The 144,179-nt window shown below is 41.5% G+C and overlaps 1 protein-coding gene and 1 non-coding gene across 2 annotated transcripts; one reads left to right on the top strand and one right to left on the bottom strand.

The window, feature by feature from the left end:
- Positions 1-3,421: 3,421 nt before the first annotated feature.
- LOC130018712 (small nucleolar RNA SNORA36 family) lies at positions 3,422-3,553 on the top strand. The gene has a single exon (XR_008791602.1). It is a non-coding gene; the product is annotated as a small nucleolar RNA SNORA36 family (small nucleolar RNA).
- Positions 3,554-52,116: 48,563 nt separating this feature from the next.
- Positions 52,117-138,157, bottom strand: GPR156 (G protein-coupled receptor 156). Its single transcript, XM_056109384.1, has 9 exons — positions 137,972-138,157; positions 137,626-137,762; positions 77,596-77,731; positions 77,107-77,217; positions 72,253-72,378; positions 70,998-71,093; positions 64,846-65,082; positions 57,597-57,755; positions 52,117-53,499 (listed from the first exon to the last, which is right to left on the bottom strand). Exons 1-9 carry the CDS (start codon positions 138,065-138,067, stop codon positions 52,195-52,197), a joined length of 2,403 nt encoding a protein of 800 aa, XP_055965359.1. The 5' UTR covers positions 138,068-138,157; the 3' UTR covers positions 52,117-52,194.
- Positions 138,158-144,179: the final 6,022 nt, after the last annotated feature.

Genomic DNA, 144,179 nt, shown 5'->3' with positions numbered 1-144,179 from the left:
CTGTGTTTGGCATACCGAATACGTCACGGGTAGCTTGCCAGGCTCTGCCGTGCGGGCGAGATACTCTCGGTAGTTTGCCGGGCTCTCCGAGAGGGGTGGAGGAATCGAACTCGGGTTGGCCATGTTGGCCGCTTGTAAGGCAAACGCCCTACCGCTGTGCTATCGCTCCAGAAATGATAGGAATGAAGAACCTGGTGGCTGATATAAAAAATTCAACAGAAGCTCTGAATAAAAGAATAACAAAAGCTGAGCAAAAAATCAAGGAGCAACAAGATAAGATCAGTTTAGTGGTGGGGGTATGGTGCCGCCAGCAGTCAACCTGTGAGGCGACTGCATCAGCAGCCTGATGGCACCTTCAGACTTCTAAATACCCCAAAATTGCTGCTGTGCCTTTGGCCAGACCCCAAAAATTTGGGGCAAAGTTTACCAAGAAGGAAAACGGCCAAAAGTTAGGTATGTGGAAGACACATCCACAAACCACTTCGGGCTCAGCTATATAATTGGAGGCATGGCCTCTCTGGTTCCTGATTGAACTGCTTAATGGCCATGATCCCAGAGACTCAGAAACAAATCTCAAAACTCAACAGCTTTTGGCAGAAATGCGTCTGGTCCCTGCAGTAAGTTACTGGCGCTGAGTCAACCCAGGTGGGAATAGGTTTCGTGCCTTGGTCTGTTCCCCCTGGCGGCCTGGTGGCCGCCACCCTCCAGAGACCACTGGACAGTCAGGTTTGGACCCGCCGTGACAAGACACGTGGGGCCTCACGGGATGGGGGTGGAGTCGGTCCTTTCCTTCCCACTCCAAAGAGACCCCGAGTCGCCGCCCACGAATGGCCTCTCTGGCTCCTGATCAAGCTGCTTAACGGCCATGATCCCAGAGACTCAGAAACAAATCTTGGAACCCAGTGGCTTTTGGCAGAAATGCAACCGGACCCATGGTAGGTTAGTGTCTCCGGGTCACCCCAGGGGAGAAAGGGTGTTGTCCCTCCGCCTGCTCCCCCTAGGCTTCTCAGTGACTGCCATCCTCCAGAGGCCATTGGACAATCAGGTTTGGGCCCTCAGTGATGAGACACACAGGGCCACATGAGATGGGGGTGGAGCTGGCCCTTTCCTCCCCATCCCAACGAGACCCCAAGTCGCCGCCCATGAATGGCCTTTCTGGCTACTGATCAAGCTGCTTAATGGCCATAATCACAGAGACTCAGTAACAAATCTCAGAACCCAGCAGGTTTTGGTAGAAATCCCTCCAGATTTAAGTGTTAAAACTTGGGAATTTCAAAATCGCGCGGCCATTACTACAGCCATGCAACATCGTATGTTATTCTTAACCAGCAGTAGAAAACAAATTGTCTACTGTTGCCTTTTCAGCAGATCTGAGTGTTAGGGTAAAATCCCAAATAATAATGGTGGGTCTGGTGTCAAGATATTGAATGTGATCAAAGTAGAGAGAGAGTAATGTGGAAATCATCTGCCCCACAGGTAGGCGGAGGGTGTTGGATGAATGGTATACTGGGGTTTTTGGGGGTGGAGAATGAGCACTGGTGAAGGTATGGGTGTTTCATTGTATGACTGAGACTTAAACCCGAAAGCTTTGTAACTGCTCTCATGGTGATTCAATAAATAAAATTATAAGAAATGGGAAAAAAAATGTAAGGTGGAATTTATGCTCAATTCAATCAGCTAATCAGTGGCTGAATAAATAGCAGTACTCCTACATAAAAAAAAGATCATATTAGTGGGCTGACTACATGATTTGCATGTAGGAGGCCTGTATTTGATCCCTGACAGAGTGTGGTCCTCTGAGCACTGCCAGGAATAGCCCTCTGAGCACCACATCAGCAGTGGTTCTTTAGCACAGAGCTGAGAGTAGCCCCTGACTACCTCAGGATATGGTCCAAAGCAAAAATAAATAGGAACCAGAGAAATAGTGCATTGGGTAAGAGACTTGCTTGTGTACAAACTACCCTAATTTGATCTCGTGATGTGTCCCAGTGGTCGACACCTGCCTGGTAGTGTGTGGCTCTAAGTTCCATTCCTAGTGCCAAGTGTAGTCTCCAACACTGCCAGGGTGTTTTCCAGTACTTCATAATCAATGTGTGAGCCTGAATCTTGAAACAACAACAACAAAAGGTAGGGGAATGAGAAAAAATAATAAATGAATAAACTTTTAAAAACTTATCTTTGAGTTGAACTTTAGTGGATGAGGAGAAATTTGAGAAGTCGGGAAGTGAATAAAAGACAGTCCAGGCAAAAGAAGTGCATGGGCATATGCTCACACTTAGTCACTGTTGACTCACTAACCTTGGTGCAGAGCTTGTTCCTGGAAGAGCAAGGAGTTTAGAAGTCTGGGGTTTCTATGTCTTATGGGATCTGAGAAGTCCTAATTTGGTATAGAAGAGTAGAAAGGCAAAACTGTACAATCTTGGAGTTAAAGGGTCCCTGAGGACCATCTCTTCCAATAGCCTATCCAATTTGTAAATCTCTAAAGCTGTCCTACCAAGTGACCATCAACACTAGCTCATGAACTTCAAGAAACAAAGATGTCAATATCTCCTGAAGCAGCTGGTCCCATCACTTTCTAAAATTATAATGCTCATTTATTTATTTGCTTATTATCTGTTCCTCATAGTATAATTAAAGCTCCCTACAGGCAGGGACACTATTGTTTATCTGGTATCTGCCTAGCACAGAGCAGGAGTACAGTAAATTTTTGTTGAAATTGATGCATTCCATCCAGGATAATTGACACTTATAAAGCTTTCAAGCAATTTCTACAATACAGTATTTAATATACATGAAGCCAGTTATAGTATCCCTTAAAATTTTTCCCAGGTTAAATATCTTCAGTTGGTCAATGATTCTTTATTAGACAAAATGTTGGAAATCATCACTGTCCTGATTAAACTCTATTATATTTGTCTCTATTTGTCATTCAACTCTATTTGTCTGTTTATGTATATTTCTGTTTATGTATTGTTACAAGAACTGAAGTCAGTACCCCAATTTCATGATACCCTCCAGACAGTCCTGATCTCCTCTCTTTTTCTAGGTTATAGATTGTGACCTACAACTGCTTCACTTGCTTGCTGCACACTTTACCTGGCTAGCAACAATTATTCCTTAAAGTGTTCACCAAGTACCCCTTTGCCCATTCCCTCTTGTCCTGCTATGTTCATTGCACTGTTTGCTCTCATCTCTCTTGTCTTAATTAGTGCAGATAAATATTGAAAACTAAGGCAAAGGAGGCTATAACAATAACATAGGTCAAAAGACACGAGGTACTGAACTGTGTGTCCAGAAAGAAGAGAAAAGAGAAACACATTAGATTTCATGAGTAGAAGCTGCATTTCACTGATTTAGTGACTACCAGCACACTTTTTCAAGCGGTCCCTCTCCTTCTAGACAACTTAAGAATTGGGAATTATACCAGAGTGTTGAGTCTAATTCAGGGCTGCTTCCCTGTTTGGTTATTAAACTTTGGGACATTAAGAAATGAACTGAGGGAGATGATTGAGTAGAAGGCATTTCTCTATTCATTTTCTTCTAGACTGTAGCACTGTCCTCCCATTGTTCATCAATTTGTTCAAGCAGGCACCAGTAACGTCTCACAACAAATTGCAAGATTTGTTGTTACTGTTTTTGGCATATCGAATATGTCACGGGTAGCTTGCCAGGCTTTGCCACGCAGGCAAGATACTCTCGGTAGCTTGCCGGGCTCTCCGAGAGGGGTGGAGGAATTGAACCTGGGATGGCTGCAATGCAAGGCAAACACCCATCCACTGTGCTATTGCTCCAGTCCTTCTCCTAGACTAGAAGGGGAAAAAAGAGAATTAGGAGCTATTTCCCAACTTCTACCTACTTCACTGCCTCTGAAGCAAGCATATAACTCTTTTAAAGACACACACACACACACACACACACTCACACACACAAAATCTCACAACTCTTCCCCCCTATGTACTCTATAGAAACATACTTGGGGAAAGTAAATGGCAGCAAGATATCGAATTGTATAGCTGAGAAAAAGATGGGTCTATGAACTATTTTAAGAAATTCAGGTATAGACTTTAAGATAATGAAGCATTTGTCTTTGGATATATTGAATTTGAAGGTCTGTGGATATATAGATGCAGTTGGACCTTTTTTAGTACTTTGACTTTGAAACACAGAGCTGAAATGTAGATTTGTGAGTCATCAACAGAGGTACTTGAAGAAGCTCTCACCAGAGAATAAAAATGTTGAAGATCTTGTAGACTGAAGAAAAGGTCATGACTAAGAATAAAAACGTTAACAATAGCCATATATCGTGGGTAGATGGTGGAGGAAATCTCCTAGAAGGAGTGACAAGAGTTCCCAGAAGGTATGAGAAGAACTTGATGAGTTTAATGTTCAAACAGTCAAAACTGCTCTTATTGCAGTAAGAAGAGAAATCAGTAGCATCAAATGCAACAGAAAGTTCTTGGAGAACAAAAATAGTTAAGATGTCACTGAGTTCATTAATGAAGAAGTAGTTTGATAACCCTAGAGTTAAAAGTTCAGTGAACTTGGAGCCAGGTGCAAGTTGTTAAGGAATAAATTAGGGACAAAATTATAGCAATGAAGTCAAAGGAGTAAATGTTTGACTCTACTTTGAGAGGCATGGAAAGTGAATATACACACAAAAGAAACAAATCCATATGATATTTTAGATGGTTTGCATAGTCTAAAATAGCCTGTGGTTAGTTATCACTTCATTATTTCTTACTGATTCACAAATTAGGCAGTTTGCAGGTCTGTTAATTGAAGATACCAAATATTCAATAGACCACAGTATTTGAAAAAAGAGAAAAATAGAGATAGATTTTTAATGGATAGATTTATCGAATCAAAGTTGGGCTTTGATTCAAAAACATGTCTTTTCTTGCCATTCCTTTCATCTAACATTCAATTGTTAGATGTCCAGTAATTTTCTTTGAGATTTGTTCTTACCAAACTGCCTTAGCTGCATTACAGATAAAAACTCTTAGACTTCCACATAGTCTGTTGGATTTACTCCTAGGTTTGGTGATTTTATCACCATCCCATTATCAACACCCCTTCTAAATTCTCTTTTTTATCCTTAGGGGCATGAACTTCTGGAAAGATCCCATTTTCTCCATCCAGGGGCCTCCATCACATTCGGACTCATAGAATGTTGCTTTTTGAAGTGACTTTATGTGTAGGATAACATTGCCACAGGGAGCTTAGGTTTATCGGTTACACCCATCACAGTGCTCACTAGTCACTCCCATTCCTCTGTTTATCTGTAAACTCTTCCTTCTCTGTGCTCTCCTCCTCAGCCAGTTAATCACCTTTTCTCCCTAATCAGATTCTGTTAGCTTGTAAGATCATATCCTTCTAAGACACTGAACTTGTATTGTAAGTTATGTCTTTTGCATAGTTTACCTTAAAGCAATGTCCTTTCTGTATGGACACACGAAGACAGTAAATATTATGCTTTGTAACTTGGGAGTTGATTAACTCCAAATAATATTTACTCCGGGCATCTGCTTTCTTGACTCAGTTCCCTTAGTTCCTAGCACTCCAAAAGCAGGGTCCCAACGAGGGACTGAATGAACCCAGGACAAGCTGTGAGCTACCTGGCATCGAAATGGGCCAGGTCAAAGCACCATGATACTCAAGTATAAGTTGAGGGGATGATCATGGACAAATGCTGTCATTATCCAAAAGTAAGTAACGACGAGACTAGGACCTTGCTGGAGCTAGGAAGACTAACCTGGCCTGAGGACTGCGGAATATATAGTGAGATGTCCTCAGGAAGAACCAAACTGTAAGTTTATATCTCTTACTGTGCTCATACAGAATGACATTGCTAGAAATATTGGAAGTAGATTTACTACAACTATTTAAGTAGATTCCTACTGAGGAAAGAACACACCCTTGTTGGGATCCCACCTTTAAGCAGATCTCCCAGTAATCTGGAATAATCTCTTTAGATGATATTTTATCCTTGAGTTAATCTCTTTAAGGAGCGGTCTTACCTCTTTGTTGATTTGTTAATGTTCAACCCACCTTTGTGTCACCACCCTAAGGCTCAGGCTCAGGCTCTAGCTTGGGCTCTGGCTCGGGCTCCAGCTCCAGAGGGCAGAGTCAGAGGTGAGAGGGGCTCTGGCTTGAGAGAGAGAAGCAGAAGGGGAGTGAAGATTGGAATAAACGACAATTGAGACCCACCAGCCTGGCCCTCGTTTCCTTCCTTCGCCTGCCCATTGCCATCGACCTCCCCGGGGTGGGGGAAGTGACGTGGGAGAGACAGGGCGCCGCTGGACTTCTGAACACACACATTTATGGTTCTGGCTCATTTTTCTCAACTTCTATTAACAGATAAAATCAGAGCGGGAAAGAGGCTTGCTTGAGGAAGCATTAGCACATGACTGAAGTTTTGTCTTTAGAGTCAGTTGTGACTAAATCTTGTCTTCATTATTACCTAATTGTATGATATTAGGTTAGGCTATTCACATTCCAAACTTTAGTTTTCCATTTTAATTAAACGGTTCATTGGGCTGGAAAGATAGCTAAATGGGCTGGAGATTTTACCGAAAGTGGGAACCCCAAGATCAATCCTCAGCACCACGTTGTTCTAGAAAGAACCCCCAAATACCCTGGAGTAGCCCCTGACCACCACCAAGTGCAAAGCAAAAACAAACTAGTAGGGCTAATAAAAGTACCTACTGAGTTCCTGGATAAGTAGTAGTAGAAACTAAAAAAAAAAATGTTGACTTCTTCCCTTTGCTCAGTGTTTCAGAGCTAATGTGACAGTTAGAAGACTCAAAACAAACTCAGTTGTGGCGGGGGCACCTTGAAAGTGGGCTGGGAGGGTGAGGGGACACACTGTAGAGGGCGTAGTCTCAGAATATTGTATACGCAAAACCCTATGGTGGAACTGTATTGTAAATCACAGTGCCTACACTTAAACAACACAAGACCACTAAAATTCAGTTCTTATGACTTCTAGGCCAAGCCCCAGGCTCTAACGCTAGAGTTGCACATTATCCTGAAGTGTTGTTGCAAAAGCAACAAGAGGAACATTGTGACCATTCCTTTAACCAAGAGATATAAAATGCATCACTGTCAACCTCATATGTAGTGCCAATAAAATTTTACATTTTGTGATTTAAAAGATTTAAGTGGGGGGATAGCTTAATGCATGATTTATGGATAAAGGTAAAGGTAAAGGCCCTCCCGTTGATCGTCGATTTGCTCGAGCGGGCCCAGTAACGTCTCCATTGGAGACTTTGTTGTTACTGTGTCTGGCATATCAAATACTCTCGGTAGCTTGCCGGGCTCTCCGAGAGGGGCGGAGGAATCGAACTCGGGTCGGCCATGTTGGCCGCGTGTAAGGCGAACGCCCTACCCGCTGTGCTATCGCTCCAGCAATTTATGGATAAAGACCTAGATTTGGTCCCTAGTACTGCATGGTGCCCTAAGCACTGCCAGGAACAACCCTGAAATTCTGGGACAAGAGTAATCTCTGAGCTCTATTAGGTATGGGCCACAAACCAAAATAAATAAAAAATTAAAAGTGATTAAAATTTGTGATAATAGAGCCTGTTTTGCTCAAATAACAATTGCTTTTGTGACCTAAGTGCAAAATAGTGCAAAATAGTCTTTTCAACGAAGACTATTTTTCTTCAGACCATAAGAGAGTTAAACCTACAATTTACCATCATGCAAATATTTCAGTGGAAAAATGACAGGAGAATTGAGAAAAGATTTAATCACACTTAATCACTCAACTTCCTGTTAGTCGTCGATTTGTTCAAGCGGGCGCCAGTAATGTCTCCATTTGTCCCTGTCGCGTGCTAGTGTAGCCCAATGGCATCTGTTCGCTCCGGGAACATGAAGGGCCTCAAACCGATCGTTCATGATCTTGACGAAGAAGTCTGACCATCTGGAAGGTGGGCGGCCACGCGGTCTTTTGACATCCCGTGGAATCCAGTCGGTAACAGCTCTAGTCCAGCGGTCGTCTTTAAATCTCATTACGTGACCAGCCCATCTGATTTTCGACACCTTGGCAAATGAGACAGCGTCCCTGATTCTTGATCGTCGACGGATGTCAGAACTCCGGATTCGTTCTCTCATTTGAGTGAAACGTGATATTCCAAGCATAGCTCTTTCTATTCTTCTTTGGGAGACCTGAATGGCGTTCTCATCTTGTTTGCGGAGGGCCCAGGTCTCTGAGGCATATGTTAATGCAGGAAGAACAGTGGAATCAAAGAGATGTGCCCGGAGCCGGAGGTTCTTCATCCTCTTAGCTATTTCTTCGACGTTCTTGAAGGCGAAGAAATAGATCAGTAACTACAACTGGTCTCATTCACCTGAGAAAAGATTTACAACATAAAAAATATGTGATACTAAGTTAAAGTCTGTGCAGAAAGTAAGATTAAAAATAAAAGTTCAGGGGCTGGAGCGATAGTACAGTGGGTACAGTGTTTGCCTTGTGCACGGCCGACCCAGGTTTGATTCCCAGCATCCCATATGGTCCCCTGAGCACCATCAAGAGTAATTCCTGACTGCGAAGCCAGGAAGTAACCCCTGTGCGCTGTCGGGTGTGACCCAAAAAGCAAAGACTAAATAAATAAATAAATAAAAGTTCAAGGAGAAAGATAAACCAAATAAAATTCTCAACTGTGAAAGAAGAACTTTCATAAACTTTTCATAAAATAAATGAAGCATATATTAAAATACCCAGGAAGTTAGACTTACATTGGTGAAACTTAAGAGATTTGTTTGTGACAATCAATCTTGCCACTGCTGATTGGTCCCAGGTAAGCCAGTTCTCCAGACTGAGATCTCTGGGGACTTCTTGGGATGTGGACAAGCCAAGTCCCTGCCCTGGCAATAGGCACAGCACCCTATCCATGCTCAATATCCTCTGTCCAGTAAATGGCCCAGCTTCTCAGCTTCACAACAAATCTCAAAGAGATACTAAGCTGCTGAATTATCCCAGTTTCACAGCTCCTGAACCATGGCTGAGACACCTAATTTCTGAATACTGACAGCCCAGTAGGGCCACAGCAAGTTAGATGGGAAAGTTGTGTAGACATCCACTAAGTTACATGAGTGAAAGATAACAAGAAGGCACAACTAGTACCAAACAGTTGGATAAATCCTCAGACAATGACTTTGGTAATACCATTGTGAGATATGTGTCATAACAAGCAATGTAAAGTAAATTATTTTGTGTCCGCTAAGAAGGCAGACTTGGAGAGTAGGTGGGAAACTGGGAACAAATGTGAAGGGAAGGTCACACTGCTGGTGCGATTGGTGTTGAAACATTGAATACCTGAAAGGGCTGTATTATAAACTTTGTAAATCATTGTTTTAAATGAAATATCAACATTAAAAAAAGGGGTGTGTTTGTAATAAGCTGGAAATGAAATAATTTCTAACAGTCATATATTCAAGTTCCTTGTTAGATTATCCTCATTTTAGTTGTCAAAGTAGTCTCTTTGTGCCTGCCTCTTACACTTACACAGAGAGAGAGAGAGAGAGAGAGAGAGAGAGAGAGAGAGAGATCCGTAGGGTTTTTTATCCTACATCTCCTTTATTATTATTTTTTAAATTTTTATTAGTGAAACACCATGTGGTACAGTTGTAGATTTACAAATTTTTGTGCTTGGGTTTCAGTTATACAATGATCAAGTACCCATCCCTCCACCAGTGCCCATTTTCCTCCACCACGGGTCCCAACATCCCTCCCACCCCCCCGTCCCCCACTCCCCCATCCCACCCTGCCTCTGTGGCAGGGCATTCCCTTTTGTTCTCTCTCTCCTTTTGGGTGTTGTGGTTTGCAAAAGAGGCATTGGGTGGCAATAATGTTTGGTCTATAGTCTACTTTCAGCTTCTCCCATCCTGGGAGGATCCTTCCAACACCCTTTATTTGGTGCTCCCTTCTCTATCTGAGCTGCCTTTTCCCCTAGCAGTGTGGCTGGCCTCCAAGCCATGGAGCAAACCTCCTGGTACTAATCTCAGCCACTCTTAGTTGTTAGTCTCCTATTTTGTTACTTTATGTTCCCCCAGATGAATGCAATTAAAAAATTTAGACTCAAAGACATATTCCTGAAGGGTAAAAAATTTGCATTCTCCTTTATTTTTTACCTTTCAGGAATGTCTTTGAGTCTAATTTTTGTAAGTTTATCCTGCACTTCTTTTATCATTCCCTTTCTCCCACTCCCCGCTCACCCCCACAATGCCCATTTTTCCCCTGAACTTTCAATTTTCCTGCATCAATGCTAATATTGCACAAACCATTATGAGACAGTCAGCTGCTTTTTTCTACTTCTAAGTGCTCCAAAATTCTCAAATTTCAGCAAGTGTGAGAATCACCTAGAGGTTTGGTAAAACATAGATTATCCTACCTTTGGAGTTTTAGTTGGGTATGTTTCTAATAGATCCTGGAAATGTATTTCTAATTATTTCTTGGGTGATGCTGATACTACAAGGCCCTGACTTTTGGTGGAGGGGGACACTCAGGACTCATGGTATGGTGCTTTGAGACCACAGGGTTATGAATAGTGATGCAGGGGTAATAAAACTTAAGGCTTCAGTTACTGCAGTCATGTGTTCTACTATTTGAGTTATCCCTCCAGAATAAGGACTCCATTTCTGAAACCACAGCTATGTGTGATCTTAGGACTGGTCTGGTAAGCTAATGTCTAGTTGTCTCATCAGAGATTATCACATCAGAAGCTAAGAGTAGCATCCCTCTGGCTCCCACCCCCACCAAAAAGGGATACTAGATAGAAGCAACTAAATTTCTCATGTGATCTAAGAATTATAGGAATGGACTGGATTTAAAGTAAATTTCAGAGAAAAAGGGCCACAAATAGTAAATCACAAAGCGTAACAAAGTCTGTATCTAAAATAGAGGATTCATATTCATGGGGGATCTCCTATAGACTAAGAGTCTTCTAGACAGATTCTTATGTGCTTCCTCACTCAATCCTTGCACTTATATGTTTTACTTGTTAGTTATAATAATATATTTAAAACTATTACTTTCTCTTTTTACCTATAAGAAAACAAAAAAAATCAAGAACATATTAGAAATGTTCCTTTAAACTTTTCTAATTTTAAGTGAAATGCTAATAAAAAGGAATTTCTTTAATCCATTAGTATTTAATATCCTCCCGTGAGCGAGTAAATACTTTAAGAAAGTCATATACATAATTTAAAGAATCAATAAAAAACATGTACATTTTACTAAAGGATAAATAGTTGGTCCCGTCTAGGTCATTTATCAATTATATATTTTAGTTGTGGTACTAACACACACTTGGTTATGGATGATGAAAATCTAGGAATCCCAAACAACAGAGCTCCTTGGATTACACTCTAAAATGCAAAGCAAAGTGCTGAGTTGAAGTGCTGAAGTTAGGACCCCACCACCCTCAAGCTTGCACGGCAGGCGATTTTCTAACTATCTGGATTGCTACTTTGATGTTTAAAAGTATTTTAATTCCATTCACATCTCAAATTATATGACAATATTAGGAAAAAACACACATAATAATGGATAACTTAAAAACTTGACATATATAAACGATAAAAGAACTCTAGATGGTAGATATCCTAGTTTTGAGACTGGACTGATGAAGAGTAGTTTCCCGTGGTATGGAGAAATTGAATAGGGGTGTGTGTGTGTGTGTGTGTGTGTGTTTATTTTCAGTTCTGGAATCCAATTAATAAAAGGTTCCAGACAAGCAAAAAAGGATATTTTAGCTGTTGTAAAAAGACATATAAATGTATCAAAACCAATCTAAAACTGACATAGATTGTTTACATTATTGGAAAAGATAAATGATACAGTTTTCTATAAGTTAAATATCTTAAGCAGAAATGTGGATGTGATTCTTTAAAATTATCAACCCAGAAAAAGGATCAAAGTAGACTTTTAAAATTCAAGAATATTATGTGAAATTAAAAATACAATGGGTCTGTTTGACAGATACAATATATCACAAAAGGAAATATGAGTGAACTTGAAGACATAGAAAGCTAAGCAACCTAAAATCAAAGAAAGAAGAAAAGAGAATCATAAGGTAAGGTAAAGGTAAAGGCCCTCCCGTTGATCGTCGATTTGCTCGAGCGGGCCCAGTAACGTCTCCATTGGAGACTTTGTTGTTACTGTGTCTGGCATATCAAATACTCTCGGTAGCTTGCCGGGCTCTCCGAGAGGGGTGGAGGAATCGAACTCGGGTTGGCCATGTTGGCCGCTTGTAAGGCAAACGCCCTACCCGCTGTGCTATCGCTCCAACCCTTATATATGTATTTTATATAAAAAATATATAAAAACCAAGCTCCCAGAAAAGAACAAGGCAGAGTCTCCTGCCCCTGCGCCTGGCTGTCCTCACCGGGGCCCCTTGGAGGAGGGTGGATTGAGTTTCCCTCTCCACCCTGAGCAGAGCCCCGACAGCTGAAGACCTCCGGGACCCAGCCAAAGCCATGCTGAGACCACTCTCCACACACTTGGATGAGGAACCGGCAGAGGAACCCAGGTGTGCGGGACCCAGAGCTGAGATCTCCAAGCCTGATTGGTTCAGGAGTGGGCCTCCTCCACCCAGCTCTCCCACCTTCCAGTAGCTAGACAGTTACACCCACCAACTGCTGTGTAACCCCATCAATGGGCAGGATCCAGAGACTCTAAAACCAAGCTCCCGGAAGCATTTGTGGCCGCGCGACCTCTTATTCTCTAGCTCTCACTCTCAGAGAACCCGGCAGGCTACTGAAAGTATCATACTCTTCTATATGCCTGACTAAGAACACCTGTCAAGGTGATTAGAGGCTACCCAAAAGCTTCCATCCCTCTCAGAGAGCCCGGCAAGCTACCGAGAGTATCCCGCCCCCATGGCAGAGCCTGATAAGCTAACCGTGGTGTACTCGATATGTCAAAAACAGTAACAATGAATGGTCCTCATTCCCCTGATCCTGAAGGAACCCCCAATATGTCATCGGGCTACACTAGCACGTGACAGGGACGAATGGAGACATTACTGGGCCCGCTTGAGCAAGTCAATGAACAACGGGGTGATAGTGATAGTGATAGTGATACGTACATACATACATATACAGCATCAGTGAGTTGTGCCATGGACAGTTTAATAGCAATTGAACTTTCTGAGGAGAGAAGGTGAACACAAATGTTTGAAGAAATAAATCATGGTTAACATTTTCCCAAATCTGATGAGAACTGCAAGCTCACAGATCCTAAAGATTTCAAGTATCAGATACATGAAGAAAACTACTTAAATACATGTCATAATTGTTCAAAACTAAGAATAAAGAGGAAAATTTAAGTCAGACATGTTATATAAATAGAAACAAAGATAAGGGTGACAGGAAGTTTTTGGTTAGAAACAAACAAATGAGGTAGTTCATAACAGACTGGGCACAGGCTTTGCATGCAGGAGGCCTGGATTCAATCCTCACACACAGGGTCCCTTAGCTCCACCTGTGACCCCCAGACACCAAGATAGGAGTAGTACTGGTGTACCACTGGATGTGCTCCAAAGTGCAAGAAAAAAATGTGAAAAAACAGTACAAGAATACCTTTAAGTGTCTGATAGGAATAAATCTAGAATCATATATCAGAAAAATAATCTTTTAAATACAAATGTATAAAACCAGAAATTTTCATACATACTAAAGATCTCGCCTGCACAGCAGAGCCTGGCAAGCTCCCCGTGACGTATTCGATATGCCAAACACAGTAACAACAAAGTCTCCAATGGGGACATTACTGGGCCCGCTCGAGCAAATCGATGATCAACGGGAGGGCCTTTACTTACTTACTTTACTTACTAAAGATCAAAGTTGAAAAAAAATCAGTTATCAGCACATTTCACAATAGATATTAAAGAATTTTCTATTTTCATTTCAATCCAGATATGTTTTCTTTTTCTTATATTTCTGCACTGGCTAGAAGCTCCAGTACAATTTTGAACAAAGAATGAACATCCTTGTCTTGCTCCTGATCTTAAAGGGAAATAGCATCTTTGTAAATAATCCTGTATCAAACTCTCTGTGGGCAGTCAGTTTAAATAAACTGTTTTCTATCAGAATCAAACCATCTCCCCCTCTCCCATAGGTAGGAAGCAGGTAAGAATCAGAGAAAAATAAAAATTACAGAAAAACAGAACATGACTTGAAATTTAGATAAAACGAAAACAAAAAAAATCTTTTCAACATTGAGAACTGTTGGGAAATAGAGCTGCCTTGGGAGAGAGTACCTTTCTGGATATTCCAAAGGGTCACATACAGTGTGGCAGTGGGTGTTTAATCCTTTGTGGGAAAAGAAACTAGTGATCTCATAAGTTTCAGGATGATTGTGATGACTCTCTGATAACCTAAAGCGGTGAGCTATTACCTCAAAGAGTGAAAAGTATAAGCAAATTATGGGTTATAAATAAGCAAACGCATAGATCCCTGTTCTTTTCAAGCTTTTCTGTAGTTATTAAAATAAGACATCTCTATAGCTTGTCCCTAAATGTACTAATTAGGGGCCTTCCAAGTGTGCTTGGGGACTCAGGCCATTCCCAGCGATACTCAGTTCAGCTAAGCAGGACTCATTACCTGGTGCTCAGGTCTGATAATGTGCTGCTTAGATGAGACAGTGCTCAAGGGGCCATGTGGTGCCTGAGATCGAATTTGGGGCCTTCTGCTTGCAAGGTATGATCTCCGTTCTTTGTGCTCTCTTCCCCAACCCCAGATTCTATCTATTTGTTATTTGGTTTGGGGGCCACACCTGACAGTGCTCAGAGCTTACTCCTGGCTCTATGATCAGGAATCAATCCTGGCAGTGCTCAGGGGCCATATGTGATGCCAGGGATCAAACCCAGGTCGACTGTGCAAGACAAACACCCTATCGTCTGTCTTATCTGCCTAGTCAGGGTGGTAGGTTTTGAATTCACACCAAAATTGCAAAAAAAGGGCATAGATTTTTTATAGAATTCCCTCCACGCATGCCGTTCCCCTCTATTACCAACATCTTCCTCATAGTGATGGTATAATTGTTACAAGTGAGAAACCGCAGAGCCCAGAATATACATTAGGGTTTATTTATTTTTGGCACTATACATTTTCTGGTTTGGGTATATCACAATGTTTAACGAAAATGTGTCTCTAGATAGTGTTTAAAATGCCATTTTGATGACTTTTATTTCAGAGACACTACAGCACTCAATTCGCTCTAAATCCTCAGAACTTCACTGCTTAATAAGAAGATGCCATGCACAGAAGTCTTTGTATGTGTGAGAATTCATCCAGCATGCTACAAGAAATTCTGGTTGTTGAAAGAAGTTCCCAATAGAATGTGATCATTAGAAAGGATGGTGCAGCAGGACTGAGGGTACTGGACGCTGGGTGTGTTAGTTTGTTCCCTTTGTCTGGTGTTTCTCTGGGCTCTATAAGGCAGTGGAAAGACAACAAAGGCCTTTTATTTCCTGATGACAACACCGGAAAGCCCAGGTAACTGAAATGACACATGAAGAGATCTATTTCCAGAGAGAAAATAACATAAACAATGGATGAACAGCTGAACATTGGAAGAAAGACCAACATAATAGTCCCAGAAGGGATGGAGGTAAACTAAGTAAGGAAAGTAAATATTCTTGTAAAGTCAAACTTAGATTTAAGTATACATCCAGACAATTTTATAATAATTAAAAATGGATAGAATTCTGGTCGATTAGGACTCCATTGGTATCTAATGAATTCTGTCATTAAAAAAAAATTAAGAGTTGTGACCAAACTTAAAAATGTGTTCAAGGAGGAATGTTGGGGGATGTGGTTGGGGGGAAACTTGAGAATATCTGTGAAGGGAAGATGACATTGGTGGTGGAGATTGGGGTTGGAACATTGTATGTCTGAAACGCAACTATAAGTACCTTTGTAAACCATTGTGCCTTAATAAAAAAAATTAAGACCTGCAAAGGTATATGTCACTCTATTCTGTTATCTCATTACAAACAAACAAACACTGTCCTCCCGTTGTTCGATTTGCTCGAGCAGGCCCAGTGACGTCTCCATTGTGAGACTTCTTGTTACTGTGTTTGGCATATTGAATACTCTCGGTAGCTTGCCAGGCTCTGCGAGAGGGGCAGAGGAATCGAACCCGGCTCAGCCGGGCTGGCTGCATGCAAGGCAAACGCCCTAGCCCTACCGCTGGGCTATCACTCCTGCCCTTATCTCATTACTGTAATCTTATTGAAACAAGCCCTGTGTAGAGATAATAGCCAGTTATTACCAGTTGCTGGTGTCTCCTTCCAGGGATATTCTATAATATTTAACCTGGAGATAGAAATGTCACATGACAGAAAAGTCTTGTACGTCATATTTATCTTTTAGCAATAATTTTTTTTAGATTTTTTTCTATTTTGTACATGGAGTCTGTTTTATTCTTTTTAATACAGCACAGCTTTCCAGTCTGTGAATATAAATTATTTGGCCAGTCTAAAATAATCACTATTTATACAGTCTTTTCCTAGTATTTTCTGCCTTACAAATTGCCTTAATTATGGCATTTTTAATCAACAAACTCAAATTTTTCACGTTATAAAATTAGAAAATAAAAGGATTGGATTAAAAAAACACTGATTCTAAGTAGATACACACACACCTAACAATGATATATTCTAAGGCAGTTGTACATCTATATCTATAGATCAATCGAGCATTGCTGTTTATCAGTATTTCCTTCGCATTTTTTGTCAAAACACAGAAGCTTGGGTTACCTGGAGATTTTGATTTAGAAGGACCGAATGGAGCCTGTACATATCTATTTGAAAATATTCTATGGGATTCTGATTCAGAACTGGGACTGAGAGTCAATCATTTGCAGAGAATAGTTGACCAATTTACCTACTTGTCTAATATAAGAATTTTATTGTAGATAAAGAAATATTTTGTAGTCAAAAATGCTGTAACCAATTCTCTTGACTCTCTACCGTTGGGAGCAGGATTGAAAGAACTGACCTACCTATGGTTAGCCCAGGCCAGGGTGTGCACATCTTGGCCACTACCAAAACTCAAGAATTTGTTTTGAGAGAAAATGGACTTTATGGACATTGCCTCATGAGTTCATCCTTATTAAGGTATGACATACCTTTCTGCCCCTATTAATATACCCTTTAAAAGATTTTATGGAAAAAAGCACAGAGTTTATTGCAATAAAAATCTATTTTAAAGATTTTTTAAGTCTTATTTTTCATTGCAAAAAATATAATAAATAGTTTTAATATAAATGCTTACATATTAGTTTCATTTTTTAAACTTATTTTATATGCACACTCAAATGTACAATATATATTATGATGTTATCTTGTAATAGTCACAATAGATTTTATTGCTTTACCTTACTTTTGAAAAACCAATTCTTGAGTTAGGGCATTTGATTTGTACCCAGTTTTTCTTTTTTAAAAATGTCACAGCTATAAATATCATCATTCAAACAACTTTTTTTTCTGGTTTTCAATTATTTCTTTACACATTACTAAATGAATTTGTACATCAAAGGGAAAAACTTTTGCCTGTATAGACTATCCTACAAATTTATTGTAAGTTAATATATTCCAAGGAAGGAACCAGTTTTCCTCTTTTTCCCTGCTTCTCTAGAAAAGGATCTTGCTCCTTTTATTTTAGTTAATCTGAAAAAAGTTGTCTATTTTATACCTGATAGCTGTTGCGCATACTTACTAAAAGAAAACAGTTGGTTCTAGGCTACCTGAGATCAAATTCTTCCTCTGATATATAACTTTCAGTGAGTTATTTTCTTTGTGCCTTAATATTCTGCATTTAAAATGACTGCAATATAACGGCACTATCATAAAGGCTTATTAAGAAGATTTAAGAGAGTTAAATGCTAAGAACTTTCCCTGGCCTTTGTATATATCACACATCAGAATACTGTTGGGGTGCATTGAATTACTCTAGACCACAGAGGCAAAGTTGTACACATCACAGTTTCTGCACCCAGAAAGCTCGCGTCCTCATTGGGAGACACACATTTGCAGTAACTTATGGCAGCTGTACGGGAGTGGAACATGTCAGCGGGGGAAAATGTCTGGCCTGAATATTTGATTTTTGCATTAGGAAAACTACAAAAATATTGATTTGAGGTCTTTTCTTCTTGTGTCAACTCTTTAGTCAGAGCCACTAGCCACTTGCTGATGGAGTCTAGTGTTTATTACTTATATTAATAAGTGTATAATACATAGCTTTTATATAATAAAAACTACGTTCATTCTGTTCCAGCCACACATGCCTCTGCTGTTCTTTGAAGGGCCATTGGTTTGCTGCTCCCTCTACATGAAGAGCAATCCTATTATCCAGTTGGCTTGCTTTCCCTCCACTTTCAAATCTGCTCAAACGTCACCCTCTGAAAAAGGACTTCCCCATCACCCTATCAAATATTGTGACCTTCACCTCTTAGGGGTCAATTCTCCTCCCTTGGTTTGTTTTATTCATTGTGTAATGCACCTTAGAAATATACCAAAAACTTAATTTATTTTGCAGATTTTCAGTCTTCATCATCAGCATATAAAACCCACAGAGTGAGAAAGTTTTTAATTTTTTTCTTGCTGGATCCTTCAACAGTAAAAAGGATATTCAGTACTTAGTACTTGGTAAATATCTGTGAAATAGAATGTCATTTTTAGAAAATTGATATCAGCATATATATTAACCAGGTACTTAATTTATCATTAAAGCATACATCTTAGATATATTTTCATGTTGCAACATATAAATCTTCCTGATTCTTAACAACTATATAGTTGTTCAATATATAATCTAGTTTATTCTACTTTTATTAGTAGCATACTAATAACTTACTGTTTGTTGTTGTCACAAATAAATGTTATAATAAATAGCATGCCTATGTGTTTTTCTTTTAGGATTTACTCCTCTTGAATATTGACTTTTTGTTTTAGCTATTATAGATAATATTAATAATTTAATATTGCAATATGTGGTAAAAACTTCTATCAAAAAATTAGTTTAATCTTGCTTTATACATAGGTCCTGATACTGCCCTCATACATCCTACTGTGCACATACAAGCTTATGGAGTTGAAGCAAAAATGTCATGAAATATTTCATATATCCAGTATTTATGTTCCATACTATTATGTTCTATTCTCCTGTATTTACCACACTTCATTTTAAAATGTTTCTAAGAGACAGAGAGATAATACAGTGGGGAAAGTGTTTACCTTGCATGAGCACCACCGACTCTGGCCCAAAAATAAACAAACAAAAAAGAGTTTCTAAAGATCCTCTAAGTTGACTTCAAAATCACTGGTTCACTGACACTCACAGTTCGAAAAGCGCTAGCCTTCTCTCCCTCCACTGTGATAAACTAATAAGTTGAAGTAGACATCTGAGTTGCTTTAATTGGTGAGCTGGTAATCTAATAGAATTGGAGACATCCTCTAAACCCAGAATAAATAAGTAGGTCTATCTAGCTCTTATCATTTCTCTTTTCCCAAGAGTTGAACATGGCCACCATACCTGCCAAGAATAAACAGATGGTTACAAATGCAGCTGCTGCCACAGAAGGCAACCACCTGACTTCAAATGTCACTGTCTGCTTTCATGCTTGGCCACACTGGTGTTAGCCCCACTCACACTCCATCTGCCTAGATCAACAGGGATAACATTTTAAGACCGTTGGATCATTTCCATGCTGATATTTAAGAGCTGTTACTCTGCTCATTAGGAACTGTTTCCCTAGTAGTGCTAGCAGGGAACAAAAGGGATTGGACCATAATTTTAAGATTTCTCTTTCTTTGTTGTATTTGGGTCACATCTGGTGGTGCTCAGGCCTTACTCCTGGCTCTCTGTATCATAATGGGGTGCTGGGTATACCACATTTAAGGCAAGCATCCTGCCTAATGTACTATTGTTCCAGGCCAAATTTCAAGTTTCTATTCATTCAGATATCTATCCTGCCCAAATTGGGTTTTGTTTTGTTTTGTTTTTTGTTTGTTTTGGCAGGGGGGCGGGGCGGGGAGAAAAATGCTGCTAAGATCCAGGTTAAAAAGTTGGGGCAAGGGATAGGACACTGCATGTGTTTTCCTGCACTCTACCAGAAGTAATTCCTGAGTGAAGAGCCACAAGTAATCACTGGGTGTGGCACCCCCCAAAAACAAAAAAATTGGGGCTGAGGGTGAGGGAGACAGCTCCAGTAGTAAAATATATGCCTTGCAGGTGCAGGGCACTGAGTTGCTTCCCAAGTGCTACATGGCCCCAGAGTACAGCCTGGTGTAGCCCTGAAAATCTCAGAGCACTCAGTGGACAGTTGGGCCTGTACTGGTGGGCCAAGTCACTGAGACTGGACCCCAGGCTCCTGGGTGAATGAACCATATTTTTAAAATGAACCAGAATGTATGGTTGTACTCTGGGTAAATAGGTATAAAGTACATACTGATGACTGGTTAAAGAACTTTGGTACATCTACACAATGGAGTACTATGTAGCTGTTAGAAAAGATGAAGTCATGAAATTTACATACAAGTGGTACTACATGGAAAGTATCATGCTAAGCGAAATGAGTCAGAAAGAGAGGGATAGACATAAAAAGATTGCATTCATCTGGGGAACATAAAGTAACAAAATAGGAGATTAATACTCAAGAATAGCTGAGATCAGTACCAGGAGGATTACTCCAGGGCTTAGAGGCCAGCCGGGCATTCTAGGGGAAAGGGCAGCTCAGATAGAGAAGGGAGCACCAAATAAAGGGTGCTGGGAGGATCCTCCCAGGAGGGGAGAAGCATGCTGAAAGTAGACTATAGACCAAACATGATTGCCACTCAATGCCTCTTTTGCAGACCACAACACCCAAAAAGAGAGAGAGAACAAAAGGGAATGCCCTGCCTCAGAGGCAGGGTGGGATGGGGGGGGGGGTGGGGGGTGGGAGGGATACTGGGACCCATGGTGGTGGAAAATGGGCACTGGTGGAGGGATGGGTACTTGATCATTGTATAATCGAAACCCAAGCACAAAAATTTATAAATCTACAACTGTACCTCATGGTGTTTCACTAATAAAAATTAATAAAGAAAAAAAAACAGAAAAAAATGACATGTTGGGGTATGCAAAATCAAATACACTGGATTGTTATATCTTATTCACAACAAAAACAGTCACACAGTCACTGCTATGGAAGTATTGGCTCAGCTTCACAACTTCACCACTAATTCTTGAAGAGCTGCAAGCCAAGCCAAACTTACCAGCCCAATTCTACAGATCCTGGAGTTCTGGGAGCTCACAGCTGCATGATACCTCCAAATTCCACAACACTGACAGCCCATTAGGAGAATGCCAAATTAGATGGGAAAGTAGCATAGAAGCCAACTACGCTAAATAAACAAAAACAATAATACAGAAGGCCGAACTAGCAACAAACGGCTCAATAAATCCTCAGACCAAGACTTTAATGACCCCATTGTGAGATATAACAATTTTCATAGATTTTCTTTTCTTGAAGCGTTTTTCTATAATTCCATTAGCCATTTTGTTATAACAAGCAACATAAAGTAAATTATTTTGTGTCTGCCAAAGGGGCAGGTTTGAGGAGTAGGTGAGAAACTGGGAACAATGGTGGAAGCAAGATCAGCCTGGTGGTGGGATTAGTGCTGGAACACTGAATGTCCAAAACAACTGCATTATGAACAACTTTACAAACAACTGTGTTCAAATTAAGTTTTTTTAGAAAGAGAAAATATAAGAAAAAAAAGACACGAAAAAAATTTTTTGAAGGTGACTTCAAGAATGGAGATTAGGGATGCCCATGAAAATGACCGAGTGACCAGGCCAGGCAGGTACTTACAGGGAATTATGATGACTCCTTAGCACACAAATTCAACGGATTGTGTAGCTCCTCTAAAAGGATCTGATTCAGGACTGGTGAGAAGAAGATACTGATGAAACATTGAAATGAAAGATGATACGATCAGGATTTGTAGAAAAGATGAGCTCAGATAAATTTTTTCAGGAAGGAAAAGGAGACACTTTTGAAAAGAAATGTTTGACAGGGGTTAGAGAGACTTTAGAGGTTAAGGTGTTTGCCTTGCATGTACGAACACATGGTCCCCTGAGCACTGCCAGGAATAAATAAGCCCTGAGAACAGCTGGGTGTACCCCCAAAACAAAACAAAACAAAAAAAGAAAGAAATGTTCTATTCTTGGAAATAATTTTCCGAAGGATGGGTTTAGTTACTCTTTTACCCAACAATTCATTTATTAGACTTACTCTTACTCATTCCTGCACTGTGATGTATACCAGCTTTCCCATTTCTGAATATCATAGATAGATGGCTTCCTTTTAAGGTATTTTCACCTTGAATAGGCAGATTTTTTAGGGACACTGTTTGGCTTTAGCCAAGGGCTCCTGATCAACCAATGAAAGACGCTCCAGAAATATAAAGCAACCTTGTGGGAGAATAATGCTCAAAGACAATAGAAACAAAGGGCAGGAGAGCTGGTCTTTTGTAGGAAGCTCACCACACTGGAGGCAGCGGGCTTAGGACTGGGAAGTGATCACTCCACAATGATAAGAGAAAGTGGTCAATTTGGATGAGAACTGGGTGCTCCTTTTGTTTTTGTAGTGCTGGAATTCAAGCAAGAACTGGGTGCGGAAAGGAGGTAAAGTGATCTGTATATTATGCTTTCAGTAACAGCATTGTGAAACACAGTGTGTTTAAAAGGAAAGAAAAAGGGAAAAGTGCTGCCTTAGAGGCAGACCAGTAAATGGGAGGAAAACTCGGGACACTGGGGGAGGAAAACACTGGTGAAAGGATTGGTGCTCAATCACTGTGCACTAAAACCCAATAACTTTGTAACTTGCTAATTCATGGTGAGATATATATATATATATACATATGTATATATATATATATATATATATATATATATATATATGGAGCGATAGCACAGCGGTAGGGCGTTTGCCTTGCACGCAGCCAACATGGCCGACCCAAGTTCAATTCCTCCGCCCCTCTTGAAGAGCCTGGCAAGCTACCGAGAGTATCTCGCCCGCACGGCAGAGCCTGGCAAGCTACCCGTGACGTATTCGATATGCCAGACACAGTAACGACAAAGTCTCCAATGGAGATGTTACTAGGCCCGCTCGAGCAAATCGACGAACAACGGGAGGGCCTTTTATATATATATATATATATATATATATATATATATATATTGCGTTTTGGGTCACACCTGGCGATGCTCAGGGGTTACTCCTGGCTCTGCACTCAGGAATTACTCCTGGCAGTGCTCAGGGGACCATATGGGATGCTGGGGATCAAAGCAGGGTCGGCTGCATGCAAGGCAAATGCCCTACCTGCTGTACTATCACTCCAGCCCCTGATTCAATAATTTTTTTTTTAAAGAAAGACGCTCTAACATTTAGTTATATAGAATTTAGTTCAGTAATTGTGTTTTCCTCTATTGCCTTTGGGACAATATCAAAATTCAGATAGAATAACAAGATTCTGAAGAAGCAAAAGAGTTTAGATCAGGTGAACATATTTAATACCTAACCGTAGATTTTCACATGATTTAAACAATAATCTGTCCTTCAAGATTTAAACAAAACTCTGGCCCCTCATCACACTTCCCACCTGCATTCTGAGGACACAGCTGTGCTCTCAGCCAATCTGGGGGAGTGGGAGCAAGAAACTCAGATCATCGTGGTCTTTTTGCTCTAGTTCTAGTTCTCAGGGTCTCATCTTTGGCAGCTCCCCCCCCCCCCCATATTCTGTTCAATTCGGTATGGATTCCAGCCACTTATTTTTTTCTTCTAGTGAAACCCTCCTCCTCTTATATTATTCCCTAAATCTATATGATATATTTGAATATACAGTAGAGTCTATTGAACACTTGAGATGAAATGAGATTTAAAAATACTTTAAGGTAAAGGTAAAGGTAAAGGCCCTCCCGTTGATCCTCGATTTTGCTCGAGCGGGCCCAGTAACGTCTCCATTGGAGACTTTGTTGTTACTGTGTCTGGCATATCGAATACTCTCGGTAGCTTGCCGGGCTCTCCGAGAGGGGTGGAGGAATCGAACTCGGGTCGACCATGTTGGCCGCGTGTAAGGCGAACGCCCTACCCGCTGTGCTATCGCTCCAGCAAAAGCTATTGCTTATCATTTCATCTCTTTTTTCCTTCCCTCTGACTCCTCAACTCAAATTCAGATATCAAGTTTGAGGAGTAGGAGTAATATTGGTGCTTATTTATACTCACTAAAGCCCCTTAAAAGTAAGTACACAAAAGTAAAGAAAAAGGGGATACTTATTTGTAACTAGCGACATCCAATAATTGGTGGGTATTTGACTTTAAAAAATATGTTTTATTGAATCACCATGAGATACAGTCACAAGCTTTCACAACTGAGTTTCAGTCACACAATGATTGAACACCCATCCCTCCACCAGTGAGCATTTTTCACCACCAATGTCCCCAGTATCTCTCCCGCCACCCCCACCCCATCCCACCTCCTGACTCTGTGGCAGGCACCTTTCTTCTTACACTCTTTCTATTTGGGAGCATTATGGTTTGCAATACAGATACTGAGAGGCCATCATGTTTGATTCTTATTCTACTTTCAGCACACACACCCCGTCCCGAGCAATCCTTTCAACCATCATTGACTTAGTGATCTCTTCTTCATCCCACCTGCCCTTCCTCCAGCACGGGAAGCAGGCTTCCAAACCATGGAGCAATCCTCCTGGTCCCTCTCTCTACTGTGCTTGGGTGTCATGTCAGTCTCATATTATGTTATTTTATATTCCACAAACGAGTGCAGTCACTCTATGTCTGTCCCTCTCTTTCTGACTCGTTTCTCTTAGCACGTTACTCTTCATGTCGTTACTCTTCATGTCCATCCACTTATAAGCAATTTTCATGACTTCATCTTTTCTAACAGCTGCATAGTATTCTGTTGTGTGGATATAGGGTATTTGACTTTTAAATTTTTCTTTCTTTTCTCCCTATGCCAACTGGATCAATTAATGTCACTTTTTATTTATTTAATTTTTGTATTATAACACTGACTTACCAAGTTGGCCATAAAATAGTTGTTCCACTTTGGTACATTTACAAAACAAAATACTATGAAGCTGTTAGAAAAGATAAAGTCATGAAATTTGCTTATAAGTGGATGGTCATGGAGAGTTTCATGTTTAGTGAAATAAGTCAGAAAGGGAGAAACAGACATAGAATTATTGTACTCAATTGTGGAATATAAAATGCCAAATACAGTAACAAGTCTCACAATGTTACTGGGCCCGCTGGAGCAAATCAATGAACAACGGGAGGACAGTGCTACAGTGTTCCCATAATATGAGACTGACACCCAAGGACAGTAGAGACACAGCAAGGAATATTGGTCCATGATTGGAAGCCTGCCTCATGAGCTCAGGGAGAAGGCAGCTGGAATAGAGAAGGTCATGAAGTCAATGATGCTTGTGGGGACAGTTAGGTATGGGAGATGTGTGCTGAGGGTAGGTAAAGGACCAAACATAATGGCATCTCAGTATCTCTGTATTACAGATCATAATGCCCAAAAGTAGAGAGAGAGTAAGAAGGAAGGTGCCTGCCACAGAGGCAGGGGGAAGGTGGGATGGGGAGACACTGGGGACATTGGTGGTGGAAAATGTGTACTGATGGAGGGATGGATGTTCGTTCGATCATTGTATGACTGAAACTCAAACATGAAAGCTTTGTAACTGTACCTCACGGTGATTCAATAAAAAAAAAGATTTGTTTCAACCATTAAATATTCCAACACCAACACCATCACCAGTGTGCCCTTTCCTTTCACCATTGTCCCAAGTGTCCCACCTACCTTGCAGGCACAAATAAATCTACTTCATATTGTTCATCACAATACACACAAAAAGCAAATGGAATTATCAAAACATAGATCAATAAGAATCCACTAGTGATAATTGTTTTATCTCACAGTGCTGTTACTAAAGGAATTGTGTTGAATCCAAAACAGAATCCAAAACACATATTCACTCACCAGTCACTTTGGTGGTTAGTGCTAGTTGATGGTTAGTACTTTCTTATCATTTAGGCTTATTGAGCTTGGTGGTCTGCTATGTAACTTTCCAATCAGAGTTGCTATGGTTCTGCTGGACTGACAGTATCATGAACTTTTTAGGAGCTATATGGATCTGGGACAATTCAGTGGCGTGGCAGTTTGATAAGGTTCAATTGTGGAATCGTTCTTTTATTTTAATTAAATCACCATGAGATATAGTTACAAAGTACAATGGTTGTGTTTCAGTCATACAATGTTCCAACACCCTTCCCTTCACCAGTGTACATTTCCCACCATCAATGTTCTCCTTCTCACCCGCTCCTCCTTGTCCACTGCCCAGTCTGATTCTTGTGGCAGGGACTTTTCTCTGTCTCTGCCTCTGTCTCTGTCTCTCCTCTCTCTTTCCCTCTTGCTCCCATGCTCACTTTTTATCTTTTTCCTTTAGGGCATTATAGTTCTCAATACACATACTGAAAGGTTATCATATTTATCCCTTTACCTGCTTTCAGCAGAGTGATCATTTCCAGCTGTCACAGTCATAGTGGACTTTACTACACCAACTGCTCTTCCTCCTCCACCATTTGGCCTTTTCTATGTGAGAGGGTGTTGGATGTGGCTGCTGGCTGCTCTGCCATCAGGAAGAAAGGGGAATCTGCCCACCTCATTCTGAGAAGGTCCCAGAGTTCTCAGCCCGGACCAGCCTACCTGGAAAGATTTGGTGGTGTCATGTTCTTTTTGAGATGTGATGCTGAGCTGTTTCTCTCATGTCACTTTTTTAAAGGAAAAGTTAATCAGTTGGGTTTTAAATAAACTTTAAAAGTCATTATGTTAATATTGACTTATTATGATGGGTAAATCTTATTCTCTCTGTTTGCTCACATGTGATCATAGTTATTACACTATTTAATGATAAAGCCGTTAGTATATGTAATTACAAAGGGTAAAATAAAAATGAGTCATAATTTCCCTTGTACTGCCTCTATTGATAAAGTAATCAGAGTTCAGTGATTTTTTTTTCTTACTTTTCTAATCTTGCGAGGATTACAGGAGACCCATCTGCATAAAGAGAAATGGTACTCTGACACACAATTTTTGCACCAGGATCAGGGGCCCAATCTAAATCCATCAGCGAGACCCAAAACACCAAATCACAGTTAGAGTTTTGGCTGTATTACCAATATTGAGTATTTGGTAAAATAATGGAACAATGAAAGGGTAGGGGTCCATGAGGAGAAAATGAGACTCAAGCTGAATCAAGGCCAGAATCCAAAATGCCCAAAGGCCATGTTGGGTCCAGGAAAGAACTAGATGGGAATCAGGATCTAAGAGAAACTCTCAGATTTGAGCTAAAAGAGTTGCAAATAAATAAGCTTATAGAAACAGAATGAGCATCGTCAATACAAAGACTGTGACCTAGGATGCACTGGCCATGCAAAGCTCTTTTGGAGTCCCTGGGGTCTTTCTCTGGTCAACCTCTTTGGGTCACAAAGCCTGGAGCTTTGCAGGTGATTAATAGTGCCATGTTTAGGAGGAAGTTACTGTGGTTACTGAACTTGAGGATCTCCTGGCTTCATGAAATGGTGCTGGTAGATTCAAAATAGGATCAGTAAGAGTGATTAGAAGGTGTGTCTCAAATGCTTTGTCTATGAGGCCCAAGCAAGATTAAAGGTCAAGATGCCAGGAAAAGTAATTATATTATATTGTATTATACACAATAACTATTGAGTTTTCTGTTACTTATATCCAGAGTACTCTATACTCTAACACACTTTTAAAAGTCTATACATGCATATGTAAATATATAAAACAAATTGACAAAGATTACTGATATTAAAATATTGTGTTTTTTTTTACTTTATATATGTATACAATATAATGCTTTTAAACAATAAACCTACCTTACCAAGTAAGATTTTTGCGATTAATAGGTGCTTAGAATATCTGATTGGAATAATACATTGAAAAGATATTGGGAACTCACAATGCCATCAGGAAGTCTGCTGAAGCATGCTTGGAAAAAAAGCAACGAACCTTTAACTAGGGTGCTCCAAACCAAACCCAAAACCAGTCTGGTGAGTCCTCATCCTCTGCTGCCTCTAATGTCTGGCCACGATAGCTCACATGCTGCCAGGCTCGAGTGCTGGATTCCATGGAAGCTAACCTAGAAGCTCGTTTGCTTTCACCTGTCACCAGAAGACCTACTGACCTCTTTGTGGAATAGTTGCCAACCCTGAGCCTTGTATGCACCAGGCATATGCTCTGTCCCTTGAGCTATCTCCTTTACTCCAAGATCATTAATTTTTTAAATGGTGAAACTATTTTCTAAACACAACTATACTATTTTCTAAACAAATACCAAACACATTGAGAAAAAAATAATTTTATGACAAAAACGGTGTGTGTACCATTCCTGTTTGAGACACGTTTATCTCACATTTTCTGGTTTTCTAACTGAAATCTTGCTCAGAATCCTACCACAGTTTCAGTCCCTCTAATGAAGTTATTGTCAATAGAAGTCCCTGTTTTAATATAAAAACAAGTAAGCTATATATAATTCAACAATCCACTAAATTAGATAGAAAATGTTTTCTTAAGCAGGTAAGTTTTTTGCAGAGGTGGTTAACAGAGTACCAGAGACTACTGATTTATGCAGGTAGATTGAAAAGTGCCCCAAGGCAATGGAGGAGATGCACGTGCATATGCTGCCAAGCCTGTGTGCTGCTTGTGTCCATATGGCTAAGCATATGTGGTGACTGAGCACATGTGTCACCCACATCTTCCCTCTTGAGATGTGTACTGGGGTTCTCTTCACCTTTGAAGAAGCTCAGGTTCTCTCTTGAGCATGTTATTCTCTCTTCTCACTTTCTCACTTCCTTCTTCCCTTTACTCACAAAGCCTCCAAAATAAAACCTGTTTTTACTTCACTGCTTGTCTTCTCCTGAAATTCTTTTTCTGAGAGAAAGGCAAGGACCTGGAAGTCCTAGGTAAGGCCTAGTACTGGTTTTCCTTTTTCTGAAAAAAAAAAAAAAAAAAAAAAAAAGCAATACCTCATTCCAGCCTGAGTCTATGGCTCCCTGAGAAATTGGGTGGTGGAGATTAACTCCTGTGATGGTCAGAACAACCGGACATCAAGTGTGGCTTGACAGCTACCTAGTGGGGCTGGTGCGACTCAGGTCCATGCTGTGAAGGAACTCATCGTAGACTAATCAGTTATAGCCCTTTTCATGTGGTTCTGGGGTGACTTAGGTGGACTGGGAGAAAGTGTCTCTCTCCTCTCTGCTTCAAATAAGTCCCCTAGGAATTCACTAACATCATACTTGGCGAGCCAGCCAAGAGATTGCCACGAAGAACTCCATGAAGAAGGCGGTAATCCATGAAAATGTACTGAGGAGATGTGCTACTTTAGTAATCTTAAGGGGGAGGACTGTAATAATCTCCGTGCAAAGGTGTGCGTACATGTGTACCCCGATAGTTTCTCATATTGGGCATGATTCTGTAGCTTCACAACTTGGCACTCAAAGTCTCTTAAGATCATGAGCTTGAGACCCCAAGGACCACTATGTGAAAAATAGAAGAAATCCACTAGTGAAAACATTCTGGAGGTTAAGGCAGGATATCAACTCCCAGGCAGAAATCCTTTCCCCTTATCTTTGCTCTCAGTTTAACAAAGAGAACTGGCTAGAGATTTTGAGGAGGCCATTGAAATGCTAATGAAGCCAGCCAGATACCTCTAAGCAAACGAAGTCAGGCAGGGAAAACAAAAAAGGAAAAAAAAACCAGTGAAGCAAGTAGGCATGGCATAGGTTAGGCTCGGGCATGCAGTTGTGGTCTATGCACCCCCAGGCCCACCCAGGGATGCCTGGGGTGGAAACAGAGGACACTGATGGACACGTCCAACTCAATGACACTCTGACGAATCAGGGTTCCTTTGCCAGGGCATGGAATGGTAATCCCTTCTGCTTCTTTTATGAAAGACACAGAGAAAAAGTTTGCCAAGGAAACATCCTGTTTTAGATTTTGCTTTTTCATAGGTTGTTGTTGTCTCACCAAGTATGAAGTCAGTGGACTCCCAGGGGATTTATGTGATGTGGAGAGGAAAGAGATGGCCACTTTTTCCCAATCCACCTCTGCCACCCTGGGAACTGTATGGGAAAGCTAGGGATGATAAATCTGTGATTGAGCCCCTTCATGGTATGGACCCAGGTCTTCTGGGTCCTTGCCTTTCTCTCAGGAAAGAATTTCAGAAGAAGACAAGCAGCGATGTAAAGACAGGCTTTATTTGGAGGCTTTTTGAGGAAAGGTAAGGAGGAAGAGAGAAGGAGGAGGAGGAGGAGTAGGAGGAGGAGGAGGAGGAGGAGGAGGAGGAGGAGGAGGAGGAGGAGGAGGAGGAGGAGAAGAAGAAGAAGAAGAAGAAGAAGAAGAAGAAGAAGAAGAAGAAGAAGAAGAAGAAGAAGAAGAAAAAGAAGCAGCAGCAGCAGCAGCAGCAGCAGCTCAAGAGAGAACATGGGCTTTTTCAAAGGCAAAGAGAATCCCAGTACACATCTCAAGAGGGGAGATGTGGATGACACATGTGCTTGGCCACATGGACATAAGCAGCACATAGGCAGTATAATATGCACAAGCTTCCCTCTTTCAAGTTGCCTTTATTGGATTTTTCCCAAGCTGCCCCACATGGGGCTCTCTAGCTAGGTAAGAGCCTGTTGGTAGGGTGATTGCCAAGGGGGTAGAGTTGGGATTGGTTGATGGTCTTCTTTGAAATCCCTTTCCTTGGCCTTAGTTCCTGCTGAAACTACCCTTAGAGGAAGGGTACAGCTTTCCTTGGGTCTGTGCTGACACCAGCTAAGGGTCTTATCAGGTCTTAGTTACTCTGCTCAGGTGGGCTTTTTGCAGCCTTGGGCTATTCGTTTTATTACTTACCAAGGAATTCCATTGCCATGGGGCCCTTTCCTGTCTGTCTGCCTACATCACTGCCATCAAAAATAAAAATTTTGTGTCAAGAATACTATGTACTCAATGATATATTTATTAGAAGTAAAAAATCCATTAAAGAAGAAAAATGAAGCCTTCAGGGTCAGGTGAATGAGAACAGTTGTAGTTACTGGTTACTGTAGTTACCGGAGCGAACAGATGCCATTGGGCTACACTAGCACGCGACAGGGACAAATGGAGACGTTACTGGCGCCCGCTCGAGCAAATCGACGACTAACGGGAAGTTAAGTGATTAAGTGATTTAAAGAAGAAAAAAATTAAACAAGCTATTTAGAGAAAGATTCAAAGAAACTCAGACCTAGTTAAGCACATTTGTATCTATCTCCCTCAAATTTTCCCTCCCAGATTTCTAAATACAAATATTAGGAGAAACTTGGTAGTGGGAGATGGTTCTAAACAATACTTAAGAGGTCTGGGAGACACTCCTGGTGGAACCTGACTAATTCAGGCCAGTAATACAACGCATCTCAGGTGTAGTAGTTCTGGGGCAGTCAGGGCTACGCTTGGCAGGAAGCAAACTCCGGGCCTCACACATGTGCGACATGCATGCCAGCCCTTTGTGTTATGTCTGCAGCCTCAGGAAGTTTTTTAAAATACCAATTTCATCATATTATTCACATTTTGGTGTGGCAGCCCAAATCTATCTTTGTGCTTTGGTTTCCACTATTTATACTCCCTGTGAACTTCTAATTATAAGCCAAATGGGTGGCTGAAGACTGCAGGTAAAATTCAAATGACTGATGCACATGCCTTGCGTATATTCGGTCCTGAGTTTTATTCTTGGCATGCGACTCATTCCACGATACCAGCACAACTGGTCCTGAGCAGCACCACCTCACTAATCATGGCAACTTCAGGTCTACACAGCCAGGCCAAATATGACCCCCAACCCCGACAATAAACACAAAAAGATAAACCTCCACAGGGTTGGAGAGACAGTGCAGTGGGTAGGATGCTTCCTTTGAAGGTGGATAAACCTGGGTTTGATCCTTGTACCCCATGTAGACCCCTGGGCACTGCCAAGAGTATGTCCTGTGTACCACTTTCAGGTGTGGCCTAAAATTAAACAAACAAACAAACAACACCCCCACCCAAAAGAAACACAACCACTCACATAACCCCCCTCCAAAATCCAACAGATCTCCAAACAAGCCTGGGGCCAGCAGTCATTCCATCTTTCCAATTCTGCGCCTAGAGAACACACATCCAGAGACGAGCTTGGGGAGTCCCTGTGCTTTGATTCTAAGTGCAGCATCTCACTGTTCTTTAGTTAGGACTCCTGCTGAGAACCAGCGGCCCAAGATACACTGAGTGCTCTTACACAGGTCTAAAGGGATAACAGTAGCCCACACAAGGATCCTAGTATTTTAGGGGTCTAAGGCTTCTGCATTTACCTAGGGGGTAAAGAGTTCGGGGAAGGAGTTACAGTTTGGGGGTCAGTAACACCCAAAGGTAACACCAGTTTCCTGAGCAGTAAACTCTAAGGAGAGATCGCTTCCTAACCAAGAAAAAAAAAAACAACTTGTTTGGAACAACACAGAGAAGGTCCCGTCCTTATACCTGCTTCAGGACTCCCAGAAATAGTTGGGTGGAATTTGAAAGTGGTCAGGTTCCCAGAATGTAAGGTGACAGCAGAACCAGAGAAATGCCATTTTTAGCTAATGTGACTATTTTACTGACTCTATTTTACTTCAGACGGGTGGCCTGGGACAACATGGGTTTTATTAAATGTGTTTGTTATGTTAAGGCACACAGAAGTGACAGAAAGATAAAAATAACATTTAGGTGAAGGGGTTGTGGGCAATTATTTGAGGTAACAATTCAATAGGGAATGTTATAATTAACTTAGCACACATTTTAGAAATATAAGCATGAACATGTTATTAAACTGTTATATCACTTATATATTTATTTATGTGCATATATATAGTTAAAGACCAATATTGTCTGGAAAGTTGCTAACTTGACACTTATGAACTATTTATAGCTTCCACACTAGGGACACAGATTCTGTTAATTCAAAATAATGTGGTTGGGCCAGAGAAATATTTTAACTGGTAAGGCACATGACTTGCAGGAAGCCAATCTGGGTTTGATGATCAACAGCCTTCTGAGCACCACCAGTTGTGATTCCTGAGAACAGAGCCAGGAGTGAGCCCTGAGCACTGCCAGATGTACCCAGAATCCAAATAATAATAACAATAGAACAACGTGGCTTGAGACAAAGAAAGTACTCTTATTAAGACTTGAATAGGGAGGAAAGAGAGGAGTCACTTCCTGCTTATGGAAAAGATAAAAGAAGAAGCTAAGTGATAAAAGGTCTTCGGACACCAGTTCAAGCCTGAGTAAGATTTAGTTGGAGAAGAAGTAAGTCTTAAGTTCCAGTTCCTGTCCACCTTTATCTCCTCGGACCTCATCTTCTCCCATTTCTACTTAGTGTCTTTATTATTTAAAGCATATTATTTAGTTTTCTTTCTCTCTCTCTCTCTCTCTTTCTTTCTTTCTTTCTTTCTTTCTTTCTTTCCTTCTTTCTTTCTAAAATTGGCTTAGCACAAACACTCATTCTCAACATTTTTCATGATACAAGTTCTTCCTGAGTATTATTTCTGGCTTTATTTTCACACTTTATCTGCAGGATTCTACATGGAATCTAAAGGTCTCCAAGAACTCCTTAAGTGAATCACATACACATGGTACATCCAGGCTTAGACCTCCCATTTTGCCTGCATGCAGAGGGGTGGGGTTGATGACCAGTGATACACACTGTGGTACACAACCTGGCCAGCTGTGCAATGACAAGAATGGTGTGTCCTCCATTCTCAGGTGGACACCATTGCTATCATCCCTGTGCACATGCCCTTCTCTGAGCTAGGGGTTACCCGATCTTTGGAAGACTTAGATACAACCTTGGCCCAGTAACAGAAAGCACAGGCTGGCTGAGATCAATCCCTGGTCATCCTTGCAAGGGCATGCTACCCGATGGAGACTCTCTGGTATTTATCATGCTTAGTCAGGTACCTCTTCAAAGGTTATGAATATTGCTCAAATAATCCCAGGTATAGTCCTAAGTGGCCTGATGATTTTCAGATGGATTGCAGTGATTCTGCATTTCCAACAAGGAACCCTTCCTTTTGCTTTTCCCTCATCAATACACTGTTCCAGGTGACCAGAGGAGTCACAGCCTGGTTATTATTGAGGACTTTTCTGAGAATCTGGCAGAGGCCCTGATCTGTGGGGCAGATTGTGTTATGATTAACACCTCATATGGTGAAAAGATGGGGCTGTTTAATGCCCCAACATTGTCCCAAACTGGATGTGGATCAGCTACAGCATGCAGAATTTGACTAATCACACTAGGATACTAATTTGGGGGGGCCTGTTCAGAGCACCCTAATGTTTATAGAAACCACACCTACTATGAAATTCCATAACCTCAAGGGGTGCAGTCTTTTCACACTTTGATGTGCATGTGAATCATCTTGGGATTTTGTAAAAATATAGCGTCTGATTCAGCAGATTAGGGTGGGGCCTGAGACAAAGTGTTTCTAACAGCCTCCGAGTTGAAGCTAATATGGTTGCCCCAAGGACCATACATTTACTATTATTTTTGCTGTAATGGTGCTGGGATTGAACCCAGAAACTCACACATGAAAAGCAAATTCTCTACCATTGAGTGGCACATCTGGACCCCCAGAGAGCATACTTTGAGTAGCAAAATATATTTCTGGAGGAAACAGCAGATGAAAATGTCCCAGATTTCAGATTCTGTATTATGTATACACCTTTCTTATAGTTGGAAAAGAATACAGTCAAGATAAATGGAAATGACCTTTATTCGTTTGACCCTTACAGTTTCCTCTCACAGAGACAACTGTTCCTTGAGAGTAATCAGAGTGTCCAAGATGAACCTATATGCTGGTGTTTCCACACAAAGTAAAGTCCCTCAAATGCTCAACTAAACACTCAATGCCTCATCCACCCTCCTGGTAATACTGAGTGTGACAAGTGTGACTCAATTCTTTTTAAGAGTGGGTAGAAGAGATGATGTGAGATTATTCATATTGTCAAGAAATGAGTTCTAGACAGCTGGGTATTTCAGGGCTCCTGACAGGTACCAGGGTTCTTTTTTCTTCACTCTGCACCTATCGTCCAGGGGCAGCTAGCAGGACTGGGCAAACGGGAATCAGACATAGATAAATAATGACTTATTCCTGTTTTCTAGGCGGTGTCTGGTGAGGAGGACACCAGGAACAAATATCTATAACAAATATATTAACTCTTTAGTAGTTTTACAGCAAGTATCTGTTTTGAACACATCTGGTGAGAGGGTGGAACTGAGGTTTGGCAAAAGATTTAGAAAAGGCTGAAGAGTAACCTGAGAGCTAAGATTTTCCTAAGTGCTAGCATGGGAGCATGGTCGAATTAGGTCTCCCGGCAAACAATTTAGAGAAAGGCCAGGAAGAGGAGTAGCAACCAAGAAAAGTCCCTGGGATCAAGGGCTTCCAGGGCACCTGGAAAGAGACTGGAAATGGAACAAAGAAAGACTGGAACAGGAAGAAGACTGGAAATAGAACATTCCATTAAGCCCATGCTTAACAGATCATCATATGGTGGGGTGGTGTTCCTACTGAGATACAAGGACTTTCTCTGATTTGCTGGTTTCCTAATTGGTTTTATAAGTATTTCTAGTAAAATTAAAGATAGAGAGGAAAAGGGGGTCTGTATGATCTTCTCAGGTCTTTGCCCCTGAAAGTGGTCTAAGTCAGACCCAGATGCTCCAGGACAGGCCCACAGTCTAAGGCCAAGACAGCCACCACAGAGAGGGGCATCCTTGCCATCTAGGAGCTCAGACCCCCAAGTGTGAGTTCCGTCCTAGTCTCTTCAGGGTGAGTTATTCAGTATCACCAAACTCCTCCCTGGCTCTAAATTTGGTTACTGAAGAGTATTGACCCGACCATGAAAAAGTTGAATGGTTGTTGCACTACACAAGAAAGAAAGTAATTCACACTTGAATGTCCAGAATTACTCAAAACCCTTCCACGACTGGTGCTGCCTTCGTGTATCATTTGCCAGAGTAGAAGACTGGATGGAGGAACTCAGGAGAACCGGAAGAGCAGGGGTGGGACTGAGTGGGCTGACCCTGGGAGAAGAAACAAACACCGGAAGAGACGGCTGGAGCCTCGCTGCCTTTGATTTTACTTGTTTACCTTCTCCTGGGTAGGGGCAAATAGAAGCTGCTCAGGATATTATTTTTAGAGCTATTTTCAAACTGTGTGGCTAGGAAGGGCTGTGTGTGGTGCTGCATGACTTTGAGGAATGTTTTGCTTCTTGGGTTTTCTTATAGTGGGGTTTTTTTCCCTCGGTGTACCAGCATTTTAAAGTAAACACTATGAAGAAAGTAGTCCCTGTAGGGTGTGTTTATGAGTGTGTGTGTGTGTGTGTGTGTGTGTGTGTGTGTGTGTGTGTTGGGGGATAGTTGCTGACTCTCAAGGGTCCCATATTATTTGCCAAATTCTTTCGGCACTCAGAGATAGCCTGAGGGCTTCTTTTAGAATGTGAGAGAGGTATTTCTAGATGAGGGGGTATTTCTAGATGAAGTTTCCTTTATATCAAAAGGAAATATTTCTATAACAAGACAGAACTATCACTGAGTATTTGAGAGAGAATTAGAGTAAGAGCTGGGAGGCTTCAATAGGGAGCCCTGAGGGACCTAGTTTTGTTTTTGTTTGTGAGGGTACACCTGGTGATACTCAGGGATTATTCCTGGCTTTGCGTTCAGGAAGTAGTTCCGCAGTGCAGTGCTCCAAGGTTCTTTTGGGATGCAGGGGATGAACCGGGTTCACTGCATGCAAGGCAAGTACCTTACCCACTGTACTATTATCTCTCCAGCCCAAGGGATTTAGATTTACCACCACAGACTCAGATTCACCTCCTGGCTACTCAGGAGCTGAATGAAATTTAAGGTAAATTAGCTAATTTCACTGGGTCAGTTTCCTCTCTGTAAACTGAAGGTGAAAATGAGTGCTTGGTATTTTCTTGGTATCTACCTCCAGAGCACAAAAGCTCAAAAAGATATACATATCTATGTTCACTGCAATGCTAAGGAATAACCCAATATATAGAAACAACCCAAATGTTGAATAGCAGATGAGACGATAAGAAAATTGTGGTGTATATTACACAATGGAATACTACGCAGCTGTAAGGGGAAAATAAAGTATTTCAGTTTGCTGCAACTTGGAGGATATCATGTTAATCAAAGTAAGTCAAAGAAAGAAGGACATAGATGATCTCAATCACCCATGGTATATAAAATAAAGTGAGATGGTATCAAATGATAATTAACCCCTTGACCTTGGATTACAAAACGGAGGTTGCCAGGTAGTGGGGAGAAGACAATTTGGAGGTGGGATGGAAGAGTTAGGTTAGAAGTGACAAAGGGAGTCATAGAAATCACTTTGGGAATTTTGGTGGTGGTGACTAATTTTGTACAGCCAAACTAGTTAACACTATTGCTAATATGCTACCTAAACTAAATATATTAATTTGAAAGAACCAGAGGTAATGCAGATGTTAAGGCCTCAAATCTCACCAACCCTGACCACAGCCTCTCACTCCAGAGTGAGAAATAGCCACCGAGAACCTGAGGGTGTGGCTCCCAAACAAAACAGAAAAAATATGGTAAGAAATCAGTGTGCTAGCATGAATATTTTAAGAAAAAAGAGAACCTATAAAGAGAATGTAAATGTAACACAGTTTAATAGGTGTTCAGTCTTCTCTGACTATCCGCGCTTTCCAACACCCTTCCTAATTATGACACTTCCTTTGTGCTGTTGCCCCTTCCTGTAGAAAGGTATTTTATTTTGCTCAAAGAACCCCTCATCTAGGAGGGTCAGCCGTGTGCAAGCATGTACCTTATCCAATATCTCTCCAGTCCTCTGTACAATTAAGTTTAATAAAAAATTATTTGTCCACCTCCCCAAATTGATTAATATTAGAGTTTTGTTTCTATTTTTGTATTTAATTTGTGTCTTCATTTTTACTCCAAAGCAGAGATTAACTGTGCATAGTATACAAAATGGGCTTGCTATGTAATAGTAAAGCCTGGTTTGATAGTCGAACCATATACTTAATCTTAATGGTCAATCATGGCAATTCCAGCAAGCAATTCCTTACTCTCTCTTTCCTCCCCTTTGTTGCCAAGTATGGGGTTTTCATACACTTGGTTTCAGGATCTATACACTTGGCTGTGGTGATTGCCATGTGTTGCATACTTAGTTTTAGTGCTTGGTGAGGTTCTGTACATTTGTGATGCTTACATACATTTGGTTGTGGTGCCAGGAATCACAGACAGCAGTATCACTAGAATACCACTCAGCACATAGGGTGGTACCAAGGATTGAGTATCAAACTTGAGGCCACACATCTGCTAGGTAGGCAAGCTACCACTGAGCCTGTGTACCAAAAAGCAATTCTTGATGGTTAATTTGAATGACTGTTAATAAAGAATAATGTAAAATAGGTTTTTAAAAAAGTAACAGTTCACCATGAATTAAAGTTTCAAATTCACTCATTATTAAGTTTCAGCATGCAATGTTCTAACATCAATACCTTCACCAGTGTCCACTTCACTCCACTACTGTCTCCAGTCCCTTGGAGATAAGATTAGTATTGTGATGTTACTGAATGAAATCTGAATCTGAATGAAATTTCAATCTAATTCTACATTAAGTTGGGAACAGGAAAAATAACCTTTACTGTAGTTTCCTACTAAACATGTTATTAATAAATGTTTCCATGTTGGCACACAATGATAAGCTCCAAGTAATAGAATCTGAATGTGAAAATCACCTGCTGTGATTCTGTTCTCTTGAGATCATTATGGTTGAAACTGTCCCATGATGGCCAATTGCTCCTAAACAATGAAAGATAGACTATTAACATTTATTTGCTCTCAATCTGTCATATGAAAAGGCCTTGCTATGAACATCTTGTCACTGTTTCACTGGTTCTTACCTGGGTTGACTTGAAGACCAGAGGCTGGAATCATCAACAGCAGAGGATGTTAAACATCCTGTGTAAAAAAAAGTTTTCTATTTGGAGATAATCTGGTTTCTGTCATAACTACGTAATTGTTTCAATTGTTGTAGCATAAAAAAAAGTCATAGAAAATAAACAGGCATGCTTGTATTGGAATCAAACTTTATTTACAAAAACAGATTGTTAACAGGCTAGGCATGGGCCAGAGGTCAAAACCTGCCAACACTGGATCTAAAAGATTCTGCGCAATCATGCTGCTGCAACCCTCTCTGAAAGTTCAAGTCAGAGTACCTACATGTGACCTCTCAAGGGGGCCCACATTTTCATACAACATAGAACTGTGTCCAAATGACAAGTGTTGAGAAAGAGAAGGAAGCTCCAACTCTTTTTTTTGGGGGGGGGAGGAGGTCATACCAGGTGATGTCCAGGGTTTACTCCTGGCTCTGCATTCAGGAATCACTCCTGGCAGTGTTCAGAGACTGTGTGGAATGCCAGGGATTGAACCTGAGTTAGCCATGTGCAAGGCAACTGCCTTACCCTCTTTCCTATCTCTCTGGTCCCAAATCTCCATCTTTTTTCATGATTGTGCCCAAGAAGTCACATAGCATCACTTCTACCACGATGTATGTGTTGAGGCAGTTGCAAAGCCCAACTGAGTGTGAAGGGGAGAAAGTGCACTCTGCCTCTTCATGGGACAGTGACAAAGTTCTAGAAGTGCATATAGGACCAAGGATATTGCTGAGCACATTCTGGATTATTCTATACTCCACACTTACCATCTTCCATGTGATGATTTAATTCTCCTACAACATTTTAACCTTTAAACCATTTCAAAATCCTCACTTATACAGTGGAGTTGACATCCTTTGTGCTTCTTTTGTCATAAAAACATTCACAAATACAACCTTGGGAAATTTAATTTTACTTTCTCAAAGAAGCAGCCAGATGATTCAGAATAAGGTAGGAATACTTTTAATATTGCAAATAAAATAAGAAGCCAAATTTCCAACCTTTCTCAGAGAACTCTTATAGTTTATTGGGAAAAAAAAATTTTTTTTTTTCAATTTGAGAAAGACTTATCTAGGCTTTAGGCTAGACGGGGCAAAAAAAACATTCCTTCCAGTCCTACATGATCCAGTTAGACTTCCTGGAGTAGAAGTTGGAATTCCTATAATCATAAGCTGCATGTATTCAAACATGCTGTACTCAAATGTCTTTTCCCTAGAGCTCTCCCTGGAAGCTTAGTGTAGGATTCGCTCCTGGCTATTTCTGTCTCGTTCCTTTAGAGACACTACTCACAGCTTCTCATCACTTTTAACCATTTTCAGTCTCATTCAGCAGTTTCCTCTCAGCAGGAAGAAAGGGGTTTCTTCTTTCTGGATTATCATCTGGAGCACTGGTCAACAGGCTTTTCCTTGGAGGATCAGTCTGGACTCCAGTTAGTAGAAAAAAAAGTGTAAGATTTTCCTGCTCAATCATTTGACTTCTCTTTCTTGACTATGAGAGCAAGCAGGTCTCAAGAACAATGCCCATTCTGACAAAATCACTGTGGAGCTCTTTATGCAATGCTTTCGGTGGTGAACGGAGACGTGATGAGCATAGAGTCTGTAGGGACAATACACGCGCACAGCAGACCTCAACAAGCCCACAAATGTTGGTAATCATGACATTGGGAGTAATGTTTATTTATCATACCCATGGCGTCTTCTTTTCTGGGTTCTTGAGTGTTGAAGTTCTCACAGTAGGTCCAGGAATTGGGGTGGGAGATAGGAGGGAAGAACCACGCAGCAAAAGGAGAAGCAGCAGCATATACAGAGTGTGGGGAGACATTTGGTACAAATATTTTTTTCTGATGCATTTGGTAACTGAGAGGCTAAGTGTGGACATTCCAGTTCTCTGGTTCAGCCTGGTAAGGGGGTCTCTGTCTTAAGATGTTTACCTCCTTCCCTGCTGCTCATCCCCTACTGAGAGCCAACCCTTCTCTCCCTGACTCAGTAGCTTCTATAGAGATAATTCTGATGTCAGGAGCAGAGGCTATTGATGTCAGAGGGGGAGAGCAATGACTATTCAGAAACAAGTCTCCTCTCATCACGCAAATACCCATAATTAAGAAATCCAGAGACAGATTCTGTGTCATGGAAACATAATTTCCTTTGACTCAGAATGTTCCAGGAATTGCTGCAGGCTATCAACCTTTGTGATGCCCTGGGTTCAACAACTTTACTTTTTGCTCTGAGTGTTCTGGGGTAAAAATGAATCCAACCAAGTATTTTTAAACGTCTTCTATGCCACTCAATCGAGGATTTGTAAAACAGCTTTCACGTCTCATGGGTGATCTAGTGACCTGAGAAATGATGTGGCTAACAAATGAGCACCCGAGTGAGCCAATTACTAAGTAAAAGGTAAAGGCCCTCCCGTTGTTCATCGATTTGCTCGAGCGGGCCCAGTAACGTCTCTATTGGAGACTTTGTTGTTACTGTGTTTGGCATATCGAATATATCACGGGTGTCTTGCCAGGCTCTGCCGTGCGGGCGAGATACTCTCGGTAGCTTGCCGGGCTCTCCCAGAGGGGTGGAGGAATCGAACTCGGGTCGGCCATGTTGGCTGCGTGCAAGGCAAACGCCCTACTGCTGTGCTATCGCTCCAGCCCTAATTACTAAGTGGTAGCCTCTAAATGCTAGGTACATCCTGATGAAAAGCTAAAGATGTTAGAAACTGTTCAATTGTGTTGCTCCAAAGTTCACTGGATCACTTGATCACTTGGCTTCCCGTTAATTATCTATTTGCTTGAGCGGGTGCCAGTAACGTCTCCATTTGTGCCTGTCGACTGCTAGTGTAGCCCAATGGCATCTGCTCGTTCTAGGAACACGAAGAGCCTCAAACCGATCATTCAGGGTCTTGACGAAGAAGTCTGTCCATCTGGTAGGTGGGCGGCCATGCCGTCTTTTGACATCCTGTGGAATCCAGTCGGTAACAGCTCTAGTCCAGCATTCGTCTCCAAATCTCATTGCGTGTCCAGCCCATCTGATTTTCGACGCCTTGGCAAATGAGACAGCTCCATTGTTTGTTTTCTGTTTGGTTTTGTTTTGGGGTCACACTCTGAGATACTCAGGACTTGTGGCTCTATGTTCAGGGGATATTCCTGGCGATGCTTGGAGAACCATACGTGGTACCGGTGATCGAGTCATCGGCCATGTGCAAGACCAGCGCCTTTACCCCTTGCACCATCTCTCTAGCTCCAAAGTTTATGTGCTGAAGTCATCAGACATCTGTGGCCTAAGCCAATCCTTCAAATGAGACCTTCTATAGTGAGAGGACTTTCACAGACGAAATCAAATTTAAATGAGATCATTATGGTGCATACCAAAGAGAGACACCTGAAATAAATTTGCGGGGCTCTCAGAAAAAAATCAGTTCTGCTGAGGTCTTGATTTTAGATTTCTATTCTCTGGAATGGAGACAGTACATTTCTGTGATCTGAACCACCAGTCAGAGGTGCTTTGTTATGACATTCCGAGAAAGCTAGTGTGGACACAGTGGACTTCTTAGGCCTCTCTGTATAATTAGGTGAGAAGACTATTATTTCTATAAATTAAATGTTTAAGGGGATTTTATTTACTAGAGATTCAATATATCAAATGAACTTGATAAATTCATTCATTTATTCATTCATGGATCACTTTATCCTGGCTTATTAATTTTTAAAACTTTATATTGGTGATTTATTGGTGATGGGAATGAGCATACCAGTAGTAGTAGACATTCCCAATGCTGTCTTTGTCAGGGGTCACTCCTAGAGATGCTTGGAGGATCATATGTGGGCAGGGGATCGAACTTGGGCTAGCCACATGAAAGGCAAGTTCCTTAACTCTGTATAACCTCTCTGGCTCCCTAGTAATTTTATTTTTATAATGCCACTCTCTGAGAAGTACTTTTCTTTGTTTACATGTTCATTGCTTCTCCACTAACTTCACAGTAATGGATGATAAATTTATTGAATAAGAATTTTACCTGTTCCATTCCCTCTCTCTTTCCATTCCATATCTAAGTACTCTTTTTTTGTTTGCTTTGTCTTGTTTGGGGGCCACCCTGGTGGTGCTTTGGGGCTACTCCATCTTGTTCGGGGTGGAGGGAGAAGTTATTCCTGGTAGTGCTCAAAGGACTTAGGGAACCGTGTGATGCTGGGAATTGAACCTAAGCCTATCACACACAAAATGTGCATTTCAGTCCTTTGAGCCATCTCCTTGGCCTTCTAAGTACTTTTATCAAGCATTCCATGTTCATCCTTCTCAGAACACACAGAAATTCTTTTTTCCAAACTGCATAGGACTACATCTCATGGCCAAGATGCAGGTGAACCTGTATTAGCTGCATGTTGGTCACTGGTAGAGAGGTGCAGCATGGGCTGAGGGTGCCCAGGAAATAGCTCATAAAAGAGGAGGGACCTGCTCTTGAGAGGAAAGAAAGGAATAGGAGGGGGCCGGAGCAACAGCTCAGCGGGTAGGGCGTTTGCCTTGCATGCGGCCGACCCGGGTTCGATTCCCAGCACCCCATTGTTCCCCCGAGCACGCCAGGAGTAATTCCTGAGTGCAGAGCCAGGAGTAACTCCTGTGCATTGCCGGGTATGAAGAAAAAAAAAGAAAGGAATAGGAGAGAGCAAAGGGAGGTGTGAAATATTCCAAACCTTTTTGCCATCTTTTTAACTCTTAGGGACGGTGTTTTGGGCAGAATGAGGTTGCCCTAGGCCAGGGTTTGGGCAAAACAAAGGGATGGAAAAGATGAACAAAGCTAGACACTTCCTTCTAACACCCTAAAAGGTCAGAGTCAAAGGACAATGGCTCTTCACTCTGGTGGCACAGGAAAATCAGTTTGGGAACCTGAAACAGAAAGGGCCAATGTCAAGACCCTGTCTTGATCCAGGGTAGCCCAGAGACTACAGGCAGAACTCTGGAGGTCAGAAATCCTTTTGGATGTGGATCGACAGCAATGGCTTCTGCTGTGAGCCCCAGGCCCTTCTGGCTTAGTTATTCGACTCATGGAGTTCCGGAATGACACTCAGACATGCTGGGAATAAGACATCTGGCTGCATTCCACAAGGACAGCCTGATTTTCCTGAGTATAAAAAGTGCCTGCTTGTGACATCAGAAGAATGTGTTGACAGATCTGCATCCTGTTTCCGGTTCTCTACTATATGTTAGGGTGGGAGTAGTAGCAACAGCTGCAGAACTAACCGGTATCCTGATTTGGTGGATTCTTCAGCTCCCTGTGCTGCTCATGGATAGCACCACCAGAGGAGGAGTTTCCATCATGGCTAGTTTTTGTTCACTCTCTTATTTTGAGGCCGCTTGGAAACTTGGGTCCATAGTTGTGGAATCTTATTTCTTGTGCCTTCTTAGTTTGATTTCTTCTGACATGATCTGTAAGGCTCTCTCATGATGCTTGGCCCAGAGAGGACTCCAGTGAATGAGACAGTGGTAGTCAGAGAAAAATACTGCTTATTTCTTATTTATTTCTTCCTGATCAAGATACTCTTGGTGGAAACAGAAAGGCAAAGCAAAGAGAGAGTTGGCCAGTACTCAAAATAAATCTGGAAATGCTGATAGTTATCTACAAGACGTCAGGCACTGTGCAAGGTACTGTGGCAAGGCAATGATAAATAATATATGCCTCTTGTTCTCCGGTCTCTGATAATCTAGTTGGAGACACAAGATATGAACATTGTGGAAAGTTAACAATGAAGGATTGACATCACTTCCCAAGACAAGAGAGCTGTTGTCAGGGAACTTTCAAGAGTATAGAATGTATTGCCAAATAAGTTCTGAGGCTGGTTTGGACTGGTCAGGAAAAAGAGTCGACTCCAGGCTAAGCTTGTTAGAATGAGGGGGGAAAAACAGGTTGATGGGAGCAAAAGCAGAGTCTGGAGTGGACCCCAGCATGCTGTGGTGATCAACAGGAAACCATCTGGCAGGGACCAGAAGACATTGAGGTCGGTTGAGAAGAGTGGAGGGTAGCGCTTCATAAGTGAATGTTTTGACCCCCGAACCAAGGTGAGGTTTCACACTGCAGGATGCAAGGAGCAATGAAGGTTTTGTCAGCAGAGACCTGAATTTTAGCCTCTGCCCCCTGTCATCCTCTCTACTGAGTCTCAGTGGAAGATCTGGATTCTCTTCTGCTTTTAGTACTATGAGGGTTTTCTCTAGCATCAACCTTTTGTGCCACAATTGTATTGTAGACAATACAATACTTGAGAGAATACTGGGGGCTCACTGACCACACTCTTTCAACTAGGAATCTGCTTGTTTTTGAATTTGGCATTGCACTTCCTGCAAAGGGCGGGAGTATCCAGGTAGTTCAGGAGACTCCATTCCAGCCTCCGGGACTGTTCAGTGACTCAGCAACAGTGGGTTTTGCAACAGGCTTATAGAACCAGACCAACTGCTTTCTGAAGGAAACCTTGTTGTCCTAAGAAAACCTCGCACTGGTTCTCTGCCCTGTTGGGTGGAAATTCCTTCTGTCTTTCTGTTGCATGCTGGTAGCACATGTTCTGGAACCAGCTTTGGAGCACCTAAAAAGGGTCATGGAATCAGATCTCAGTTAAAACCTTGGCTCAGCCTCTAACTAGCTGTTTGTCCTAAGGCGAATTACCTGAACTCTCTCATCTAAGGACAGTCTTCTCATCTGTACAACTAGAACAACAATATTTTTCAGGGTGGCTATAAATATGAAGGGGCTCATGTTAGGCATCAAACATCAAATCTGGTTCTTCTCTTCCAGGGGCTGGGCTTGTGGTGCAGCAATAGGGCACTTTTCTTCTGTCTGCTGAGGCCCTGGCTTCCATCGACCCGCTGTGGTGGCACCACCACTATCACCACCACCACCACCATGCCCAACAAAACACACAGCTATTTTTCTATTACAAAGCACATAATATTTCTACAAAGAAAGTTAGCCATGTGTGTCTTGGTTTTCCCTAATTTTTGACTTTCCAACCAAAGCCTAATATTTGAGTCCTGAAGTTCAATGCACTCTCTCCACTGTGAGTGCCATCTGACCCAGAAGTGGTGCAGGGAGAAAATTCTGTTGCCTATGAACTGATCTGAAAGATCTGACTTCCCTTCGCCAGGTTCACTAAACAAGCCTGTTACTCAGGAACAAATCAAACACCAAGAAGAGGGGATTTTGATACAAAGCAAGAAACATAAGAGTTCTACATATAAAGATTTTCCCAAACAACTAATACAAATACTTATGATAGGATGTTTACTAGATTCTAGGAACAGTTCAAAGCACTTCCAAAACATTCATTCATTTAACCCTCATAAACAACCATAACTGGGAGGCATTATTTTTCCAGTTTATAGTTGGGACGACTGAATCCCAAAGGTGATTGGGAAAGTCACATGGACATTACGGAGAAGTCAGGAGCAGGTTCTGCATGGGGTTGGAAATTGCTGCACAAAAGTCAGGGAAAAAGAGAGCCCACTGAAATATCTTCTTTCAGGTATTACCACACGGATTTAAACTTAGATAGATCTGCCTCACTGTGGTATCTGAGGAGATCCTGAAGCCCTTCTTCCCAGATAACTCTGTGGGATTCTCGACCATTCTGCTTTCTTTGATTGCCCTCAAACAGCAGGCATAAGCCAGGCATAATCCTAGGTTCTGCTAGGACACCAAGATAACTATGATGGGTTATGGGTCAAGAAGCTCCCAGCTGAGTGAGGGCTGTCAAGAAATGACCCAACAGCCCCAGTTACACTGCCTGTCTTCACAGAAGCAAACCTCTAAACCTCTCTTTGGTCTCTTCTTTCTCTCATTTATGAACGCTGACAGTGTTAATGTTTTAGTTTTAGGCATTCAATGTTACTACACCACACCACAAAGCTCCACTAACCCTGCCTTACTGTTCCTACATCCTTCTTCAGCTGTCCCCTCCCTCCACACATCTCCTCCCAGGGATCCTTCACTTGGTAACGTCAGTTGTGTTGTCGGTGTCTAAGTATTTGTTTTCACTGGACATTGACTATTCCCTTGCTTCATTTTTATTTACTACTTAGTGAGTTTGGGAGTGGTGCTCAGGGCTTCTCCCAGCTCTCTGCTCTGGGGCTGCTCCTAGTGCTCAGGGAATCATGCAGCACTGGGGGGGGGGGGGGGGGAGTGTCAAACCTGATTCTCCTGCAAGCAGAGCATGTGCCCCAGCCCAGTGAGAGGTCCCTCTGCCCACTGTTTCCCTATATCCTTCATAAGCGAGTCCATCCATTATTTGTCCTTCTTCCTATGACTTAATTTGCTTACTATGACCCCTTTTGGTTCCATCCTTTTTGTAGCAAAAGGTAAGATTTCATTTTCGCTTAGAGCTGAACAGTATTCTAGTGTGTGTGTGAGTGTGTGTGTAATTTTTTTTTAATCTACTCATCTGTTGCTGGGAGTTTGGAATGTTTCCAGATTGTGGTTATTAGAAATAGTGCTTCAGTGAACATAGGTGTGCACATATATTTTCTACTTAGTTTTTGTGTTCTAGGGATAGGTATTAGGGAGTGGATGGACAATCACTGTCGCTGTCACTGTCCTCCCGTTGTTCATCGATTTGCTCGAGCAGACCCAGTAACGTCTCCATTGGAGACTTTGTTGTTACTGTGTTTGGCACATTGAATACATCACGGGTAGCTTGCCAGGCTCTGCCGTGTGGGCGAGATACTCTCGGTAGCTTGCTGGGCTCTCCGAGAGGGGTGGAGGAATCGAACTCGGGTCGACCATGTTGGCTGCATGCAAGGCAAATGCCCTACCACTGTGCTATGGAAGCTTTGCCGTTAGCTTTTGAGAGATCTCTGTACTGTTTCCCATAGAGGCTGCATCACTCTACAATCCTGCCAACAGTAATGAGGTTTCTTTCTCACTGCATCCCCACCAACAATAGTTCCTTCCTTAAATCAGGATCAGAACCATCATATCCATTCATAGGAGAGGCTCTTGCACAATTTTCCTCTGTGTTGCCAAGCAAGGATGCCTCTGCCTTTTTGTCTTCCTCTTTGACCACAAATTCATCTATGTTCTTTGAACTTTGTGTCCTCTCGCCTTCTTTTTCCTTTCTCCTTTTGTTTTTCGTAGTCCCCTACAAATATTTTCAGGATTTACTCCAAGTATGCATTCTTCGACTTCATGTATATGTCCAAGGTAAGACAAAGAATGAAAAGTTTTGGGAAATACTGATCCAGACCTTGTTAAGCTCAGAGCAGATTATTTTGTCTTGTGACTCTAGAGTTTTCAATCTCTATAGTCTTAATAGTTTATTGAATACACCAAGATGTTCTCTTATTCAATATTCTTTGGCTAAGAATGCTAATAAGATGAAGGGCATTTCAGAAGGAAATGTTCCATAGTGTACCAGAAACAAGAAAGAAATAAGTCTGATGACAAGTAAATTCTCTCCTGCTTTTGGCCTCATAAATAGTCGTTCTGTATCAGACTTCCAATAACAAAGCCTGGATGGTGTTACTGGGGGAGATCATAAGCTTGAAGTAACAGAGATACAGTCGTGTCTGGGGCACTAAACAAGGAAGAAGCCCATGAAGGTGATGGTGAGAAAGATCAACTATCATTCCTTTTACTGATGAGTTACTTGTTATTCAGCTACAAGCCTGTGAAGAAAGTGTCTTTGAGAGAAGACCTTTATCACAAATCCCTTCTTGCTTCCATCCATTAACTCCACCACCTTCCCCCCACTGTTCCAAAGAGCCTTAAACACTGTCACTTGCAGAGTTCAATTACTTCATGTGATGTTTTTTTCTCATATCTCACTGAAAGGTCATGAAACCAGATGGCTTACCTTCCTTTCTGCTGTTTTGCTAGCCCCAGAAAAGGCTCTTTGTCTTTCTTGGTTTTATACACTGATCTATCTAGAAGTTTATGCATTAAACTTTTTTTGAAGATTATATTGTGTGCAAGGCTCATAGAATACAAAAGTACAAAGACATACTTAATGTCTTTCAGGAACTAGCAATCTGTGAAGACATATCTAAATAAAGAAAAACAAATGCAAACACAGAAGAGATTTTGTGGGACTTGCATGGACTTTTCTCCTTACCGTTTTAGAAGGTGGTTCTTTAAAAACATGCCTCTAATATCTGATGCCCTTTTTCTCCTCTAGAAAAACCAGTTGCTCCTTTAAGGTAAGAATCTAACAGGTCAGGGAATAAGGACAGACTCTGGATCAGGATGGACAATTCCATTCTCCCTCCACTATTCAACATTCCAGTCAGTAGGAAACGCGAGTCAGAAGCCAGCTTGGTTCCACCCTCCCACTTGAGCCGGCAGAGACACAAGTCCAACTCACTGCAGCTCAGGCAATGTTTACATCCCCAGGATCCCACTGCACCTGTTACTTCCCCGTTTCCAAGAGTATAACAACCAGGATAAGGCACACACATACCTTAAAAAGTTTAGGGGAAGATCTGGTGAGGAATGAGGTGGGGATGGTATGAAGTAGACAGTAGATTTGGGGCAGGTAATCATGTTTGGCACATCCTTTTGGAATCAGAAATAAGACACATTCAGTCAAGTCTAACCAGGGTTACAAGGTTTTGTTAGATGAAATAAAAATGAAAAACCTCTAAAGGAATAGAGCATGATGTATGGATCAAAACTTTCTTGTTAACTTTCAGTATTTCCTAAACTGGTGATTCTATACTTAGTGGGTGCTTGAATAATCTAGGGATACATAGAAGTCTTCGGGCATTCAGGGGCCACTTTCTGTTTATTTAAAGAAGGTAGATCTTTCAGGTTGCAAGGGATGGGGGTGGTTTCTTTTCTGAAGAGGGGTGGTAGACAAATATTTAGGTTTGAGATTTGAGAACCTCTGAGCCAGGGAATCATCCCACTGATTATCTGGGGTTCTTTAGGAAAGGCTGAAGAGAGAACGTCTACTACATTTGAGATTTGAAGGGTGAATTATTCTCAGGGTGCACCAAATTGGAACAGGGAGAAATTCTAGACATTCCTCTAGAAGAGGAAGGATATGTGGAAGGGCTGTGATTGGGGACTGAGGATACAAGAGCAGGAGAGTGTGTGGGAAGGACGACCGGACTGAGCACCTGCATAACGCACACTAAGCCAACGGGAGTTCATGAGTGGTGAATATGGGGCAGAAAGGACAGCTGTAAAGCCCAAACACTGGTGGGTAGGAAGATCCAGTGTTTCTAGTGAATCTTATTTGCGTGGGAGCAAGTGTTTCTAGTTTCTGGGATAGGATACTGAACAGGGAGGTACCAGAAGCATCTGCTCCAATTGGAAGTCTGGTTGAAGATCCACTCAGAAGCCAGGACACACCAGATCCAACTATGATGGTCACGGTCTTCCATTCCTGCAGCTGCTCTCTTCACTGTCTTCTCCTGCACTCTCTCTTTAGAACCCCACCACAACTTCTGAAAACTTGCCTGGGGAGTCATTTTTCCTTTATTAAGGGGTTAGTGATTTGGACAACACACTGAAAGTTCTTGTGGACCCTACAAATCTCTACATAGAGTAGTTATGACACATATTTCCAATGAGATAAAGGGCGAGTGGTGCGACCAGGAGAGCTCCAAGCTCCCACCGTGATTCAGTAATGGCAGCTCCGATGGTCTGTGAGGAATCTCCTGGGAAACATTTGGAACTAAGTGCCCCCTCCCCCAAGAATCCTACATGAGGCCCAAGCTCCACCTCCCACAACATGTGTACACAGACACTCAGCCAGGAGAAGGGTAGGGGAAGCCTGGAAACAATTGGCTCAGCAACAAGGGGTGTGGGCTATGCTCATCATGCACCAACTCCCAGGCTTCTTTGGAAGGTGAGGTTAAGCCCTGTGCTGGAAAGTAGGGGAGGGTTGCTTCCCAAGGAGAAAAGCCCAATTTTATTCCACTGAATCCCAAGATGAGTCCATGTCAGCTTCCCTCAACTACCCTGGCTCTGCAATTGACTTTCTCAGCTGGGTTGGCTGCTCCCAGAAAGAATAAAGATGGGGCCCAGACAAATCCACCCACCTGGATTCCCATGAGCTGTGGTCAGTCTTTAGAGGGCCATCTCCAGGGCCATGGAGCTGGGGAAGGCACTTCAGTTCTCTCAGTTTCATGTTTCCCATATGTGAAAGTTAGGATAAGTGTGTACTTCCCAGACTTACCTTAAGGAACTCCTAAAATTTGCTATGTCAAAGATTGTGTCAGACTAGGGTCAAGGTTCAAAACTTTTCTCTTTCCTGCCTCCCCTGCCGCCATTTCTTCTATTCCATTTCCCATTTCTATGTTCAGGTTTATACTAGCACCAATAGCACATCTGGACCAATGGGAACTTCCCTTATCCCAACAGAGATTGCCATTGTCTTTGTTCTAATACAGGCAGTCAGGGAGATGGACCACAGCACTGGGACAGGCTGAGAACCAGGTGCCACGCAAGTCCAGAGGAGAGATCCAGGTGCCTAGGAGCAAACAGAGACTTGACTATTGCTGGGTAATGGTGAGATGCCATAATGGTAGAAAGCCCTGAATGCCAGGGAATGGGTTGATGTGGTTGTGAGCTGAGTCTGGCCAAAAGCTGTAACTTAGGGACACCACTGTTCATACAGGAAAAACACAACCATCTCCCACAAAGAGCAGGTCACTCAAGGAAGTGGGAGATTTATCTACTTCACAGGTCTGTCCACTCAATGGCTAATTTGATGAGCCTCTGTCAACAACTCAGATTTAGGAGAGCATTGTCATCCATTTCTCCATCTGTCTGTCCACCTAATTGTCCATCAGAGATATAGCAAGCATTTTGTAGACTACAGTCTGAACAAACAGCAAGCTCATTTAGCACCTTCCATCCAAAGAGTATCATTCATGGTCACTCAACTGGATTGTTTGCAGGAATGCCATGAGGTAGAAACGTGTTACAGTCTATCTTGTTCCTGGCAGCCCTGGAAGAATAGAACTGACGGTGATACCTGTCAGGAAGGACCACAGAGCACACAGCGTGGGCTGCTCACATGGAGGCACTGGTCTCTCTGGCCCCTTTGGGCCTCAGCACTGCTGGGATCAGCTGGTCTCTGGACCTGAATCTGCTCTGCTGCTGCTCACACCAGTGTGGGTTTCAAGTCATCTTTGAAGTTCACAATGGGCTTCGAGCGTGCCCACAGTTTTTCCCAGGAAGCCAGTCCCACAGCCTGCTCAGGGTCAGTCTCTGATGAGCTGCTGTCACTGGAATCTGACGAGCTCTGGAAGCAGATTTCACAGTATGGCCGGTGACAATGGCAGAAGAACTCATCTGAGCTGCTGGACTCGGTGTCAAAATAGCTGCTTGGAACAGGAAGTGGGGTGCATCCTAGGGATCCCAGGGGCTGCAGCGGCAGGTCTAGGGAAGCCCTGGATGGGCCCGAAGCAGTGAGACTCTGTGCCTGGCCAGCCCCAGAGGGCTTGAGAAGAAAGGCTGTTGCCTTCCCTCTGGCCTTCTGGAGCTGCACCTGGCCTGGTTTGCTGCTGTCCAGGGAGACCCGCTTTCCCTGATGGCCTGAACGGAGCACAGACTTCCTAGAAGATTGTCTTAGTCCCCTGGAAGCAGCAGTTTGGGCATCCAGGCTGGGTCCCTCCCTGCTCTGCACAGTCAGTCCCCTATGTGCCCTGGAAACAGTCCTGTTTGCCTGACAACCCCCGTCGGAGGGTCGAGAGGCAGGAAAGTGTGAGCGAACCCGTGGTGTTGGCCGCCTTCTCCTCACCATGTATGGGCTGAAGCCCAGCTCCTTGGAGAGAGGAACCTTCTGGGGTTTGAGATCAGATCTATTCTTCCAGAGCTGCTGGGGACGAGATGGGAAGGAGGGAGCCTCAGAGCCCAGGCCCAGATCTTTTAGGACTTCCTGAAGCTTCTCTCTTATCACTGAATCAACCGTTGTCAACTGTTTTTGGGGCTTCTCTGCATTCTCTAGCTGCCCCTGTCTCTGGGGAGGAGAACCTTTTCCAGTGGGCCTGAGACTCTGGCAGGGGGCCTTGGTCATCTCATTTCTCCTTTCTGTACTCTGGTTTTCCTCAGTTCCAGACTTCTGGCTGCAGTCCAAATTTAAATGACCAGATAGGTCTTTCAAGTCAAACATGGTTTCCTTCTGCCCTTGCCCCTCCAGGCTAGGTACACTTGAGGAAGGCACTGAGGTACTTTGGGAGCCCTGAGCAGCGATGCTGGTATCATTCTGAGAGTCAGAGAGACTTTCCAAAGGCCCTTGAGTTACTTCCAGGCCTTGGGTTGAGATCCTTATGTGCTTGCTGTGGAAAGGGGTTGGGGCCATTGAGCACTCAGAGGAGTTGTGGGTATGTTCCGCTGCCATCAGCTTCACTAGCTTCTCTTTGGCGTTGTTGACTTGTTCCTGCAGGCTTTCAATCACAGCGTTTTTCTGTAAGTAAAAGCATAGCCATCAGCAAAAGCTGTTCCCAGGGTTTTTACGTTCTCTCTCCTGGTGAAAAGTGTGGCACCAGAAGACCCTGGCTTCAATCTCAGCTCCTGTACATTCATGAGTGATCTCAGGCTCTGAGAAGGTGAAATCTTCCCTACTGCAATGATTCACATGAAGCGCTGAGTACAAGAACTGGCATACAGTGCTCCCTATGGGTCTTGTAGGACTAGTGTCTGACCCTAATTCCCCCAGGGAGTGGAGGTAGCTCAGTCTAGCACCACCCATTCTTAAAATGAGAGATCAGACCAATGCGAATCTACATGGTATCTTGCAGAGTAATGCGACATTTCAAATATAGACACAGATTGGTCCAACTGCAGTTTTTTGTAGAATACACATAAAACAGAGACACATCTCCAGGCATGAATGAATGGGAAAACATGTATTTTGTCTCTTGCTAAATAGTCTAAATGGGAAGGCCATGGACAAGGATGGAGATTCCTGGACTAAAGCCAGCAAGACTAAAGCCAGAAGAAGCCAAGGAGAGTGTCAGATTAGTGCATGCACCCCACTCCCCTGGCTGACTCTAGGTGGGAGGCCAAAGCGATCAGGGGTTGCTATCAGCTGTTGATATCTCTAGAGAAGAACAGGCAGCAGAAGTACTGGAGAAGTATTGCTGAGCTTAGGTAGATTGATTCAGCTGATCTAGAATGAAGCCTATGTGGTGAACTAACGCAGTTCTGACACTAAGCTGCCTCTCCGCTGTTCACCACCACCCAGACTGAGCCCACTGAATCAGCCATGCTGGGTGAGACCTGAGCATCCTCTGGTGTGACACCAGCTGATTCTCTCACTTCTACCTCATGTCCACCTTTGAAATTTGTCAGACTAGAAAGCAGTGGAATAGGGATGAGCCCATCATGGAGACTTGCTGGTCAGGAACAGATGACATGTGTTCTAGAAACTGCTTACTTCAACGCCCAAATGTGGCTTCTTTCTTATGCCCCTCTTTAGAAGTGGAAGACTGAGTATTTGGACTTGTAAGGATATGCCTGAGAATTAAATCAGCAAGATTCACTTCTTTAGGATACCAGGTACAAGTCATCTATGGCCCAAGCCTGAGATGGAGAATTTCCAAGAGGTGATACTTTTGGGGATTAACAGGTAGATCCCTGGGGTAACCACTCCACGGGTCAGCTGCTGGCTGACACACGAGCAGGAAGGTGAGTTCTTATATTAGGGCATTAGGGGTCTTTTCAGTTGTGCTGGCTTTGAGACCACTTCTTTCAGCATCAAGACAGTCTAGGTCTGTGAGTCATGGGTAAGTAAGTGAAAGGATTTTGTGGCCAAATACCTATCTGCCTATCAGTGTGCTTTCTCTTTTCCTCACCCAAGGAGGATAATGTCTGGGTATGGCCAGGACAGGGAACATGCCTGGGAGATATGAATTCAGGGTCTTTCCGGTGACCATGTGGGACAGTTCTCTTGGAGGCACTTTTTGAATGGGATTGTGGTTGCATGGGAGGGACCCCAGCTCTAGTCCTGCTCAGCTTGGGCTTCGCATTCCTTCTCCTGCTGACTGTGCAAATGGCGAGGAGTACTCTGCTACCCAAGGTTCCTTCACAAGCCAACTCGGAGCTGCGGCTTGGTGCCTTGGCTACATATTGTCTGAAGTGTTGGAAAATTGGATAAACACTGAGTGAAGAAGACTCTTCCTCTGGCAAAGCAAACATCCTAAGCTGGCTGGTGACAGGTTTAGAAATGGCAGCCTAAATAGTCAATTTCCCATCTTGCAGGAAGGGAAGTAGGACCGGGTTTCTAGTGAGGCTGCATCCTAATGAGAGGTGTGGCTGCAGCCCCAGTGTGACCTCCTATGCCAACAGCCGCATTTAAATGAGCTTATTAACTGGGACTTTGGGCACATGTAGGGGAATCAGATGCCCACAGATATGTTTTATAAGGTGGCAGGTGACTGGGAGAAATAAAATTCCTCTCTTGTTTCTCTGGATCAAGGAAGGTTCCCAGGTGAGTTTTGTCTGTGCAATAGAGAATGGCGGATCCTCAGCCTTGAAATGTGCTGACTGTTGGCATTCAGCCAGCTTCAGAAGCCTCTAGGGGAGGCTGCCCTGAACAGCCCCTGAGGAGTCCCCAGCCATAAGGGCAGCGGAGGCAAGACTAGAAAGTGGGCTGCCCAGACCTGGGGAGAGTAAGGTGGATGCGGGGAGCAGAGGGATTGGTCGGAGGGAAACTCTGCAAAAGCTCAAGCAAGGCCGTGCCCTCTGGTAGCAGGAGAGATGATTATTCCTCTGCCGGGCAGGGCGGCACTGGGGATGCAGCTCCAGAACCTCTTGGCCTGGCATGGGCTGCTGCTTCTCAGTTTTGTTCTGGGAAAGATGTTCCAGGTGTTGGGGCTGGGGGGTGGCAGCTTTCTGCGGTCTTTGCATCTGTACCCTATTAGGCTTCTTCCTAGACTCAAGGCATTCTCTGGGGAAAGGCAGATTCAGTCGCTGCGTGGGAAAGTGGGGAGATGTGGGGCAGAAGCACAAAAAGCACGTCACAAATTACCATAAGGCTGAAGAGTCAGTCCACTTGGCTGTTCCGACATAAGCTGATTGTGAATGAAAACCACCCTTGCGGCTCTCGCCAAGTTTCTGCCTTTCCTTTAGTTGGAAAAAAAAAATGTGTCTTTGAGGGCTTCAGAGTATCAAAGGCAGTGCTGCTCCTTGCCAGGTGGGAAGAAGCCTGGCTTTGAAATAAGATCCTGAATGCTTCATACATAGTAAAGACACAGCAATGTACTCCTCTGATGATTAAAAAAAAAAAACAACCACAAACCCACAACCGGGGAATGGCATGGAGAATTCAAGGGGCCATGTGCTGGGCGACAGTATTCTTGGATCCCATCATCCCATCCTCTCATATCTGACCTCCAGGAGTCAGTCCCATTAGAAAATAAGCAGTGTCCCAAATAACACCTACTTAGTATGTTCTGCACTGAAAAACAGATGCAAACTCTATTGCAGAGAGAGAATACTGACCACTTCCTTTGGGCCCCGTCCCTCCTTTCTGAGGCAATGGAGTCACATGCTTCTTCTCCATGTGCCTCTGTCAAGCCCACACCACACTGCCCGCTTCCGGGAGAGTTTCCAACTCTGGCTCAAGTACAGAAGAAATGAGAACTGGGGAGGGGTTGTCTGGACACCCCCGGCATGACTATGATTTCCAAAGGTCCTATTCAGCCCCCTCTGCATAGCGAGGCATTTCTTGGACTTCTGGATGGGTGGGGAGGATTAGTAGCAGAGCTCTAGCTATAGAAGACAGTAAGGTCACATAAGCAACCAAAAATAAGGGCACAGACCTGTGCAAAGGTCATGCAAAATACATCATTCAGAAGGAACCAGCAGCCTCTTGGACCTGGGGCCTGTGGACTGCTTTCTCCCTGCTTGAATGTCGTCGTCTTCTTCTTCTTCTTCTTCTTCTTCTTCTTCTTCTTCTTCTTCTTCTTCTTCTTCTTCTTCTTCTTCTTCTTCTTCTTCTTCTTCTTCCTCCTCCTCTTCCTCTTCCTCCTCCTCCTCCTCCTCCTCCTCCTTCTTCTTCTTTTTTTTTTTTTAACTTTTTCTTGTCTCTACCTGGCAATTTGTACTTGGTTGCAGCTCTCAGCTCACAGAACTTTTTCTGACTGCTTGAGACTAATTCCTTTGCCCTCATCCTCCATTGTTCTGTCTTATCACTTTGAAGTTTTCCTTCATAATTTCTATTAAAATGTTTACTTGATAAATATATATCAATATATAAAATTATATCAATATATAAAATTGTCTTTGTTGTTATCAGCACTTAGCACACCGTCTGGCAAACAATGATTCAATGAATATACCAAGTAGGTGAGGGTCAGCAATGGGATGGATGACCAAGGGGGAAAGGCCAAGAGTATGCTTGCTGCTAAGGGAAGTGGAGTGACCAGGAAGCTGTGTGTGTGTTGGTGGGGGGGGGGGGCTAGAAGAAGGGAAAAGGCTGCTGGGAACGAGAGAATATGAAGTCTCCAGAGGCATGACTGGGGTTCTAATGTGTGTACTTGGCTGGGCTGTGCAGCTTACTTCTGAGAGGAGTCTCTCCATGGAGTTTCTCTCTCCTCTGCCATGGCAGTTCTGGTCCTCTTCATACTGGGTCTGGAAGATTTTGCTGGGAGTGCTGAAATATTTGGCCATGCTTCTGACTGTCAGATTTTCCTCTTCGAATGCCTTCCACTGTTTCAACTATTAGATAAAAGAACACATGTTGTTTATTAAGGTACATGCCCAGAAATGCATACTCTCATTATTTCTCAAAAAGCACCAAGGAATGACAATGCTATAGATATAGGAATGCACAGACTATTCTCTCTTCACAATGTGATTTACTCTGGAAAGTTCCTAGAGGTTGTGAGAGAGGAGCATGTTAAAGTTATATAGACTTTTCAATGCTGGAGGTAAGAAACCAGGGACATGGCTCAAGTAGTAGAGCACATGCATATGCATGGCCTTGAGTTTGATTTCCCCAGCTCTGCAGGACACCTGAGTACTGACAGAGGTAGCCCCTGTGAAAACAAAACAAATCAAAGCACTGAAGAAAAACAATTGTTAAATGAAATAGAGCAAAACAGGCTTGACCTACCTATTGATGCATCAGTCAAAGAAGCCAGAGCTGAAAGAAAGAAAAGAAAGAGAGAAAGCAAGAAAGAAAGAAAAAAAAGAAAGAAGCAAAGAAAGAAAAAAGGAAAGGAGGAAAGCAAGCAAGCAAGCAGAGCTTAAGTATACATCGTGGATTATATTACAAAGAACTGAGGAGTTGTAACAGGGTTAAACGCCAACACACCGGATAATTCAAGTGAAACTCTTTCTTGCCATAGCAGTTTTAATTATTCTCATTTGTTGAGCAATGATGTGGTGACTGCTATTGGAAGGCCAGTTCCTTGCTGGAGGATTTCTAATCCAAGTTAAGGTCCAGACAGCTGGAAAGCCACAAATGTCAATACAAGCAAGAGAAATGATGGATCATTCTATTTGATATCTGACTGTCTTACCTCCTGGACAAATGAGGGAAGACACAGGAGTACTCCAGAGTGCCGCCAATTCGCCATTCTTGAAGTTGTGGCGGCCCCCAACAGGGTCGCTTTGTGGTCTGGGATGGACAGAACCAATGCCCAGTATTTCCCCTGGCACTGCACCTTGTGGGCTTTGTCATCTCTGCTCCCTTCATGGCCCCACGTTTCCTGAGTAATGTACCTTTGCCTTTCTCTACCTCATATTCTCTGCAGGTGTCAGGAAGTTCTCCGTGAAACCCAGGGTGTTCGGTTGTCTCATCCAATGCTGTCTGGGTAGCGCTAGGACTTAACTCAAATGCTCTTGTCCCCTTCATTACCCACTTGTAAAACTCTTGGTCCTGAAGACTGGACTCCTCAGGCTCTCCGCAATATGACTACAAATGACCTTATGATTCATGATACTCCTCTATAAGAAAAACCCCTCCCTCATCCCTTCCATCTCTTTCTTTCTTTCTTTCTTTCTTTCTTTCTTTCTTTCTTTCTTTCTTTCTTCCTTCCTTCCTTCCTTCCTTCCTTTCTTTCTTTCTTTCTTTCTTTCTTTCTTTCTTTCTTTCTTTCTTTCTACTTTTCCCTCCCTCTTTCCTCCCTCCCTCCCTCCCTCCCTCCCTCCCTCCATCCCTCCCTCCCTCCCTCCCTTCTAGGATGAGGGTTAAACTTAGGGACTTTCAAGATATTTCTGCAATGAAAGTGCTCTACCCCTAAAAAAGCATATTCAGGAAAGCATATTCAGAGCCCATAGGCTATGGGTGACTAATGTCCCTTAAACTCCTGCCCCTTCCTGAATGACATTTCCCTCCTAATTCTTGGAACTTGCTTATGACCTCACATGACAAAAGGAAATCTTAAATATGATTAAGAATTTTGAGATGGGGACAATATTCTCGATTATCCAGGTAAAGCATAGTGTGAACGCAGTAGTGCTTATAGAAGAGAGGTAAAAGGGCTGGGTCAGGAAAAGAATATGATAAAGGAAAGAGAACAGAAAGGGAAACAGGTCAAAAAAGAGGTCAGAAACAGAACAATTTGAAAAGTCATACTGTTGGTTCTGAAGATGGAGGAAGGAACTGAGTCAAAGAATGATGGTGGACTCTAGAAGCTGGGACACGGGGAAAGAACGTTGTTCCAGCCACAGCAGAGAAGGAATTGCAGGACTCCTATCAGCTTGAGTTTAGCCAAATAAGGCCCATTTCAGATGTTTGGCCCCCAGAACTATAAAACACCTATTTAAATCCTTCAAGTTACAGTAATTTGTTATAGTAGCAAGAGGAAACTAATACAAAGGGATCGAATCTCAACTCCTTAAAAGGAGACACTAGGACTTGTAGAAGTTTCTCCATGTGCTCTTTCTACCCCCTGATTCTCTCCTATTTCAGTGTGTGCTTCAGAAAGTACAAAGCCAGGGGATGTGGTTCAGTGGTAGCACATTTGTCTTGCATATCTGACTCTGCAAGTTCAATAACCGGTAATAGCCCATATTGCTAGGTGTGATCTCAGTGACACTGATCCCCAGCATCAAGAAAAGTTAACCTCTGGTGCACTGAAAAGCAAGAATATGAAAGCACCATAGCCAACTGTGTGACCCATTGGCATCTCGGAAAAGTGTGTGAGTACCACAAATAACTATGTGCACTCCAATGAGCAACACAGTCAAGTGTGTGATACCAGGACACTGCAGTCACAACAAAGGGAAGGGAAAGGGGGAGGAGTACAAAGACTTGAGGTGCTCAGACATACTCTGTTCTTTACCACGTCCATCTGCCTCCATCATGCCACCATCAGGCATGGTGCATCCCAGTAATGAAAGCCACCCAATATATCTTTCCAGTCAGTTCAAGGAAATCTTACTCCTTCTGGAAGAAGGAACCCAAACAACCTATTTCGGAAAGTGGCACCAATTACCCAGTTATATTAAGGCACCCTTCCTCGGCATAATGTAACATACGATTCCCAAACACTTAACCTATGTGTGCTATAATTCCTTTGATGTCTGCTCCCACTAAAGCAAGGATGAAGTCCATATCCCAGCAGTTAATCAAGGAATGGTCATGGGGCTGAAAAGATAGTACAATAAGTAGGGCACTTGTCTTGCATGAAGCTGACCTGGGTTTGATCCCTGGCAACCCATATGGTCCCCCATGCACTGCCCTGCAATTCCTGAGTGCAGAGCCAGAAGTAATCCCTGAGCACTGCTAGGTGTGGCCCCCAAACGATAACAGCATAAAAGATAGACAGGTACAGGAATCACTAAAGGAAACTTATCTTTTAAATTTTTTTTCATAAAAATGCTCATCTCGCTATTAGGGGTACAGGACAGATAGAGATAACTCCAGAGCAGAGGAATAAGTAGATTCGTGCCGGAATAAATGAGACACTTTGGGGGCTTTGAGGGGGAATTTATGCTCCTCAGGACCCTGACTCTCAGAGAAATATGGAGGGAGCAGGAGGTATATGTACAAATGGGTTATGATCAAAAGCAGAGGCTGGCTCACTGCTGCTGCTGACCTCAGTGTTTGGGATAAACACTCAGGAATTTCTTGAGAGCCTGTGTAGAATGCTATTCGGTCCACTTGACTCTACTCCACCTAGCTCTCTAGCGCCGCCTAGCCGCCCCTGAGGAATCTGTGCCTTTGCTTTTATAAGCCCCACCCAACCCAGTCCAGTCCTAAAGCTCTCTCCTCTCCTGACACACTTTTGTAATTTGCCTAGTTTACCCAACACTCTTGGGAATACTCATTGCAGGTCTCACAGGGAGACTTTCTTCCACCAAAGGCCACTGAAGCAGAACTCAATTCAGAGGTACACATAAAACTGATACACCCCAGGTTACTTCTGTATTTTAAAAAAGAATTGCCCTCTTAAGCTTAAAATACTATGGACAATAAAATATTTTCTTTTTGGTTTCAGATTATGCCCAGTCCAAGAGAAGAGAGAGCATGAGAGAGAAAACATAATAGAAAAGGTCAAGAGAAAGAAGGTCAAGACGGGAAAGCGAAATGGGTTTGAGGGAGAAGGAAAGAGAAAGGTCAATATGGCTCAGCTGGCCAGTTGCTGTACCCTTAGGAATCTACTCCTACTCCCACTTTAGCAAATAAATACTTGTGGCCTCATGCAGACCTGGATATCATGTTTGAAGGCAAAATTCATCTTGTATGTTTAGGACTTTGTGTAGATTGGAAACATGTCATTGTTACAGACCTAGATGGCAAAGCTGTTCTAAATGCTAAGTCAATCCTCTTGGAGAGTAGAAGTCACACTGTGTCTGACACTGAAGATATCAGAGGCGGGGCTGAGAGGTGGCAATGATCACATGCCCAAGGTGCCCTTCCCGGGCTCGATCCCAGCCCAGCACCACTGCCAGGTGTGGTCCTGGAGATGCCCCCTGTGCTTCTGAGTGCACCCTGGGTAATTCTCAGCACTGTAAGGTCTCTCACCCAGCACCCAATTACTGCTCGTTTGCTGAGAACTGCCTTCTGAGCAGCGGGAGAGAGTTTAACGTGGATATGGGAGGCCCTGGTTCAATCAATCCCTGCCACCACATGGTCCCCCGCGCACTGCCAGAAGTTGCCCCCACCCACCCCCACGCAACCCATTACTGGGTGTGGCCCTCAATCAAAACAAACAAAAAACTTTTACAGGAGGTGAGTGTGGAAAGAGGGGACATCAAAAGATCAAACCACTGTGAAGATTGCTGATTCATTTCACTAAAATAGACAAAAGTCTACTTATAGATCAGAAAGCTTCCCTTTAGTAGTTTTTTTAGTTATTGCTTCTTCCCCAGATTATCTTGTTTTCCTTTGGAGACTCCTATTAATTCTACAATTGTATCTCTAGATTTGTTCTTCATATTTTCTATCTAGTCTCTCATTTTTAAAATCTTTCTTCTTCTGTTTCCTTAAGTTGATACAATTTTATGCCATGTCTAACTGCCTATTCAATGTTTATTTATATTGGGGTTTTCAGTTTAACACAATACTTTTCATTCATTTCCAATAGTTCATGAACTGTAGGGTCAGGGTAATAGTACAGGGGTCAGAACTCTTGCCTTGCACGTAGCTAACCCAGGTTCGATCCATGGCACCACCCTAGGGTCCCCAGAGCACCACCAATACTGACCCGAGTGCAGAGCCAGGGGCAAACTCTAAGCACTGCAGGGTGAGCCTTCCAAAATCAATATTTCATGAACTCAGATTGTTCCTGTCACAGCAGTTTGCTATAGTTGAAGAGGGGCAATATCTGTGGAATCTTCTTGACAAGATAAATTAAATGTCTCCTCGACATCTAATGTTTCTATTTCACTCTAGAGAAAGATATATTTTTTCCAAATCTTCAGAAATTTCCAATTCTCTTTTTTTGGTGGTGGTGGTGGGATGGAGAAGGAGGTCCTCTCAAGCAGTGCTCAGGGAGTCCAGGGGTCACTTCTGATGATACCTGGTCAATTGGGTCCACGATAATCAGGCCTTTGATGCTTTTCAGAGGACTACCAGGGCCATCCCAGAGGTACTCAGGGGTCACATGATACTAGAACTTTAACTTGTGTCTTTGCACATGCAAGGCATGAAATCTCCAACCACTAAGCTATTTCTCCAGCCCTGTCTGTCTCTTATAATCTCTCATTATTCTCTCTCATTGATCCTTTCCCCATAGAAAGAGTATCATTTCCTATATTATTATAGTATATTCAATAACATTCTCTTGGTCATAATGCGGCTGCCAGAGCTCCAGACATCACAAACATTCCAGTAGGAAGAAGGTATTAGAGGTGCTTCTAGTCACACCCATAACTTTTCATGAAAGAAAATCTTTCTTAGAAGCCTCCCCAAAATATTTAATGTTCTAAATTGTATGTCAGATGAGTAACCCTAACTAAAATAGTTTGGCAAAGCAATAGTTCTTTTAACTCCTTTTATAGTGGAGGTCAGCAAAGAATAAAGGGGCTGGCAGTGGGTGGGCAGATTACCAAGCAGCAGTGTTATTCACAGGGCTGAGGCTACTTCCACTCTCCACTTGGTTTCTTCCATCTCCTAGGGAGAAGAGTCTTTGCTTCTCTTCTGCCATGTATCAGGAGGATGAGCCTTGGCTTTCATTGGCTTCCTTCAACTACTTCTTACAACAATAAGATCCATTGAAACAATAATCTGCATTTTTTCAGGGGGGGCATGAGGGGATCAGGAACACGCACGGCGATGCTGTGGGACTATTCCTCACTCTATGCTCAGGACTGATCCCTGGAGAACTCGAGGAGCCTAGGTGGTACCAGGGATTTAAACCAGGGGTCTGTCACAATTAAGGCAAGTTCCTTACCTCCTGCACTGTCTCTCCAGCCCTCAAATCCTTTATTTTCCAATGCAGAAGTAAAATCATACTTATTTTTTGTGTGATGCCATAGATTTTTCCATATTTGTTTACCTAGCTTATTATCCTAATGAGAATTTGTTTTCAAAAAAGAAGAGTAAAGAATGTACACCATGTCTCACTGTCATGCTCTCAAGTGCATGTCCCTCTCACACTGTACTCTAGCCCCTTGAATTATTTCCCTGGTCTTGGCTTTATCATAATTCTCAGTGACACATATCCTTACTTTTCTTATTATAAAAAGGAGTATTCCATATCTTCCTCTAACAATAAGGAATGAGAATCACTTTACTTCTACTACTATTATTATTTTGTGCTCAGGGGCCAGTTCTGGCTCTATACTCAGGGCCATACCTAGTGGTGCTTGGGGGGGGAGTAGGAGGTGGTGCTCAGGGAACCTTATGTGGTTCCAGGTTTTGAACCAAGTTCATAGCTGCAGCTGCGTGCAAGGGAAGCTCCTTAATCTCTATACTATCTTTCTGCCCCATAGGAGAAGCATCTTACATTATATAATGTTCCAAATGCATTTCGTCCTGCAAGTCTGCATTCCCAAATGGGAAAATCCTAGACCCAGACTGATGAAAGAAAAGTCATTGAGAGAATGAAGGCATGTGGGAAGGAGTGAAGCCTGCTGGCAGTGGTGGACAAGCAGGTCTGTGGGCAGCTCTGTGGTGTGAAAATGGGTGGCTGCTGCTCACGTGGCCCATTCTCCAGCCTGCTTCCTCACCAGGAGCCAAGTCAGTGTGCCAGGAGGGAAGAACACAGGCAGGGAGCTCATTAGAAAACTCTCTGGTTTTCCAGTCAGGGGCACCCAAAGTCTCAGTGAAACACACAGCAAGTAATTTATCATGATAGGGAGGCTTTTTGAAGGAGTAAGAGGATGGTCCCATTTCATTGTCTCCGGTCCATACCTGGGGAATGAAGATGAAGCAGTTGACTGTAGTTGTGCAAACAAAGATCCCTCCAGCAGTGAGTCCGAAGACTAGGTTGGGCCAGGAGTGCAAATATCTGGTGACCACGAGAAGAAGGCCAGCAGCCAGCACCACGAGGTTGACCCCGACCATGATGGTGAGAGACTGGTTCACTGGAGGTGAGCTGACATGATCTGTCAGGCCTGCCAGGTAGGCCCCATACAGCAGCAGCATGCCCTGAAGGTGGACAGGAGAATCCAAGACTCAGAGAAGTGGCCTCACTGGCTCAGGGACAGCAACAGGGTTGGGACCCATTTCCTCGCCTGTCAAAGGGGGATAAGAACCCTGACTTGAAAGCGCTGTTGGCAGAATTTCCTTCCGAGAGTTCCTTGGGAAGCCCTCAACGTGGCCGTATGGAGCTCACAAGTACTTACTTCTCCTTCACTCTCCTTCACTGACACTTACTTTATTGAAGGTCAGTAAGTGAGTCATCAGACAGGCCTCTGCCAGATTGAGACACCAGACAGGATGGTGTGGATGGCAGGAACCCTCCACAAAGAGCAGGGGGCCATCCTGGTTCTGGATGCTGAGGCACGTGGAACCTACAATAGCCATGGGCTGCAGCCGGACAGTGCCCCAAGGAAGGGGCTCATTATTTTCTCTCTAATTCTCCTCAAGGCACCATCTGCTTGCCAAGCCCTGCACCTGCAAGCCTGCATCTGCTGAGAAGGGATGCCTTTTGCTAATTTACACAAAGGCTCTCTAAGGCTAGCTAGCAGGGCCTGTGCCAGCAGGGCTTCATGGGGGATGGAAAGAGGAACAAAGGAAGGCTGGGACCAAGGCAGAACTGAGGGGCAGGAGCACCAGCAAAGTCTCCTTGTCTCCCTTTCACCCCTTTCACATTCCCTGCCACTGCCCCTCCTCCCTCCTCCCCCTCCTGTCAAAGGGGGATAAGAATCCGACATTAAAGTGTTGCTGCCCCCCCCCCCCTCCCAACCAGGAACCGAGGTCCTGATTCTTTCTCTTTTCCCATGAATATGAACCTGTTCTTAGATTTCTCATTTGTAAAATGGAGAAAATAATTCAGCATCTTAAAGTTCTACTTCTGCTAGAAGGAGCAGCATTTAAACAGAAACCAAAGTTTCAACCTCTGTCTGCCTGACATAGGGCGGCAGGAAACAGTGCTGCAAAGAGGGGTAAGTCATGGTCCTAACTTCAGAAGTTCAGTTAGGTGGGGAGACTGACAGCCAACACACAAACACCCATATTTTATGAAGCAGGAGGTGGAGATACTAGGGGAATGCAGTGGGAAGATTATGTGGACTCAGAGGGAGGATTAATGATAATGGTGAGGTCAGGTATTCATGGGTAACACCAGGGACCTGGAATGACATGAACAGTCCAGGAACAGGTTGAGAGAACTCTGGGAAGAACTGGCTGTGCCTACGGTGAAGGAGTCAGAATGGCTGGGATGGTCTCTGGGTGCCCTTAACACCCGGAGATCCAAGCGGGGCCTGAGGCCTGCAGCCAAGCAGAATCTCTAGAACGCTGACAAGTCAGGAGGCCAGTAGGATTGAGCAGACTTAGAGTATTCTTTTTTTATTATTTCTTTTTAATTTTTAACATTAAAAAATTTTTATTGAATCACCATGAGATAGTTATAAGCTTTCATGTTTGGGTTACAATCACACAATGATCAAACACCCATACCTCCACCAGTGCACATTCCCCACCACCAATATCTCCGGTATAACCCCCCTTTCCCACCCTCCCCCTGCCTCCATGGCAGACATGATTCCACATAATCTCTCTCTACTTTTGGGCATTATGTTTGCAATACAGACCCTGAGAGGTTATCATGTTTGGTCCATTATCTAGTTTCTGCACACATCTCCCATCCCGACTGATTCCTCCAGCCATCTTTTTCTTAGTGATCCCTTCTCTATTCCAGCTGCCTTCTCCCCTTTGCTCATGAGGCAGGCTTCCAGCTATGGAGCAATCTACCTGTCCCGTGTATCTACTGTCCTTAGGAGTCAGCCATGTTATGTTGTTTTATACTCCACAAATGAGTATAGTCCTTCTATATTTGTCCCTCTCTTTCTGACTCATTTTACTTAGCATAACATTTTATTTTTATTACAGCACTGTGAGATACGCTGTTATAAAGTTGTTCATGGATTAGGTTTTGATCATACAACATTCCACACCCATGCCTTAATCAGTGTGCATTTCCCACCGCCAGTGTTCCCAGTTTCCTTCCTTCCATCCCCACCCCCAGTTTCAGTTTGCCTTTATAGCAGGCACTTCTCTCTCTCTATCTCTCTCTCTCTCTCTCTCTCTCTCTCTCTCTCCTTTTGGGCATTATGGTTTGCAGTACAGGAACTGAAAGGTTATCATGTACATCCCCTTACCTCTTTTCAGTACTCAGTTCTTATCCAGAGTGATCATTTCCAATTACCATTGTCATAGTGGTTCCTTCTCTACCCACAGCTCCCCTTTACCCCACCCCCACCCTGTGGCAAGCTTTCAAACCTGGACCAGCCCTTCAGCCCTTTGCTTCCACTTCCTTGGGTAATAGTTTCATGTTATGCTTTTTATATCCCACAAATGAGTGCTCTCATTCTATGTCCATCCCTCTCCAGTCGGCATGATAGTCTCCATGTCCATTCATTTACAAGCAAATTTCATGACAATTTTTCCTGATAGCTGCATAGAATTCCATTGTATAGATGTACCACAGTTTAAGTTAGAGTAATCTTAATAGTAACTTAATCAAAGGTGAATGAAATTAATTCTGTGGTTTTGAAATATTGAAATCTGATCTGAAAATATTCAATGTTTTTATTTCAATAGCCATTATCACGAAAGGGAATTAGGTCTTTATAAAGTCTCTATACATACATGAATTGTATACATACACACACACACATACATATATGATTCCCTTATGCCATTTGCAAGTCATATATGATGCCCATATGTCATTTGCCTTCACTCCTGAGAAATGTGAGGTGGGGGGGTCATCGATTTGTATTGAGCATGTGTGTGATTGTAGGGGAGGGGATGGTGGGCAGGGGATTCTTGGGACATAATGTAAAGATTTGGACCTGCCTCAGAAACTGAATAGAGGCCAGAAAATCCAAGGCTCAGTCAGTTTCCAGATGCTAAGTAAGCAATCTTAGCATTTTATTTTACCCTTTTATTTTTCTTATCCTACAGAAAAACAAATTGGAAATGGTATTAGTAAAAGGCCATGGAGACCAGCTATTTCTCCTTCAGGCCGGAAGGCCATAGATGCTGAAGATATTGACTCCATGACTTCCGGAACTTCAGCCAAACCTCAGATATGGGGCTGCTTCGCCAACACCTGCAATTTCATCATTGGAGCGTTCCTTATAGCCATGATGGTTACGTTTTTCTGAAAGTTTGGTGTGGCAGAATGAAGAAAGAAAACATGTGCAGGTTTCCACAGAAATCATGACTCCATGAAAAAAGTTTGAGGAGAGAGGAAGGTTGTATCTTTCAGACTGCAAAGTGACTTTAGAACGGAAAGAATTACTTGGGATGAATTTCGTGGAAGTTTGTCACTGACTTGTGTTTCCTGGAGCTTGAACCATATATATTTAGGCTAACCATAAACAATTGATACATAAACATATTGCTACATAAACAATTAACACACACTAAGCCATGGAGAAAATAAATCAAATTGAGCAGGCAAGTGAACCGCTATGGGAGAAGTGCTGAGTTTCAGTGCTGGGGAGGATGGGGTCTCGAGAAAGTGGGAGAGACAATTGTTTGTCAGAGCTGTCCAGGGATGCAGCAAAGACTAATAATAATAATACAAAAATTCTTTTTAACATGCTAGCAGGGAGGCAGTCGAAAACTCTTAGCATGTACTATTGCAAATCTTAGAACAGTTATGAGAGAAAGTTATTATTGTCCCCATTTCATAGATAAAATAACAGAGCTTGGGAGAGGTTACATGAGGCACTGAGTTAGTTTAGAAGAAATTTAATCAGAATTTAAACGCTGTTCCGTAATATCCTGTAGCTCATTTTCTTAACAAACAGTAACAAACCAGAGATCAGAAGCTTTTCACTTCCTGGTGTTTTCTCTTAGAAGTATCTCTATTAGGCCAGAAGCAGAAAGACAAATACCGGATGATCTCCCTCATATGTGGAATATAAAGAGACAAAGCAAGGGAAGAGATACACATCCAATAAAAACAAGCCTTTTTGACTACAGAACTGACACTGCAGGCGTGGAGGTCCTGAAAAGAGTGGAGGTCTTCACTGGGTGTGGTGGAAGGGATATTGGCACTTTGGTGGTCTGTACGGTGTGATAACATTGCACCCACAAAACGTATAAACATTTACAGTCTTGTAAACCAGTGTTACTCAATGAAATAAAAAAATTCCATCAAAATATTGTATACGCATAGGCAAAAATATACTTCCTAAGTCAGAGAGACAGTACAGGGGTTTACAAGTTAAGGTGCTAAGGGGCTTTCCCTGCATACAGCTGAGCCCAGTTCAATACCCCAGTACAGTATATGGTTGCCTGGACATAACAAGAGAGACTCCTGAGCACAGTGTCAGGATTAAGTCCTAGGCATTGATTGATGTGGCCTACCTCCCCAACCCCCAACTCTAAAAGAAGATACTTCCTATCAGTCAGAAACATCTACTGAAGCACTTGATTGGTGGTGAAATGAGCAAAGTCTACTTTTATTTTTACAACCACTCCTTGGTCAGCAATGTGTCAGTCAGGGTTCTTTGTCCTGACAGTCACCATGTATCCCCTGTCATGGGACCTGAATCACCTTACTGTTTGAAATGGGGTTGCCTCAGGACCCTCAGAGCCAGAGTCTCTGTTCCTCCACCTGAAAGCCAGCACACCAGACAGGTGATTCATCTCTATTGGTGCCCTCTGTGCCCCCAGAAATGATGTTCTACTTTTGCATCTAACAGAAAAATGAGCCTACTGATGGGGCAGTACATGTGACAGAGGGAGCTGGAACTCCTGTAAAGATAATCTGGATGTTATCATTTGTTTTAGGACCAGTCCTGCTCCCAACCAATGGGTGGAAGGCAACAGGATACCTTGATACAAGTCTTGAAGACAGACATAAATAAGATGGATGTGACACATGGTTGGACACGGAGAGTATCATGCTGAGTGAAATGAGTCAGAGGGAGTGGGACAAACATAATGATTGCATTCATTTGCAGGATATTAAAAAATAGTATGTGGATAATAACCTAATACTGTAAAAACAAAGGCCAGAAGGTCTGGTCCATGGTAGGAAGCTTGCCATAAATGGGGAGGGGGACTTCAGTTAGGACAGAGAAGGGACCGCTATGAAAATGATAGTTGGAAATGATCACTCAGGACAAGAACTGAGTGCTGAAAGGAAGTAAAGTGATATGCAGGATACCATTTCAGTAATAGTACTGCAAACCACAGTGTCTAAAAGGAAAATGAGAGAGATAGAGAGAAAGAGAAAGAGAAAGAGAGAGAGAGGGAGGGAGAGAAGGAGAGAGGAAGAGAGAGAAACAGAGAGAGAGAGGGAGAGAGAGGTAAAGGGAGGCTGTGGGGGGTGGGGTGGGGAGGGATCAAGAAGGAAACTGGTGACACTGGTCATGGGAAATGTGCACTGGTGAAAGGATGGGTGTTGGAACATTATATGATTTAAACTCAAATCATGAACAATTTTGTAACTGTGTATCTCATAGTGATTCAACCAAAATTTTAAAAAGTTAAAAGCTGAATATAAGGGAATTCAAGAGACAAATTAAGCTGGGTAGGATGTCTTTTTGTAATTCCCTTTACAGGGAGTTGGGGAAGAGAATTGCTATTTTTAAGAAAATGCTAAAACTAACACACAAGAAGTGGTAGAAACAGTGGGTGAATTCTATATGATTTGGGCAGGACTAAATGAGGGCACCCAAAGAGTTTGAAAAATGATTTCTTTAAAAACATTAAAAAGTAGAGGAATAAGAAGGATCACAATTCTAGTATCAATAAACATCTCTGATTTCAATATTCTTTGCAAAAACCATCTCATTAATTCCTACAATCCTCTCTTCATATCCAATTATCTTGCTGGTGATAGACAGACTATAGCCAAAGGACACGTGGTTACCAACCTTGCATCCCAAAACGAGAGCAATCCAGACATCAGAATATCGGGAAGCACAGAAGTGTGTGCTGGTCAGAGAGCAGGACACATCTCTCCTTGTCACCTATGAGGGACAGAGAATCAGGACTGAGGGCACCGGCAATGAACAAAAACGTAATAAATCTCTGTCTACCATGGAGCAGAAACTCCTTTAGAGCATATAATTTCCCCCTTGATATGTAAAAGCTATAAAATCGAAACAATTCTATTAGAATATAAATGAAAGTGATTATGAGTTGAAAGAAAATATGATAAAACTAAAATGTGGTACTTATGGCAACAGGGCTTATTCCTATTATGTGCTTTGCAATGAATCCAATTGGTGCATCAGCAAAAATTTCTCATTATTCACATTATTTCTCATCACTGTAGCACTGTCCTCCTGTTGTTCAACGATTTGCTCGAGAGGGCCCAGTAATGTCTCCATTGTCAGATGGTAACTTGTTACTGTGTTTGGCATATCGAATACATCATGGGTAGCTTACCAAGCTTTGCCGTGCGGGCGAGATACTCTCAGTACCTTGCCAGGCCCTCCAAGAGGGGCGGAGGAATCGAACCTGGGTTGGCTGAGCCAGCTGTGTTCAAGGCAAACGCCCTACCCACTGTGCTATCGCTCCAGCCCCATTTCTCATCATGTTCTTGTTATTTGAGAGCAGTGAAAAACCTTGTCTATTAAACCTGCAATGTCAGGATTTTACTGTGTTCTTTAGACCCTTAAGATATGATAGTGCATATTTATTGATTATAATTTACCAAGCATCTATGAGTCATTTTACTGTACTGTTTTATTAAATCTTTATCACAACCTTAAGCAATAGTATCATCACATTTTACCTAAGAGTCTTGGATAGATTTTTCTAGGTTTTGCTTTGCTGATGAGCCATAGAGTTGGGATTTGAGCCAGAGTTGGCTCTTGATAGTACCTTTCCCTCTCAATAATCAGGGAAAGAGATAACTGTCATGCAGCTTCCGGTGTGCTGACCCCAAAGTAGATGCTGTTGGAAGGCCCTTGGGATCATAGACACAGTGGGTATGGTGCAGGCAAGGGATAGGGCATTCATTTTAGGTAGAGTTCCTGATTCTCCCTCCTCTTCAGGTGAATTTCTTTCCCTGTTTGGATAATGGACGTAATGCATATACTATGGGGAAAATAACTTTGTGTGCCCACAGAAGTTAGTCCCCTTAGTACAGGAATATAATTCTCAAGCAATTAAGTTCCTCACCATCATACTGACACTAAGAATCTGGAGGCACTGGATGGGATCAATCAGAACCCACATCACGAGCAGGATCACATCAGCTACCACCAGAGCTGCCACCAACCCCAGTAGCTGCAGGTCTTTGATTATCTGCAAAAGAGTCAAGACCATAGTGTTTTTGATTGCTTATTTGGCTGGTTGACTGTGTGTGTATGTGTGTGTGTGTGTGTGTGTTCACTGACAACATGACACAAGAGTTAAGCGTACCCCATATATTCTGAGCTACATGCTCCAGGATGCACCCCTCCCCACAAAACTTTCAAACACAATAATCAGAGATGAGACATACCAAATATGTTCAGTAATTTCAATGTCCATATCATTATAATCACCATTAAACATTCTCATTTATCTTTTCTACATTCTTCCTTTTCCCAAAAAAGTACTCAGGGGTCTCATAGATTAAATACTGTTTTTTTTTTTTTGCCACACCTGGATCTGTTTTCAGAGGTTGTTTCCAATGGTGCTTGGGAACCAGACAGTACTAGGGATCAAGTCTGGGCCTTCTGCATGTAAAGCATGCCAAGCATGTGCTCAGCTAGTTGAACTGTCTCTCTCGACCAGTATTGTTATTCTGAGTACATAGATATGGAAATTTTCACATAAACCATTAACTTACAGGGTAGATTTGAGAGGTGAGGATGGTGAAGGAAAGAATAATAATCATTTTCATTAAACATATATAAAATATTTGGTTCATATGAAAATGTGTTACTTTTATGACTATGAAAATCAAAAATTTTAGATGCACTGCAATAGGATGCAATACTGAAAAATTTGATGAAAATAGAATGAAGATAATTACAATGAAAATGAAAATAAAAGCATCAGAAACTACAGCAGAAATACAAACCTGCAGTTTTGTCAACCAATAAAAGGAAATATAAAGTCACATGATTCATGGTGTTTGTAACATGAAAACAAATCAGTTTATTAATCAAATTAATCAAAAACTTAATCAAAACTGTGATAAAGATAAAAATTTAAAAGCCATCAGAGAACAAAAGACACATGTTTACAATAGTGAGATTTAGAAGGTGAGAAGAGGGTGTTAAGGTGAGAGGTATTTGTGGCTGAGGGAGGATCTGAGGACAATGGTGGAGGGAAATGGACACAACGGTGGGTGGTGTGGTGGTAGAATGTCGGACACATGAAGCCCAATCACTCTCGGTGGCATAACATTGTAAAGCACAGTGACTAAAATTAAATTTAAAATATAAAAATTAAAAATGGGGGGAAAGTGTAATTAACTTCATCCTTAGTTTTGAAAGACGGAATTGTCTCCTTATAAGAATAAGAATTCATTGTCTTTTCTCAGCTCTAGGATTGAACCTTGTATTGCTACTTCTACCCAATGCCATTATGCAAAAGATTGGAAAAAAATGTCTATTCACAGACAATATGATCATCTAGTTGGAAATCTGATAGAATCTGTATAAAATGTTGAGAACTAAGTAGCAAGATTAACAAAAAACAAAATCAATTTTATTTATTAGCAAAAAAATGAAATGTGAAATTAAAAAAACATGCTTAGTAGAAAAATTTACTTAGAAGCAAATTTTAAAAAGTGAGAAAGACACACACTGAGAAATTTAAAAAGATACAAATAAACAGAAAAATGTCTTAAATCCATGGGCTAAAATATACAGCTGGTTAAAAAGCCAGTTTGCCACAATTTTGTCTATAGATGCAATCGTTTTTAATAAAAACCAAGTAGAATTTCTGCAGAAATTGGCAAACGGATTCAAACATTTAGATGAAAATTCAAAGGACTTAGGGTATTCAAACAGTTTTGAAAAAGAACATAATTAAAGAATCAATACACCATGATACAAGATATAAAGCACATAATAATCTCCTGGAAATATACACTATTTGCCCTAAAACACAATGAAGAAAAGGCATTTGCACTCCTATGTTCATCGCAGCACTATTCACAATACCCCAAATCTGCCAACAACCCAAGTGCCCAAGAACAGACAAGTGGATAAAGAAGCTGTGGTACATCTACACAACGGACTACTATGCAGCTGTTAGGAAAAAATGAAGTCATGAAATTTGTTGATCCGTGGATGGACATGGAGAGAGAGTATTATGCTGAATGAGATGAGTCAGAGGGAGAGGGACAGACATAGAATAATCACACTCAAAATCACAAATCACAAATCATCCTGTTATTCGTCGATTGCCTCGAGCAGGCCCCAGTAATGTCTCTTTCATCCTAGCCCTGAGATTATATTCAAGGCTCTTTAGGAGAATGAGACCCATCATTGTTACTGGTATTTGGCATATTTGGTACGCCACGGGGAGTTTGCCAGACTCTGCCCTGTGGGCAGGCTACATTCGATAGCCTGCCAGTTTGTCCAAAGAAGGAATGAGATAATAAGATGTCATATTAAGATGTCACATGGCCGCAAATGCGGCCACGCGGTTCCAGGAGCTGGTTTTTATAGTCTCTGGGTCTTGGCCGTTGGGTATTATTCTCCTATATTTCTTTATATCTCACAAGTGAGTGTGATTCAACGGCCAAGACCCAGAATCACACTCACTTGTGAGATATAAAGAAACATAGGAGAATAATACCCAAAGACAGTAGAAACAAAGGCTAGGAAGATTGGTCCTTAGTAGAAAGCGTGCCATAATGGGGAGAGGGTTGTTAGGTTAGAGATGGGACCACGATAACAATGATAATGGAAAAATGATTACTCTGGACAAGAAATGAATGCTGAACAAAGTTAAAGTGATATGTATGTGTGGTCAGAATGATAGTACAGCAGGTACTATTTGCAAGCCGCCAACCTGGGTTTTGTCCCTAGCTTCCCATATAGTTCCCCCAGTCCTCCAGGAGTGATCCCCAACACAGAGCCAGGAAAAAGCCCTGAGAAATACCCGGTGCCCCCCCCACCTCACCACTAAAGTGATATGCATGATACCCTTTCTGTAAAAGTATTGCAAACCACAGTGCATAAAAGGAAAAAAAGAAAAAGAAAAATGCCTTCCACAGAGGCAGGCTGGGGGGAAGCAGGGAAGCTGGGGACATTAGAAGAGAGAAAGGGGCACTGGTGAAGGAATGGGTGCTCTAAGTGTATGATTAAAGTTCAATCATGGACAACTTTGAAACTGTCTCTCATGGTGATTTGATACATTAGAAAATTTAAGAGCAAGTAGTAATCAAAATAAACAACTACATCAACGAGGCACAGTGGAGTCTAGGAGTAGGTCCATATATCTATGAACAACTGATACTCAAAAAAGGCACAAAAGTCATTATGTAAAGAGAGGACAGTCTTTTAGACAAATGGTGAGATAACAATTGGCTATCGAGAGGGGCGAGGAGGGAGAAATGATTCAAACATTGCATCATATGCCAAAATTAACTCAAAATGATCCCAGGTCTAAATGTGAAACCTGAAACTTAAAACTTCTAGGACTAAAGAACAGACACCAGTTCTGCAGGGGTTGGGGTTACACAAGTATTCTTAAATTTGATACCCAAAACATGATCCATAAAGAACAAATTTTTAAACAGGACTTGATCAAAAATTGCAACATCTTCTTTTAGAAATACTCTATTAAACAAATGAAGAGGAAAGCTATGCTGGGAAGAAAGCCTTTGTAAATCATGTCCTATAAATAACTTGTATCGGAAATATAAAGGAAATGATACAACTTAATGATAAAAAATAAGTGGCTGAGAGATCTGAAGTAGATACCTGACCCGAGAATATATATGGATGACAAACGTGAGAAAAGATGCTCAACAATGAGTAAAGGAAATGCAAATTAAAACTCAATGAGCTACTACCAAAATCACTTATTAGGATGGTGAAAAACAACATGTTCTTCCAAATCAAATATCAGGATCAATAAAAAACTTGTGTTTTTATTTACAGACCATACAAGAGAGAGAACATCTGTGTTTTAACATCTGTGTGTATATGGGAATGTCCATAGAATCTGGATATATTCATGGGACATCATTCTTCATGGTGTAGACATGTTAAAATATATTAGATCATACAATAAAGTCCCCCCTTTTTTTAAAGGAACCGTTCTAGAGATCTGGATGGACTTTTTGTCTTTAGGCAATCTTATTCATATAGATGATTACTCACAGCTGGGCTTTTGATAAATGCGTACCATGACCCAATAATATAGGCTTTAAAAATTTATCATTCCACTTCCAACTGAGTATTGGAAGGGCAGGGCACAGAGCTATTGGGTTTGGTGACTGGACTTTGAAGTTTGGGCAGATTTATCAGGGAACCTAATAAAATGGAAGGGTGTATGGTACGGGTGAGACAGGATGGCAGTCAAATAGCTCCTGGGGTTGATTTCGTCTGATATTCATTCTCTGTCTTGCTCACTGCTTTAGCCCGATCCCTCCTGTGTGGGGAATGGTCTTCTAATGGAACAGAACTGGAATCCAGGGAGAGAAAGAACTAACTTCTTGTTACAGCCTCTCTGTAATCACTGTCCCTTTCTCCCTCCCTCCCCTTTCTGCACTGGCTATGCCAAGCAGCTGTCTTTCTGGGCATCTGTCCAAGATCTGGCACCAGTGGAAAGGTCCCATAGCTCAGTCCCAGGGCTTGGGGCCCATCTAGCTGAAACAATGTTCAAAGACTGTCTTGCAATAACACCAACACGCAGTCTTCAAGGCTTGGGCATTTATGAGGCCACACAATTCCAAGGGTTGAAATGAAGAGCAGAAACTTCAGATGGTTGTAAAAGGTCCAGACACAGTAATCTGGCATGAGTTTCACTAGCTTTTCAATAGGATTGTCTACAGTCAAGAGGTACACACGGCTGCCTACTCACCACTCTCTTGTCCGGGACCCTCTGGGTAAACACCTTGTAGAGTCGCCAGCTCTTCCCCAGAATGGGGCCAAACACAAGGGAGGTTCCAATGCACAGCATGGACAGTCTTATCTACAGACAGAAAGGGACAGCAACAAGAGTCATGAGAGGAACCTGGGTTGGTTCTACACATGCTCTGATCTGTCAAGCCTCAGACCACACAGGGCACAGGGCACAAAGTGAGCCTCAATAACTGTTCCAGTGACCACTTCTGAGAGTGCCCACATCAAGGATAAAGGTGACCACCACCCACAGGAACAACTGAACTTAAAAAACATCATCAAACCATAGGGACTGAGGTGCTCACTCAGAAGGCTGAGTCCTAGCACGCAGCAGGCTCCAGGCTTGATCGGAGCACTGCTGAGTGTTGCCTTTACTCTGCAGAAAGCGAAGCACAACAAAACCAAATCCAAAAACATTAGCAAAACAAAGATTTAAGGCTTCACCCACCTGAATGAGAACTTCCATTGAGCTTCCCACCAAAGCAGACTGATCTTGAATCCCAAAGAGGTAAGCACTACTGTAGGTCAGGCAACTGCCTAGCAAGGTTACAATGTTCAGGTTGGGACTGGACATCTTCACAATCCTACAGGGAGGAAGGAGAGACCATCAGTGACCCATCTTTACCCTGGGAGTGGACAGAGTTTCTCTGTGGCTTCATTGCTCTTGGAACCGCAGAGACAAGGGCCTCTGGGAAGCACAGCACGGATTTCACAGGCCTGGAAAACAGTTTACTCAAATTCGTTTTCCAAAAAGAACTAAACTGTAGCTTTTAAAAGATGACCGGCAGTCTGAAAACAGTTGGCATCAGGGAAGAGTTAGACTTCTCCTTTAGACAAGAGTTTATGGTTGCTAAGAGACGGCTGTGTGCAGCCTAGTGAATAAATTACTCTGAGGTAGATGCCGTGGAGATAATGCAAAGGGCTCCAGTGCATTTCCTACAAGTGAGAGACCCAGTTCTGCATAAATTTCCCCTACCCCTACACCAAGCACCCCCAGGTGTGTGATGCAAAAACAGAGAAACAAGACACACAATTTAGGCACTTTAGAAATAAGCTGTAAAGTGGATTACTATTGGGGGGCTGCGTAGGAGGGTGAAAGGGAAAGAAGGGATTTTGAGGAGTTTTTTCCCCTACGCTATTTTCCTTATTTGAAACAAAAATTATTTCACTTTCTATTTGGCCAGAGGGAAAGAGGAAGCATAGAGTGAAAGAAGGAAATTTGAGAAGAGTCTTTTCTTCAGTCATTTTAAAGGAGAGGACAAGGGGGTATGGTGCTGCCAGCAGGTCAGTCTGTACCTGTGAGGTGAGTGCCTCAGCAGCCTAATGGCAACGTCAGACTTTCAGATACCCCAAAATTGCTGCTGTGCCTTTGGCCAGACCCCAAAAACTTGGGGCAAAGTTTACCAAGAAAGTAAATGACCAAAAGTTAGGTATGTGGGAGACACCCACAAACCACCTTCGGCTCAGCTATATAATTGAAGGCATGGCCCCTCTGGTTCCTGATTGAACTGCTTAATGGCCATGATCCCAGAGTCTCAGAAACAATTCTTGGAACACAAAGACTTTTGGCAGAAATACGTCCAAACACAGTAACAACAAAGTCTCCAATGGAGATGTTACTGGGCCCGCTCGAGCAAATCGATGATCAACGGGAAGGCCTTTACTTTACTTTACTTTACGCCCTGTTCCTGCAGTAGGTTACTGGCGCTGGGCCACTCCAGGTGGGAATAGGTTTTGTGCCTTGGCCTGTTCCCCCTGGTGGCCTGGTGACCACCATCTTCCAGAGGCCACTTCCAGGGCCTGCAGTGACGAGACACATGGGGCCTCACCACATGGGGGTGGAGCCGACTCTTTCTCCCCATCCCAACGAGACCCTGAGTTGCCGCCTACAAACAGCCTCTCTGGCTCCTGATCAAGCTGATTAATAGCCATGATACCGGAGACACTCAGAAACAAATATTGAAACCTAGCAGCTTTTGGCAGAAATGCATCTGGACTGCAGACAAGGTGGCCACTGGCTCAGAGCTTATTGGAAAGCCAGGTATGAGCTGGCAGTGACGGGGCAACTGCAGTCTCTGGGAAGGGGGGCTGTACCGGCTCATCCTTCACACCCTACCGAGGTCATGAGTTACGCCCCCCCCCCCCCCCCCCCCGCCACGAGCGGCTCTCTGGCATGGCCATAACACCGGACACACAGAAACCAATCTCGTAATTATCTGGCTCTTTGAAGAAATCCAAAATCGTGGCCACGTGTCATTATATGATTCTCATAACCAGCTATAGAAAACAAAATATTTCACAATGCCTTTTCAGCAATTCTGATTGTTTGGGGAGAAATTCTAGACAATAATGGTGTATCTTTTGTCAAAATAATGAATGTAATCAATGTAGAGAAGAGTTAAGTAGAAATCATCTGCCTCACAGGCATTTGGAGAGGTGGGAGGGGGGTATACTGGGGTTCTTGGTGGTGAAAATGAGTACTGGTGAAGGGAAAGGTGTTTGATCATCATATGACCGAGACTTAAACCTGAAAGCTTAGTAACTTTTCCTACAGTGATTCAATAAATAAATATAAAAAGGAAAAAAAATTAAAAAAATTAAGGTGGAGTTCATGCCCAACTCAATCAGCTAATCAGTGGCTGAATAAATAGCAGTACTACTACAAAAAAAATAAAGGAGAAGACGGAGCACTTTGAGGGTGAGAGGGAATGGGCAATGAGGGTTTCAAACCTCAGGTACAATCAGAGGGTCAAAGTAAAAATGTGTGGCTGGTTCAACTACCAGGAAATCAGGTTGTCTTTGACCAATGAAGACAATGAAGACAATTAGGCAGTAGAAGTAACTAGGACCAATGAAGAGTTTTAGTTGAACTAATATATTCTACATAGGTGCAACATTTATTCTAATAGGCTATGGTAACTATGTTATTCTTTGATTTTGGAACAATAGCTGAGAATTAGTGCATTTTTTAGGTTGGCACATCTGGTAGTGCTCAGAGGCTATTCCTTGGCTCTGTGCTCAGCAGTGACCATGGGCATATCTCAGAAGATCATCTATGGCGGCAGAGATAAACCAGGCTGGCAATTCCTATAGCCTCCTCTATGGCAAGTGCCTTCCTTCCTGTGTGATCTTTCCAGTGTTGTAAAGCACTTTTATCTACTAACTTAGATCACCTGATTGATCACTTAGAAACCAGAGCCAAGGTAATATGATCTTCTTAGTGCAGCCATTATTAATGACAGGGAAAGCACCGAGGCATGAAATAAACTTTTGCAGTGTTAGATTTGCAAACGTCATAACTGCCGTTGGCCCAGCTTGATTTCCTGTGGCTGGAGCATAATTATATCCTTGTTCCCAAGAACACCAATCCACCACCTCAGGATTCAGGTCCCAAACATGGTTACCACAGGCCAATGATTCCAGCTGAGCTTTATATTGCCTTGGAGCAAAAGTCTTCTCTCCCACAACCCCCACCCCCTGCAAAAGTAAGAAAGCTTTTTATGCATTTCCCTTGTAAAGTGGGTATAACAATAATACTCCTCCACACCCACTAAAGAACTATGCAGCAATATAGTATACTCAGTGGATAGAGTCTGATCCATAGAAAATACAGAGCCAACAGCACAGTTGATAGCATTAATCTCACCATATTCCATGATTTAGAAACCTAAAAAATACCTTTGTCTTTTGCTTTTTAATCACTTATATCAAATTAAGTGCCAAGTTCTTTCATGCACCGCTTAACTTTTTTTTGTTTTCGTTGGTTTTGGGGCCACACCTGGCTGTGCTTAGAGCTTACTCCTGGTTCTGTGCACAGGGATCATTCCATCAGTGATTGGGGGTTGCAAGGATCAAAAACAGGTTTGAACAAGAACAATCAGTTCTGGTGTGGATGTGGAGAAAAAGGGACTCTCTTTCATTGTTGGTGGGAATGCCAGCTGGTCCAGCATTTTGGGAAAACAATATGGGCATTCCTTAAAAATATATAAATTGAGCTTCCATATGACCCAGCAATACCACTTCTGGGAACATATGCCAGAGGTTCAAAAAAGCACAGTAGAAATGACATCTACTGACATGATTCTATACTTAGAGAACACGAAAGTCTTTACCAAGAAGCTCCTAGAAACAATAGACTTGTATAGTAAAGTTGTAGGCTATAAAATCAACACCCCCAAATCCTTGGCTTTTCTGTATGCAAATAATGAAAGAGAAGAAAGTGATGTGAAAAAAGCAATCCCATTCACAATCATACCTCAGAAAATCAAGTACCTCAGAATCAGCTTAACTAAGGAGGTAAAGGACTTGTACAAAGAAAACTACAAAACGCTACTTCAAGAAATAAAAGAGGACACAAGGAAATGGAAACACATCCCCTGTTCATGGATTGGGAGCATTAACATTGTCAGAATGTCAATACTCCCCAAAGCACTATAGAGATTCAATGCGATCCCTATAAATTTACCCATGACATTCTTCAAAGAAATTGATCAAATACTCCTGTAATTCATATGGAACAAGCCCCCATGAATAGAGAAAGCAATTCTTGGGAGAAAACAGATGGGAAACATCATCTTCCCCAACCTCAAATTGTACTACAAAGTGGTAATAAGTAAAATAGCATGGTTTTGGAACAAAGACAGATCCACAGACCAATGGAATATGGTTGAATATCCTTACACACATCCTCAAATATATGATATATCTAATCTTTGATGAGAGCAATAAATATAAACTGGCACAAGGAAAGCCTTTTTACCAAATGGTGCTGGCAAAACTGGACAGCTACATGCAAAAAAATGGGCTCAGACCTCTACCTAACACTGTGCACAAAAGTCAGATCAAGTGGATTAAAGACCTCAACATCAGATCAGAATCCATAAGGTACATTGAAGAAAAGGTCGAAAAAACCCTCCACTACATTCAATCTAAAGGAGTCTTCAAGGATGAAACACCACTGATCAAGCAAGTGGAAACAGAGATAAACAAACGGGACTATCTTAAACTAAGAAGCTTCTGCACCTCAAAAAAAGAAACAGTGACCAGAATACAAAGACAGTCTACAGAATGGGAAAGGATATTCACCCAATACCCTTCTGATAGGCTGGAGCGATAGCACAGTGGGTAAGGTGTTTGCTTGCACGTGGCTGACATGGTCAACCAGGGTTCGATTCCTCCACCCATCTCGGAGAGCCCGGCAAGCTATTGAAAGTATCTTGCCCACATGGCAAAACCTGTCCGTGGCATTTTTGATATGCCAAAAACAGTAACAGAAAGTCTCACAATTTGTTGTGAGGCGTTACTGGTGCCCGCTAGAGCAAATCGATGAACAACGGGAGGACAGTGCTACAGTGCTACCCTTCTGATAAGAGGTTAATATCAAGGATATACAAGGCACTGGTTAAACTCTACAAGAAGAAAATTATCCAATCCCATCAGAAAATGGGGTGATGACAGAATGGGAAAGGATATTCACCAAATACACATCCAACAAGGGGCTGATATCAAGGATATACAAAGTACTGGTTGAACTCCACAAGAAGAAAACATCTAACCCTATCAGAAAATGGGGCGACGAAATGAACAGAAACTTCATCAAAGATGAAATTCGAATGGCTAAAAGACACATGAGAAAATGCTCCACATCATTAATCATCAGGGAGATGCAAATCAAAACAACAATGAGATATCATTTCACACCACAGAGTCTGGTCCACATCCAAAAGAACAAAAGCAACCGGTGCTGGCACGGATGTGGTGAGAAAGGGACTCTCCTTCACTGCTGGTGGGAACGCCAACTGGTTCAGCCCTTCTGGAAAACAGTATGGACGAGTCTCAAAAAACTAGAAATTGAGCTCCCATTTGACCCAGCAATTCCACTCCTGGGAATATACCCCGAAGAGGCAAAAAATATAGTCAAAGTGACATCTGCTGTTGTCTGTTCATTGCAGCACTGTTTACAATAGCTAGAATCTGGAAAAAACCTGAGTGCCCAAGAACAGATGACTGGTTAAAGAAGCTTTGGTACATCTACACAATGGAATACTATGTAGCTGTCAGAAAGGATGGAGTCATGAAATTTACATACAAGTGGTACTACATGGAAAGTATCATGCTAAGTGAAATGAGTCAGAAAAAGAGGGATAGACATAGAAAGATTGCATTCATCTGGGTAACATAAAGTAACAAAATAGGAGACTAACACCCAAGAATAGCCGAGATAAGTACCAGGCAGATTACTCCATGGCTTTGAGGACAGCCGCACATGCTAGGGGAAAAGGCAGCTCAGATAGAGAAGGGAGCACCAAGTGGAGGGTGTTGGGAGGTTCCTCTCAGGATAGAAAATGTGTGATGAGAGTAGACTATAGTCCAAACAAGATTGCCACTCAATATCTCTTTTGCAAACCACAGCACTCAAAAGGAGAGAGATAACAAAAGGGAATGCCCTGCCACAGTGGTAGGGTGGGATGGGGAATGGGGGGAAGGGGGGTGGGAGGGATACTGGGACTGGTGGTGGTGGAGAATGGGCACTGGTGGAGGGATGGGTATTCGATCACTGTATAACTGAAACCCAAGCACAAAAATTTGTAAGTCTACAACTGTACCTCATGGTGTTTCACTAATAAAAATTTAAGGGAAAAAAATAGGGTGATGAAATGAACAGAAACTTTCTCAAAGAAGAACTCCGAATGGACAAAAGGCACATGAAAAAATGCTCTTCATCACTAATCATCAGGGAGATGCAGATCAAAACAACAATAAAGTATCATCTCATGCCACAGAGACTGGCACACATTCAAAAGGACAAAAGCAACCAGTGTTGGCGTGGATGTGAGGAGAAGTGGACTCTCCTTCACTGCTGGTGGGAATGCTGGTTTGTCCAGGTTTTTTTGAAAACAATATGGAAGTTTCTCAAAAATCTAGAAATTGAGCTCCCATTTAACCCAGTAATACCACTTCTGGGAATATATCCTGGAGATGCAAGAAAGTATAGTAGAAATGATACTGTATGTTCACTGCAATATCCAGAATCTGGAAAAAGTCCAAGTGCCCAAGAATAGATGACTGGTTAAAGAAACTTTGATACATGTACACAATGGAGTGCTATGCAGCTATTAGAAAAGATAAAATCATGAAATTTGCATATAAGTGGATGGACATGGAGAGTATGATGCTAAGTGAAATGATTCAGAGAGAGAGGGACATATATAGGATGTATATAGAGGGACAGATATAGAATATATTCCACTCATTTGTGGAATATAATGTAACATAATAGGAGATTAACACCTAAGGATGGTAGAGATAAGGGCCAGTAGAATCAATCCAAGGCTTGGAAGCCAGTCTTACATGCTGGGGGAAATGGCAGCTGGGATAGAGAAGGGCCACTAAGTAAATGATGGTTGGAGGTCTCGCTCAGGATGGTGGATGATTGTTTAAAGTAGACTTTGGGCCAAACATTATGGCCACTTAGTACCTGTATTACAGACCATAACATCCCAAAGGAAAGAGAGACTAAGAGGGAATGTGCCTGCCACAGAGGTGGGAGTGGGGTGGGGAATGGGGTGGGGGTAGCAGAGGGATACTGGGAACATTGATGGTGGAGAATGGGCACTGGTTGGGGGATGATACTAGATCATTGTATGACTGAAATGTAATCATGAAAGTAAGTCTGAAACTGTATCTCATGATGATTCATTTAAAAAAAAGGGGAAAAAAAAAGAAATGACATTTGCACCTATGTGTTCACAATAGCCAGAATCTGGAAACAACCCAAGTACCTGAGAACAGAGACTGGTTAAAGAAACTTTGGTACATCTACACAATCAAATATTATGCAGCTGTTAGGAAAGATGAAGTCATGAAATTTGCTTGTAAGTGGATGGTCATGGAGAGTATCATGCTAGTGAAATGAGTCAGAAAGAGAGAGACAGACACAGAATGATTGCACTCATTTGTGGAATATAAAGTATAACATGAGACTAACACCCAAGGACAGTAGAGACAAGGGCCAGGAAGATTTCTCCATGGTTGGAAGCCTGCCTTATGAACTGGAGGAGAAGGAAGCTGGGATAGAGAAAGGATCACTAAGTCAATTATGGTTGGAGGGATTGCTTGGAATGGGAGATGTGTGCTGAAAGTAGATAAAGGACCAAACATAATGGCCTCTCGTTATCTGTATTGCAAACCATAATACCCATAAGTAAAGAGAGAATAAGAGGGAAAATGTCTGCCATAGAGGCAGAGAGAGGGGTGGGATGCGGCGGGAGGGATATTGGGGACATTGGTGGTAGAAAATGTACACTGTTGTAGGAATGCGTGTTCGATCATTGTATGATTGAAACTCAAACATAAAAGCTTTGTAACTGCATCTCAAGGTGATTCAATAAAAAATAAATAAAATAAACAAGGTTGGCCATTTGCATGGCAAGTGTCTACACCTGTACTATGTCTTGCCATGTGGTGAATAAGTATGGTGAATACTGACTACCAAAATGAGCACACTAGTCAACAGCTTCACAAAGCATTTGTTACAAGAAGTATTTGAGAGACCAGAGATAACATTGATGTTCGGATGAGATCACTGCTGAATTGAGACTGGCCACTGGGTAGAGTGAGAAAAATGGGTAGTGAGGTTGGGGTTTGGTCCCTAGGACAAAAAACCCCCAAACAAACCAAAAAGATGGGGTCCAGAGAGATAGGACAGCAAGTAAGTGCATGCCTTGAACATGATCGTCCCGAGTCCTATCTCTGGCACCCCATATATCCCCTGAATCCATAAGGAGTGATCTATGAGTGCAAAGCCAGGAGTAAGCCCTGAGCACAGCTGGGTGTAGCCCCCAAACAACCACCCTCATCCCCCCAAAAAAAACCCAAACCAAAAAATCCAGAAACTTAGAAAAGTTTTTTTTTTTTTAAATCCAGAAACTTGGGAAGTGATACCACTTGCTGGACGGTTGCCTGGAAGACCAATACAAGTTTATTTTCTTCAAGAAGTTTTCCTTAAGTTTCTAGATTTACTAGTGATGTCCTCATGAAGCAACTATTAAGATGTTATGCCCCCACACATGTCTGTCTCTATCACTGACAGGGTGGCTTTTATTTTAATTTCTTTCTGGACATTATTTGAATACCACTGAGTAACTGGGTCTCCTATCATGTAGTTCAGTATTGCATTGATTTTAAATCTCCCCCCACTATACCGTGATTTATTTAGGAGAGATTCTAGTTATTTTTCACAAAATGTACTTTACATTGGATTCTCATGTCCAAAATGTACTGTACAAAGGATAGTCATGTCCAGAAATTAATGCAAGTTTACCTTTCCAATGGTCATGTTATATACTTAGATATTTGTAAGTGAATTTATAGGTCTGGGGAGAGGAGTCCCAGGGTCCACTCCTGGTGAGAGATGGGCCTGATGCTTCGTTTCTCAAGGCTGGTGGTGCTGGGGCTGCCAAGGCTACACTTGGCAGTGTTGGTGTGGTGCCAGGAACTGAACTGGGACACTTTGTTTTTATTTATTTATTTTTTGCTTTTTGGGTCACACCTGGCTTTGCATAGGGATTACTCCTGCTCATGCACTCAGGAATTACTTCTGGCGGTGCTTGGGGGACCATATGAGATGCTGGGAATTGAACCTGGGTCGGCCGCGTGCAAGGCAAATGCCCCACACGCTTTTATTGCTTCAGCCCCCATAAACACTTTAGCACGTGCTCTACTCCTGTGAGGAATAGGCCCAGCCCTGATGTGTATTTTGTTACTTTTCCTAAACTATTTTATTGAAAACTTGCCTACAAGAAAGAAGATGAATGGAAGATGATTTGCCTATTTTGTTTGACCAGGATAACACCTGTGAAGTCACTGAAAGGTGAGTGATTACCAATTCAGCAGGTGAATTACATGTGTCTTGGGGATATCTTTACTAGTTTGACAGAATTCCAGTCACCAATGCCATTTAAGCTTTTCTGTTGAACAAAAATATACTGAATATTTTAATCAACCACAAATACATACTTTTTTTGCTAAGCAAAAACCCAGTCCCATCTAGATTATGTTTGCCATTTATAAAGAGAGAAAAAGCCTAGACTAGATTACTGGCAGTCAGAAACAAAGTGAGATTTTAAAAAAGATTCTATATCTGTCTCTTCATACCCCCTGATTTATTGATTTTCAGTGGAAGGCAAGTGCTTTCTTGATTTTCTATTCTTAAGTAAGGCCTTGACATATATAATTAAATATCTGTCTACATCTGGAGAATGTGTATGATCCTAGATTATCATTTAAATAGTCTTTAATGAATTCAAATGTATGACACCGACTAGATAACAGATTTGATGCTTTTAAAGCCCTTATCCAATATTGGTTTTGAACCTGGAGGTTTATTATATTTGAAGTTACGGAGAACTAACTTTATCAGGACTCATTAGAATTTCATGACATTGCTTCTTCTCAATGATAAGTAAGGACTGAATTTGAAAACGTGGATTATGAATGTGGAACATACTTTTTAATTTAGTGTGACTAATAGAAAACTTTCCTAAGATGTTTCTTAGGACTCATCTCAGGCCATGTATACTTCGTAAGTGTACCACAGTCAGATAGAATTATGAGCTTTAAACATACCTAAAACCAAGCAAGGACATATTTCCCAAAAAATGTTTTAACAAAACATCTTAAGTTGTAAAAATTCATTGGATTTGTTTTTTCAATCCACTGTTTATTTGCTTGGGAGCAGGGGGTGTAGGTGGTGGCATTCAGGCTTACTTCTGGTTCTGTGTTCAGGGATCCTTCTGGTGTGCTTGAGAGACCATATGTTGGGGTAGTAATTGAACCTGGGTGGGCTCTGTGCAAGGCAAGCACCTTACCTGCTGTACTATTTCAGTCCCTCAAACCACTGTTTTAATCATTTTTACAATAGGGTATAAAAATTGATCTCATCTGGGCCTGTACAAAAAGCCTTCTAAATGAATCTGGTATATGTCACCAAATATGACTGGCTTGCTATCATTTTATTATGTATTAGGAGAAAAATCTAAAGCAAATTCAAAGTCTGTGTAACCCAAACTAATATTTTTGTGCACCCAAATCATTTGTATTCAAACTGTGTATCATAATAAAAAGCAGAAAGACCCTATTTCCCTCTCCTGTCTGGATTTTAAGAGACCATCCTAGGAGGTGTATTGGCCCTTAAACCTTCAGATTTTTAAATATTTTAATCATAAGAAGTTGACTTTATTTACTTTCAAATTTTATTCCACATCTAATTTGTCATGAAATCCTAATGAGTCTGTCATTAAAATATACCCAGAATCCAAATATTCCTCATCTCCTCTGATGATCATTACCCTGACTTATTCTATTTCTCCCCTGGATATTGCATTAGCCTCCTAAACAGTCCCTACATTGACTCTAGAACCTCTCTAGTCTATTTTATTATTTTTTTTACTTTTTGGGTCACTCCTGATGATGCTCGGAGTGTGACCTGGCTCTGCACTCAGGAATTACTCTTTTTTTTATTTTTTTTTAATTTATTTTCATACAACACTCGGAGAGCCCGGCAAGCTACCGAGAGTATTCGATATGCCAGACACAGTAACAACAAAAGTCTCCAATGGAGACATTACTGGGCCCGCTCGAGCAAATCGACGATCAACGGGAGGGCCTTTACCTTTACCTTTTTAATTTATTTAATTTAATTTAATTTATTTATTTATTTATTTATTTATTATTAGTGAAGCACCATGGGAGGTACAGTTGTAGATTTACAAATCTTTGTGCTTGGGTTTCGGTCATACAATGATCAAATACCCATCCCTCCACCAGTGCCCATTTCCCCCCAACCCCCCTCCCACCCTGCCTCTGTGGCAGGGCATTCCCCTTTGTTCTCTCTCTCCTTTTGGGTATTGTGGTCTGCAAAAGAGGCATTGAGTGGCAATCATATTCAGTCCATAGTCTACTTTCAACATGCATTTCCCCTCCTGGGAGGATCCTCCAAACACCCTTTATTTGGTGTTCCCTTCTCTATCTGAACTGCCCTTTCCCCTAGAATACCCGGCTGGCCTCTAAGCTATGGAGTAATCCTCCTGGTGTTGATCTCAGCTATTCTTATGTATTGATCTCATATTTTGTTGCTTTATATCCCTCAGATGAATGCAAGTTTTCTATGTCTATCCCTCTCTTTCTGACTCATTTCGCTTAGCATGATACTTTCCATATTGTACCACTTGTATGTAAATTTCATGACTTCATCTTTTCTAAGAGCTACATAGTACTCCATTGTGTAGATGTACCAAAGTTTCTTTAACCAGTCATCTGTTCTTGGGCACTCAGGTTTTTTCCAAATTCTGTTTACTGTGAACGATGTTGCAATAAACATACAAGTGCAGATGTCATTTCTACTGTGTGTTATTGAATCACTGTGGGAAAGGTTACAAAGCTTTCAGGTTTAGGTCTCAGTCATGCAAATATCAAACACATTTCCCTTTACCAAAACTTATTTTTTACCATGAAGAAACCCAATAAAACCCCACCCCCCACCCCTCCCAGTCCCTGTGAGGCAGATGAATTCTAGTTAACACTCTATCTGCTTTGATTAGATTCATTGTTTCAGTAAAAGATTCACCACTATTATTTAGAGTTTACCCCCCCCCCCAAATCAGACATGCTGAAAAAGCATTGTGAAGTCATTTGCTTTCTACAGCTGGGTTCAAGAATTAAATGTTGGTTTTGGATTTCTGCTATTTTACTTATTGACCCTGGAAGTATTTCTACTGAAAGTCAGATAGTTAAGAAATTGGTTTCTGTGCTCTGGAGTCATGGCCGTGCTGGAGAGCCGCTAGTGGGGGTCAACTGGTGGCCTCGGTAGGGCGTGAAGGGCAGACCGAAACGCCCCCCTTCCCATGAGGTTTTAGTCGCCCCACACCCCCGGCTCATATCTGCTGTCCACGAGGCTCCCATGTAGCCGCCATCTTTCTTTCCAGAGAGGAGAGGGCGACTGGGGCAAAACCCTTTCCCCTCCGGACAGACATGATGGCCTGGATTAATGCATAGTCCGGTCACTTTTCTGCTCCAAGCTACCGGGTTCTGCATTAAGTCCTTGTCTGCACTCAGGAATTACTCTTGGCAGTGCTCAGAGGACCTGGATGGTGGAATGCTGGAATGGGATGCTGGAAATTGAATCCGGGTCATCCGCATGCAAGGCAGATGCCCCACCCACTGTGCTATCAATCCAGCCTCTAGAGTCTATTTTCAACCTAGTAGTTAGAGAAACATGTTTTGTTTGTTTTTTGTTTGTCTGGGGACTATACCTGCTCAGGGCTTACTCCTGGCTCTACATTCAGGGATCACTCCTGGTGGGGCATGGGGAACCTGGTCGGTCACATACAAGACAAGCTCCCAACCCAGTGTACTATATCACTTGGGCCCAAGAAACGCATTTTAAGGGCAATCAGATCCTATCACATATCTGCTCAAAACCCTGAAATGCTCTGCACTGTCTGCTTTTACATCAAGGTAGCTGAACACTGGGAATTTTTTTTACAACCTTGCAGATTGTTGCCACCAAAATCAATAGTCTCCCACACCAGTCAATACTTAAATTTTTTCCATGCGGCATTACTTATTACTTTCTTTTTTGCTTTCATTTTTCCCTCACAGTAGGGCGTTTGCCTTGCATGCAGCCGATCCGACCAGCCCAAGTTCAATTCCTCCGCATCTCTCTGAGAGCCAGGCAAGCTACTGAGAATATCTTGCCCACACGGCAAAGTCTGGCAAGCTACCCGTGACGTATTCAATATGCCAAACACAGTAACAACAAGTCTCACAATGGAGACATTACTGGGCCTGCTCGAGCAAATCGATGAACAATAAGAGGACAGTGACAGTGACAGGGACCCCAAACTGCAGGACAATCAGGATCAGCATGGCACATGTTTAGCTACAAGGATTAAACTCAGCAACTCATGATTGTTTTCTTTTTTCCTTTTTTTTGCCCCTCTGAAGCCAATAAGGCATCTTCTAGTCCCTCTTTCTGTTTTGGGGTCATACCCAGATGTTTGGGGAACCTACAGTGCTGGGGATTGAACTGTGGCTCCTGCATGTAAAACATGTACTCCAGTCCTTTAAGCCATCCCCCAGAACCTTTTTTCCCCTGGGTATCCCTAATAGCAGCAGGGTTGTAGGATAATCTCAATGCATGCAGGCAGCACCAGAGTTTGAACTTGAGAACTTGCACTTGCCAAACATACACCTTAAGCCAATAAACTATCTTTAGGATCCCATTAACATTTTCTATATGAGTGATTCATCTCAAAGGCACATATCTACCTGGCTGATGCCTCTATCTAGCTTAGGTACCCTCTCCTATGTCTAATAACTCTTCAGGGTTTATACATTATGATGATCATGTAATATTACCTGTTTCTTGTCTTGGTCCCATTAGACATTTTCTATTCCTCACAGGTCGGATTGCTTCTTACTCATCTGTATTTCAATCCTTATGCTCTTGTTCCTCACTTAGTCACTGGAAAATGTCAAATACAGCATACTGTATCTCACTGCATAACCACTGCATCCTATTTTTTTCAGCCCTAAAATTGGTTTATAACCTTTTACTGTGTAATTGTTGCATATGACAATTCTCTTCATTGTGCAACTTAAAAGGTAAAGAGAGCAGTAAAGTTCTCACTAGTGGTATACATATTCACATTTTTCTTCTTGCACACGGTGAGTCATGAGCCTAGAATTCTCAGTGCAGGCACACTGTCACCCTATTTTCAAATGCGAACTTGTTTATTTAGAGTCCTGTAAAACTATAGATATTGTCACTCAATCCAGTGAAGAGCCAGAGGCATGAGGGAGCCACTGACCAAGCAAGAATGACACGAATAAGTCACATGTTATGATGAGACCCACATCTTCTGCACTACCTTAACTATACAGTTAATCTGCAGGTGATACAGTAGAACTGGCTCTACTCATTTTTGGCAACTTTCTGGGGTCACATAATGAACGCAGTGAAGTTATTTGTCTATGAAAATAAGACTAGGTCCTCCCAGACGCCTGGAGAAAAGCAGCTCTGAGCGTCTGCCTTTCCCCCTTCACTCCTCATGCTGCACTGATCTCCTCCCAAATCCAGGTCAGTTCATCTGCCGGTACTTGAGCCCAGGACTTGGACCTCTCCCTGCAAGACCCCAAGCATCCTCCCAAATGCCTGGAGGAAAGCAGCTCTGAACGTCTGCCTTTCCCTCTTCACTCCTCACACTGCGCTGATCTCGCAAACCCAGGTTCCCGTGGGATGTGTGGCCTCTTCAGAAGTGGGTATGGCCTATTCTACAGCGGGCCAATGCTCACGTAGCTGCAGGCAGTTTACAGTTTAGCCATATTAAGGAACCTAGTCCCCAAGGAACCTAGTCCCCAACCTACACACAGAATTAAGAAATAATGCAAATATCCACCACATGGGGAGGACAATGAAAAGAATCCAAAAGACTCTGTCGATACTGCTCACCTAAGGGACCTCTCTGACAAAGAATTCAGATATGAAGTCATGAAGATGTTCAATCAACTCAATGAAACAGTCAGACAGATATCCAGTAACATGACAGAAAAAATTGACAAATTACGCAAAGAAATGAGAGCAGAAATGTCATGAATAAAAGATCCCGTAGATGAAATGAAAAACTCAGTCTCTTCTCTCAACAATAGAATGACCACAGCTGAAGAATCAGTGAGCTGGAAGATCAGCTGCACCAAGCCAACAGGCAACAACAAACAGTGGCAAGGGACCTCAAAATAGCTCTACAGAGAATCAGAGTCCTAGGAGATGATTCCAAGAGGAACAACATTAGAATCATTGGACTACCAGCTCAGGGAAAAAATCCCAACAAAAAAAACACAATTAAACAAATCATTGCTGAAATATTCCCAGAGCTGCACAATGCAGCCATTCAGGTTCAAGGACCCCAAAGGGTACCAGCTAAAAGAGACCTAACAAAAACACTCCAAGACATATCATTCTTAGAATGATTGATGTTGCCGATAGAGATACAATACTGCAAGCAGCAAGGTCAAAGAAAGAAATCACATACAAAGGAGCACCCCTTAGATTCACAGCAGATCTATCAGAGGAAACCCCCCAAGCCCGAAGGCAGTGGCAAGATATAGTGAAAAAACTCACTGAAATGAATGCTTCACCAAGAATACTCTATCCAGCTAAACTCTCACTCAAAATCGAAGGAACGGTACACTATTTTCTAGAAAACAGCAGCTCAGGAACTTCATAGACTCAAAACCAAACTTAAAACAAGGGCTAAAGGGGCTACTATAAGACAAGACAAACCCTACAACCACAACAGACTCTTACTGAAAGATGACACAAAATCCCATAACAATAATCTCTCTCAATGTCAACAGTCTAAATTCACCAATTAAGAGACACAGAGTGGCAAAATGGATTCAGAGACAGAACCCAATATTCTGCTGCCTACAAGAAACCCATCTCAACAGCCAGAGCAAACACAAACTCAAAGTCAAAGGGTAGAAAACAATCCTGCAAGCAAACAGCTCCCTCAAAAAACTGGGCTGGCCATACTAGTATCCGACAGCATTAAATTCGCGTTGAAAAAGATTAGAAAGGACAGCGAAGGCTATATTCTCTTCATCAAGGGATACGTAGAACAGGAAGAAATCACACTCTTAAATGTATACGCACCTACTGAGGGAACAGCTAAATATTTAAAACAACTGCTAACAGATTTTAAGGAGGACATTGTTAGCAACACAATAGTAGCTGGAGATGTCAACATCGCCTTATCACCTCTGGATAGATCAACAAGAACAAAACTCAGCAAGGAAACATTGGTGTTGAAAGAAGAAATAGAAGAGAAAGGGCTTATAGACCTATACAGGGCTTTACACCTCCAAAAGTAAGAATACACATTCTTCTCCAATGCGCACAGAAAATTTTCCAAAATAGACCAAGTCCTAGGAAACAAAGACACCACAAGAAAAGAAAACTACAGGCCGATATCTCTGATGAACACAGATGCAAAGATTCTCAACAAAATACTAGCAAATAGAATTCAGCAACTCATCAATTCAAACGATCATCAGAGAGTACTTTGAAAGTCTGTATGCCAAGAAACAAGAGAACCTAGAAGAAATGGATAAATTCGTGGATTCCTATTATCTCCCAAAGCTGAATCAAGTAGATATAGAGTACCTGAATAGACCTATTCACATCAAGGAAATTGAAACAGTAATCAAAAGTCTTCCCATAAACAAAAGCCCAGGTCCAGATGGATTCATTAGCGAATTTTTCCAAACATTTAAAGGGGACCTACTGCCAGTTCTCAAGCCCTTCCAGGAAATTGGAAAAACAGAAACACTCCCAAACAGTTTCTATGAAGCCCATATCTCTCTAATACAAAAGGAAACAGAGACACCACAAGAGAAGAAAACTACAGGCCGATATCTCTGATGAACACAGATGCGAAGATTCTCAACAAAATACTAGCAAATAGAATTCAGCAACTCATCAAAAAGATCATACACCATGACCAAGTGGAATTCATCCTAGGGATGCAAGGATGGTTCAACGTTTGGAAATCAATCAACATAATCCACCATATCAATAAAAGAAAAGATAAAAACCATATGATCATATCAATAGATGCAGAGAAAGCATTTGACAAGATCCCGCACCCATTTATGATGAAAACCCTCTCCAAAATGGGGATAGAGGGGACTTTCCTCAATATAGTTAAAGCCATCTACCACAAGCCTACAGCAAACATCATCATCAATGGGGAAAAACTGAGGGCTTTCCCCCTAAGATCAGGGATGAGACAAGGATGCCCACTCTCTCCACTATTGTTCAATATGATACTGGAAGTACTTGCAATAGCGATTAGGCAAGAAAAAGATATTAAGGGCATCCAGGTAGGGAAAGAAGAAATCAAGCTCTCACTATTCGCAGGTGATATGATACTATACTTAGAGAACCCTAAAACCTCTACCAAGAAACTCCTAGAAACAATAGACTTGTATAGTAAAGTGGCAGGCTATAAAATCAATACCCAAAAATCTATAGCTTTCTTATACACAAATAGTGAAAGAGAAGAAAGTGACATGAAGAAAACAATCCCATTCACAATTGTGCCCCATAAAATCAAGTACCTAGGAATCAGCTTAACTAAGGAAGTAAAGGACCTGTACAAAGAAAACTACAAAATGCGACTTCAGGAAATAAAAGAGGACACGAGGAAATGGAAAGATATCCCCTGCTCATGGATGGGGAGGATTAACATTGTCAAAATGGCAATACTTCCCAAAGCACTGTTACAAATTCAATGCGATCCCTATAAGGATACCTATGACATTCTTCAAAAAAATGGAGCAAACACTCGTGAAATTTATATGGAACAATAAGCCCACACAAATAGCTAAAGCAATTCTTGGGAAAAACAAAATGGGAGGAATCAGCCTCCTAACTTCAAGCTCTACTACAAAGCAGTAATAATTAAAACAGCATGGTACTGAAACAAAGGCAGAGCTGTAGATCAATGGAACAGAGTTGAATATACTGACATCTCCCTCCCAAGAATATGATCATCTAATCTTTGATAAGGGGGCAAGAAAAGTGAAGTGGAGCAGGGAAAGTCTCTTTAACAAATTGTGCTGGCAAAACTGGACGGCTACATGCAAAAGAGTGGGCTCAGATCTCTGCCTAACTCCATGTACAAAAGTAAGATCAAAATGGATTAATTAGCTCAACATCAGACCGGAATCCATAAAGTTCATTGAAGACAAAGTTGGCAAAACCCTCCATGATACTGAAGCTAATGGTATCTTCAAAGATGTCATGCCACTGGCCAAGCAAGTGAAAACAAGAGATAGACAAATTGGACTATCTTAAACTAAGAAGCTTCTGTACCTCAAAAGAAAAAGTGACCAAAATACAAAAACAGTCTACAGAATGGGAAAGGATATTCGCTGAATACACATACCACAAGGGGTTGATATCAAGGATATACAAAGTACTGGTTGAATTCCACAAGAAGAAAACATCCAACCCCATCAAAACATGGGGCGAGGAAATGAAAAGAAACTTTCGCAAAGAAGAAATTCGAATGGCTAAAAGGCACATAAGAAAATGCTCTACATCATTAATCATCAGGGAGGTGCAGATAAAAACAACAATGAGATATCATTTCACACGACAGAAACTGGCCCACTTCCAAAAGAACAAAAGCAAATTATGCCTGCGCGGATGTGGTGAGAAAGGGATCCTCCTTCACTGCTGGTGGGAATGCCGACTGGTCCAACCCTTTTGGAAAACTGTATGGATGATTCTCAAAAAATTAGAAATTGAGCTCCTATTTGACCCAGCAATACCATTCCTAGAAATATATCCCAGAGAGGCAAAAAAGTATAGTCGAAGTAACATCTGCACTTGTTTGTTCATTGCAGCACTCTTTACAATAGCCAGAACCTGAAAAAAATCTGAGTGCCTGAGAACAGATGACTGGTTAAAGAAACTTTGGTACATTAACACAATGGAGTACTATGTAGCTGTTAGAAAAGACGAAGTCATGAAATTTACAGGCAAGTGGTACTACTTAGAAACTATCTTGTTAATCGAAATGAGTCCGAAAGAGCGGGATACACACAGAAAGATTGCATTCATCTGGGGAACATAAAGTAACAAAATGGGAGACAAACACCCAGGAGTGGCCAAGATTAGTACCAAGAATTTTGCTCCATGACTTGGAGGCCAGCCACACGTGCTAGGGGAAAAGGTAGCTCAGATAATGAAGGGAACACCAAATAAAGGGAGGATCCTCCCAGGATGGGAGAAGCATGCTGAAAGTAGAATATAGACCAAACATGATTGCCACTCAATGCCTCTCTTTCAAACCACAGGACCCAAAAGAGAGAGAGAGAGAACAAAAGGGAATGCCCTGCCACAGAGGCGGGGTGGAATGGGGCGACGGGGGGTGGGAGGGATGCTGAGACCTGTGATGGTGGAGGATGGACGCTAGTTGAGGGATGGGTACTTGATCATTGTATAATTGAAATCCAAGCACAAAAATTTGTATGTCTATAACTGTACTGCAACCCATTTCAAGTCTGCCAGGGGTAATTCCTGAGTGCAGAGCCAGGAGCAAATCCTGAGAATTGCCAGGTATTTTCCAAAACACAAACAAACAAACAAATCTGTGATGATTATATGGTATCCTGTGATGACTGTATGGTAAAATATGGTAACTATTTGTTGAATAAGTTTTTTAATAGACATGGAAAGTTCATACTTTCTCCCTTTCTTTGCCCTTTATCTAATCTTACTCCCCTTGACAAAATTCTCTGGTTGGGAACCTTTCTCTTTCAAGGGTTTTTGGGATGTTTATAACACCATTTGTGGGCCATACAATAAAGGCAGAAGGGCCATGGGAAACTGATGAGAAGCACATGTGTCTTTTCTGTCTTGTCAGGGCCAGATCACATGATTTTCTGTGCCCTCTGTTAGATGTCAGGATAATGGTTCTCATTCTTCTAAAAGTACACCAAATGGCCTAAAAATGGCAGAAATCCCTGACAGCCATATGACAAGGCTTTTCAGTGGCATTTTATAAAGTGAGGATTTGTCAAATGGTCAGAACTCAGTGCCTCAAAGATGCCCCTTTGTACTCAGTATGCTATTGAATTCTTGGCTATTCTCGGAGAAAACACCTGTCATTTCCTGAAATGAATCTCTTTTTAAGCAAAGGTTTTGGTTTTTCTGCAGTGCACAGGGCTTATGACTGGCTTACGACTGGCTCTAAGCACAGGAATCACTCTTAATGGGGTTGGGTGTCCATCTGGGATGCTGGTGCATCCTGGGTCAGCCACATGCAAAACAAGCGCCCGACCCACTGTATTATTGCTTCAGCTGAACCAGCTTTTGATTCTTCTCTCCTTTGCAATATTTCATTTTATTTTGGCATTCTCTCTCCTTTCCCTTCTCAACATGATGCTGAAGGAAATCTGAAGAAAAATGGGAGAACAAATAATAAAAGGATGCTTGTAAAGCATTTTGCTCCCCATTCTCAGTTTCTAATAAAGTGGAATATCTTGGGTGAATGCATAGAGCCATATGCATGCATGCATGTGTGAACATATGTGCATGAGTGCACATGTGCGCGCACTCATGCACACACACACACACACACACACACACATGCTTGTCTTCAGTGAAATCAGGCCACTTGAAAACTTCCTTTCCATTGGCTGAATTCTTCCTGGAGAATTCCTCCAGGAAATGCTTTTGTCCAATATATCTCTGACATCATGAATTGAGAGCCATGTAGATATGATGACAGCCCCTGTCAGGCACTTGATGGATGAGATCTCATCTTCATGACTATACAGTTAAGAACGTTCAGCTGACATCTGCTCAGAGGTTAAAAACATGCATCATTCCCTGGCTTCAGAAAATCTGCTGGCCTTGGGCTGATTTCCTGCTTGCCACTAGGCTAGAACTATGCTCTCTTTATACTTCCTGCAGCCAGTAAATTATGCTTTGTCATGAGCCAAAGAGTCAGCCCTGCCTCTTTGTCCTGGGTGGGACTGTCTTGCTTAATTTTGCCGGCATTGCTGTAGCTATTGTGCTTGCACAGCTTTGTGTGTGTGTGTGTGTGTATGTGTGTGTTTGTGTGTGTGTGTGTGTGTGAGAGAGAGAGAGAGAGAGAGAGAGAGAGAGAGAGAGAGAGAGAGAGAGAGAGAGAACATCAGCAGAAGCTGGCTGGAGAGGAACTGGAAAAACAAAGACATTCTGTCTATACAGCAGCTAAACAGTTAATACCAGTTGGATCTGATGAAACATAACATCCCTTCCAGGTCTTTCCTTTTCAACTTACTCCAGAGGCAAGTTTCTTTTCACTGCTGCTTGCTTATTAATAAGTCAGTCACGCTTTGCATTCCTGCCTCTCTCCCTTATGCAGGAACAACAGACTGACCTGGTTACCAGAGATGCATTAGAATTTACATGTCAATAGATCAATTAATCAGTTAAAATATGTAACTCTGAATTGTGAAAGAAAATTGCTAAATACCCTGTCACTTGTTCCCTTTAGCAAATGAACTTGGTGGCTTCCTGTCTTATTAGTTATTATTTTTCTATGTCCACAAATATACAGCCCATACATTTGTTAAAGTCTAAAGAACATTTAGACATTTAGAACATCTGTTAAATGTTTGTCAAACGTTTGTTAACATTTGGTAAATTTTCTAAGGAAAACTGGAGCTAAAAAGGTAAGTGAATTACAATTTCTATTATCTGTTCATTAAGATATCACCTCTTGATTTTCTACTTTTTCACTGTAGATACAATTTTCCTTTTCTGTATTTTCTCCTCTTAGAATAGAATAAAGTGAAATTTAATGTTAGCACTAGTTTTCTCAGTATCCACTGAGCATTTAAGAAAATCTATGTAGATCAATGTACCTATAATGTACATTTATATATGAGCGATAGCACAGCGGTAGGGCATTTGCCTTGCACGCAGCCGACATGGCCGACCCGAGTCCGATTCCTCCGCCCCTCTCGGAGAGCCCGGCAAGCTACCGAGAGTATCTCGCCCGCACGGCAGAGCCTGGCAAGCTCCCTGTGACGTATTCGATATGCCAAACACAGTAACAACAAAGTCTCCAATGGAGACGTTACTGGGCCCGCTCGAGCATGTATGTGTATATATATTATATATATATAAATTTACAGAGTACACATTTCAGAGTGTATAACTCCTGGACTACAATGTCATTTTTATTTATTTGTCTTTTGAGCCACACAGCAGTAATTGGGGGCTTCTCCTGGCTCTAAGCTTGGGGGTTGGGGGCCACTCCTAGTGGGGCTCAGAAAACAATGCAGTATGGGAAATAAAATGTGGACCTTCTCACGCAAAGTATATTCTCAGACTCTGAGTTATCTTTTGGTTCAGGGTCTACTGTATTTTAATATTTGGCTTTTGGGCCACACCCAGCTGTGCTAAGGGACGACTCCTGGCTCTGTAGTCAGGGATGACTCCTAGTGGTGTGTAGGGTACCACATGCTAGTAGCAAGGCCTTAATCAGGTTTAACTGCCTGAAAGATAAGTACCTTCCCCTGCTACTATCTCTCCAGGGCCCAAGATCAATTTTAAACATTTTCAATTATTTTGAAAGCTTAAAAGTGGAGACATTTAAATGTATGACCAAAGGTCTATTGGTTGATTATGAATAAAATTTAGGGCAGTAATAAATAAAAGCATATGAAAGTCAAGGTAAACCAGTGTGACACGAGAGGAAAAACCTCAAAAGTTTCCCTTACTAGAAAAGAAGCTTGCATGGGGCTTAAGAGATAGTACAGAGGGTAAGGCGCTTGCCTTGCATGTGTCTGACCTTTTTTCCTCCTCAGGATAACATACAAACCCCGAATTTGCCAGGAGAATCCCTGAGCACCACAATCTGTGGCTGTGCCCCTAATATGAAAGTTTGTGTGGTTCAAATTGGAAGTAATATTTCTCATTGATTTAGGACAAATTAGTTTTTCAAATGTATTTTTACCATGTCTCGAACAACTGTAATATATTTAAATGCCAAGGGGGTGGGGATGGCAGGAAATCACCAGAAACACCGAAAAACTCTTTTCTCTCATATAATCGCAAATCCTAGAGGGTAGGCATGTGTTGTGATTTGTGAAACAGTGATTTCAAATTCCTGTCTCCCTTTAGCTACAGAAAAAAAAAATTGAGCAGTTCCTAGCAAGAGACGTTTAGCACCTCCCAAAAGGCAAAGCAGATGCCCTGATTTCAAGTAGAGCATATAATACAGCAGAGTACAGCTGGCCACAAGAAACACCCCAGCACAGGGAATCTGCTGGAAACCCAACCATCAGCCAGCAGCTCAGCTGACATGGAAATCCATCTCTCTGAAACATGAAGATTCTCCTGCCCTAGGAGATTCTTTGCTCCTCTTTACCTTCTTGTCCTCTGGTTTGGGAGCAATTTTGGGACTTTGGTGCATCTTGTAAGCTGAGACAACTCCTGAGTATTTCATCTTCATGGAGTCAGAATCCGTGAATTCAGTGTGTACTGAACTTTGTCCCTAATGACCCCTTCTACAGGATCCTGGCTTCATCCAGCTTTGTCTCTACTGACCTCTTCGACAAGTTCCAGAATCTAGAGGGAGCTTATGAAAAGTTCTTATCCTCAATGAATAATTCAGATCAGAGGGATCTTGGTGAGCCAGTTTTAAGAATTCTGAGATAGGCAATAGCTATTAAGGCTGGACTTATTTAAGCTCCCATGAATTGCCTAGGACCAGACTGGAGCATTACAATGTGAAGGAATGCTGCTTTAGCCAATAATCTGACCTGATTTCCTAATTTTACGGTAAAGGAATCTACAACTGTGTTATAGGTAGATGAAAATAACTGTGGGGAAGCTAACCCAGATGTCCTGACTCCTGGCTTCTGACAGTGTCCTTGCACTGCCCCCTTAGTTTACTCCACTGTCTGGCACCCTGAATCCATCCAAACAATGAATCCAAAGCGCCCTACTTGATTCTGCCTTCTTGATTCTTGATACTTGATTCAGCCTTCTTGACTCTGCCTCCTAACAATGTACACTAACACTGCCTCCTCTAGTGAGGATTTTCAAAGATTCCAATTGATTGCATTTATCATTAGAGAGAGACAAAGAGGAAGTCCTGAGTTCATAGGGTGCAGTGCTTTGGGGCTTTGCCAGCTTCTTCTGAATCCGACTGTTGGCCTGAACTAGGGCGTTGGCGGGATTCCCTCTCTCACCACTGCCTTAAGTCTCTGGTTGGAATACGAGATTAAATTTTGCTACAACCTACTCGGGGTTCGTTTTTTTTCACTTTTAAAAAATTTTATAAAGTAGTTCACAATGGGCTGGAGCAATAGCACAGTGGGTAGGGCATTTGCCTTGCATGTGGCTGACCTGGGTTCGATTCCTCCACCCCTCTTGGAGGGCCCGGCAAGCTACCGAGAGTATCTCGCCCACATGGCAGAACCTGGCAAGGTCCCTGTGGCATATTCGATATGCCAAAAACGTAACAACAAGTCTCACAATGGAGACGTTACTGATGCCTGCTCGAGCAAATTGATGAAAAACAGGACAGTGCTACAGTGCTACTAGTTCACAATATTTCACTGTAGCACTGTCACTGCCATCCTGTTGTTCATAATTTACTTGAGCAGGCGCCAGTAACGTCTCTATTCCTCCCATCTCTGAGATTTTACCAGCCTCTCCTTACTCGTCTTTCCTAACCATTGGAGGCTCTTTCAAGGATAGGGGAATGAGAACTATTGTTACTGTTTTTGACATATCAAATACACCATGGGTAACTTGCCAGGCTCTGCCTGTGCAGGCGGGATACTCTAGTAGCTTGCCGGGTCCTCTGAGATGTATATATATATATATATATATGTGTGTGTGTGTGTGTATATGTGTGTTATATGTATAATATTATTATTAATAATATATAATATATGGGCTGGAGCAATAGCACAGTGGTAGGGAGTTTGCCTTGCATGCAGCCAACATGGCCAACCCAAGTTCGATTCCTCCACCCCCTCAGAGAGCCCAGCAAGCTACCGAGAGTATCTCGCCCACACGGCAAAGCCTGGCAAGCTACCTGTGACATATTCAATATGCCAAACACAGTAGCAGGTCTCACAATGTTACTGGGCCCGCTCGAGCAAATCGATGAACAACAGGAGGACACTGACAGTGATATAATATATATAATATTACTATATATATATATATATATATATATTACTCTCTATGATCTGTTGTCCAACGTCTGAACTCCATCAAATATGGTGTGGCAATCACGGAAAATGGGCAGAAAGTGTCTTATGATTTGTCATCTGGAAAGCAGCCTGGAGTGTGGTGGTAGCTGGGTAGTGGAGGTTGACTGCCAGGGCTGGGTTCCCTAGGACAGGGAGGGCTCTCACCCAACTCACTATGGGGCACCCCAAGTGAAAACAGCCTGGGGAGGACTCTCTCTCTCTCTCTCTCTCTCTCACAGTATTTGATTACATTTAATATTCGAACACCAATCCCACCACCATTACACCTTCCTACCACTATATTTTGGATGTTTCCATCCTGAACCCCAACCCCTGCCCCAGAGCAGAACCAAAATAATCTATTTTATATTGTTTATTATAAAAAACCCGAGGCAGGCGGCGGCTCTGGGGCGAGGGGCTGCGGTGGCCCTCCGGAGTTCTCGGGATGAGGGTCGCAGGGCCAGGCTGGGGAAGCGGCCAGGCCCTGGCTGCGGCTCCGGTGCCGCTTGGACTTGCCGGGGCTCGGGCTAAGGGACTTGGGTGCAAGCAGCTCCAGGGTGCTGTCATCCTCTTCATCCAAGCTGGCTCTGGAGCTGTCTGTGCTGCTGCTGGCCAATTCCGAGGTTGGCAGCGAGATCTGGAAGGGTTCAGTGACCCTGATGAGTATGCTATGTGTGTGCCTGTAATAGCCCAGGATGAAGTCTCCATGGCCCTTGGGCAAAGACTCCTCACTGAACATCACCTGGTAAACATTCCCATCCACGTCCTCGTGTTTGGCCCAGACATAAGCCACATAGTCCTTGCAGTGGCGGAAACCCACCCGGTACAAGCCGATCCAGTCCCAGGAGCTGCAGGCGAACACTTTTTCCATTCGGAACCTTACCACAGCCTGCTCTGGCCGCACCCACTCATCTGCCATTTTCAGCCGCACCAACGGCACATCATTCCTGAAGGCAGAGTCTCCTGCCCCCACACCTGGCTGTCCTCACTAGGGCCCCTTGGAGGGGGGAGGGTTGAGTTTCTCCCCCGCACCCCCGCCCCAAGCAGAGCACCAGCAGCTGAGGACCTCCGGAGCCAGCCACCGCCATGCTGGGACCACTCTCTACACCTCCGGAGGGGCTTCATGCATGAAAGAACTGGCAGAGGAACCCAGGCATGCGGGTCCTGGGACTGAGGTCTCTAAACCTACTCAGATTGGGACTGGGCCTTCTCCACCCAGACCCCCCACCTTCCAGTAGGCAGGCATTACACCCACCAACTGCCACCAGCGCCAGGTTGGTCCCATCAACAGCCAAGACGCAGAGACTATAAATCCCAGCTCCCAGAAGTGCGTGGCAGCATTCGCAGCCTCGCGACATTTTATTATCTTATTTTTCCTTTGGAGAACCTGGCAGGCTACCAAAAGTATCCTGCCTTCACGGCGAAGTTTGGCAAACTTCCCATGTATTACTCAATATGCCAAATACCAGTAACAATGATGGGTCTCATTCTCCTAATCCTGAAAGAGCATTGAAATGGCTCTTTTAAAATCTCAGGGCTAGGAAGGAGATGTTACTTGTGCCTGCTCGAGGTAATCGATGAACAACAGGATGATCATGATCGTGTTTATAAAAAACTGCTAAAAATGCTACAAAATAGTTCCCTTAGAAGAAAGTGTGAAGACTGATGTATTTCACCCTGGGGCCATTAAGCCTTTCTATAAGAGATCACTAACAGGCTGTTAAAGTTAAGCTTTATGTGTATATATATTTATATATATATATATATAGCATATATGTATACATATGTAGAGAAATATTTCCCTCTAAGATTGGTTGTCTCTTACTTAAACCCCATCCAATGTGGTGCGGTACTCTTGGAGTATGGGTGGTACAAGTTACGAGTTGTTGTGCGGCTGCAAATGTGGCACATGGTCCAGGAATAGGTTCACTCCTGGGTGAGGCTCAGCTTGAGCATGTGAGAGCAGCAGTGAGCATTGGAGAGGTTGAGTTCTGGAGGTTTTCAGCTGCCTGGGCTGGGTCCCTTAGGGCGGGGAGGGGTTTCACCCGGCCCTCTCTGGGGCATCCTGAATGCAATAGCCTGCCGTGGGGTCCGGCAGTATGGTTATGGCGTGTGTCGTGTAATGGTCCCTTCTGAGAGAGAAGGACATGTGACTTTGGATCATGGCCGATGATGAGACTATCTGGCGCCAGCCAAAGGTATCTTACAGGTGTGACTGCTGAGTTGCTGGAAGCAGGGGGATCTGGGCAGAGGATCCCCATTCCCAGTTCCATTGAACTGCTCTGGGCAGAGGATTCCCATTCCCAGTTCCATTGAACTGCTCTGGGGTTCTTAGTTTCCATCACTGGCTAGTGTTTCCAAGTCTTGGCTCTATTGATGGCCTAGAAGTCCTGGCCCTGGCTGAGGAAGTTGTTTATTGTGTTCTACAATCTGTTTTAAAATGAACAACTCAAAGATAATCTCTCTCCCTCTCATGCTCTCCCTCTCATGCTCGCTCTCTCTCTCTCTCTCTCTCTGTCTGTCTCTGTCTCTCTCTCTGTGTGTTTGTATGTGTATTAAAGAAGCTCTCGTGAATTGATGCTGAGATAAACTCTGAGGGACCATGATGTAGTGGGAAAAGTCTGGGCTCTGAGGTCAGACTGACTAGACTGACTAGCTCATTAGACAAGTGATTTCTCAGGAAGAGGAAAGGGCCAAGATTGGGCCAAGAGGAAAGGGGCAAGATTGGGCCACACCCAGTGGTGCTTAAGAGCTATTCCTCTCATTTGAGATCACTCCTGGCTGTATCTGGGGGAACCATATGTAGTGCAGGGAATTGGCCCTGGGTGAAATGTTATACCTCCTGTACTATCTCTCCAGCCCCCTGAGATATTTTCTGTTCGTTTTGGGGTATGCCCAGTGATGTTCAAGGTAGCTTCTGGAGGTTCCTCAGAGACCAACCAAGGGCTCAGGCATACAAAACGTGTCCTGCAGTCCTTGAGTCATGTTCAGTCCAAGATGAGATTTCTTTTCATCTCAAAATGGTGAAAATAATATTTATTCTCCTGAGTGCCATAAAGGTTAGAGATGTATATCTAAAGTAAAAAGCATATGATACTTGTAATAGATAGGTAAAGGTCCTCCCGTTGATCGTCGATTTGCTCAAGCGGGCCCAGTAACGTCTCCATTGGAGACTTTGTTGTTACTGTGTCTGGCATATCAAATACTCTCGGTAGCTTGCCGGGCTCTCCGAGAGGGGCGGAGGAATCGAACTCGGGTCGGCCATGTTGGCCGCTTGTAAGGCGAACGTCCTACCGCTGTGCTTAGCTACTTGTAATAGAAAGTAACAAATAAAAATTTTAATGAAATTGTTCCTATTTATAGAAGCAGGTATGTGCTAATGAGTTCCAAGTATTGAAGAATCATGATAAAAACCCTGAATCATCAAAGATTACATTATAATCAGAATGATTTGACTGTATGCTTTTTCTATTTAGAATATTGGTAATGATAAGCAATGATAATAAAAGAAGTAGCTCACATTGATGATATATTTAATATGTGCATTGATTATATATTGTATATGTCCTGGGTAATTGCTAAGTGTTCCTCATATATTATCTAATGCAATCTTCAGAGCATTCTGAGGTAAGTAGTATACCACTCCTAATTTTTTAAAATTTGTTTTAGTCACTGTGATTTACAATACTGTTAATAATAGACTTTCACGCCCCACACCTCCACCACAGTGTCTACTTCCCTCCGTCACTGTCTTAGGTCTCCTCCTCAACCCCACACCCTCCGTGCCTATCTCCCTGCCATGGTAAACTTAACTCTGTAAATCAGATCTCAGATTCCTTTACCAGGGGCCCTTTATTATTCCCTTGCTAAGCTTCTCTATCCCACACAGGAGAGAAGTCATTCTGGATTTGTTCCTCTCCTTTTGGCTGACTTCGCTTAGCACGATTCCCTCCAGTCCCATTATGTAGCAGCAAACTACATGATTTAAATACAAAGAGGGAATTTAGCAAAGTTCAAGCAAGTGATCAGGCCACGTGACCAGTAAGCACAGGAGTAAGGGGATGGAGTTTAATTGTATAATTTCATTTCTAACATCATTTAATCCAAACCTTTTGTAAACATTGTTAAGGTGGATTCATGCCCAGCTCTCTATTTTCCACCTAAGCCTTCTGTGAAAAGGCATTCTTTCCTCTCTTCACATGTGGAAATCACTAAGGTGGATGTTTTCATCTCTCTCTTGACCCAAATATTTAAGGGAGCAAGAATGAGAAGTGGACAGAGAGCAGATACTAGGTGCAGGCGATGTTTTATCAAATGATCTCCAAGATAAATCTCCACTCCTCATTTCTCCATTCTCCTCTCCACCACGAAATGAGCTCTCAACCTCTTCCAGTACCCAATTTAGCATTAATGTCATCTTAGCATAGTGCTTCCGATTAAATTTTTGTCAGAAATTCCTGTGCTTTTGTTTTCTAATCGGAGAGCCCGGCAAGCTACCGAGAGTATTCGATATGCCAGACACAGTAACAACAAAGTCTCCAATGGAGACGTTACTGGGCCCGCTCGAGCAAATCGACGATCAACGGGAGGGCCTTTACCTTTTACCTTTTGTTTTCTAAAACAACTTTTTATTTTGAAAGTATATAATAGTTGCAAAAACAGAACAAAGAGTTCTTGTGTACCCTTAGCCCAGTTTTCTCCAAAGGTAACATCTTACATAACCAGAGTACATCCTCAAAATCATACAGTTAAATACCATGACAATATTATTAGTGGAATGCTAAACCCTATTAGAATTTTACTGCTTCTTACACACATTCTTTGTGTGTGCATGTATGTGTGTGTGTTATGACAATTATCACATTTATAGGCTAATGTTGCTATCACTATAATCAGAGTACTAGAATATAGCCAATGATGAAACAAAACAAAATCTCCCTCAAACTATCCTCCTTCTGTTTGCATTTGGGGGAAATAAGTGGGAGGGGTGCATGGGACATTAATGGAGGGATGCAGGCACCCAGGTAGTGGATATAGTGTTGGAAGAATGTATGCACAAGATTATCATTAACAGGATTATAAATCACAGTAACTCATTAAAAGAAGAAGAGTTCAAGTTTTTCCACGAAATTGAAATATCAAAAACACTTACAAACTGTTTCTAAGAAGCAAATATCACCCTGATGCTAAAAGCAGACAGAGATACCACAAAGAAAGAGAATTACAGGCCAATATCCCTGATGAACACAGACGCAAAGATCCTCAACAAACTATTAGCAAATAGAATCCAATGACTCATCAGAAAGATCATACACCATGACCAAGTGGGATTCATCCCGGGGATGCATGGATGGTTCAACATTCGGAAATCAATCAACATAATCCATCATATCAATAAAAGAAAAGATAAAAAGCACATGATCATATCAATAGATGCAGAGAGAGCATTTGACAAGATCCAGCACCCGTTTATGATGAAAACCCTCACCAAAATGGGGATAGAGGGGACTTTCCTCAATATAGTTAAAGCCAACTACCACAAGCCTACAGCAAGCATCATCCTCAATGGGGAAAAACTGAGAGCCTTCCCTCTAGGATCAGGGATGAGACAAGGATGCCCACTCTCTTCACTACTGTTCAATATAGTACTGGAAGTACTTGCAGTGGTGATTAGGGAAGAAAAAGATATTAAGGGCATTCAGGTATGAAAGGAAGAAATCAAGCTGTCACTATTCGCAGATGATATGATACTATAGTTAGAGAACCCTATAATCTCTACCAAGAAACTCCTAGAAACAATAGACTTGTATAGTAAAGTGGCAGGCTATAAAATCAATATCCAAAAGTCCATGACTTTCCTATACGTGAACAGTGAGAGAGAAGAAAGTGACATGAATAAAACAATCCTGTTCATAATTGTACCTCAGAAAATCAAGTACCTAGGAATAAGCTTACTAAGGAAGTAAAGGACCTATACAAAGAAAACTACAAAACGCTACTTCAGGAAATAAAAGAGGACACGAGAAAATGGAAAGATATCCCCTTCTCATGGACCCGTGGTGGTGGAAAATGGGCATTGGTGCAGGGATGGGTGTTTGATCATAGTACAACTGAAACTCAAGCACAAAAATTTGTAAATCTATAACTGTACCTCATGGTGTTTCACTAACAAAAATTTTTAAAAAATTTAAATGATGGAGAATGGGCAATGGCGGAGGGATGGGTACTGGGTCATTGTATAACTGAAACCCAAGCACAAAAATTTGTAAGTCTACAACTGTACCTCATGGTGTTTCACTAATAAAAATTTAAAAATAAATAAAAATCATTTGCAGGAACAGGATATGACTAAGTAGTAAAGCTCATGCTTTATGTGCATGGGTCCAGGGCTCAAACCCCATACCAAGGAAAAAATCATTTTGGTGTAGTATTTGTGTGTGCGTGTGTGTGTGTTGCTCCCATTTGACCCAGCAATACCACTCCTGGGAATATATCCCAGAGAAGCAAAAAAGTATAGTCGAAGTGACATCTGCACTTGTTTGTTCATTGCAGCACTCTTTACAATAGCCAGAAACTGGAAGAAACCTGAATGCCCAAGAACAGATGACTGGTTAAAGAAACTTTGGTACATCTACACAATGGAGTACTATATAGCTGTTAGAAAAGATGAAGTCATGAAATTTACATACAAGTGGTACTACATGGAAAGTATCATGCTAAGCGAAATGAGTCATGATTGCCACTCAATGTCTCTTTTGCAAACCACAGCACCCAAAAGGAGAGAGGGAACAAAAGGGAATGCCCTGCCACAGAGGCAGGGTGGAACGGGGGTGGGGGTGTGGGGTGTGGGAAGTATACTGGGATCCGTGGTGGTGGAAAATGGGCACTGGTGGAGGGATGGGTATTTGATCATTGTATAATTGAAACCCAAGCACAAAAATTTGTAATTCTACAACTGTACCTATGGTGTTTCCTAATAAAAATTTTTTTTAAAAAGAAGAAAAGGTTTAGAAGAGAAAAAATGGACATGATGGTTAAGTATGTTATGTTTTGAGGACAAAGAAGATAGAGTCCAAAAAAATTAGTTAATTTAATAACCTTGGCAAAATCATTGCACTAAAATCAGGACATGGTTTGAAGAGTGAAATGGAGATAAGGATGTGAAGGTGGCTAATTAAGATTCCTCTTTTACGAGGCTTGGAGGGAAAGGGCTGTGGTAAAACCTTCTGTAAAAGCATGACATAAAGAAAGAGTTCTACAAAAAAACTTCTCTATAAGTCTCCAGAGGCATTCTAACAGCTTCCAGTGACTGTTTTATTTGCCTACCTGACTTAAAATAATGCAAAACTGTACCATATGTGAAAAGAAATTTTTTAACAGTTACTACTGATCCAGAAGAGGATGCAGTTTGAATGGAGTAATCACTCTGATCTTTCCAATAAATTCAGAGGCACACAGTTTAGTCTTACTGTCTTTGGTCCCTGAGAACTTCCTATTCCCCATTATTAACAGCCAAGAAAAAAGAGTTATTCAAACTTCTTCCCTTTAATAGATTTAAATAACCTCTTTATATGTTTTGCATTCTCTTCAAAGGTACTTCAAAAAACCTTTATTTTTGTTCATTTCTCCCTATTTGTGCCTAACCCGATATTCTCTGTAAGCTTTATGTTCTCCTCTGGGGAGCATTTTAGATTCTTTGAGGGATGTCCTTTTCTCTCTAATAACCACTGTGGACTGTTGCCTTTTTAGGTCCTTGAATTAAAAAAAAAATCTCAGGCATTCTTTTTCTATTTTTTATAAAGTCTCTTAAAATAGTCTCAAATATTTCTATGACTTTCAAAAGCCTACTTTTCTATTCTCTCCTAGTTAATACTCACATTTTGTCTGTTTCCTTTTAAATAATAAATCAGTGAGATGCATTTTCCAGGCATATAGATTTAATTGTATCGTGACTGAACACATTTATTGGCTCCCCTGGGCTATCTTCTAAGGCCAAGTTTTGGTTACTTGGCAAGAACCATAGCTAGGACATTTTTTCAACTGTAGGTGGCTTGAAGGTTCCATTACTGAAAAGTTCATTCTATTAAACGTCTTTATTGAGGGTGTGGAGAGATAGTACAGCATGCAAGACACTTTCCTTGCACTGCTACCCCCTCCCCTGACCCCCAGTTTGATCCCTGACACCCTGAGAACCTGGTGCCAGGAGTGATCCCTGAGAGAACAAATCCAAAAGTAAGCCTTGAGCAGCACTGAGTTTGGTCCACCCCCAAACAAGTAAAAATCTTTGTTAAAATTTTGGGCTGGAACGATAGCACCGTGGGTAAGGTGTTTGCCTTGCACGCAGCCAAAACGGGTTCGATTCCTCCACCCCTATTGGGGAGCCTGGCAAGCTACTAAGAGTATCTTGCCCACATGGCAAAGCCTGGCAAGCTCCCCATGACGTATTCTATGTGCCAAACACAGTGACAACAAGTCTCATGAGACATTACTGGTTCCCGCTCGAGCAAATCAATGAACAACGGAAGGACAGTGCTACAGTGCCACAGTGTTAAAAGTTTACTTTTACCATTTGATCTGATTAGGCTTTTTAAAAGTTACATTTAATTCAAAAATTTTAATCCCTGGCACGTTTCTAGATTTCTAAGGATTTAATACAATAATATACATATTCATGTGTTACTTTGGGCTGGAGTGATAGCACAGCCGGCAGGGTGTTTGCCTTGCACACGGCCAACCTGCGTTCAATTCCTCCATCCCTCTCGGAGAGCCTGGCAAGCTACCAAGAGATCCTGTTCACATGGCAGAGCCTGGAAAGTTCCCTGTGAAGTATTCAATATGTCAAAAACAGTAACAAGTCTCATAATGGAGACATTACTGGTGCCTGCTCGAGCAAATCGATGAACAACGGGAGGACAGTGCTACATGTGTTACTTTATGATGTTTTGGTCAACAATAGACCAAATATATAACAGTGGCCCCAAAAGACTAACATATAGCTTAGATGAGCAGTGGGTTCGAATAATTACACTCTATGACATTCACATAATGGTGAATCCATCTACTTAACACATATGTGTCAAATAGAACATATCCCCCTCTCTAAGCCGTTCATAGCTGTATTGGTTATCACCAGCTTGATCATCTGGCACTGGTTATCAGGGAAATGCAAACTCACAATGAAACACAACATTAAAATCATAAGACAAGAGCCAAGGAGAGAGCTCAAGGATCTAGAGCACATGCTCTGCCTGTGAAAAACTCATACATGATCCCAGCACAAATGGTCCTACTGCCAGGTGCAACCCCTGAGCACCATGTTCAGATTAACTTCTTTTTTTTTTAATGTAGGAGTACTGCTATTTATTCACAGATTAACTTTTGAGCATAACTGGGTGTGACCCAAAAGTAAAAACAATGCCCCACCCTGCACCCCTAACCCCTGCAAAATCATTAAACTATTTGTATACACTAGACTGGCTAGAATTAAAAATGATAATAAGTATTGGCAATGCTGTGGAAAATTATAACCTTTATACAGTGATTGTAATGTTGTAAAATTGTAGTTACCTTGTAAAACAGTTTGATACTTATTTAAATACAGAACTACCATATGTCCTAGCAATTCCAATCCTAAATATATTTCCTTTATATTCCAAGATAAAGGAAAACATATCATTTGGCTTTATAAAATTTGTACAAAAATTGTAACTGAATATCCATAGCACCATGTTATTTATAACAGCTTCAAAAATGGAAATTACCATATCTATCCATTGCTAGGTAGTAAAATGTAGGTCTGATGCAGACTTGTAGTCAGGAAGCTTGTATGTGACACCAACCTTTAACCATATCTGACATTACTCTATGACTACAAGAAACTCAGAAAGTCACATGGATGAACTGGTTGGAACTGAAGAAATCTAAAGATGTCTACAGAATTTGCTCCATGCCTTACCTTTTTACTTCATTGTAATATGATTGTAATAAAATCACCATAATCTCCTTCCCCACTCACTAAGCATTCCAACTACAAGACAGTTCTACGCATATAAAGGGGTATGGCCCCAGTGCTGAGAATTTCCCAACTTTTCTTGGGAAAGCTCCCCCTTCTTCATGAATTTCCATCCCCATGCCTCAAGAAACCCTTATTAATATTCAGACCTCCCCCTTTCCTTGGGGAAGCTCTTATTTGAATTTAGTCATGCTTTGTCCCCCTTAGAGGGATTACTGAATCTTTAATAGTTTTGCTTTGTTTTAACATATGTCTTCTTAAATTATTTTCTGCAGCATAGGTAGGAACTTGTACTTCAGGTAGAGGTTGGGAATAGACCTTTTCTTTACCTACAAAAACATAACATGACTTTGCACCAGCCATAGCACCATAGTGTCCAAAATCCATGTGTCAAGAATTAATTCTTAGACTGTATTAAGAGGCAAGAAGCTTCATGGCTGTCTTAGTGAGGTTGACAGGAGCTTAGCATCCACACTGAATAGAAACTCATACACAATTAACAGTCCTGACTTCCTTGGGCATCCTTAACCAATGTCATATTCATATAAAAGACCATTAACCATGAAAAGGAGTGAAGTATTCTTCATACCACAATGTGGAGGAATTTATAATAATTATGTTGGGATTATTCTAACTGAAAGAAGCCTATTGTAAAACTCCATATATATCTATGAACTGTCTAGATGACTGGAGTGATAGCACCGCAGTAGGGCGTTTGCCTTGCACGCAGCCAACATGGCCGACCCGAGTTCGATTCCTTCGCCCCTCTCGGAGAGCCCGGCAAGCTACCCAGAGTATCTTGCCCGCACGGCAGAGCCTGGCAAGCTACCCGTGATGCATCCGATATGCCAAACATAGTAACAACAAAAGTCTGCAATGGAGACATTACTAGGCCCGCTCGAGCAAGCCGATTAACAACGGGAGGACAGAGACAATGACAGTCTAGATGACTCAAATTTATAAAGGCAAAAACAAACCGATAATCACTGAAGGTGGAAGAAGGGGAGAACGGAGAGAGACTGCTAATAGATAGAGTTTCTTTTTGGAATAACAAAACTGATCTGAAATTAGATAGTGATGATAACTGTCTAGTTTGTTCTTGAATTAAAAGCTACCAAATTGTACACATCTCTTCTTTTTGGGGGGGAAGGGGACACACATGGCTTTGCTCCTGGTGTGCTCGGGGAAATCTGGAATAGTAGGGGTCTCTGTTGTATGAAGAAAGATTGTTCTGCAGTCTGAAAAAGGGAAAGTCAATGCAGAGGTTATTGAAAATCACATAGAAATATTGAGTATAATAGAATAAAATCCTAGAATATATGAAAGAGAAACTACCTTTTAAAGGTTCAGATATGCACATTTAGGACAGAAAAAAAGAAAAACTCCTCAAAATAGGCAGTAATATAAGAATGTTTGTTATCCCCAAGCTAAGGCTAGGCAAGAACATTTTTAAGGAAAAAAAATCCATAATTATTTAACCAAATTAATCACTACACGAGTTTTTGTTCCTTTTATTATAATTTATAAAAACTCTTAATTGATACAATAAAATTACCTATAATAAAATACAAAATTTAGCATCTTAACCATTTTTAAGTACATCATGTTCATACTGTTGTACAACCAATCCAGAACTTTTTGTAAAATTGAAACTCTATATGCATTAAACAATTACAAGTTTTTCCTTCCTTTACCACTCCTTTTAAAAATTTTTCTATGAATTTAGCTATAATAAATACCTCAAATGGATTCATACAGTAATTCCTCTTTTTTTGTGGAATCATTGCAAAATGTATTAAGGATTCATGTGTGTATAAGGGTCAATTTCCTTCCTTTCAAGGCTGAATGGAATTCCACTGTAAGTATATGCCACATTTTCTTTACCCATTCACCTCTCCAGGGATACTTGCTTTGCATGTTTCTTTTATGTGTGTGTGTTTCGGAGTACAGGAGGAGACAGGGAGGTGAGTCCAACCACTAAAAATTGGTGTCCAGAGGATAACCTGCCACTCCTGGTGGTGGTCATTGGCTCATGTGGTGCTGGGGATTGAATCCAGGCCTCCTGCATGCAAAGCATGCACTCTAGTCCTTTGAGCCATTTTCTCAGCCCTAGTCACCTTTTCTTAATTGGTATCACTATCAGAGTGTAAAAAGTTGACATCAACCATTTAAAAATAGAGTCAGGCAGCTATTTACAGAGACATTGCATTATCTATCTCCTTTGAACTAAGTGAAAGCCCTTTGAAATGTGTCCCCAATTTTTTTTAAGAAACCATGAAGAAAATACTGTGAAAAATCAACCAGGTCATACGATTTAATTATTACAGACTTTGTTTTTTGTATTTTGAAAGAATAAAATTAGTAGCCAATTATATATAGGCAAAATTATAATCTTTTTAATACTAATTTATTCCTTTAACATTTTATTTCTTTTCCTTGTTTATTCCCATAAAAATCCTGACTTTTTGTCTCCTTGAACATTTTAGGTTTCTACCTGAACAAGTATACTCTTCATTGCAATGTTTGATCCCAAATAAATGTGCTTTGCACCTTTTTAATGAACCCTGAAATTCCAGGTTAACGAGAGACAGAAAGATGGTCAGAGCTGGACTCAAATGGGGCCAAAGAGGTTAATTAAATCCAGAAGAATCTGAATCCAGTAGTCCTTTAAGACTCGTAAAATATAGTGGTAATTTAGAGACTAAACACACAAGGATGTCTAAAACCAGGAGATGATTCTGAGAAAGAGAAAGAGAAATACACAACTGAAAAATAAAGTAAGAAAGTAAGGAGTAAAGCCCTTCAGACAGGTTGAGGCAGCACAGAGAGAGAGAGAGCAGAGGCCCCAGTGAATGGGGTGTAATATTAGAAAGACCTGGGGCTCGTGCAGATGTCTAGGACTCTGGCAGCACCGGCCTCCAGGAGAGAATGAAGAGACTATGAATAGGCACTGGCAACTCTCCTGTATCCTCTGTTTCAGGGCATGCTGACTTGCTAGACTGGGAAATTCCGGATGTGAAAGCTAATAGGCTAAACCCAGGCAACTGATACTGCAATTTGGAGTTCACTCCCAGCATTTCATGTGGATGGGACTAATGGGCCCAAAAGTAGAGAGAAAGAAGGAATTTGTCTGCCATAGAGACAGGTGTTGGGGTCGGGTGGGGATGGCAGGAGGGATACTGGGGACCTTGGTAGAGGAAAATGTACACTTGTGGAGGGATGAGTGTTGAAACTAAATCATAAAAGCTTTGTAACTATCTCACAGTGATTCAATTTAAAAAAAAGTGGATGGGACTACTTTTATTTCCTTCCTGGCCATTGTCACTAGCAACATGGTTTGGATTGGAGATTGCAGGGATGGCTATTTAGTGGGGTTTTCTGTGGTCCAGAAAGCATTAGTTGTAGCCTGAAGGTTGGAGAGGGATGTACTATTAAATGAACTAAAGACTAATTTAGGCCACTTGCTTTCTTGTGCCTAAAGTCAAAGAATAACCAAATCCCGGGGGTTGGACTAAACTGGTAGTTGGCACTTTAAGTGGTCAGATGCCAACACGGTTTTGTTGTTGTTGTTCTGTTTTTTACAGAGGTAAGAAGATAATTGGTCTTTACAGTCCTAGGTTGGAGGGCCATGGCCTAGACCCAATACAAAATGTATGAGGATGGGAAATAATTGTCCAAATGTCATGTACTCAACATCATTGTTTGTTTTTCTTTCTTTTCTTTCTTCTTTCTCTTTTAAAGATTTTAGAGAATATAGGTATAGATGTATACACCCTAAAAATAGTTTTCCAGAAAATTATATTCTCCAATAAATTGCTCCCAGTTGCCAGTTCTTCTGTGCTGAGGCATGTTTTCTAGCAAACAAAATGCCCTAATAAATCTATCAAAGACAGAAAGGCAGTGGGGGACAGCTGCAGCCGCCGCAATCCAGGAGTGACAATGATTAATTCCTACATCTGCTCAGTCAGATAGAAACAAAGGTCACTGTGCATAGATTAGCATTTGATCACCACCTCCTCCAACACACACTCATATAGACAACGCACACACATATAGACAAGCACATGAAGGAGAATAATAGCTTTCGATGTCAATAATGCCAAAATTAAAAATGCCTGAAAAGCATTTACTATCTGATATCCCACTCCCCCCCGCCCCCCCACACACACACCTCACCCCGCGAAGCAAGTGGAGAATAAACTGGAAGGAGGCAGAGAATAGGACTTATAGTAATAATAATAAAAAAGATGAATGTCAAGCTACCATCTAGTCTTCTTAGCATACAAATTAAGTGAAATGTTGGGGCAGAGGTCCATTTAGAAAAGCAAAAGGAACAGGAAATGAAAGAACAGATCCTCGGGTGAAGCCATTTGATTAAAGTATAAAGGTTATTATAGTGAAGCAGCTAAACATGTGTGAACAACACGTAAGGCATAAAGAAAGTATTTGGAAGTTGTCTCTTTGTCCTCAAGTTCAACAGTCCCCTGAAGATACTGTCACTTCCTATTCATAATTTATGCTATTATAGATCCCTGGAAAATTAATGATTAAAAAAATAATCTTGTGCTGGAATAATACAGGCATTAAGGTATTTGCCTAACAACTCAACAATCCAGGTTTGATCCCTGGAACCACAAATGGTCCCTTAAGCTCTGCCCAGAGAGAACCCTCAGCACTGAGCCTGGAGTAGACCCTGGGAACCACTGGCTGTGGCTCAAGCCCATCCTCCTCCCTAAGATAAAACAAAACTATTTGATTACAAAGGGTATTTCTGAATGAATAAATTCTAAATATTTAGCTCATGAGTTAGAAGGAAACATCTATGTAACTATCACTCAACTCAAAAGAGATAACATAAAAATACCTGGAAAGCTCCACTTAGAATTAGTCCTCTGTTGCTTAACATTTAAATCAATGAGAGACTCCAGAGGACGGTGGGCCAATATGCTATACAGAATCATGATCTCACAAATTTAAAATCAACTAAGGATGTACTTCTTAGAATGCGATCCTGTCATTAAGTGGCCCATGACGGCATTACTTTTTCCTTTCTCTCTAAAGTTAGAGCACTATCATGACCTTTAACACAAGTTCAGTTATGCCTGATTTTAAATTCCATATAAGGGAAATCATTCTGCAGATGTTTTAAGTTTAAAAATTTTATTTCTGACTTAAAAAATACATTGGTCTACAATATTACTGAATCTCAGGGGGTATAGATTAATACCTCAACATATGCTTAATATTTATCAATTTCATCCCCTTTCCACTTATGTGTCTTTTTTGAGACATAGCTATTCAGGTTGTTTGCTCATTTTTAAATTGGGCTAATTGACCTTTAAAATTATTGAGTCATAATCACTCTTTATATAATCTATGGTGTAAGTTATTTATCAGATATCTAACTTTAAAATATTTCTTCCCATTTTGTGAGCACTTTTACCTTTATAGTTGGTGTTGTTTAAAGCAAAAAAATTTTAAAAATTTGATGATGCTGGATGTGCTTTATTTTCTTTTCTTGTTTATTATGGTAACATTAGTTTACAAGATTGTATACTGTGTTTTGGGTACAATGTGATGGCATCATGCCCATCACAAAAGGGTACCTATTCCTCTACTGGCCCCATTCCTGTATACAACTCCACCCTCTATCTTGGTCACCACAAATCAGTGGTCAGTATTTAAGGGTTTATTTTATTAGTCACCATCTTTTCTGTTGCTCTGTTTCACAATAAACCACACATGTATAAAAACACTGTTTTTTGTCTTTCTTTTTCTGATTTACCTTATTCAGCATGGCCCCCTCCCATTTCCATGCAGTAGCTAAAGGCAAGACTTCACTTTTTCAAATCTGAGTAGTATTCCACTATGTGTTTATATATATGAATGATAAAGAAGTTGTGATACACATAAAATATATATACACATATATGTAACTTCTTTATCATTCACCTTTGGATACTTTGGTTGTTGGATTAACCAAATTTAATTTCTCTATTTTTAAATAGAAACTTAACCAGTTTACATTCCCAACAAACTGAAACCTACTGAAAAACTGCCACTTATTTTCCTTTTTAATGTCTCAATTTTTGTCTTTTTTAGGAAAATTTTTAATGCTTATTGAAGAAAACCATTCATAAAGCAAATCACATAGATTCAAAGTTTTCAATTCAGTAAATTTCTGAAAACTAGCATACCTCTGCAACCAGAATGCAGATCAAGAAATAAGGATTACTGGTAATCTCGACGACTTCCTTTGTATGTTATTATATACTTAATAGTATATAATAACAGATTTAGCTGGAAAATAAATGTTCATTTTATATATTATGAAAAACATTCCAAATTTTGCATCTGGTAACATATATTAGGATTTCGGAAAGACGGATAATCATACCACATGATTTCCTTTTCCTTTCCTAAAGACTAATTTTTTAAAACATTTAAGTAACATTATATTGTAACAACATATACGTTTCAAGTGTGGATCATTAAAATCAACACACGATCAAAGTCAAATAAATGTATAAAATACATTGTTTCTTATTAAGAATCCAGTTTAGAATCCAAATCTGACTCATTTTATCAGATTTAAACATTTATTTCCCTCTGGTATTCACTAATTTTATCTAATAGTCTAAACGCTTATTTTTGTTTATTCCAGTGTTTCCCGAAGTGGGCAATACTGCCCCCTGAAGGATGCTGGTCTAACAGGTGAGGAAAGGATTATAGGTAACCTGGTGCAACTGGGTGGAATTTTCTGCTTGCTTGCATTTAAAAGACAGGTTAAAAAGGGGGATGTGGGATTGCTTTTTCAGGTGGTAGGCCAAATAACTGTGGAAACCTCTGAACTACAGTTTTAAGTACCGCATCATGGTGAAATCACTGGTGTCCATCTTCAACTGACTTATTTCACTGAGCTCGATACTCTTTAGGAACAAAGCAGGATTTCATTGTTATAAAAGCTGACAAGTAGTCTATTGTGTATATATACCATGTCTTCTTCACCCCATCATCTGTTGATAAAGAGAAAATTAGGTTGTTTCTAACTCTGTTAGTATCAACAGTATTGTGAAGAATTTGTGGGAGGACAGAGCTCTTCAAATGAGTGGGTTTTTTGGTATTATTCAGGCAAATATCCTAGCACTGGATAACTAACAGATTTTCAGGAGGACATTGCGAGCAACACAATAGTAGCTGGAGACTTCAAAATTGCCTTATCACCTCTGGATAGTACAACAGGAAGAAGTCACACTCTTAAATGTATATGCACCCAATGAAGGAATAGCTAAATATTTAAAACAACTGCTAACCGATTTTCAGGAGGACATTGCTAGCAACACAATAGTAGCCGGAGACTTCAACATTGCCTTATCACCTCTGGATAGATCAACAAGAACAAAACTCAGCAAGGAAACACTGGCTTTGAAGGAAGAAATAGAAGAGAGAGGGCTTATAGACCTCTACAGGGCTTTACACCCCCAAAAGAATTACTCCCAGTGAAGCTTGCTAACTATTCAGGACCAAGAGTCAAACCTGGGTATTCTATGTGTAAAGCATGTACTCCAACTGTTTGAAATATTTTCCTTGCTGATATTATTTGGGCTTTTTTCTTTCAATTTATCTGCTTTAACATTATATAGCACTGTACTGTAGCACTGTCCTCCCATTGCTCATCAATTTGCTCGAGCGGGCCCAGCAACGTCTCCATTGTGAGACTTGTTACTGTGTTTGGCATATCAAGTATGTCATGGGTAGTTTGCTAGGCTTTGCTGTGCAGGTGAGATACTCTCAGTAGCTTGCCGGGTTCTCTAAGAGGGGCAGAGGAATCGAACTCGGGTCGACAGGATCGGCTTCGTGCAAGGCAAATGCCCTACCCACTGTGCTATCACTCCAGCCCAAAGGAGTGGTATAGATAAATATCCAATCCACAAAATCAACAAAACTAAAAACAAGATTCAAAATTCTTTAACCCATTTTATAAAAGGTTGTATAAATTGGGCAGGCTACAAATATGTGGTAGCTGGTTGGGAACCTGAGAACCCAAGAGACGGAAGAAGACACTGGTGATGGGAAGAAGACATTGGCATATATTATGCCTAAAACCCAACTATGAATAACATTGCAAATCGTGATGCATTAATCACTTGATCACTTGACATCCTGTTACTCCTCAATTTGCTTGAACAGGCACCAGTAACATCTCCATTCGTCCCTGTTGTGTGTTAGTGTAGCCCAATGGTGTCTGCTCGCTCCACGAACATGAAGAGCCTAAAATCATCATTCAGGGTCTTGACAAAGAAGTCTGACCAACTCGTAGGTGGGTGGCCGCATGATCTTTTGACGTCCCGTGGAATCCAGTCAATAATGGCTCTAGTACAGCAGTTGTCTCCAAATCACATTACGTGTCCAGCCCATCTGATTTTTGATGCCTTGGCAAATGAGACAGCGTCCCTGATTCTCGATCGTCGAAGGTCAGAACTTCGGATTCTTTCTCTCACTTGAGTGTAGCGTGATACTCCAAGCATAGCTCTTTCAATTCCTCTTTGGGAGACCCGAATAGTGTTCTCATCCTATTTTTGTAGGACCCAGGTCTCTGAGGTGTATGTTAATGCAGGAAGAACAGTGGAATTGAAGAGATGAGCCTGGAGCCAGAGGTTCTTCATCCTCTTAGCTATTTCTTCAATGCTCTTGAAGGCATTCCAAGCCGCTCTCTTCCTCCTGCACAACTCAGGTGCCAGGTCATTCATCATATTGAGTTCTTGACCTAGGTACACATAACTGTTGCATCAGAGATGGTCGTTCCGTTGAGAATGAATGGAACATCCAGAACAAGTCTGTTTCTTATAAACATTGTCTTCGGAGATTCAGCTGGAGTCCAACCTTTCCACACTCACAGTTGAAGTCGGCCAGCATTTGTGCCTCTTGGGTAATATTTGGTGTTATTAGAACGATGTCATCAGTGAAGCAGAGGTGGTGTAGTTGCCGACCATCTATCTTCACTCCCATTCCTTCCCATTCCAGTCGTCACATGACATTCTCAAGGGTGGCACTGAAGAGTTTCAGTGAAATGGTATCACCCTGCCAAACCCCTCTCTTGACATGGATGATCACTTCCTTGTAGAATGGTGAGATTCTGGTAGTGAATCTGTAATACAGCTCATGGAGGATCCTGATGTATTGAGTTTGAATGCCCTGTTTGGCTAAGGCTTCGATGACCACTTCAGTCTCAACAGAATCAAAGGCCTTCTTTAAATCCAGAGAGGCATCTTGAACTCCCGAGAAACCTCAGTGAGCTTGATTACCATGTGGATGTGGTTGATCATGCTGAAACCAACATTATATAATGGAATTTAATCGTGTTTTTAATTTGCATTGTCCTAAGGATAAATTGTCTTGAACCTTTTTTTTGTTTATTTTTTTTAATGTAGGAGTACTGCTATTTATTCAGCCACTCATTAGCTGATTGAATTGGGCATGAACTCCACGTTACTTTTTTTTCCCATTTTTTTAATAATTTTATTTATTGAATCACCATGAGAGCAGATACAAAGCTTTCGGGTCTAAGTCTCGGTCATACAATGAAACACCCGTACCTTCACCAGTGCCCATTCTCCACCCCCAACAACCCCACTATACCCCCATCTCACACCCTCCCCCTACCTGTGGGGCAGATGATTTCCACATTGCTCTCTCTCTACTTTGATCACATTCATTTTGACACCAGACCCACCATTATTATTTGAGATTTTACCCCAACACTCAGATCTGCTGAAAAGTCAACAGTAGACAATTTGTTTTCTATTACTGGTTATAAATAACATATGATGTTGCATGGCTGCAGTAGTCGCTGCGCGATTTTGAAATTCTGAAATTTTAACTCTTAAATCTGGAGGGATTTCTGCCAAAACCTTCTGGGTTCCGAGATTTGCACCTGAGTCTCTGGGATCATGGCCATTAAGCAGCTTGATCAGGAGCCAGAGAGGCCGTTCGTGCACGATGACTTGGGGTCTCGTTGGGGTGGGGAGGACAGGACCAGCTCCACCCCCATCCCATAAGGCCCAACATGTCTCATCACTGCGTGCCCAAAACTGACTGTCCAATGGCCTCTGGAGGATGATGGTCACTGAGTCGCCAGGGGGAAGTAGGCGGAGGGACAACACCCTTCTCCCCCTGGGGTTTCCCAGTGACAGTAACCTACTGCATGGTCTGGACGTATTTCTGCCAAAAGCCACTGGGTTTCGAGATTTGTTTCTGAGTCTCTGGGATCATGGCCATTAAGCAGCTTGATCAGGAGCCAGAGAGGCCGTTCGTGCACGATGACTTGGGGTCTCGTTGGGGTGGGGAGAACATTTTTGTTTATTTTTGGGGCCACATCCAGCTGTGCTCAGGGATCACTTCTGAGATTACCCAGGATTAAACTCAAATCAGCCATATGCAAAGCAAGTGTTTACTCATTATACTATCTCACTGGTCCCAGCCTATTTTCATATGCTGATTTTCGATATTCTACTATTTTTGTTGTTGTTGTTGTTTTTAATGTAGGAGTACTGCTATTTATTCAGCCACTGATTAAGCTGATTGAATTGGGCATAAATTCAAAGTTACTTTAAAAATTTTTTTAAAAAATTGAATATCCGTGAGATAGACCATTACAAAGCTATTCATAATTGGGTTTCAGCCATACATGATCCAGCACCCATCCCTCCACCAGTGTACATTTCTCACCACCAATGTCCCCTGTTTCCCTACCACCATTTTCCAACTCCCCAAGCCCCACTTCCAGCCTCCTTCTATGGGAGGCACTTTCTTCTTGTTGTCTCGCTCCTTCTTCTTTTGTGCATTAAAAAGGTTTGCAATACAGGTGCTAAGTGGTCATGGCATTTCTTCAGGGATTCAGTATTTTCATCAGGACAGTAAGGGTGGAGTAGCTTTTCAATTGGGTGGAAGCTTTGGGGTGTGGATGTTACTGCGGAGGCTTCTAGAAGTACAGGGAGGCAGGGGGAGGTAACCCATCCCAACCCTGAGAAAGCCTGGTGATTTCAGTAACAAAACCCACATACCAGAATTTTCTACAGATTATAACTTGGTGAGGTCTGTCCTGAGACAACGGAGTCAGGTAGAGGGTCTTGTGGCGATTCTGGATTGTGGAAGCAAGCAGTTGCCGGGGGCTCTGCTTGAGTAGGCACAGGCCAACCTGCTACCCCCTCCTCCGATTTACCCTGGTCTGTTCAGCCATACGCAGGTCCGAACTTAACTGTGACTTTTTATCTATTTTGAGATTTATATAGGGTCTCTGAAACAAGGCCAATAAATAAGCTTTTATAGTTGAGTAAGAGTTGGTCTGTGGGTCTGGCACCCACACACCTAACTTTTGGCTGTTTAATTTCTTGGTAAATTTAATCCTAAGTTGTTGAGGTCTGACCAAAGTCACAGTGGCAATTTTGGGCTATCAGGAAGCCTGAAGTCACCGTCAGGTTCTGATGCACTCACCCCACAGGTACAGGTTGACCTGCTGCCGGCACCAGACCCACTTCTATCATTCTTGTATAAAATATCTATTTAAAATTTTCATTGATCTCGATTTGAGTATTTTATTATTGAATTAATGTTTTTAAAATATATTCTTGGGCTGGAGTGATAGCACAGATGTAGGGTGTTTGCCTTGCACGCGGCCAACCCGACTGGTCTGGGTTCAATTCCTCCGCCTCTCTTGGAGAGCCTGGCAAGCTACTGAGAGTATCTCGCCCGCACGGCAAAGCCTGGCAAGCTACCTGTGACATATTCGATATACCAAACACAGTAACAACAAGTCTCGCAATGGAGATGTTACTGGGCCTGCTGGAGCAAATACATATTCTGAACAAAGGTTCCTAAGTATTTATAATGGATATAAGTTCTTTATCAGACAATGATTTGCAGGTACCTTTTTGTTCATTTCTGCATCACACTTGGTGGTGTTCAGGGTTTACTCCTGATTCTGTGCTCAGGAGTCACACTTGGAGGGTTGGGGAGATCACTGGCAGTTCTGGGATTTGAACCAGTATTGAGGTCACAGCTGCATGCTAGGAAAACTCCTTACTTAACCTTTGTTCTATCTCTCTAGCCTGTGCAAATATTCTCTTCAGTATGTAGCCTTTTCATCTTACTAAGATTCTCTTTAGAAGGTGTTTTAAGTTTTTATTAAGTGCAATTTATCAAATTTTTCTTTTTCTATTTTTAGGAATAAGTGAATATTTCTTAGCTACAATTCTAAAAACAAATATTATAGAGTTAACTCTATGATACATTTTGAATTCACTTCTTAATTTGGTATAAAATATAGATCAAAGTCGATTTTGCTTGTGGATATCCAATTGAAGCAGAACTATTTGTTGAAAAGACTGATTTCTTCTCCAATGACTTCGCTGGAAATCTCTGATGTAAGGAGTTTCCATGTATGTTAGGTTTATTTCTGTATTCGATTTTGTTGATGTATATGTCCTTCTTTGCCTAATACTAAACAGCCTTCAATACTTTAGATTTGATGATTTGTGGGTAAGTTTTTTAATAAGGTGATCCTAGTTCTTTAATTTTATCCTTTAAAAAGATTTTTTGGGGTTTTGGGGAGGCAGATTTTCAAATTCAATTTCCATATAACTTTTAGAACCAGCTTTTTATTTATTTTTTATTGAATCACCGTGAGATATAGTTACAAGCTTTTATGCTTGAGTTACAATCACACAACAATCAAACACCCATCTCTCCACCAGTGCACATTCTCCATCACGAATATACCCAGAATACCTCCCCCCTCTTCCACCTTCCCACTGCCTCCTTGGCAGACAATGTTCCGAATACTCTCTCTGCTTTTGAGCATTATGGTTTGCAATACAAATACTGAGAGGTTACATGTTTGGTCCTTTGGTACTTTCTGCACACTTCTCCCATCGTGACGGATTCCTCCAACCCTCATTTTCTTAGTGATCACTTCTCTATTCCAGCTGCCTTCTCCCCTCCGCTCATGAGGCAGGCTTCCAACTATGGAGAAATCTTCCTGGCCCTTCTATCTATACTGTTCTTGGGTGTCAATCAGATGTTATGTTATTTTATACTCCACAAATGAGTGCAGTCCTTCTATGTCTGATCCTCTTTTTCTGATTCATTTCACTTAGCATAATATCCATGTCTATCCAATTAAAAGCAAATTTCATGACTTCATCTCTCCTAAAAACTGCATAGTATTCCACTGTGTAAATATACCAAAGTTTCTTTAACCAGTCGTCTGTGGAACCAGTTTTTTTTTTATTAGTGAAACACCATGAGGTACAGTTATAGACTTACAAATTTTTGTGCTTGGGTTTCAGTTATACAATGATCAAGTACCCATCCCTCCACCAGCACCAATCCTCCACGACCACGGGTCACAGAATCCCTCCCACCCCCATTCCCCCCATCCCACCCTGCCTCTGTGGCAGGGCATTCCCTTTTGTTCTCTCTCTCTCTCCTTTTGGGTCCTGTGGTTTGCAAGACAGGCATTGAGTGGCAGTCATGTTTGGTCTATAGTGTACTTTCAGCATGCTTCTCGCATCCTGGGAGGATCCTCCCAACACCCTTTATTTGGTGCTCCCTTCTCTATCTGAGCTTCTTTTTCCCCTAGCATGTGTGGCTGGCCTCCAAGTCATGGAGCAAAATTCCTGGTACTAATCTCGGCCACTCCTGGTGTTAGTCTCCCATTTTGTTACTTTATGTTCCCCAGATGAATGCAATATGTGTGTATCCAGTTCTTTCTGACTCATTGCTTAACATGATACTTTCCACATAGTACCACTTATATGCAAATTTCATGACTTCATCTTTTCTAACCTACATAGTACTCTATTGTGTAAATGTACCAGAGTTTCTTTAACCAGTCATCTGTTCTTAGGCACTCAGTTTTTTCCAGATTCTGGCTATTGTAAAGAGTGCTGCAATGAACAAACAAGTGCAGATGTCACTTTGACTATACATTTTTGCCTCTCTGGGATATATTCCCAGGAGTGGTATTGCTGGGTCAAATGGGAGATCAAATTCTAATTTTTTGAGAATCGTCCACACTGTTTTCAAAAAGGGTTGGACGAGTCGGCATTCCCACCAGCAGTGAAGGAGGGTCCCTTTCTCCCCACATCTGCGCCAACACTGGTCGCTTTTGGTCTTTTGGATGTGGGCCAGTCTCTGTGGTGTGAAATGATATCTCATTGTTTTTTTGAACTGCATCTCCCTGATGATTAATGATGTAGAGCATTTTCTCATGTGCCTTTTAGCCATTCGGATTTCTTCTTTGCGAAAGTTTCTGTTCATTTCCTTGCCCCATTTTTTGATGCTCGAGCGGGCCCAGTAACGTCTCCATTGGAGACTTTGTTGTTACTGTGTCTGGCATATCGAATACTCTCGGTAGCTTGCTGGGCTCTCCGAGAGGGGCGGAGGAATCAAACTCGGGTGTTTTCTTCTTGTGGAGTTCAACTAGTACCTTGTATATCCTTGTTATCAACCCCTTGTCAGATGTGTATTTGGCGAATATCCTTTCCCATTCTGTAGACTGTCTTTGTATTTTGGTCACTATTTCTTTTGAGGTGCAGAGGCTTCTTAGTTTAAGATAGTCTCATTTGTCTATCTCTGTTTTCACTTGCTTGGCCAGTGGCGTGACATCTTTGAAGATACCATTAGCTTCAGTATCATGGAGGGTTTTGCCAACTTTGTCTTCAATGAACTTTATGGATTCTGGTCTGATGTTGAGGTCATTAATTCATTTTGATCTTACTTTTGTGCATGGCATTAGGCAGAGATCCGAGCCCACTTTTTTGCATGTAGCCGTCCAGTTTTGCCAGCACAATTTATTAAAGAGGCTTTCCCTGCTCCACTTCACTTTTCTTGCCCCCTTATCGAAGACTAGATGATCATATGCTTGGGAGGAGATGTCAGTATATTCAACCCTGTTCCATTGGTCTACAGCTCTGCCTTTGTTTCAGTACCATGCTGTTTTAATTATTACTGCTTTGTAGTAGAGCTTGTAGTTAGGGAGGTTGATTCCTCCCATTTTGTTTTTCCCAAGAATTGCTTTAGCTATTCGTGGGGGCTTACAGTTCCATATAAATTTCAGAAGTGTTTGCTCCATTTCTTTGAAGAATGTCATGGGTATCCTTATAGGGATCGCATTGAATTTGTACAGTGTTTTGGGAAGTATTGCCGTTTTGACAATGTTAATTCTCCCCATCCATGAGCAGGGGATATTTTTTCATTTCCTCGTGTCCTCTTTTATTTCCTGAAGTCGCATTTTGTAGTTTTCTTTGTATAGGTCCTTTACTTCCTTAGTTAAGCTGATTCCTAGGTACTTGATTTTATGGGGCACAATTGTGAATGAGATTGTTTTCTTCATGTCACTTTTTTCTCTTTCACTATTTATGTATAAGTAAGCCATGGATTTTCGGGTATTAATTTTATAGCCTGCCACTTTACTAAACAAGTCTATTGTTTCTAGGAGTTTCTTGGTAGAGATTTTAGGGTTCTCTAAGTATAGTATCATATCACCTGCGAATAGTGAGAGCTTGATTTCTTCCTTCCCTACCTGGATGCCCTTAATATCTTTTTCTTGCCTAATTGCTATTGCAAGTACTTCTAGTACTATATTGAACAGTAGTGGAGAGAGTGGGCATCCTTGTCTCGTCCCTGATCTTAGGTGGAAAGCCCTCAGTTTTTCCCCATTGAGGATGATGTTTGCTGTAGGCTTGTGGTAGATGGCTTTAACTATATTGAGGAAAGTCCCCTCTATCCCCATTTTGGAGAGGGTTTTCATCATAAATGGGTGCTGGATCTTGTCAAATGCTTTCTCTGCATCTAGTGATATGATCATATGGTTTTTATCTTTTCTTTTATTGATATGATGGATTATGTTGATTGATTTCCAAATGTTGAACCATCCTTGCATCCCCGGGATGAATTCCACTTGGTCATGGTGTATGATCTTTTTGATGAGTTGCTGAATTCTATTTGCTAGTATTTTGTTGAGAATCTTCGCATCTGTATTCATCAGGGATATAGGCCTGTAGTTTTCTTTTCTTGTAGTGTCTTTGTTTCCTTTTGTTATTAGAGAGATATGCGCTTCATAGAAACTGTTTGGGAATGTTTCTGTTTATCCAATTTCCTGCAAAAGCTTGAGAGCTGGCAGTAGGTCCCCTTTAAATGTTTGGAAAAATTCGCTAATGAATCCATCTAGACCTGGGCTTTTGTTTATGGGAAGACTTTTGATTACTGTTTCAATTTCCTTGATGTGAATAGGTCTATTCAGGTATTCTATATCTACTTGATTCAGCTTTGGGAGATAATAGGAATCCAGGAATTTATCCATTTCTTCTAGGTTCTCTTGTTTCTTGGCATACAGACTTTCAAAGTAGTCTCTGATGATCTTTTGAATTTCTTTGGTTTCTGTTGTGATATCCCCATTCTTATTTCTGATTCGATTTATTAGGGTTCTCTCTCTCTCTCTCTCTCTCTCTCTCTCTCTCTCTCTCTCTCTCTCTCTCTCTCTCTGTTTCTTCGTGTTGCTAGAGGTTTATCTATCTTATTTAATTTCTCGAAGAACCAGCTCTTGGTTTCATTGATCTTTCGGATTGTTTCTTTGGTTTCTATGTTGTTGATTTCTGCTCTAAGTTTTATGATCTCTTTCCTTCTGCCCAATTTGGGCTCCTTCTGTTGATCCTTTTCTAAGATCTTGGGCTGTGAAGTCAAGTTGTTTAAGTGCATCCTTTCTTCTGTCCTGAGATATGCTTGCAGAGCTATAAATTTTCCCCTTAAAGCAGCTTTCGCTGCATCCCATAAGTTCTGGTAGCTCGTGTCTTCATTCTCATTTGTTTCAAAGTATCTTTTGATTTCATCCTTGATTTCCTTCCAGATCCACTTGCTGGTTCAGCATTGAGTTGTTTAATTTCCAGGTGTTTGATTTGGTTCTCCGTGACTGTGTGTAATTAACTTCTAATCTCAGTGCATCATGGTCTGAAAAGATTGTTGATACTATTTCTATTTTCCTGATTCTATTGAGGAAGTTTTGTGACCTAGGACTTGGTCTATTTTGGAAAATTTTCTGTGCGCATTGGAGAAGAATGTGTATTCTTACTTTTGGGGGTGTAATGCCCTGTATAGGTCTATAAGCCCTTTCTCTTCTATTTCTTCTTTCAACGCCAATGTTTCCTTGCTGAGTTTTGTTCTTGTTGATCTATCCAGAAGTGATAAGGCGATGTTGACATCTCCAGCTACTATTGTGTTGCTAGCAATGTCCTCCTTAAAATCTGTTAGCAGTTGTTTTAAATATTTAGCTGTTCCCTCATTAGGTGCGTATACATTTAAGAGTGTGATTTCTTCCTGTTGTACGTATCCCTTGATGAAGAGAATATAGCCTTCGCTGTCCTTTCTAATCTTTTTCAATGTGAATTTAATGCTGTCGGATACTAGTATGGCCAGCCCAGCTTTTTTGAGGGAGCTGTTTGCTTGAAGGATTGTTTTCTACCCTTTGACTTTGAGTTTGTGTTTGCTCTGGCTGTTGAGATGGGTTTCTTGTAGGCAGCAGAATATTGGGTTCTGTCTCTGAATCCATTTTGCCACTCTGTGTCTCTGAATTGGTGAATTTAGACCGTTGCCATTGAGAGAGATTATTGTTATGGGGTTTTGTGTCATCTTTCAGTAAGGGTCTGTTGTGGTTGTAGGGTTTGTCTTGTCTTATAGTAGCCCCTTTAGCCCTTGTTTTAGGTTTGGTTTTGAATCAATGAAGTTCCTGAGCTGATGTTTGTCTAGAAAATAGTGTACCATTCCTTCAATTTTGAGTGAGAGTTTAGCTGGACAGAGTATTCTTGGTGAAGCATTCATTTCAGTGAGTTTTTTCACTATATCTCGCCACTGTCTTCTGCTTGGAGTGTTTCCTTTGCTAGATCTGCTGTGAATCTAAGGGCTGCTCCTTTGCATGTGATTTCCTTCTTTGACCTTGCCGCTTGCAGTATTGTATCTCTATTGGCAGCATCGATCATTCTAACTATGATATGTCTTGGAGTGTTTTTGTTAGGGTCTCTTTTAGCTAGTACCCTTCGGGTTCCTTGAACCTGAATTGTGGAGCTCTGGGAATTTTCAGCAATGATTTGTTTGACCGTGTTTTTTTCGTTGGAATTGTTTCCCTGAGCTTCCGGTAGTCCAATGATTCTAATGTTGTTCCTCTTGGAATCATCTCCTAGGACTCTGATTCGCTCTTGAGCTATTTTGAGGTCCCTTGCCACTGTTTGTTGTTGCCTGTTGGCTTGGTGCAGCTGATCTTCCAGCTCACTGATTCTCTCTTTGGCTGTGGTCATTCTATTGTTGAGAGAAGAGACTGAGTTTTTCATTTCATCTATGGAATCTTTTGTTCGTGACATTTCTGCTCTCATTTCTTTGCTTAATTTGTCGATTTTTTCTGTATTGTTACTGGATATCTGACTGTTTCATTGAGTTGATTGAACATCTTCATGACTTTGTATCTGAATTCTATGTCAGAGAGGTCCCTTAGGTGAGCAGTATTCGCAGAGAATTCTGGATTCTTTTTGTTGTCCTCCCCATATGATCGGGATTTGCGTTGTTTTTTCATATTGCTGTTTAGGTTGGGGACTAGGTTCCTTGGGGACTAGGTTCCTTAGTATGGCTAAACTACCTGTAAATGCTGGCCCGCTGAAAAATAGGCCACGCCCACTTCTACAGAAGCCATGCCCACTGGTGAAGAGGCCACGCCCGCACGGGAACCTGGGTTTGGGAGGAGATCAACGCAGCGAGTGCGGAGTAAAGAGAGGAAGGCAGATGCTCAGGGCTGTTTTTTTCCAGGCGTCTGGGAAGATGCCTGGGGTCTTGCTGGGAGAGATCCAAGTCCCGGGTTCAAGTACCGACGAATGAACTGACCTGGGTTTGGGACGAGATCAGCGCAGCGTGAGGAGTGAAGAGAGGAAGGCAGAGGCTCAGGGCTGCTTTTCTCCAGGCGTCTGAGAAGACGCCTGGGCTGTAGAACCAGTTTTTTAATTTATACAAAAAAATATGCCAGGTGGGATTGTGACTATGATTGAGTTTGGTCTCTATATTAAAGAATAGCTAGCAATATTAAATCTTCCATCTTTAAATACAGTAAATTTCCATTAATTCTGTCTTTTTTTTTATTTAATCACCGTGAATTACAAAAGCTATTCATGATCGTGTTTTAGGTGTACAATGTCCCAACAACAATACCTTCACCAGTGTCCACTTCCTTTGTCCAGTGTTCCCAGTTTCACTTTATCCCCGCAGGCTGCCTCTATGACAGGCACTTTCTTCGTCTTTTTTCCTTTTAGGCACTGTGGTTTACGATACTGTTACTGAAACAATATCAGGCATATCATTTTACCTTCTTTCAGCACCCAGACCTCATCCACTGTGACCAGTTTCTTCTATTATTGTCGTAGTGGTCCCTTCCTGGTATATCCCTGTTGCTCCCTATAGGGGCAAAATTCTTACTAAGGGCCAGCTCTTCTGCTCTTCTGTCCATTTTGGATTTCTTTAATTTCTCTCAGCAATGTTTTTTCTATGCATAGGAATTTCACACTGTTAGATTAGCAATGGTTTGGGTTTTCATTGTACAAGTATTTCACATTACTAAGATTTACTCCTAATAATTCATGTTTTTAATTTTTTAATATGTTCTGCTTTCTTTTTTTAATGCAAAATATTTATTTATTTTTAAATTTTTATTAGTGAGACACCATGAGTATGGTTCTGCTTTTACTTTCACTTTTCAATCACATATTTTTAGTATAGAAATACAAGTGAGTTTTTGTTTTTGGTTTTGCTTCTGTTTATTTGTTTTTTGGCATACTGGCAATGCTCAGGAGTTACTCCTCGCTCTGTACTCAGGAATTACTCCCGAAGGTGCTTAGGGGACCATATGGGATGTCAGGGATCGAATCTGGATCTGCCTTGTGCATGCCCTACCCACTGTACTATCACTTCAGCCCACAAGTGAGTTTTGTACACTGATTTTAATCTTGCACTCCCTTACAGATCCTGATAGTTTTTGCTTGGTTGTTTTGATGTTCCAAGGTTTGAACTCAGGGCCCCATAGACTTTAAGTAACTACTTTGCCTCTGCATTACACATCCACCTCAACCTTCCCAGCCTAGTAACTTTTTAAAAGATTATACTCTACTGAATTTTCTGTATAGACTATCAGTCTACCGGGGGGTAGTAAATTCATGTTCTTCCTCTATTAATTCATAAGGTGTAAACCAGTGTACTCTTGGCTCTACATTCATAGGTTATTCTTGGCAGCACTCAGTAACCATATATGGTGCCAAGGATTGAACCAGGGTTGGCCATGTACAGGCGAATGCCTTAATCTCTGTACTATCTCCCCAGTCCAGAAACACTAATATTATAAAAACATATATTTTGTCTTCTTTATTAACTTAATGGGAAAGCTATCAAAAGTTTACCATTAAATATGGTGTTAGTTATAGATTTTTCATCGCTGAGTTGAAAATTATTTTTGTATTCCTAGTTTGTTGAGAGTTTAACTGGAGCAGATTTATATTATTTTACTTTCCTCAGGTTCCTTGGAGTAAAATATATGTAATACATACACTTACATATGTATTACATATATTCTAATGGCATTAAATATATATAACATATTTTTATGTAAATAATATACACAATGATATACATTATATTTGTAAAATAGATTATGTATGTTTTAATGTGACTTTAATTTACATAATAAAAATAGGGATATGATTGATTTTCTATGTCTATTAAACTGATCATGTGGTCTTCTTTTTAAAGTTGGCAAATATGTTGAATTATATTGACAGATTCATGGATCTGAATCTATTTCACTCTATTATGATTCATTTTGATGTTATATATAAATTGGCAAAAAATGTTTAGAATTTTGGTTGTATGCTCATGAAGGACATTATAATTCTTTTCTTGTAATGTCTTTATTAGGTTTTGATATTGGGATGAAGCGAGCCTTATAAAGTGAATCAGAAAATACTATTTTCAGCATTTCAGAAGAGCTTCTGTAAAGCTGGTAGTATTTCTACACTACAAAAACAGCTTGGCTAGATTCCTGTGGCTGAGGATTTCTTACAGAATGCAGCCACACCATCGGTCACGGCTTTAGTCCTCTGGGGCATATGGCAGGGTGGGGGTCAGGGGAGATAAACTTCAAAGCTCATTCACTTTGTTGTTTGCAGGCCTCAGAGGATCTATTTTCAAGCACACTGACATCGCTATTTATAAGCTTCAGGTCCTGTGACTAAAGTCTAGGAATATCATTCCCTTGCCATGAGGCCTCTCCACAGGGCAGCTCACAACCCGGCAGGTGGCTTCCCTCCGAGTGAACAAGTCAAAGAGACCCAAGATGGAAGTCAGTCATTTGGTGGCCGTATCTCCAAAGGAACAGCTCATTAATAAGCAAGTTTATAAGTCTAGTTTGTACTCTCTAGGAAAGGAGATTTCATAAAAATGTGACTATCAGGAGGTAGTACTAGATGAAGAACATATTAGAGACAGGCTACCATAGTTGTTCATTGTCTTATTATTTTTTCAACTTATGTAGTAGAATCATTAGTGCTCTCTAGAGGCTGGTCAATGTTCTTAATATTCATGAAAAGCCTGGGTTCACTTTTCCCCTATTTTTTATTTTAGCAATCTCTAATCTGATATTTATCATTTCTTCTCTTCTGTTAATTTTTCTAACTTACTTGTTCTTTGTTTCTGTTTTGTAGGTGACTCTCTGCTTTCCTAATATGGAGCTTAGTGCTATAAATATTCCCTAACTACTGCTTTAATGGCATCCAACAAATTTTGCTATGTTGCCTTATCATTTTCCATTCAGTTTAAACTACTTTCTATTTTCTGTTTTGATTCCTCTTGAACCTGGGTCATTTTTTAAAGCATTCTATTAAGTTTCTAAATATTTCAGGATTTTCTAGCACTCACTCTATTATGCATTTTTAATTTAATTTCACTGCAGTCAGGAGAACAATGTCTGCATAATTTGAACTAAATTTAATTTTGTTTTTCATGGCTCAGAATATGATCTATCTTGGTGAATGCTTCATGTGCACTCAAAAATAATGAGTGTTCTGCTTTTGTATGGTACAGGATTATACAAATGCCAATGGGAACAAGTTAGTTTATTGAGTTTTTCAAGTTTTTAAAAATATTTTTCTCAGGTAGACTGCATTTTAAAATCTTACCCCAAATTAAATATCTACAAACCAAACTGTAAGAATACTATTTAATTTCATTAAAATTGTTTTTTTTTTAAATTGGGGTCAGAGAGATAGTAGAGCAAGTAAGATCTTGCACGTGGCCATCAGGAATTTGATCCCTGGCACATCTAGTTCCCTGAGCACCACAAGGAGGAATCCCTAAGCACAGAGCCAGGAGTAAGCCCAGAGCACAGCAGGGTGTGGCCCAAAACAAAAATATAAACAAACAAAAACCAAAAATAAATAAAAACTCTATTATTCTGTAAGAATGCACATAAAAATAGTTTATTGTAAGACAAATAGTAATGGTCATAACATTCAAAATATATTTAACTTGGTAACATAATACTAATACAATACCTAAGCAAAATAACCCAATTTAAAGACAGGATCATAACTGATTTTTGTAGATTTAAATCTGCAAAATTCAGGTCCTTAGGAAGATTTATGTCCTTTAGAAAACATTGTCACCAAAATGTGAAAAAAAATAACAAAAAACCAACCTTGATATGTAATTTTTTCAACAATCAGTTGTTTTCAAACACAAAAGAAATGTCCCTTTTTTAAACTTCAACATCAATTCCTACAACTTCAGCTGAAAAAGTTCAGTCCTTGAAGTCATTATACCAATCACTCCTTGCAGTAAAAGAGGACAATGTCATAACTTAAGACTATCTTTTAAGAAATCTTGCTTATGAATGCTATAAAACATTGATTTGCTAGGTGGAGTGGAATAAGAGACAAACCAATAATGCTATTTTTCAATTTGCAAACTGAGTATTAAACTGCCTTATAAAAACTTGTTGCATGCACTTGAAAAGACAATATACTTAATAATTCCCTAATCATGCAATAAGTGCTTTTCCTAATCATTTCAGCAGCAGCCATCATTGGGATTTAAATCTCCCTTTTCCTAGGATCATTGAAATTTACTGAGCATCTATATGTTTCAGAGTCTGTCTGAAACTATGGTAAGCATAACAGACAAGTCCCCAATTGTTCACCTAGATAGGAAGATCCAAGAAGGTTTCTCCAAAGAGGTGATGTTTGAGCCAAGAATTTTAAGATGAGAAAAAACACTATTTCATAGATTATAAGGCAACAGAACAGAAAGCCAAATACTTTGAAATGGGCAGTAGGTTTAGTGCATCTGATGAACAGAATGAAAACGCACTGGGGGCAGCACTGGGGTACCCACTCTACCTACAGTTATGATTGAATAATGGTGAAGACAAGATTCTGGAAATCACTGTAGTTAAATGTTGTTCTTTGTCTCTTTTGCACTCCTGTGAACCATAGATACTTACCCTGATGTGCCCATCATCTTCCAATCAGACAACATTTATTGTCTATCATAGCTAGACTGGTTGTAGGACTTCACTATTCATATAGAAACATTCTGTATGTTTCTGTATGTTTCTCTGGAACCACAGAGACTGGTTCCAACGAAGTCATCCACAAACGTAATTTTTCTTTGGAATATTTCACTACATTATCTCTGATTTTAAGTCCTTATCCTCTTTGGACAATACTCTCCTTTACAAAGACTTCATTCCCTTATAACAGTCTTTTTTTTTTATCTTGTAGAAAGAAATTTATAAGTAATTTGGTTTGAAAGGGTAGATATACCATGAGATTATTTATATTCCATGTTAATTTTTAAAAAATTTTATTAGTGAAATACCATGAGGTACAGTTGTAGCCTTACAAATTTTTGTGCTTGGGTTTAAATTATACAATCCCTTACAATATTCTTGTAAAAGCAAAATGATGGACTAGATCTTTCTCATTTGCAAGAGGGAATCATACTGCAGGGCCCAAATGATTTCAAGGTAATGTATTTAATAAAGTTTAATGCCATAAAAAGAGACTCCAGCTGATAGGAGCTGGTATCTCCAGATGTGAAAACAGCAGTAACACTTTGAAGTATGTTCTATTCTGTTTTATTTAAGGGAAGGGAGCTCCCAAGCAGTGCTCAGGAGGCCTCACCCTGGCTATGCTGATGGACAGTTCAATTATTAGGCTCATCAGTACTGGGGGCCACCAGAATCATATCCAGTAGTACGTGGGTCCATGAGGTGCTAGAGATTGAATTCAGGGTTTCCACATGAAAGTATGCACCAGTTCTTTGAACTGTTTCCCTGACTCTCACTCTGAGTTTTATGATTTAGGTCAGTGTTCTTCAACCATTTTGTACCTGTGGGCTAGTACCTGTTCTGCATACAGGTCCACAAAACCAAAGTTTTTAACTTTTCTAAACTTGTGGGCCAGCACGGGCCCACAAGCTAGCAGTTGAAGACCTCTACTTCAGGTTATAGGAGACCTCTACTTCAGGTTATAAGGCATAGGGGTTGCTTACCTGTTCTTCCTGTAGTGAATTGTAAAGCCAAGAAAGAAGACTATCAGAAGCAGTCCACAGCTGAGAAGAGTCCAAACAATACCCAAGAGTACAGGAGATAATGAAGAAATGTTCTTACTGCTGTAGTGGGAAGAAGTCTGGGGACAGAACAGGGAATCTATTAGGAACAAAAGTCATATGGATCAAACATGAACCGCCCATCATCACCAAAGCTGCCAGAGCATTTCCTCCTCTCCTCCTCCAGCTCCTTGCCACCACCATAACCAACATCACTAACAACAAAAGTAACAGTAATGACAACACAGACAATATGAGAAGCCCTGGCACCCCACGACTGCTCACTTACAATTGTTGTCCTACAGACATCATGAAGGGGTCTCCAATCCAGCTCCTGGTCAGAGAAACTGTCACATAATTCAGAGCAGTTTATTTCTGGCTCCATGTCATTACATGTTCCTCTGGTGTGCTCAGTCACAGTCTTAGCCACCTGCTGGGAGGTTACCTGCTGGTAACCTTTGACAAAAACACAAGAGCAATTCAAATCTCTTCAGAGGTGCCATTTTGGAGCCAGCTTCTGGCTCAGAATATGAAATGAACAACCCATTTAGATAGGCGTGAAGGCACGTGCCACTAGGGTCCTTCATCAGACACCCTGCAGACCCTCCTGCTGCCAGTGCACAGAACAGGAGATTCAGGAGTGGGCATCTCAGTAACCATTAGATTACACCGAGTGATGGTCTTGCCACCAGATGGCAGTCATGGCTCCAAGTACTTTCAGATGGGCCTGGAAGACAGGAAAAGTAAAACCTGTTAATAAATAAACAATGCACACACATATATACACAAAACATATATATGTAAATGTGTCACTATGCAGGGGTTTCAAAATATTTTATATGTTTACTACACAGTTTCAATTTGATATATTGTATCAAATATATTGAATATTAACAAAGTTTAATAAACCTAAATAAATATATTTTAAACTTTTCACAAATAATACATTAAATACCAAGTCAATTGCTTCTAATAATTCATAAGTGTGAAGCTCTAGAGTCTTCTTTAAGACCCTTTGTAGGACCCGGTTTTGTAAAATCTGTATTTAGACATATGAGACACTTGTCTAAGTATGGATTGTCTTTTGTCCTTCCTGGGAAGTCCCTGGTCCCTCTGAGAACCTCCCCCATAATCTGTGGCTTAAGCTCTGCTGATTTGGGATAGGAGCCCAGGTCTCACTGTCCATAGGCAGCGTCTGCTGCTCACTGTAACTCTTGTTCTCTTGGTGAGGGCAAATATTTTGCGTCTAGTCAGCTGAAATCACAAAAAGATACACAAGTGCTTTGCTAAAAATTTTGTTTGCTTTCAAACTATTAGTTTACTAAGGTAAATTCTCACATAATGCAGGATAGGTTATAGTAAACTATGATTTTAAGTGAAATGACATGCATTAAAATCAGGTCCTTGAATAACATCATTTAGTTTGATATGGAAGGATGTTTTTGCTTTCATCAACATTATAACAAAATATTTGTTACTGAAGGAGCTGCTACAGGCAGAAAAACTGAGAAGCTCTAAGAATTCCCACAGAGTGACCACAGAGGATGGAGTTGTTTCTCTCAGAAGATGTCTGCAAAATAAGCACTGTGCTCTACAAAGAAGCTCTGCATGGCAGAACAAAAGACAAGCAGCAAAGGCTCAAATTAGCCCTGCTAGGAAAGGTACACAGACCCCTATTTCTTTAAAGCAATCAATCCTGTAATAGAGAAGACAGGTTTGTGATTTTACCAAAGGGAATTTAAAATGAATTCCACTTCTACGTTGTGTTTTTGAAACAACTTAGTAGCGTTTTTTTATTGTGCAGTAAAATGGAAGAATACATACAATCAGTTATTATTATTTCAACAGTCATTGAACACATGACTCCTATTTAACCCTGAACAGTGACAGGTGTAGAGTGCCATATCTGCACTCTGCGTGCTTGGGCATGAACAATACAACACCAGGTGCTGCCCAGTCATTGGCTTCTTGTCTTTTCCTGAATAATTTACCAGGTTCATTACAATGAAACCCCAAGAGAACTAAAAGCCACTATCTCTGACAAGACATTTAAATTCTTATACTGTCTTGTCAGATTACAAAATGCAAAGAATAATAATAATAAATACTTAAATACAGCTACAGGAATCTTTTTAATGCAGTTAAAATTTTAATTGCTGAAAAGACCTTCTCTTTCTTTTTTTAAAATATGGGATATTGAGGTCTCCTGAGCCCTTCAGATGTGATCCCTGAGTGCAGCGCTCGAGTAAGACCTCAACAGTCAGGTGTGAACATGAAGCAAAACAGAATTTTTTTAAAAATTAGAGAGTTTTAAAAAAGTTAACAGCTCAAGGAACAAGACAACTTTACCTGTCTGTACAGAGGGCCTCCAATGCTATTGATCATGGAATTAAAGAAGACTTTGTCTGCAAAAAATTTTTTTAATTAAAATAAAACTTAAAATCCAAACATTCCATATTGTGCCTCCTTGCATAGAACAGTACTGTGAACCACAGACAAGATTATAATCATGATGAATTCAAGAAGATATTTCTTTTCTACTTGGTTTTTTTCATCATACTGGCATATAAGTGCATTTATATTTGAGCTATTATTAAGTATGTGTGTGCATTTAATATGGAAGTACAACAAGTATATGTGTATATGTGTGCATGTGTATAACCTTATTTCATTTTTATTACAATAGTGTCTATGAGGTATGACAACATCATTCCTCATTTTCAAATAAGGGAACACAGGTGTGGAGAAGAGGAAAGACCTGTTTCGAATCTGCAGAGACAGGACTTTACATTCCAAGGTCAGTATTCTCTTAGTAGATACCGTACATGAAGCAGACAATTTGAACAAAGAAGACACCAATGGCCTGTTGGGATTCTTCATGTTTACTTCATGGAGCTGCACTTCCTCCTTGTAATGTCCTGCAGTGTGGGACACCATCAAGCACCAATAGTTCTCAACTCAGTTGATTTTGCACTTTCAGAGGACATTTTGCAATGTTTGGAGATATTTGTCAAAATTAGGATAACAGTACTATTGATACTAATAGGAAGAGAACAGAGTACTGCTAAAGATACTATAATTCATAGAATGGTCTGAACAACAAAGAATTATTCATCTCCAAATATCGACTGAGTTAAGTTTGAAAAATCCTGGACCATGTGAACAGGCTAACAATTCTAAAACCAAGTGGATGTCCACTTGAATGTAAATTTTTGGAGATAAATGTCTGAATATGCTTTCATACTTTTATTGGACAAACTGAACTCACTGGTCTAGAATTTTGAGTGTTAACCTCCTCTTCAATCCACAGATATTCAGTGTAGGAGTTATATATCATAATGCTGCCTCCTACGTGAGGCTGGCATTCATTTCCAACATTTCTGGAGATTTATACATATGGAGCTAGTGAAATCTTACAAAAAAGGAGCTAGTGAATGGCTTAGTCGTTAGGAAATAAATATTGTGATTGGGGTAAGTGAATGAAGATTAATGCTTCAGAGAGGGTAACAGTGAGACAACAAAATCAAAAGGAAATCCATGGCACAAAAAGAATGTCTGCCATGCTCCTCCAATGACAAAGTGCAGCCACCAAACTTCCCATATACACATACATAGTGTCCGGTGAAACTGTCAATGTCACATGCAAGTTTGCAGTAAGTCACTACAGAAACCTGCTAGTGATTAGGATAGGAAAATGGATATTTTATCCATCTAAATACCTAGACTATTTGCAAATGCAAGGGAATTTTTTAAAGGTTCACAAGTTCCAGGGGTGTGGTGCTGCCAGCATGTCAACCTGTATCCTCGGGGCAAGTGCATCAGCAGCCTGATGGTGCCTTCAGACTTCCTGATACCCCAAAATTGCCGCTGTGCCTCTGGCCGGACCCCAACAACTCGGGACCAAGTTTCCCAAGAAATTATATGACCAAAATTTAGGTACGTGGGAGCCACACCCACAAACCACCTCTGGCTCAGCTATACAAACTCATTTATCAGCCTTGCTTCAGAGACCCATAAATAAATCTTGAAAGAGATCAAAAGCCACAGTTACTCCTGGACCCATGCAAGGCTGAACAGACCAGGGCAAATTAGAGGAAGGCAAGTAAACCTGGTGCCCGCCCAAGCAGAGACCCCACAGCCGCTTGCTTCCAAAATCCAAAATCCCTGCCATGCCCCCAGCTGCAATCCACCATCTCAGGATGGACCTCATGGAGATTAACCTGTTGAAAATTCAAATATGCAGGTTTTGTGACTGAAGTCTCCAGGCTTTTGCGGGGGTAGGATGAGCTTCCTCCCCCAACTTCCTGTACATCCAAAAGTCTCAGCAGTCATGTCCACAACCAGTTAAAAAGCTACTCCAGCTTTACCTTCCCGATTAAAATACTGAACGCCCTGAACCAACATGATGACCTCATAATACCTGTACTGCAAGCCACAGTGCACAAATGGAGAGAAAGAAGAAAAGTGCCTGCCATAGAGGCAGATGGCAGGAGTGGGGTGGATGGGGGCTGGGGTGTTGAGGTGTTGGGTAATGGGTGGAAAGCAAACGGGGAACATTGGTGGTGGGAAATTCACACTTTGGAGGGATGGGTGTTGGATCATTGTATGACTGAAACCCAATCATGAACAGATTTGTAATCATCTATCTCATGGATATTCAATAAAAAACTAAAATAAAGGTTCACAAGTTTAGTAGCTCATGTTTTCTGTCCTATTTGTTTCCAGAAATCTTCTGATTTCCTCTTTGATTTCTTCTCTAAACCACTGGTCGTTCATAGCAAACTGTTTAATTTCCAGGTGTTTCATTTGATCTGTTTCTGTGTGTGACAACTTCTATTTTCAGTGCATCATAGTCTAAAAAGACCACTGGGGGCTAGAGTGATAGCACAGCAGGCAGGGCGTTTGCCTTGCATGCGGCCGACCCGAGTTCAATTCCCAGCATCCCATATGGTCCCCTGAGCACCACCAGGAGTAATTCCTGAGTGCAGAGCCAGGAATAACCCCTGTGCATTGCCGGGTGTGACCAAAAAAAAATCATTGATACAACTTCTATTCTCTTAACCTCTTAATTTTATGGAGGTATGTTTTGTGGCCCAGCACATGGTCTATCATGGAGAACATTTCACATGCACTAGAAAAAAATGTGTATTCACCTTTTGGGAGATGCAAAGCCACATATGTGTGTGTATACGTATATACACATATTTATATATATAAAACTCTTTCATTTCTTCCCTCAAATAAAGTATATTCTTGCTGAGCTTTGCTAGTTGATGTATCAGGAGGTGACAAAATGGTATTGAGGTCTCCAACTACTATTGTGTTGCTATCGATGTTGCTCTTCAAGCCTATTAGCAGTTCTTTTAAGTATTTTACTGGTACTTCTTTGGTACATATACATTTAGGAGTGTGAGATCATCTTGATATACAGATCCCTGGATCATTGAGAGATGACCTTCATTCTCCCTTATGACCTTCTTCAGTCTGACGTATAGGTCACCTAATATTAGTATGGCCACCCCTGCTTTTTATGAGAGGGTCGTTCGCTTGAAGAATTGTTTTCCAGTCTTTAAATGTGTATTTACTCTGGCTGTCCAAATGTGTTTCTTGCAGGCAACAGAGTGTTGGGTTCAATTTTCTAATTCATCCTGCCACTCCGTGTCTCTTAATTGGTGCATTTAGACCACTGATGTTGAGAGAGATTATTATGATGTGGTTTTGTTCAATCTTTCTGCAGGAATTTGGTGTATTTGTGGGGCCTGCCTCATCTTAAAGTACTCATCTAGTTCTTCTTGTAACAATGGTTTTGAGTCTATGAAGTTCCTGAGTTGTTTATCTGCGAAGTTGTGTTTGTTCCTGCAAATCTGAATGACAGTCTGACTTGGGTAAAGTATTTTTGGTGAGGCATTCATTTCACTGAGTTTTTTAACTACATATCACCAATGTCTTCAGGCCTGGAGGGTTTCATCTGGTAAGTATGCTGTAAGTCTTACGGATGCTTTTATGAAAGTAATTTTCTTCTTTGATCTTACTGCATTCAGTATTTTATCTCTATCTGTGGTTTTAATTATTCTGATTAGGATATCTCTTAAAGCATTTTTATTTGTATTTCTATTAGCTGGTACCTTTGGGCTGCCTGGATCTGGATGCACGTACTGTTCAGCTCTTGGAACTTCTCAGCAATGATGGCTTTGACAATTGCTCCTTCATAAGGGTTTTCTTCCTACCCCTCTGATATCCCAGTGATTCTTATGTTATTCCTCTAGACTATATCCCAATGTTCCCTTGTTATTGGTTTATTTTGAGGCTCTTTTCTATCTTCTACTGTTGTCTGGAGATTCTCGGCACTTCATCTTGGAGCTCGCTGATTCTGTCCCCAGCATCTGTTACTCTGCTGCTGATGCCTTCCAGTGTGTTTTTCATTTCACCAACCAAGTTTTTCAGATCTGTCATTTCTGTTTGTATTTTTTTTTGTATTTTCCTCATTTCTGCTCTCA

This window comes from Sorex fumeus, unplaced genomic scaffold (assembly GCF_029834395.1).
Source record: "Sorex fumeus unplaced genomic scaffold, SorFum_2.1 ptg000265l, whole genome shotgun sequence".
NCBI lineage: Eukaryota > Metazoa > Chordata > Mammalia > Eulipotyphla > Soricidae > Sorex > Sorex fumeus.
This window is presented reverse-complemented; position numbering and strand designations above follow the sequence as displayed.

What these genes read in the sequence shown, in the direction of transcription:
- GPR156 (XM_056109384.1), bottom strand. Translation starts at nt 138,067, where the DNA reads ATGGAGCCAGAAATAAACTGCTCTGAATTATGTGACAGTTTCTCTGAC. An exon ending in GGGTCCCGGACAAGAGAGTG is followed by an intron (nt 72,379 to 77,106) that starts GTGAGTAGGCAG and finishes ACTCTTTTGCAG; the next exon opens with ATAATCAAAGACCTGCAGCT. An exon ending in GCTTCATCTTCATTCCCCAG is followed by an intron (nt 57,756 to 64,845) that starts GTATGGACCGGA and finishes TTTATCTAATAG; the next exon opens with TTGAAACAGTGGAAGGCATT.